General features: G+C 38.7%; 1 pseudogene; it reads left to right on the forward strand.

Moving 5' to 3' along the window:
- Positions 1 to 88,831: 88,831 nt before the first annotated feature.
- On the forward strand, positions 88,832 to 88,920 carry LOC123387686 (annotated as a pseudogene).
- The last annotated feature ends 55,259 nt before the right edge of the window (positions 88,921 to 144,179 follow it).

The following is a 144,179-nucleotide window of genomic DNA, read 5'->3' on the forward strand; positions in this document are numbered from 1 at the left end:
TCAATTCAATAAACATGCACTTAACACCAGCTGAAAACAACACAAGGGGCAACATCATGTGGGGGTGCAAATATGAGATGTCTAAAGACTCTCTTCAGGGTACTTTTACAGATCAGTAAGGCCTACGTATCACTGTACCTTGTACGATCTTTTCTACTTGCAGTGGCTAGGAAGCTGCTTTAGTCCTATCAAACATCCATCTGTCACAGGTAATTTCACATTGGGGATTTTGTAAAGCAATTGGTGACTTCTATGAATCCATAGCCATTTATAAACTTTTAAAATTAAAATCAATTTAATTAACATCTAATATATTATTACCTTCAGAGGTAGAATTTAGTGATTCATCATTTGCATACAACACCCAGTACTCATTATATCAAGTGCCCTCCTCAACACCCATCACCCAGTTACCCCATCCCCATCCACCTCCCCTTCAGTAACTGTAGGTTTGTTGCCTCTCATTAAAAGTCTTTTATGGCTCTCTGATTTTGCCCTATTTTATTTTTCTTTCTCCTTTTGCTATGTTCATCTGTTTTGTTTCTTAAATTCCACACATGAACTGAAATTATATACTTGACTTTCTCTGACTTATTTTGCTTAGCATAACACCCTCTGGTTCCATCCATGTTGTTGTAGATGGCGAGATTTCATTCTTTTTGATTACTGAATAATAATTTATTGTATATACATACCACACCTTCTTTATCCATTTTTCTGTCAATGGACATCTGGGCTCTTTCCATATTTTGGCTATTGTGGACAATGTTGCTATAAACATTGGGGTGCATGTGATACTTCAAATTACTATGTTTTTATTCTTTGGATAAATGCCTAGTAGTGTAAATGCGGGGTCATAGGATAACTCTATTTTTAAATTTTTAAGAAGAGTATATATAGAGAGAGTAGGTAGAGAGAGCAGGGTGGAGGCAGAGGAAAAAGGATGAGAGGGTGGTGAGCCAGACATGGGGCTTGATCTCAAAACCCTGAGATCATGACCTCAGCTGAAAACAAGAATGGAACATTAAACCTACTGAGCTACCCAGGTGTCCCTCTTATTTTCAACTTTTTGGGGAACCTCCATACTGTTTCCAAAATGGGGCAGCTTGCATTCCTACCTACAGTGTAAAAAGGTTCCCCTTTCTCAGCATCCTCACCAACACTTGTTATTACCTGAGTTGTAGACTTTACCCATTCTGAGTGGTGTGAGGTCGTATCTTTTTTTTTTTTTTTTTTTTTTTTTTTTTTTTTTTTTTTTTTTTTTTTTTTTTTTTTAAGATTTTATTTATTTATTTGTCAGAGAGAGAGCGAGCGAGAGCGAGCATAGGCAGACAGAGTGGAAGGCAGAGTCAGAGGGAGAAGCAGGCTCCCTGCGGAGCAAGGAGCCCGATGTGGGACTCGATCCCAGGACGCTGGGATCATGACCTGAGCCGAAGGCAGCTGCTTAACCAACTGAGCCACCCAGGCGTCCCTGTGAGGTCGTATCTTATTGTGGTTTTGATTTGTATTTCTCTGATGCTGAGTGATATGCATTTTTTCATGTGTCTCTTGGTCATTTGTATGTCTTCATTGGAAAAATGTCTTTTCATGTCTTCTGCCAATTTTTGACTGCATTATTTATTTTTTGAGTGTTGAGTTTAATAAGTGTATAGCTTTTGGATACTAACCTTTTATTTGAAAAAGCATTTGCAAATATCTTCTTCCATTCTGTAAGTTGTCTTTTATTTTTGTTGACTGTTTCCTTTGCTGTGCAAAAGCTTTTGATCTTGATGAAGTCCCAATAGTTCATTTTTGTTTTGTTTCCCTTGCCTTTGAAAACATGTCTAGCAAGAAGCTGATGTGGTTGAAGCCAAAAATATTATTGCCTGCATTCTTTTCTAGGATTTTGATGGAATCATGTCTCACAGTTAGATATCATTTTTGGTCTATTTTTGTGTGTGGTGTAAGGAAATGGTCTAATTTCATTCTTCTGCAGGTGGCTGTCCAAATTTCCCAACACCATTTGTTGAAGAAACTGTCTTTTTTCCATTGGATAATTTTTCCTGCTTTCTCGAAGATTAGATGACCATAGAGTAGAGGGTCCATATTTGAGGTCTCTACTCTGTTCCATTGATCTGTGTGTCTATTTTTGTGCCAGTACCATACTGTCTTGATAAGAGCTTTGTAATAAATCTTGAATTCCAGCATTATGATGCCACCAGTCCTGGCTTTCTTTCTCAACATTCCTTTGGCTATTTGAGGGGTCTTCTCTGGTTCCACACAGCTTTTAGGATTATTCATTCCAGCTCTGAGATAAAGCTGATGATATTTTGATAGGGATTGCATTGAGTGTGTAGATTATTCTTGGTAACATAGACATTTTAATATTATTCTTCCAATCCATTAGCATGGGATGTTTTTCCATTTCTTTGTGTTAAGTTTTTTCCTATGCATCTTATGGGTTTTGGTGTAATTGTAAATGGTATTGATTCCTTGGTTTCTCTTTATTTTGCCTCATTGTTAGTGTATGGAAATGCAACTGAGTTCCATGCATTGACTTTTTTTTTTCTTTCTTTTGCTGAATTCCTGTATAAGTTCTAGCAATTTTTGGATGGAACCTTTGGGTTTTCGATATAGAGTTACATATCACCTGTGAAGAGTGAAATTTTGACTTCTTCTTTGTGGATTTGGATGCCATTTATTACTTTTTATTGTCTGATTGCTGAGGCTAGGACTGCTAGTACTATGTTGAACTGTGTTGAGAGTGAAGATCCCTGTTGTGTTCCTGATCTTAGGGGAAAATCTCTCAGTTTTTCTCCATTGTGGATGGTATTTGCTGTGGGGTTTTTGCATATGGCTTTTTTTTTTTAAGATTTTATTTATTTGACAGAGAAAGATCACAAGTAGGCAGAGGCAGGCAGAGAGAGAGGAATGGAAGCAGGCTCCCTGCCGAGCAGAGAGCAGATGCAGGGCTCAATCCCAGGACCCTGGGATCATGACCTGAGCTGAAAGCAGAGACTTTAACCCAGTGAGCCACTCAGGTGCTCCTGCACATGGCTTTTTTGACATTGAAGTAGTTTTCTTCTGTCCCTACACTGTGAAGAGTTTTAATCAAGAAAGCATGCTATATTTTGTCAAATGCTTCTTCTGTATCAATTGAGAAGCTCATATGATTCTTGTCCTTTCTTTTATTAATGTGATGTATCACATTGACTTGTGAATGTTGAACTACTCTTGCAGTCCAGGAATAAATCCCACTTGGTCATGGTGAATAATCCTTTTAATACTGTTGCATCTTATTACCTAGTATCTTGGTGAGAACTTTTGCATCCATATTCATCAGGGATATTAGTTTGTAATTCCTTTTGGTGATGTCTTTGTCTGGTTTTAGGATCAAGGTAAGCAAGCTTCATAAAATGAGTTTGGATGTTTTCCTTCCATTTCTACTTTTTTGAAACAACTTCAGAAGAATGGGTATTAGTTCCTCTTTAAATGTCTGGTGGAACTCCAGTGGGAGGCCGTCTGGCTCTGGACTCTTATTTGTTGGGAGATTTTTGAGTACCACTTTAATATTTTTGCTGGTAAAGGGTCTGCTCAGGTTTTCTATTTCTTCCTGTTTCAGTTTTGGTAGTTTAGGTCTCTAGGAATGTATCCACTTCTTCCAGATTGCCTAATTTGTTGGCATATAGTTGTTCATAATATACTTTTAATGGTTCATATTTCTGTGGTATTGGTTGTGATTTCTTCTCTTTCATTTAAGATTTTATTTATTGGGTCCTTTCTCTTTCCTTTTTGGTAAGTCTGGCTAGAGGCATATTGATCTTATTGATTTTTTCAGAGAACAAGCTCCTAGTTTCATTTGTCTTTTCTGATGTTCTTTTGATTTTTATATCATTGTTTTCAGCTCTAATCTGTATTATCTCTCTTCTGCTGCACTTAGGATTTTTATGCGGTTCTTTCTCCAGCTCCTTTAGGTGTAAGGTTAGGTTGTGTATTGCACACTTTTCTTGTTTCTTTCTTTTTTTTTTTTTTTAATTTTTTATTTTTTATAAACATATATTTTTATCCCCAGGGGTACAGGTCTGTGAATCACCAGGTTTACACACTCACAGCACACACCAAATCACATACCCTCCCCAATGTCCATAATCCCACCCCCTTTTCCCAAACCCCCTCCCCCCGGCAAGCCTCAGTTTGTTTTGTGAGATTAAGAGTCACTTATGGTTTGTCTCCCTCCCAATCCCATCTTGTTTCATTTATTCTTCTTCTACCCACTTAAGCCTCCATGTTGCATCACCACTTCCTCATATCAGGGAGATCATATGATAGTTGTCTTTCTCTGCTTGACTTATTTCGCTAAGCATGATACGCTCTAGTTCCATCCATGTTGTTGCAAATGGCAAGGTTTCATTTCTTTTGATGGCTGCATAGTATTCCATTGTGTATATATACCACATCTTCTTGATCCATTCATCTGTTGATGGACATCTAGGTTCTTTCCATAGTTTGGCTATTGTGGACATTGCTGCTATAAACATTCGGGTGCATGTGTCCCTCTGGATCACTACATTTGTATCTTTAGGGTAAATACCCAATAGTGCAATTGCTGGGTCATAGGGCAGTTCTATTTTCAACATTTTGAGGAACCTCCATGCTGTTTTCCAGAGTGGCTGCACCAGCTTGCATTCCCACCAACAGTGTAGGAGGGTTCCCCTTTCTCCGCATCCTCGCCAGCATCTGTCATTTCCTGACTTGTTGATTTTAGCCATTCTGACTGGTGTGAGGTGATATCTCATTGTGGTTTTGATTTGTATTTCCCTGATGCCGAGTGATATGGAGCACTTTTTCATGTGTCTATTGGCCATCTGGATGTCCTCTTTGCAGAAATGTCTGTTCATGTCCTCTGCCCATTTCTTGATTGGATTATTTGTTCTTTGGATGTTGAGTTTGCTAAGTTCTTTATAGATTCTGGACACTAGTCCTTTATCTGATATGTCGTTTGCAAATATCTTCTCCCATTCTGTCAGTTGTCTTTTGATTTTGTTAACTGTTTCCTTTGCTGTGCAAAAGCTTTTGATCTTGATGAAATCCCAGTAGTTCATTTTTTCCCTTGCTTCCCTTGCCTTTTGCGTTGTTCCTAGGAAGATGTTGCTGCGGCAGAGGTCGAAGAGGTTGCTGCCCGTGTTCTCCTCAAGGATTTTGATGGATTCCTTTCGTACATTGAGGTCCTTCATCCATTTTGAGTCTATTTTTGTGTGTGGTGTAAGGAAATGGTCCAATTTCATTTCTGCATGTGGCTGTCCAATTTTCCCAGCACCATTTATTGAAAAGGCTGTCTTTTTTCCATTGGACATTCTTTCCTGCTTTGTCGAAGATTAGATGACCATAGATTTGAGGGTCTATTTCTGGGCTCTCTATTCTGTTCCATTGATCTATGTGTCTGTTTTTGTGCCAGTACCATGCTGTCTTGATGATGACAGCTTTGTAATAGAGCTTGAAGTCCAGAATTGTGATGCCACCAACGTTGGCTTTCTTTTTCAATATCCCTTTGGCTATTTGAGGTCTTTTCTGGTTCCATATAAATTTTAGAATTATTTGTTCCATTTCTTTGAAAGAGATGGATGGTACTTTGATAGGAATTGCATTAAATGTGTAGATTGCTTTAGGTAGCATAGACATTTTCACAATATTTATTCTTCCAATCCAGGAGCATGGAACATTTTTCCATTTCTTTGTGTCTTCCTCAATTTCTTTCATGAGTACTTTATAGTTTTCTGAGTATAGATTCTGTGTCTCTTTGGTTAGGTTTATTCCTAGGTATCTTATGGTTTTGGATGCAATTGTAAATGGGATTGACTCCTTAATATCTCTTTCTTCTGTCTTGCTGTTCGTGTAGAGAAATGCAACTGATTTCTGTGCATTGATTTTATATCCTGACACTTTACTGAATTCCTGTACAAGTTCTAGCAGTTTTGGAGTGGAGTCTTTTGGGTTTTCCACATATAGTATCATATCATCTGCGAAGAGTGATAATTTGACTTCTTCTTTGCCGATTTGGATGCCTTTAATTTCCTTTTGTTGTCTGATTGCTGAGGCTAGGACCTCTAGTACGATGTTGAATAGCAGTGGTGATAATGGGCATCCCTGCCGTGTTCCTGACCTTAGCGGAAAAGCTTTCAGTTTTTCTCCATTGAGAATGATATTTGCGGTGGGTTTTTCATAGATGGCTTTGATGATATTGAGGTATGTGCCCTCTATCCCTACACTTTGAAGAGTTTTGATCAGGAAGGGATGTTGTACTTTGTCAAATGCTTTTTCAGTATCTATTGAGAGTATCATATGGTTCTTGTTCTTTCTTTTATTGATGTGTTGTATCACATTGACTGATTTGCCGATGTTGAACCAACCTTGCAGCCCTGGAATAAATCCCACTTGGTCGTGGTGAATAATCTTTTTAATGTACTGTTGAATCCTATTGGCTAGTATTTTGTTGAGTATTTTCGCATCTCTGTTCATCAAGGATATCGGTCTATAGCTCTCTTTTTTGGTGGGATCCTTGTCTGGTTTTGGGATCAAGGTGATGCTGGCCTCATAAAATGAGTTTGGAAGTTTTCCTTCCATTTCTACTTTTTGGAACAGTTTCAGGAGAATAGGAATTAGTTCTTCTTTAAATGTTTGGTAGAATTCCCCCGGGAAGCCGTCTGGCCCTGGGCTTTTGTTTGTTTGGAGATTTTTAATGACTGTTTCAATCTCCTTACTGGTTATGGGTCTGTTTAGGCTTTCTATTTCTTCCTGGTTCAGTTGTGGTAGTTTATATGTTTCTAGGAATGCATCCATTTCTTCCAGATTATCAAATTTATTGCCGTAGAGTTGCTCATAGTATGTTCTTATAATAGTTTGTATTTCTTTGGTGTTAGTTGTGATCTCTCCTCTTTCATTCATGATTTTATTTATTTGGGTCCTTTCTCTTTTCTTTTTGATAAGTCGGACCAGGGGGTTATCAATTTTATTAATTCTTTCAAAGAACCAGCTCCTAGTTTCGTTGATTTGTTCTATTGTTTTTTTGGTTTCTATTTCATTGATTTCTGCTCTGATCTTTATGATGTCTCTTCTCCTGCTGGGCTTAGGGTTTCTTTCTTGTTCTTTCTCCAGCTCCTTTAGGTGTAGGGTTAGGTTGTGTACCTGAGACCTTTCTTGTTTCTTGAGAAAGGCTTGTACCGCTATATATTTTCCTCTAAGGACTGCCTTTGTTGTGTCCCACAGATTTTGAACCATTGTATTTTCATTATCATTTGTTTCATGATTTTTTTCAATTCTTCTTTAATTTCCCGGTTGACCCATTCATTCTTTAGAAGGATACTGTTTAGTCTCCATGTATTTGGGTTCTTTCCAAACTTCCTTTTGTGGTTGAGTTCTAGCTTTAGAGCATTGTGGTCTGAAAATATGCAGGGAATGATCCCAATCTTTTGATACCGGTTGAGTCCTGATTTAGGACCGAGGATGTGATCTATTCTGGAGAATGTTCCATGTGCACTAGAGAAGAATGTGTATTCTGTTGCTTTGGGATGAAATATTCTGAATATATCTGTGATGTCCATCTGGTCCAGTGTGTCATTTAAGGCCTTTATTTCCTTGCTGATCTTTTGCTTGGATGACCTGTCCATTTCAGTGAGGGGAGTGTTAAAGTCCCCTACTATCATTGTATTATTGTTGATGTGTTTCTTTGATTTTGTTATTAATTGGTTTATATAGTTGGCTGCTCCCACATTGGGGGCATAGATATTTAAAATTGTTAAATCTTCTTGTTGGACAGACCCTTTGAGTATGATATAGTGTCCTTCCTCATCTCTTATTATAGTCTTTGGCTTAAAATCTAATTGATCTGATATAAGGATTGCCACTCCTGCTTTCTTCTGATGTCCATTGGCATGGTAAATTCTTTTCCACCCCCTCACTTTAAATCTGGAGGTGTCTTCGGGCTTAAAATGTGTTTCTTGGAGGCAACATATAGATGGGTTTTTGTTTTTTTTTTATCCATTCTGATACCCTGTGTCTTTTGACAGGGGCATTTAGCCCATTCACATTCAGGGTAACTATTGAGAGATATGAATTTAGTGCCATTGTATTGCCTGTAAGGTGACTGTTACTGTATATGGTCTCTGTTCCTTTCTGATCTACCACTTGTAGGCTCTCTCTTTGCTTAGAGGACCCCTTTCAATATTTCCTGTAGAGCTGGTTTGGTATTTGCAAATTCTTTCAGTTGTTGTTTGTCCTGGAAGCTTTTAATCTCTCCTTCTATTTTCAATGATAGCCTAGTTGGATATAGTATTCTTGGCTGCATATTTTTCTCGTTTAGTGCTCTGAAAATATCATGCCAGCTCTTTCTGGCCTGCCAGGTCTCTGTGGACAAGTCAGCTGCCAATCTAATATTTTTACCATTGTATGTTACAGACTTCTTTTCCCGGGCTGCTTTCAGGATTTTCTCTTTGTCGTTGAGACTTGTAAATTTTACTATTAGGTGATGGGGTGTGGGCCTATTCTTATTGATTTTGAGGGGCATTCTCTGAACCTCCTGAATTTTGATGCTCGTTCCCTTTGCCATATTGGGGAAATTCTCCCCAATAATTCTCTCCAGTATACCTTCTGCTCCCCCTCACTTTCTTCTTCTTCTGGAATCCCAATTATTCTAATGTTGTTTCGTCTTATGGTGTCACTTATCTCTCGAATTCTCCCCTCGTGGTCCAGTAGCTGTTTGTCCCTCTTTTGCTCAGCTTCTTTATTCTCTGTCATTTGGTCTTCTATATCACTAATTCTTTCTTCTGCCTCATTTATCCTAGCAGTGAGAGCGTCCATTTTTGATTGCACCTCATTAATAGCTTTTTTGATTTCACCTTGGTTAGATTTTAGTTCTTTTATTTCTCCAGAAAGGGCTTTTATATCTCTCGAGAGGGTTTCTCTAATATCTTCCATGCCTTTTTCGAGCCCGGCTAGAACCTTGAGAATTGTCATTCTGAACTCTAGATCTGACATATTACCGATGTCTGTATTGATTAGGTCCCTAGCCTTCGGTACTGCCTCTTGTTCTTTTTTTTGTGTTGAATTTTTACGTCTTGTCATTTTGTCCAGATAAGAGTAAATGAAGGGGCAAGTAAAATACTAAAAGGGTGGCAACAACCCCAGGAAAATATGCTTTAACCAAATTAGAAGGGATCCAAAATCGTGAGTGGGGGGAAAGGGGATAAAAAGAGGTTCAAAAAGGAAGAAAGAAAAAAAAAAACAAAAAGAAAAGAAAAAGAAAAAAAAAAGAAAAGAAAAGAATTTTTTTAAAAAAGAAAACACCTAAGAAAAATGTAAAAAAAAATATATATATATATATTAGATAAACTAGTAAAAAATCGTTAAAAAAGAAAAAGGTAACAGTTAAAAAAAATTTTACCCGAAGGTGAGAAAAAAAAAAATGAAAAAGAAAAAAATTAACTGCAAGACTAAAAAAAATCACAGGAAAAAAGCCATGAGTTCCGTGCTTGGCTTTCTCCTCCTCTGGAATTCTGCTGCTCTCCTTGGTATTGAAACCGCACTCCTTGGTAGGTGAACTTGGTCTCGGCTGGATTTCTTGTTGATCTTCTGGGGGAGGGGCCTGTTGTAGTGATTCTCAAGTGTCTTTGCCCCAGGCGGAATTACACCGCCCTTACCCGGGGCCGGGGTGAGTAATCCGCTCGGGTTTGCTTTCAGGAGCTTTTGTTCCCTGAGCGCTTTCCGTAGAGTTCCAGAGGACGGGAATACAAATGGCGGCCTCCTGGTCTCCGGCCCGGAGGCGCCGAGAGCCCAGGGCCCCACTCCTCAGTGCGCCCTCAGAGAACAGCGCCCAGTTACTCCCGTCTGCCTGACCTCCGGCCGCGCTCCGAGCTCACCGAGCCTGCGACCGGTTCAAGGTAACACGGAGCTGCGAGCTTACTGTCAGCTCTGTCTCTGTAGCCGGCTTTCCCGTTCCAATACCCGCAAGCTCTGCGACACTCAGACACCCCCGATCCTTCTGTGACCCTGCGGGACCTGAGGCCACGCTGACACCGCGTGGGCTTCGCCCCGGTTTAGCCTCTGGAGCGATGTCCCTCAGCGGAACAGACTTTTAAAAGTCCTAATTTTGTGAGCGGTTGCTCCGCCGCTTGCCGGGAGCCGGCCCCTCCCCCCGGGGTCTATCTTCCCGTCGCTTTGGATTCACTTCTCCGCCGGTCCTACCTTTCAGAAAGTGGTTGTTTTTCTGTTTCCAGAATTGCTGTTCTTCTTCTCTTCGATCTGCCGATGGATTTTCAGGTGTTTGCAATCTTTAGATAAGCTATCTAGCTGATCTCCGGCTAGCTGAAGCAGTCTCAGCTTGCTACTTCTCCGCCATCTTCACTTTTCTTGTTTCTTGAGAAAGGTCTGTATTGCTATATACTTCATCTTGGGACTGCCTTTGGTGCATCCCAAGGTTCTGGTCTGTTGTGTTTTTATTTTCATTTGTTTCCATGTTTTTTTTTTAATTCTTCTTTAATTTCCTGGTTTACCCATTCATTCCTTAGTAGGATGCTCTTTAACCTCCATGTATTTGTGTTCTTTCCAAATTTTCTCTTGTGATTGAGTTCAAGTTTTAAAGTACTATAGTCTGAAAATATGCATGGTATAATCTCAATTTTTGGTACTGGTTGAGACCTGCTTTGTGACCCTGTATGTGATCTATTCTAGAGAATGTCTATGTCCACATCTGAAGAAGGTGCATTCTGTTGCTTTAGGATGGAATGCTCTGAACATATCTGTGAAGTCCATCTGGCCCAGTGTGTCATTCAAAGCCCTATTTCCTTGTTGATCTTCTGCTCATATGATGTGCCATTGCTGTGAGTGGGTGTTAAAGTCCCTACTATTATTCTACTATTATTGATGTGTTTCTTTAATTTTGTTATTAATGGGTTTATATAATTGGCTGCTTCCAAGTTAGGGGCATATTTATTTACAATTGCTAGACCTTCTTGTTGGATAGACCCTTTTATTTTGATGCAGTGTCCTTCTTCCCCTCTTATTATAGTCTTTGGTTTAAAATCAAGTTTGTCTAATACAAAGATTGCTACCCCAGCTTTCTTTTGATGTCCTTTTGCATGATAAATGGTTCTCCATCCACTTGCTTTCAATCTCGAGGTGTCTTTGGGTCTAAAAGGTGTCTTGTAGATGGCCTATATATGGGTCTTGCTTTTTATCCAATCTGACACCTTGGTCTTTTGATAGGGCATTTAACCCATTTAAATTCAGAGTAACTATTGGAAGATATGAATTTAGTGCCATTATATTACCTGTAAAGTCCCTTTTTTGTGACTGTCTCTGATTCTTTTTGGTCTATGTTACTTTTGGGCTTGCCCTTTACTTATGGAATCCCCTTTAGTATGTCTTGCAGGTTGGTTTGGTGTTCACAAATTCCTTTAGTTTTCATTTGTCCTGGAATCTCTTTATCTCTCCCTCTATTATGAATGACAGCCTTGCTGGATAATATTCTTGGCTGTATATTTTCCCCATTTAACACATTGAATATAAAATGCCAGCCCTTTCTGGTCTGCCAGGTCTCTGTGGACAGGTATGCTGTCAGCCTTATGTTCCTACACTTGTGGGTTAAGTACTTCTTGTCTTGAGCTTCTTTCAGGATTTTCTCTTTATCTCTGAAATTTGCAAACTTCACTATTAAATTTTGGTGTTGTTGATCTATTTTTATTGATTTTGAGAGGGTTTCTCTGTGCCTCTTGGCCTTGTGTGCCTGTTTCCATTCTCAGATTAGGAAATTCTTAGCTATAATTTGTTCAAATAAAACTCCCCCCCCCTTCTCTTCTGGAATCTCTATTATTAGAATATTATTTCACTTTATGGAATTGCTGATATCTTGAATGCTCCCTTTGTTTTCTAGTAATTGTTTTTTTCTCTTTTTTTTTTTCAGCTTCATTATTCACCATCACTTTGTCTTCTGTATCACTGACTCTCTCTTCTGTCTTGTTTACCCTAGCAGTTAGAGCCTTCATTTTTTACTTCATCTCAGTAATTTGCATTTTTAATTTCAGCCTGATTAGAGTTTAGTTTTTTTATTTCTACAGTAGTGATTGTGTACTGTTTTCTATGCTTTTTTCAAGCCCAGCTAGAATCTTTATAATTATTGTTTTGAATTATATTTCTGACATCTTACTTATATCCATATTGATTAAATCCCTGGCAGTGAGTACTGCCTCCTGTTCTTTCTTTTAGGGTGGATTTCTCCATCTCTTCATTATGTCCAGAAAAGAATAGATGAGAGAGAAAAGACAAAAATAACAACAACAATACCAGAAAAATACCAAACAAACAAATAAACAAGCAAACAGAAACAAAACAAAAAAATATCAAAGCAGAGAGAAAACAGAACAAAACAATAAACTAAATTCTGGGTGTATTTTGGTCTGTTTGTTAAATAAGATAAAAGAAATAAAAACTTATGTATATACAAAAATAAAATACAATGAAAGGAAACCAAAAACAATATATATGTAATGTATATATAAGAATAAAAATTGTAAAAAGATTAAAATAATTGAGAAAATAAGAAAATAGCTGAAAAAAACCTGAAGGACTAAAGAATAATTTAAAAAATCACAAATGCTATGTATCTATATCTATATCTAATCTATATCATCTATCTATACTGTTTTCTCCAAGAGCTGAAGTTTTGCCATTTTCTTTGATTAGTAAACTTGGTGTTAGCCAGTTGCTCCTGTTGGTCCTGTCAAGGAGGAGCCTATTGTGTTGATTCTGGGGTGTCTTTGCTCTGGTGGAATTGCACCACCCCTTGCCAGGGGGCCATGCTCAATGTAAGCAGCTCTTGATTGTACTGTGTGATGCTAATTTGCTCCCTGAAGTCTTTTAGCACCAATGCAGGGTATGAACATGGCAGCACCTGATCTCTAGCCCTAGAGCTGAAAGTTCATGCCCTGCACTCTTCAGTGAGCCTCTAAAGAAAATCGATCACTCTTGTCCCTTTGGTTTCCATCTTAACTTTGTATTCACCCAGCTTGTGGTTGAGTGTTTTTATCACAGGCATGTAACCTGGTTTCCAGTCTCCAAACTTTAAAGATTCCTGGAGTGCAGACTCTCACCATTTCTCCCAGGGGAGGCAAGAGGTTCTCTCCATGCTCTGCTTTTTGCTGGGCCCCTGCAAGGAGAGCTGTCAAATGAGGCTGGAATGGCAGTGGTTCCTGTTTTTTGGCAATAAGAGCAGAAAACTGTCACCTGGACTCACTATTTTCAGGGGCTTCCATACTCCAATGTTTTGGAACTCTGCCGCACTCAGGCACCCCTGTTCCTTTTGTGACCCTGGAGATCCTGAGACCACCCTGTCCACCTGAAATTTCACCCTGCCTCACCACCTGAACACCTTTCAGCCAGGGATGTTCCTAAATGTAGCAGATTTCTAAAAGTTCTGATTTTGAACTCTGATGCTTATGACTCTTTGCAGTAGTCTCTATAAGCAAGCTGCCTCCTCTCCTCATATTATCTTCTGATAATTCACCTGAATTCAAGTTTCCACACCTCCTACCCTATAAAAAATGGTCAGTTTTCTTTTTGTAGAATTGCAGCAATTCTGTCCTCAGCTTTCTGTTTGGAGTTCAGAATGATTTGATAACTGTCTAGCTGAATTCCAGGGACCATACAAAATTAGGGCCCCCTACTCCTCTGCCTTCTTAACTCCTCCCTTCCACAGACATTTTTAAAACTGTGACGTGCACTAGAGCTAATTACAGTTATTGAACAAGATAGCCTATTATAATTTAGTGTTTATTACATTCAAGATATGTTAATTTTACCTAACCACAGTGTCCTATTTAGTTGAGGCAGCTATAACAAATTACCCCAGACTGGGGGATTTAAATTACAAATGATTATTTCTCACAATTATTCCTCACAATTCTGGAGGCTGGGAAGTCCAAGGCCATGGTGTTGACCAGATTTCATTCTTGGTAAAGGTCCTCTTCAGGATTTTCAGACAGCCATCTTTTTATAATATCCCCACATGGCAGAAAACAAAGAAAGGTCTCATATGTCTTTTCTTATATGGTGCTAATTCCATTACTCCCCAAAGTCTCCATCACATTAGGGGTTAATATTTCAACATATGGATTTTATTAAGGGACACAAATATGAATCCATAACATATAGAATATTTTGTAATCTACAATTGTGTGTAAGAAATTCCAGAACTTTGTAATAGGAAGAAAATACCAGTCTTTTGTCTGTACTGTCATTTGCAAATATCTTCGCCCATTCCATGGGTTGCCTCTTTGTTTTCTTGACTGTTTCCTTGGCTGTGCATAAGCTTTTGATTTTAATGAAGTCCCAAAAGTTCATCTTCGCTTTTGTTTCCTTTGCCTTTGGAGACATATCTTGAAAGAAGTTGCTGTGGCTGATATCAAAGAGATTACTGCCTATGTTCTCCTCTAGGATTCTGATGGATTCCTGTCTCATGTTGAGGTCTTTTATCCATTTTGAGTTTATCTTTGTGTATGGTGTAAGAGAATGGTCGAGTTTCATTCTTCTACATATAGCCATCCAGTTTTCCCAGCACCATTTATTGAAGAGACTATCTTTTTTCCACTGTATATTTTTTCCTGTCTTGTCTAAGATTATTTGACCATAGAGTTGAGGGTCTATATCTTGGCTCTCTACTCTGTTCCACTGGTCTATGTGTCTGTTTTTATGCCAGTACCATGCTGTCTTGGTGATGACAGCTTTGTAATAAAGCTTGAAATCAGGTAACATGATGCCCCCCATTTTATTTTTGTTTTTCAACATTTCCTTAGTGATTCGGGTCTCTTCTGATTCCACACAAATTTTAGGATTATTTGCTCCAGCTCTTTGAAGAATACTGGTGGAATTTTGATCGGAATAGCACTAAAAGTATATATTGCTCTAGGTAGTATAGACATTTTAACAATGTTTATTCTTCCAATCCAAGAGCATGGAATGGTCTTCCATCTTTTTGTGTCTTCTTCAATTTCTTTCATGAGTGTTCTGTAGTTCCTCGAGTACAGATCCTTTACCTCTTTGATTAGGTTTATTCCCAGGTATCTTATGGTTCTTGGTGCTATAGTAAATGGAATCAATTCTCTAATTTCCCTTTCTGTATTTTCATTATTAGTGTATAAGAAAGCCACTGATTTCTGTACATTGACTTTGTATCCTGCCACATTGCTGAATTGTTGTATGAGTTCTAGTACTTTGGGGGTGGAGTCTTTTGGGTTTTCCATATAAAGAATCATGTCATCTGCAAAGAGAGAGAGTTTGACTTCTTCATTACCAATTTGGATACCTTTTATTTCTCTTTGTTTTCTGATTGCTGTTGCTAGGACTTCTAATACTATGTTGAACAAGAATGGTGAGAGTGGGCATCCTTTTCGTGTTCCTGATCTCAAAGGGAAGGACGCAAGCTTTTTCCCATTGAGGATGATATTTGCTATGGGTCTTTCATAGATAGATTTGATAAATTTCAGGAATGTTCCCCCTATCCCTATACTTTGAAGCATTTTAATCAGGAACAGATGCTGGATTCTGTCAAATGCTTTTTCTGCATCAATTGAGAGGACCATGTGGTTCTTCTCTCTTCTCTTATTAATTTGTTCTATCACATTGATTGATTTGCAAATGTTGAACTATCCTTGTAGCCCAGGGATGAATCCAACCTGGTCATGATGGATAATCTTTTTAATGTGTTGTTGGATCCTGTTTGCTAGGATCTTGTTGAGAATCTTAGCATCCATATTCATCAGTGATATTGGTCTGCAATTCTTCCTTTTCGTAGGGTCTTGATTGATATCCAGGATCCATAATGAACTCCTCAAACTCAACACACACAAAACAGACAATCATATCAAAAAATGGGCAGAAGATATGAGATATGGACAGACACTTCTCCAATAAAGACATACAGATGGCTATCAGACACATGAAAAAATGTTCATCATCACTAGCCCTCAGGGAGATTCAAATTAAAACTACATTGAGATATCACCCTACACCAGTTAGAATGGCCAAAATTAGCAAGACAGGAAACAACATGTGTTGGAAAGGATGTGGAGAAAGGGGAACCCTTTTACAATGTTGTTGGGAATGCAAGTTGGTGCAGCCACTTTGGAGAACAGTGTGGAGATTCCTCAAGAAATTAAAAATAGAACTTCCCTATGACCCTGCCATTGCACTCCTGGGTATTTATCCCAAAGATACAGATGTAGTGAAAAGAAGGGCCTTCTGTACCCCCAATGTTTATAGCAGAAATGGCCACGGTCGCCAAACTGTGGAAAGAACCAAGATGCCCTACATGGACGAATGGGTAAGGAAGATGTGGTCCATAGACACTATGGAGTATTATGCCTCCATCAGAAAGTATGAATACCCAACTTTTGTAGTGACATGGACGGGACTGGAAGAGATTATGCTGAGTGAAATAAGTCAAGCAGAGAGAGTCAATTATCATATGGTTTCACGTATTTGTGGAGCATAACAAATAGCATGGAGGACATGGGAAGTTAGAGAGGAGAAGGGAGTTGGGGGAAATTGGAAGGGGAGGTGAACCATGAGAGACTATGGACTCTGAAAAACAATCTGAGGGTTTTGAAGGGGCAGGGGGTGGGAGATCGGGGTACCAGGTGGTGGGTATTATATAGGGCACAGATTGCATGGAGCACTGGGTGTGGTGCAAAAACAATGAATACTGTTATGCTGAAAATAAAAAATAAATTTTAAAAAAAGAATATGCAACAAAGATTGTATGCAGTTCCCAAAGCCTAAACTATTTGCTATCTGTCCCTTAATTTAAAAAAAAAAAAAAAGAAAGAAAGAAAGAAAAAGAAAATAAAAGAAAATACCACTATTTAAACAAATGCTAAATTTTGTTAATTTTTTCTTCTAGGATTCTATTTCCCTGATCAAATTCCCCTAGTCTTTATTGACAATGTTGTCTCCTTAAATTAGTGGCCTTCCACAATTTAGACCGCATTCTTCATTAATTCTGACATTCAGCATCAGTTATGCTGGTTACATCCTTGTTGCATGCATGAATTAGCTATGTATCTTTTATGTTCTTACCTTTTACCATTTGGTCATAAGGCTTAGAAGACTATTATTCAGGTTTCCATTGCTTAGCAGCTCAAAGCCCTCAGACAGAGACTATATGGTTCACCATGCATACCAAAACTATTACAGATGCCCAAAGAATATTTGTGATTTACTCTTACCTGGATAACCCTCTCCTGATTGTACCCTTCATATCCCTTTAAAATCCAGGCTCAGATTTTATTTTTTTAATGAAAACTTTCTTATCTCAACCTGTTCCCAAATGTGTTTGCATAAACATTACTTCTGGGGGATGTTAATAGTTATTACAAAAAGGAATTTTACTAAATGGTATCCTATCTGCATACTTGTCAGAATCTTTTTGAATATCAATTCATATTTTGATTATTCAGTAAATGAATAGATAATACAAGAATTTTGATGAGAGAACTTTTTCTCCATGGAATACCAGTTTAGTAAGAATGTTCTCTGGTCATATATTAGCAAGTTTGTTGATTATTTGATTCTTCATTTCTCTGAGTTCCTATGCAAATTATAATCTGTAGGACACTACTTATAAGTCATTTATTTATTCATTTTATATATTTCTCTTCCTAGATTTTCCAAAGGGTGTGTGTTACCTTTTTATTATGTCAAAGTAAAAGATAAAACAATATGGACTAAAATACAGTGAAAATGAATGAAATAAGATATTATAGTGACTAAAGTCAAACAGATTATTATAATTGGATAATGTAGCTGCCTGTAGTTTCCTGACTTTTTGTGCAAAAATTAATGTCATAGAGCTATCAATTTCTCAAAAAATATAAAGCAATTTAAAAATCTATTTTCCTGAAACAAAATCCAAGCAAGAATATGATACAATTATTCATATTCTTTCATAAGGGGCACTGAGAAGTGAACTATAGAATACTTTGTTCACCATTTTCCAAAACTTTGAAGAACTTCCTTCTATGGAGGAAATGATATTAATCTATAATTCAGTGAAGAATTTCTGTGAGAAGCCGAGGTAACAACCAGAGTATTAGGATATATGTTTACCCATAAGAATCAGAAACTCAACGTAGACATTGTTTGAAATAAGTGAAATCTTTACTTTCCTTTTACCTAGTGGCCTAGAGGTAAAAACCTAGGTCTGGTTCTCACCTTCCAATCTCTGAGGTTATCCATGGTTTTAGATTCTTTATATTTCACTCCTTCACATTTCTGGGATGTTGCTCTTGTTACCATTGTCAAAAGTGATCAGGATGGCTCAGTGCCACATCCTCAGTCAGGGTCAGTGCAAGAAGGAGAAGAGTATAAGGGTAAACAGCATCCTTTCCTTCTGCTCACATCTAAGTGGCCTGGACATCTTAGTATAGCCAGACTGAAGATGTAGAGGTGTGGTTTTTATTCTGGGTGGTCATGTAACTGGTAAAATGATTCTCTGATAAAAGAAAGAACAATAAATATTGGAAGAAAATAAGTAACCTCTGCCACAACTGGTTTCCAGCTTTCTTTCCTACTGTCTAGATTATCAATGAGGAAGAAAAAGTGTAAATTAAAGTATTTTTGACATACCCTAGATGAGCTTTGGACAACATTAAATTTATTTAAAGTTGAAATCTTAAAATACATGGTTAATGTGAATAGTTTATATTGTTTGTTAAGGTAAAGGCCCTGGACATTAGATTCCAGAGGTGAGGGAGGGGGAGTGGTCTCTATGTGAAAGTGAAACCAGAGCCTTTCTGTCCAGGCTGACTGTCAAGCCACACTGGTGTTAGCAGAATAGTAGAGAAAGTTCAGAAATTCTGAAAGGACAGTGGATCAGTCTCAAACTTTTTCCCCAAACTAGAGACAGATTCTCCACTTCTGGGCCATATAGACAGTAATACTTGAAATTCTAGAGTTTCCACTTTGACCTTTTCATGGGTTTACCATTAGCATAATAATGTTGAATTATAAGCCACATTAAAACTTAATGACTCAAAATAGCCATAATTTACTTATCTCACAGTTCTGTGAGTCATAAATGTTAGTCAGGATCAACTGGGCTCTCTCATGCTTCAGGAGTCAGATGGGGTCTGAAAGGCTACCCCTTTGCTCATGGGTAGCCTCACTCCCAGGCCTGGACATTGGCTAGGAGAAAAGGGTGATTCAGTCCTGCTCCCCATGGGCCTTCACCATCAGGCAGGCTAGCCAGTCTGAGCCAGGGGTCCAAGTGAAAGAGATAATGTGTGCAAGGGCTAGAACTGGCACACCACAACTCCCAGAACTTTCTATTAGCAGAGGTGAATCACAGGCCCAGTTAAGAGTTAAAGTATAGAATTGGAGGCTGGGAAGATGGTGGAGTAGAAGGGCCCTAAGGTTTTTCAACCCACAGATGCTGCTGGATAACACTGATATCAGTATACATAACCCAGGAAGCAACCCAAAGACTGGCAGAACAAACACCACAACTAAAAGTAGAGACAAAGCCATATAGAAGAAGATGGGAAGGATGAAGACACAGCCTGGGAACAAAAGAGACCTTGGTTTTTGGCTGGGGAAGGAGTTGGTGGCACAAAGAAGGGTGAAAAACAAACTACTGCGCCAAGGAGCCTGTACCAGAAAGATGAATCCACAAAACATGTGGCTTTGAAAACATGTTGCTTTGAAAAAGGCCAATTCTCATGAGTTCTTAGAACCAGTGAGACTTAAAGTCTGAAATTTTAAAACTCAGCAGTCTCAGCTCTGGGAGAACCTGGAGAGCATTAGGAAACTTGGGTCCCCACTCATTTAGAGAATAGGACAAACAGCCAGTGCAGATATAGCCTGGAGGAAGTGGTTTGAAAAACTCCCCTTGGGGTATATGGGAAGGATAGTGACTCACTCATCTCAGAGCATACCCTAGAAAGGAAGGAATCATGGGAAGACACCTTCAGGAACAGAGGAGCTGGCAGGTCCCACTTTGCTCCCCCACTCTCCAGTGTAAACACACTGCCACCTGAGGGAACCAGCATGGTCCTGGCATTTGCTATCTAACATGCTTACACCAATCCCTGCCCCCTATGCATTGGCACATCCACCCTTTCCAGTCTTACTTGTCTCAGTCCCTGCTTTGCAGAGCTCCTCCCTCAAAAGACCTGCACAATCCTTGCTAGCACCTCTCTGACCCACACCTTTTGCAGGGTCTAGGTTCAGTCAGTGATAGTGGCAGGTTTCATTTTGTAAGTAGATCAGTGCACACCTTTTTAAAATGCACCCTAGTCAAGCAGGGACCAAACACTGCCCACAAAAGAGAAAGAGAGACTCCGAAAAAAAACACAAAAAACAAAAAACTGGCTTGATTGATAAAAAGGCCAGGGCTGAAGAGCAGAGTACATGTAACACACATAAGGGACACTCTCTGATGCACCAGATCCAGGGAAACAGGGACAGTGCTCTATGGGACACTGCAAGACCTCTTCTTCATAAGGTCGTTACCTTCAGGAGCAAAAGATGTTGCTGAATTTCCTAACACAGAGAAACAGACACAGAGAGTTAAACAAAATGGGGAGACAGAGGAATACATACCAAATGAAAGAACAGGACCAAGTTACAGCAAGAGACCTTAGAGAAATGGATATAAGTAGTATGCCAGCTAGAGAATTTAAAGTAATAATCACAAGGGTACTTATTGGATATGAGAAAAGAGTGGAGGACATCAGTGAGACCCTTAACAAAGAGATAAATAAGAACCAATCAGAAATGAAGGACACAATAAGTGTATACTTGATGGAATAAATAGCAGATTAGAATAACAGAACAAACCAGTAACCTGAAGGACAGAGTAAGGGAAAGTAACCAAGCTGAACAAATGAGAGAAGGAAGAAGTATGCAAAATGAGAATAGACTTAGAGAATTCAGTGACTCCATCAGGTGTAATAACATTTGCTTTAGAGGAATCCCAGAAGGAGGAGAGAGAGAAAAGGGGCATGATATTCATTTGAAGAAATAATAACTGAAAACTCCCATTACCTGGGGAGGGAAACAGATATCCAGATCCAGAAGGTACACAAAATCAACCCAAGGAGGTCCACACCAAGGCACATTATAATTAAAATGGCAAAGAGTATTGATAAAGAAAAAAAAATTAAAGCAACAAGAGAAAAGACACTTACATACAAAGGACACCACATAAGGCTATCAGTGAATTTTTCAGCAGAAACTTTGTAGGCCAGAAGAGAGTGGCATGATATATTCAAAGTGCTGAAAGGGAAAAATCTATAGCCAAGAATACTATATCCATTATGGCCATTATTTAGAATAGAGGGAGACATAAAGAGTTTTTCAGACAAACAAAAACTAAAGGAATTTATGATCACTAAACCAGGCCTACAAGACATTTTAAAAGGGACTCTGAGTGGAAAGAAAATACTGTAATTTGGAAGCACAAAAGCAGTACAAATAAGTATTTCTGTAAAAATCAGTCGAAGGATTCATAAAATAAAAGGATGTAAAATATAACACCAAATACCTAAAATGTTATGTGTGAGGGGGAGTAAAGAATGTGTTCAAACTTAAACAACCACCAACTATTTATAGAGTACTATATACAAAGATGTTATATACAAACTTAATGGTAACCACAAATCAAAAACCATTAATATATATGCAAAGAATAAAGAAAAAAGGAATCCAGGTATATCACTAAAGAAAGCCAACAAATCAGGAAAGAAAGCAAAAGAGGAAAAGATCAGAGAAAAATTACAAAACAACCACAGAACAAGTAACAAAATGGCAAAGACTTATCTAGAAATAATTACTTTTGATGTAAATGGACTAAATGCCCCAATCAAAAGATACAGTGGGAGAGAGTGGGTAAAAAACAACACAAAACAAAACAAGACCCATCTATATGCCCCCTACAAGAGACTCATTTCAGACCTAAAGTCACCTGCAGATTGAAAATGAGGGAATGGAGAAATATTTATCATGTAATGGATGAAGTGGTAATATTTATATTGGACAAAATGGACTTTAAAATAAAGACTGTAACAAGACAAAAGACACTGTATAATAATAAAGGGGACAATCAACAGGAAGATGCAACTAAGGGAAGCTAAAATGGCAGCATACTAGGAAGACTCTAAGCTCATCTATTTCCTTGAACATAACTGAGTAGCTATCAGCTTGTTCTAAATACTCCAGAAATCAAGGTGAAGACAGACAGAACAAACTCCCCAACTAAAAGAAGAGAAGAAGTCACATCAAAGAAGGTAGGAACTGCATAGATATGGTTTGGGGGAGAAATGGATCATGGGTGCTGCAGAGGGGAAGGAACTGTGGTCATAGTGGAAGGAAAGAGAGAGAGAGGGGGGAGCATCTGGGGGTGCAAACAAGGAGGATATTTCACCAAAGCCAATGGCTGGGAAAACAAAAGAGGCTGATTTTCATGAGTTCTTACAACAAGTGAGACTTAAAGACTTGAGTTTTAAAGGTTGGGACTTGGCTGGGATAGAGCTCTCAGGAACTGCCCTATTCCTAGATAGTTAGCAGGGAAACAACCTGGGGGCAGATGGCATGGAAACAGTGATCTGAACTTTTAGAACATATGAGGGTGATGGAGGGGGTGGGTGGTATTGTTCACTCTTCCTGGAGCATGTCCCTGAGAAGTAGCATTTTTAGGGTGGTGTCTCTCTGGGAACAAAGGCCAGAGATCTAAGTGAAACAAATATTTTACATAAGGCTTAAGAAAAGAATGGAAGATTTCAGGGCAGTTATTACCTTCTGAATCAGTCAGAAATGAAGCATGCAGTAACTGAATTTGGAAATAGGCCTGATGCAATCAATGCAAGGCTAGAAGAAGCAGAGGAACAAATAAGTGGTATAGAAGATAAAATAATGGAAAATAATGAAGTTGAACAAAAGAGAGAAAGAATAATTATGCAACACAAGAATAGACTTGGGGTACTCAGTCTCCCCAGGACTCCATCAAATGTAATAACTTTCATATTATAGGATTCTCAGGAGGAGAAGAATGAGAAAGGGGGCAGAAAAGATATCTGAGGAAATCATAACAAAAATTCCCTAATCAGGGAAGCAAAACAGACATCCAAATCCAGGAGGCACAGAGAACTCCCATCAAAATCAAGAAAAGCAGGTCAAGACAAAGATATATTGTAATAATTAAAATATATATATATATAGTAATAAAATTTGCAAAATATAACCATAAAGAAAAAATCCTAAAAACAGCAAGGCAAAAGTAGTCCCTAACTTACAAGAGAAGACAAATAAGGTTATCAGCAGATCTCTCCACAGAAACTTGGCAGGGCAGAGAAAAGTGGCAAGATATATTCAATGTGCTGAGTGGGAAAAATCTACAATTCTATCCCACAAGACTATCATTCAGAATAGAAGGAGAGATAAAGATTTCTCAGACAAACAAAACTAAAAGAGTTTGTGACCACTAAACCAGCCCTACAAGAAATATTAAAGGGGAATCTGGGTGAAAAGGAAAGACCAGAAGTTATAAAGACAAGAAAAGAACAGAGAAAATCTCCAGAAACAACAGAAAAATAAGTAATAAAATGGCACTAAATACATATCTATCAATAATTACACTGCATGTGAATGGACTGAACACTCCAATCAAAAGACAAAGTGTTAGAATGGATGAAAACACACAGACACAGACACACACACACACACACACACACACACGACCCTTCTACATGCTGCCTATAAGACACTCATTTTAGATAGAAATTGAATCAGTAGTCAAAAATCTCCCAACAAACAGAAGTCCAGGGCCAGACAGCTCCAGGGGTGAATTTTGCCAACCATTTATTTATTTTTTTTAAATATTTTATTTTTTTATAAACATATAATGTATTATTAGTCCCAGGGGTACAGGTCTGTGAATAGCCAGGTTTACACACTTCATAGCACTCACCATAGCACATACCCTCCCCAATGTCCCAAACCGCACCACCCTCCCCCTACCTTCCTTCCCACTGGCAACCCGCAGTTTATTTTGTGAGATTAAGAGTCTCTTATGGTTTGTCTCCATCCTGATCCCATATTGTTTCATTTATTCTTTTCCTACCCCACAAACCCTCCACATTGCATCTCCACTTCCTCATATCAGGGAGATCATATGATAGTTGTCTTTCTCTGATTGACTTATTTCGCTAAGCATAATACCCTTTAGTTTCATCCACGTCATTGCAAATGGCAATATTTCATTTCTTTTGATGACTGCATAGTATTCCATATCTTCTTTATCCATTCATCAGTTGATGGACATTTAGGTTCTTTCCATAGTTTGGCTATTGTGGACATTGCTGCTATAAACATTCATATGCACATGCCCCTTTGGATCACTACGTTTGTATCTTTAGGGTAAATACCCAGTAGTGCAATTGCTGGATCATATTGCCAACCATTTAAAAAAGAATTAATACCTATTCTCAAACTGTTCCAAAAGATCAGAAATCGGAGGAGAAATTCAAAATTTATTCTTTGAGTCCAGCATTACCCTGATATCAAAACCAGATAAAGACTCCACTAAAAAAAGACAATTACAAGCCAAGATCTCTAATGAGCATGGATGCAAAAATTCTCAATAGAATACCAGTAAACCAAATGCAACAGTACATTAAAAGAATCATTCACTACCATCAAGTGGATTTATTCCTGAGCTGTAAGTTTGGTTCATATTCCCAAATCAGTATAATACACCACATTAATAAAAGAAAGGATAAAAACCATATGATCCCTTCAGTAGATGCAGAAAAAGCATTTGACAAAGAACAATATCCATTCATGATAATATCCATCAACAAAGTAGAATTAGAGGAAATATGCCTCGACATAATAGAGGCTATATATGAAAACCCTCAGTGAACATGATATTTAATGAGGAAAAACTGAGAGCTTTTCCTCTATGGTCAAGAACAAGACAGGGATATCCAATTTCACCAGTGTTATTTAATATAGTACTGGAAGTCATAGCCACAGCAATCAGACAACAAAAATAAAAAGCATTCAAATCAGCAAAGAAGAAGTCACATTTTCACTATTTTTTAAAATTTTTTATTTTTTATAAACATATATTTTTATCCCCAGGGGTACAGGTCTGTGAATCACCAGGTTTACACACTTCACAGCACTCACCAAAGCACATACCCTCCCCATTTTCACTATTTGCAGATGACATGATAGTCTAAAAGACTCCACCAAAAAAATTTGCTAGAACTGATATATGAATCCAGTAAAGTTGCAGGATACAAAATCAAGGTACAGAAATCATTTGCATTTCCATACACCAATAATGCAGAAGCAGGAAGAGAAATAAAGGAATTGATCCCATTTACAATTGCCCCCAAGCCCCTAAGATACCTAACCAAAGAGGTAAAATGTCTGTACTCTGAAAACTATAGAACACTTATGAAAGAAATGGAAGATGACACAAAGAATTGGAAAGACATTCTATACTCATGGATTTGAAGAACAAATCTTGTTAAAATATCTATACTACCCAAAGAAATCTATACATTTAATGCAATCTCTATCAAAATCCCATCAGCATTTTTCACAGACCTGGAACAAAGAATCCTAAAATTGTATAGAACCACAGAAGACCCAACTAGACAAAGAAATCTTGAAAAAGAAAAATGAAGCTGGAGGCGTCACAATTCCTGATTTCAAATTTTATTATAAAGATGTAGTCATCAAGACAGTATAGCATTGGCACAAGCACAGACACATAGATCAGTGAACAGAATAGAAAGCTCAGAAATGTATATACACATGGGTATATTGTCATCTAAGTTTTGACAAAGCAGGAAAGAATATCTAATGTAAAAAGACAGTCTCTTCAATAAATGCTTTTGCAGAAACTGGACAGCAACATGTGAGAGAATGAAATTGGACCACTTTCTTACATCATACACAAAAATAAATTCAAAATGGATGGAAGACCTAAATGTGAGACAAAAAACCAGACAGGAAACCTAGAAAATCCTAGAGAACAACAAAGGCAGCAACCTCTTTGACCTTGGCTGCAGCAACTTCTTACTAGATATGTCTCCTGAGGCAGGGAAAAAAAGCAAAAAACAATTATTAGGAGTTCATCAAAATAAAAAGCTTCTGTATGGTGAAGGAAACAATAAACTAAAAGGCAACCTATGGAAAGGGGAAAGATATTGCAAATGACATATCTGATAAAGGTTGAGTACCCCAAACCTATAAAGGACTTATCTAACTCAACACCCAAAACACAATCCAGTTAAGAAATTGGCAGAAGTAATGAATAGGTATTGTTCCAAAGAAGACATCCAAATGTCCAGAAGACACATGAAAAACTGTTCAACATCACTCATCATCAAGGAAATACAAATCAAAACCAGGAGACATCACCTCTATCAGTCAAAATGGCTAAAATTAACAATACGGGAAACAACAGGTGTTGTTGAGGTTGCAGAGAAAGGGAAACCCTCTTACACTGTTGGTGCAAATGCAAACTGGTGCAATCACTCTGGAAAACTTTTTCTCAAAAAGTTTTAAACAGAACTACCCTATGATCCAACAACTGTACTACTAGGTATTTGCCCCAAGGATTCAAAAATACTAACTCAGAGGGATACAAACATCCCCATGTTTGTAGAAGCATTATCAACCATACCCAAATTATGAAAAGAGCCCAAATGTCCATCAACTGATGAAAATGGTAAAGAAGATGTGGTATATATATATAATGTATATACAAATACAGAGGAGTATTACTCAGCCATGAAAAGAAATCTTGCTATTTGCAATGACATGGATGGAACTAGAGAATATTATGCTAAGTGAAATAAGTCAAAGAAAGACAAATACCATATGATTTCCCTCATAGGTGGAATTTAATTGCAAAACTTATGAACAAAGGGGAAAAAAAGAGAGAGAGAGAGAGACAAACCAGGAAAGGGACTTAACTATAGGGAACAAACTGATGATTACCAGAGGCTAGGTGGGTAGGGGATAGGTTAAACAGGTGTTGGGGATTAAGGAGTGCAGTTCTCATGATAAGTACAGAATAATATACACAATTTTTAATCACTATGTTGTCCACTTGAAACTAATTTAACACTGTATTTTATACCAGAATTAAAATTTTAAAAGTTATTTGAAATAGAGTTAAAGTATAGGAAAATAGATTCCATTTCTTGGATGGGGAAGCTACAAAGTCACATTGTAAAGACTTGGATAAGGAGGATTAGAGCATTGAGCGCCATTCTGTTATCGATCTACAGGCATTTTTTTTAATTTTTAATTTTTTATAAACATGTTTTTTTATCCCCTGGGGTACAGGTCACAGGCATTTTTTAGTTCGGTATTTTGTAGTTCTAGTTGAAGTATAGTAAAGTCTTATTGTCTTACAAAATGAGTAATGTTTTAATCCTTTCCAGAAAGTGTAAGGACTCTAGTTAAGAAGGGATGTTTACTTCCTCCTTTGGATGACATTGAAAATGTGGAGCTATATAATGGGTAAACTACTGTTAAACAAGATATAATGTACAATCTTCTAAGTTTTGTTCTAAATCACCTCAGCTAAGAAATATGCAGTATAGGTAACCAGAAAAAAACAATATCTACTAATACTATTGGTAATATATGTATATCCCTTTAAGCTATGATAAAAGCATTGATTTGCTTTAGCTAAAGCTGGAGATTTGAAATGAAAGTATCTGGATGCCAATACTCACTCTGGTCATTGTGAAAAATTAAAGAGATTTATGATACTGGATAAATGTCTAAACTTTAAGCCCCTGTTTCTTTGTCTATAAAATGAAAATGATAATTGTATTAATATCTTTAGGTTGTTTTAGGACTTAATTGAGAAAATGAATTTTGAAGTTCTCAAGATAGTACCTGGCAAATAGTAGTATTAAACAATAATAGCTCTTTTTATTATTGTCACTAACATCATACAACTGAAGAATAATTGTTTTACTTCTTTGTATATCCAATTATGTGTGAAGTTGAAAACAAAAATTAGGGCTTTAGTAGAGTAGGGAAGATTGAATATACATCTTTACTGCTATTTTTCATTTAAAATTTTTATTTTCAGTTAGTTAACATACAATGTTATATTAATTTCAGGTGTACAATAGAGTGTTTCAACAATTCCATACATCACCCTGTGCTCATTACAGGTGGAGCCCTTAATCTCCATTACCTATTTAACCCACCACCCTTTGGTAACCAACAGATCGTCCTCTATAATTAAGAATTTGTTTCTTTCTTTGACTCTCTCTTTCACTTTCATTTTTCCATCTGCTTGTTTGTTTTTTTCTTAAATTCCATATATATGAGTGAAATCATATGGTATTTTTTCCCTGATTTATTTTGCTTAACATTATACTCCCTAGCCCCATCCATGTCATTGCAAATGGCAAGATTTCATTCTTTTTTATGGATGAATAATATTCCATCATATATATATATATATGTGTGTGTGTGTGTGTGTGTATAGATATTATATATATACTATTCTTTATCCATTCATCATTCAATGGTCATCTGTACTGCTTCCATGTCATGTCTATTATAAATACTGCTCCTATAAACATAGGGGTGTATGTTTCCTTTTGAATTAATATTTTTGTGTTCTTAGTAGTGCAATAGCTAGATTATACAGAAGTTCTATTTTTAACTTTTTGAGAAACCTTGATGATGTTGTCCAGATTAGCTGTACCAGTCTGTGTTCCCACCAACAGTGCATGACTATCATTTTCTTCCTTAACAATAAAGGAGTCCTAGCAGCAAAAAGAGAGGAAACTAAAAATCAGATGAAAAGTGAAGGAAATAGTTTCATGAAATTGGTGTTGGCAATGAGTTCTTGAGTTTGACCCCAAGAAACAGGCAAAAAATCAGAACTAAACAAGGGACTATATCAAACTATAAAGCTACTGCACAGCAAACAATTAGTATAGTGAAATGGCAACCTATGGAATGGGAGAAAATAGTTCCAAATCATATAGCTGTTAAGGGATTAATATTTGAAAGATATAAGGAACTCCTACATCTCAATAGAAAAAACAAAAACAAATAATTGAACAAAGGACTTACATAGATGTTTTCTAAGGGAGATATACAAATGGCTGACAGATACACAAAAATATTCTCAACATGCTGTGAAGTGTGTAAACCTGGTGATTCACAGACCTGTAACCCTGGGGATAAAAATATATGTTTATAAAAAATAAAAAATTAAAAAAAAATTCTCAACAGAAGTAATCACGAGTATAATGCAAATTAAAAAAATAATGAAATATAAATGTACATATGTTAGGATGGCCATTATAAAAATAATAATGAGTGTTGGAGAGGATGTAGAGAAATTGAAACCCTTGATGGTAGGAAAGCAAAATGGTCACTTTGGGAAACAGTATGGAGATTCTTCAAAAAAATAAAAATAGCATAACCGTATGATTTAACAATTCTACTTCTGGGTATATATCCAAGAGAATTGAAAGCAGGATCTTAAAGAGGTATTTGCACTCCCATGTTCATTGAAGTATTAATTATAGTAGTCATGATGTATAACAACCTAAATGATCATTCATGGATGAATGGATAAAAAAAAAATGTGTATATACTTTCTGCAGTATGGCACAGCATGGATGAAGCTGGGAGTTATTATTCTCATTGAAATGGGCCAGTCACAGAAAAATAAGTATTGCCTGATTCCACTTACATATGATGTGATGTTTAATTTTATGCATCAATTTGACTAGGTTAAGGGATGCCAAGATAGCTGATAAAACATTTCTGGATCTGCTGTGAGGATGTTTCTGGAAGAGATTAACAATTGATTCAGTAAACTGAGTAAAGAGATCCATCCTCGCCAATATAGGTGGATATCATTTAATCCTTTATGAGCCTAAATGCAAAGGAAAGATGAATTAACTCTCTTCTAGAGCTTGATGTCCATCTTTTCCTACCCTTGAACATCAGAGCTCCAGGTTCTTGGGCCTTCACATTCTAGACTTACACTAGTAGTCACCAATTCTCAGAACTTTGGAATTGGACTGGTTTATACCACTAACTCCCCTGATTCTACAGTTTTCAAATAGAAAATTGTGATGCTTTTCAACCTCCATAACTCTGTGTGCCAATTTCTATGAAAAACCTATTTATTTTTCTATCCATTTACCTATTTATGTATAACATCTGTTTCTTTATGTATCTCCTGTTAGTTCTGTTTTCTCTGGAGAACCCTAGTTAATACATATGAATTATCTAAAATTGTAGAGTAGAATAGTGTTTAGCAGGAATTAGAGGGAGGGAGAAATGGGGTTTCTATTCAATGGATGCAAAGTTTTAGTCATGCAAGATGAGTTCCTTCCAGAGATCTGCTGTACAACATTGTACCTATAGTGAATAGTACTCTATTGTACATTTAATATTTTATCAAAAGAATAGCAATCATGTTGAATGTTGTTACTAAATAACAAAAATTAAATAACTTCTTTCATGTCCAGAAAAGGCCTAGGAACAGGCTAATTGGAAATTAGACCACATAGACTCCTTCTGAAAGTGCAAGTGTACCCAGGACAAATTGGTAGTCGTCTACAAGAAGCAGAGGGTCTACAAACCCTCCCTGCCAAGTCAGGGGCTGTCCTAGCCTGGTAGGAATGCGTCAAAATTGATAAACAAGGAAGATTCACCAAACTAGAATCCAGAGCCATGGTGAAAATCAGGAATATCTTATAAAGTACCTCAGGTTATATTACAGGAAGGAACTTGGCAGAATGGCCCAGTTCCAGGATATTTAAAAGACATGTCCATAAATTACAGGGGATAAGGGACTGTACTTTGAAGTATGATGGATATATGTTTGAACCTGAACACCTACCCTTACCAGCTGTATGACTGTGGGCAAGTTGACTAAACTATCTGAGACTCAGAGTTATTTTGAAACTATTATCTAAAGCACTTAGGCCAGAGTCTAGACTATATCAGGTGATTAATAAATAACAGCTATTTTTGTCATGATCATGACTTGCTCAGTATTAATTAGGTTTAATAACTGTTGATGTTTTAAATATATTCGATGTTATATGTCAGTTTTCTTATCTCTATATAGGAATCATTTTGGTATTTATTTCATGAAGCTATAAACTAATATATGTAGCATTCATGTCACTTAGAAAATGCTAAACTGGTAATGTTAATTGTTGCAACAACATTATTATTACTTCACTGATTAAGAATCATGTTTTAGAGTATTTTTTTGCCCAGCCTTTCAGCTATAGGTTAAACAGTTTGGGTGCCAATGGGGGGTCTCTTTTTCATTGAGCTGTCCGGTATTTGTAAGCTTTCTGGTTGCCAAGCAGTAAAATTCCTTTTAGATAGCAGAATGTCATGAAAAAAAAAATGTGCTTTACAGTCATGCATGTTTTTACTAGACAGAACTTATTATTATCATATAAAATTTGTAACAATAATACATTAAACCAAGAATATAAAGATAAAAAGAAAAAACAAATTTAAAAAATTATCTCACCATCTGGGGCTGCCTGGGTGGCTCAGCGGGTTAAGCCTCTGCCTTCAGCTCAGGTCATGATCTCAGGGTCCTGGGATCAAGTCCTACATCAGGCTCTCTGCTAGGCAGGGAGCCTGCTTCCTCCTCCTCTCTCTCTCTCTCTCTCTCTGCTTGCCTCTCTGCCTACTTGTGATCTCTGTCAAATAAATAAAATCTTTTTAAAAAAATTATCTCACCATTTGAGTATAAGCACATTTTTTGGTAAAATGCTTGCAATAATTCATTCTATTTATTTATGTGAATAAGAGGAGATATATGTCTGAACTTTTCCCCTAAGGTAAGGACCATATCATATTTCTGTGTTCTAAGTATCATTTCAATTGCTTGCATAATAGAGAGAAGCCATGATCTATTGCTTTTTCCATTGACAGTGGTTGGATTCTTTTTCTTTTCTGTGAATCTCATTATTTTTATTAAAAGCTAGGTAAATTGTATAAAACAGTAGTGAAGATGAGCATTTTTTTTTTCTTTGTCAGGTGCTTGGTGTTGGAGGTTGAGTCCATCAGGTGAGTTGGGTTTGGATTTTTCTGTTGTCGTAGATACCTTTAGTGTACTGCAGATTTCAAATTTCTCCATTTGGAAGATGGACAGGTGTTTGTTGGGATCCTGCTCTATCCTCAGCTTTCAGTAGTCCCTGTATATCAGCATATCCAGGGAGATGTCTCTCCACACTCTTGACCTTCTCCAAGAAGTGGCTTGTTATTCAGTGTTCAGTTCATGATGGGAACAAGGGAGTCCTTGGCTTTCCCAGTCCCGCTCCCATTTTAGACATGCCTTCTTCAGCTGAGTGTTGGGGTTGGGGCCTTCTCAACATTCTTGTCCCTCCTTGCAACCCATGACAACCAATTTCTGGTTTGTAACAGGAGAGGTCTTGGATGGGAAAGAGTACCCTATGTTTCAACCAACAGCAGCCCCTGCTTTGCGTAGGTGTGGGATCCTGGGACTGAAGAGGTTTCCTACCCTTCCCCCCAGGGATAGGAGTCTTTGCTTCTATCTCTCTCTCAGAAGTAATGATCTTTGCCTGGGTCCTGGGAATGGGACTATATCTTACCTCTCCTCTAGTGACTTTAGGCTTTGACTTCCTGTAAGTGAAAGGTCTGAGAAATGAACAGGATTTCATGTGCCTCATTGGAGAGAGCTCTCTTTGTCTCCTGTTCCATTCCATGTCCTTTTCCTGAGCACCCAGAAGAGTTTGTGAATGAGTGAAGACTACCTCAGGTTAGGGGCTCTTGGGTGTGTTGAACTGTTGTTTTAACCCATACTTAGACTTTCAGGATTAAATTTCAGCTACTTTCTCCCTGTTTACTTGTAAGATGGTCATCTTTTCTGTGTGTTCTTTCAAAGAAAACCTGTTCATGTGTCCCAGTTCCCTAGGTGGAATTTGTCACACTTTAGAATTCAGTTCACTGGTTTGCCTTGAACCTTCAGCTCTCTGATAGAATCAAAGAGGCTATATTTCAGAGTGGGAGAGATGTTCTCTTGCAATTTGTGCATCATAAGCAAAAGAACCCCACAATTTTTTTACAGATGGACTTTCCATAGGACATGTGAATTATTTCCCCTTTTTTTGGCTGCTGTGAATTTTTCTGTGAGCATTAGCTTGGTACACAATTCATTACTATTTTCCTAGTTACTTCCTAACTCTACAGTCTTCAAGGTGGACTTGCTGGAACAGTGACTTTGAGTATCAATAAATTCCTTGAAACATACTGCCATATTGCATTCCAAGTTAGTCACACTCTTGTTGACACCAGTAGTATATGACAGAGAAGTGTGTGCTTGAACATTTTATAACATTGCTTATTATTATTAAAAATATTTGTCAGCATGACAGTGAGGAATGCCAAATATATAATTGTGTTAAAATTTAGATTTCTTTTGAAGTTGAATATTTTATTAAGCTGTTGGTCATTTGGTTCCTTTCCACACCTTTCTGCTGCTTAATTTATCATTGCTGTGCACTCCCTTGTTGAGTTATTATTAGACAGATGTAGCAGAAAACTGTCATAAGTTTTGCCTTCAAAGAACTATGGCTAAAAAAATTAACAAGAGTATCACATATCTAATATATGCATAAACTTTTATATCATATACCCTTTAGAGATCTGTGAAGTAGCTACTCCCTACTTGGTCTGACATGTGGAATGTCAAAGCCCAGGACTTGGCTTTCTACACACTGCTTTCCAGACCCAAGATTCTTTCCAAAGGACCCCAAACCAGAGCTGATTGTTAGCTAATGTGTGTCAACTTGGGGTTAGGTTGGTTTCAGTTTATATGTGATAATAAAAAAAAAATTACTTCTTTCCTTTCATCCTAATTCAACTAAACAGACTCTAAATAAAACCAAAGCTTGCTGAATGTCCCTGTGGCCTCCATTTGACTATAGACACCACGTAACTGTTTTCAGCCTGTCATGGGTTCCTTTGCTCCTAGGACAAGGCTGGGTTAGTTGTAAATAATATAAACTGTGTTTTTGGTGTCTTCATTTTTCCCATTATTTTATTTATATATTATATTATTTATTTATTTATATTTATGTTTATACTTTATTGACATATAGTTGACACACAATATTGCATGCATTAGTCTCAGGTGTACAACATAGTGATTCAACAAGTTTAGATGTTATGCTATGCTCACGGCAAGTATAGCTACCATCTGTCATAATAAAATGATATTACAAGACCATTGGCTATATTCTCTATACTGTAACTTTTATTCCTGTGAGGTATTCATCCCATAACTGGAAACCTCCTACTTCCCTTCATTTTGTCCATCCTCCTGCCCTCTTCTCCACTGGCAACCTTCAGTTCTCTATATTTTGGGGTCTATGTCTGCTGTTTGTTTGTTTGCTTATTTACTTATTTATTTATTTTTACAACCCACATATAATGTGAAATCATACAGTATTTATCTTTTTCTGACTTATTTTCACTTAGCATAATCCACTTTATGTTGATCTATGTTGTCACAAATATATATATGGAATATATATACATACATACCACACCTTCATTATACATTGAACTATGGACAGACATTTGAGTTGCTTCCATAATTTGGCTACTGTTGCAATATACATAGGGACGTATATATCTTTTCAAATTAGAGGGGTTTGGGGGGGGAGGGGATACTCAGTAGTGGAATTACTGGGTTGTATGATATTTCTATTTTCAGTTATTTGAGGAAACTCCATACTGTTTTCTTTTGTTGTTGTTGTTTTTATTTTTTTTTAATTTCTTTTCAGTGTTCCAGAATTCATTGTTTATGCACCACACCCAGTGCTCCACGTAATACGTGCCCTCCACAATACCCACCCCCAGGCTCACCTAACCTCCCATTCCCCTCCCCTCCAAAACCCTCATTTTGTTTCTCAGAGTCCACAGTCTCTCATGGTTCCTTTACCCTCTAATTTCCCCAAACTCTCTTCTCCTCTCCAACTTACCATGTCCTCCATGTTATTTCTTATGCTCCACAAATAAGCAAAACCATATGAGAATTGACTCTCTCTGCTTGACTTATTTCACTCAGCATACTCTCTTCCAGTCCCATCCATGTTGATACAAAAGTTGGGTATTCATTCTTTCTGATGGAGGCATATTACTCTATTGTATATATGGATCATATCTTCTTTATCCATTCATCTGTTGAAGGGCATCTTGGTTCTTTCCACAGTTTGGCAACTGTGACCAACTGCTATGAACATTGGGGTACAGATGGCCCTTCTTTTCACTACATCTAAATCTTTGAGGTAAATACCCAGTAGTGCAATTACAGGGTCATAGGGAAGCTCTATTTTTAATTTCTTTTTTTTTTTTAAGATTTTATTTATTTGACAGATGGAGATCACAAGTAGGCAGAGAGGAATGCAGAGAGAGAGGAGGAAGCAGGCTCCCTGCTGAGCAGAGAGCCCAACATGGGGCTCGATCCCAGGACCCTGGGATCATGACCTGAGCTGAAGGTAATGTGATATCTCAATGTGGTTTTAATTTGAATCTCCCTGATGGCTAGTGAAGCTGAACATTTTTTCATGTGTCTGATAGCCATTTGTATGTCTTCATTGGAGAAGTGTCTGTTCACGTCTTCTGCCCATTTTTTGACATGATTATCTGTTTTGTGTGTGTTAAGTTTGAGAAGTTCTTTATAGACCTGGATATCAACCTTTTGTCTGTACTGTCATTTGCAAATATCTTCTCCCATTTCATGGGTTACCTCTTTTAACTTTTTCATATATTTTCATATAATGCAGTTATATAAAATTATAATAATATGGTCATTTTTTGGTAGCTCCTATCTTCTTTTGAGAAAATGTTCTGATTTATTTCTTTAATTTTAACATTTATATACATATTCCATTTACTTTTTATATGATTTGTAAGCTTCAAGTAAAAAAGCCATTAATAAAATAAAATATATTGCAATTTTCTATTATAATGTAATAAAAATTTAAAAGAACAGTACTTTCATAGTAGCCTTAGTTGCAAAAATATAATATATGCATTTAGATCTTATAAAACTTAGGAATACAAATTTTCTAGTTTATTGTACTTAAAAATACACCCAATACAGAAAATTTCAAATAAAATTTAATTTCTTTTTCTTTTTTTCTATTTTTCTACTCCTTTCCTTTCTAAATTAAAAACCATTTTACAAATCTAACAGGAACTCAAGAACATAACACATTCTGTGTGGGTGATTTCATATTTCTTTTGCTTTTTTTGCATTGAAATTATTAATGAAATGTTCAGCTAATGCTTTTGCATTCAAGTTCTTTAGAGGTTTATTTTTAAATGAGAAGGTGGGAAGAACAAAGTCTGTACATAGCTATCCACCTCTGCAGCAGGGGAGCAGTAAGAAACCACAGCTGTATAGCTCTCAAGGGTACTCTTTTTAAAACCTATAGTCAGTGGGATAATTATGTCATCTAACATGTGCATGGGAGTTTTAAATTTCATGAAAAGTCTCATGTCCAAAACACTTGCCATAAATAAATAAATTTTTTTGTCCCTTTAAGAACCTCATATGACTATTGTCACCTGTGGCCTAGTTATAGAAACATAGCTAAACTTCAGAGTAAGACCTCATTGCAAATGCATCAGTGTATGCATCTAAGTGTTAGAATTTGTTATATTTTGTCAAGCATCTGCAGCAGGAAAAGTGAGAGAAACTGCTGACTGAGGGAAAAGGGTTTCCTGGAATGATTTTCCTTAAATATTTCATATCTAGAACATTTGAGATAGTATAAATTTATGTGATGTGAAGGTTTTAGTTTTCATTCTTAGATTAAGAATAGTGTTGTTAGTCTTTTGGGATCATAAACAAAAGTGCTGTAAGTATTGGCTTTCATAGGTTGCTCCTTATACAAAGCACATTAAAGGTCATAACTTACTACAGTATTGCCAACTATTATATTTCCACAAGAGCTGACTCTGCATTTTGCCCAAAATAAGACATGAAATCTTTGGGGCTGAGATTAACTAAGGAAAAAACCTCAAACAGGACATAGCTCTTTGATAATTTCTCAGGACTAACATGGATTTAATGGGAGTTGATATCACTTTAAATGGGATTTGCTGCAGGACAAAGACATGTTACATATGTATATATGTATGTATGTATGTATGTATGTAAGAACTGTGGATATGGCTATTTTTTTTGGAGATTGCCTTCAATAAATTTGTTTTCAATTGGTTTTGTTTGGTTGCAGATGTTAGTACCTTTGAATCCTGACCACTTCTGTCACTATGGAGACTGTAGTACTTATTCACAGTGGGTAGCTAATTGACAAAGAATGCTTTTCCATAGGCAGCAAAATGGACCTCATTAGTTCTTTCCTAACATTTTAACTTGGTAAGAATTGAATAATGCAGAAATCTGGTACTTCAGACTAGTGGGAATGCATATCTTATTATGTTAACATTTTTACAGTCTTTATTACATGTGATGGGTTGAATGGTGGCCCTTCAAAATTCATATGTTGAAGTCCCAATTCCCAGCACCTCAGAATGTAACCATATGTAGAGCTATGATCTTTACAGTAATTTTGGTAAAATGAGACTCTCGAGGTGGGGCCCTAATCCAATATGACTGTTGTCCTTAAGAAGAGGAAGAGACACCAGGGATGGGCACACACACAGATGAAAAGCCATGTGAGGACACAGGGAGAGGGCAGCTGTCAGCAAGCCCAGGAGAGAAGCCTACAGAAACTAACCCTGCTGGCTCCTTGATCTTAGACTTCCAGCATCCAGAACTGTGAGAAAAATAGATTTCTGTTGCTTAAACCACTGAGTCTGTAGCATTTTGTTATGGCAGCCCTAGTAAATTAATACAGCATAAAATATATGATTCATGTGCATTCCTTATGTTCTTTTAGAAAAAACAAACAAACAAACAAACAAACAAATGGGATCTCAGTTCCACGGAGGTGTTCAGAATCTGGTATCTTTTGATTACCTATTTGATTCTTTAAGAAGGGCACAATTCATTATCTGTTCTAGAAAGAGAAAGTTCAGAAAAGGTTAACACATTTGTTAAATGTGAATAATGCCTTAAAAAGAAAAAAAAATCCAAAGGACCAACAATCCACCTGCTTTTTCTTCCTTACAAAATAGACACATGATTTCCCTCTTAGCTCTCGTTTTTGATATGATTAAAGTGCATAATCTAACAGATTGGGAGCATTTAGTGTAGAATGGGGAAAATGCAAACTTATTTATTGTGACTTCTACCCTCTCCCCACTTTTGATGGTGTACTCTAATTTTCCTTGGTCCTTGTTTATATCCTAAGGATTATTTTTCCCCCAGAGTAATTTCTGGGAGGGATCTCTTCCTTCCCTGAAGATAAAGGCTAGTGTCATGATGCTGTCTGTATTCCACCTATGAGCCAGAAGAATTTTTCCACTTTCAAGTTAAGCATTTGGCATTTGGTTTGCTGATGTATGCCCAAATTCAGGAGCATAGGGAACTCTCCACCCTGTTGTAGGAGTCAGCAGCCAAGGATGCAATCACACACCCTACTGGTGACTTCTGTTCTGTGCAGTTGATGCTTACCATCTTTCTACCTGGATCCCCCTTATTCTTCTTGGAGTCATAATCACAAGAAGCTTCCAAAAAACCCAAATAATCAGAGACAAACCACAGGCAAAAATGGAGAACAACTGCTTTTGAAAGATTGGGTTCATAGTGGTTCCTCCCTCCCTTTGTTTCAGTGGATCATTTCTCTGCCAGTGGAAGCACAGAATGCAGATGTACAAGTTCCCAATCCTCCCTTTTCCATATTTAACATTTGGGGAATGGAAAGACAGGAAGAAGAAACTTGATGGAGCCAGTTCTTATCTCCTCTCTAGGAGAGAGCTCATGGACTACCATGGCCAGAGCTGGAAGTATTTATTTTGTTCCCTCTGGACTGCCTACCCCTCAAAACATAGACTTACATGTGGCACTTAGCACTCAGTTCACATTACAACAACCTGACCTAGTGCTCTTTAGAAAATTCTTGTGTCTCCCCTCCAAATCCATTCTCCAGTGCTCTGGTTTGGGATGCTGGCTGGGGCTGCTGTTCTCTAAGCCACAGCTGTCCTTTGCCAGCGACTGCCTGTTAGCCTGCCTAAGTAGATAATAATAGCAGGAGAGAGGAAGTCTAAAGGAAGGGAAGAGATTGCTCTGTCCTGTGAGCTTCCTTCCTGTTTTTTGCAGCTGTGAGCTGTGGGCACTAGAGGTGCCATCCGCTTGCAGGCACTGAATCCAGTTTGCGGTCCCCCCAGCTTGGCAGACCCAGCTTTCTGATACCCAAGTCAGAGACACCAGGCAAGCAGTGTTCTTTTCCCAGAGGCCTGACTTCTGGTCTAACAGGCCTCCTCTGCCTCTACAATTCTAAGTTTTACTAATTCCGTCCTCCTCACTCTTCCTTCCGTCCCTCATCCTGCTTCCTATAGCTACTAATCGTGGCATACTTTGGTGTTTTGTTTTGTTTGTTTGTTTGCCTTTTCTGTTCTTAAATACCTGCTTAGTAGATCTTTTTAACAAATGCTCCCCATTAAAATAACTGGTATGATATCTGTCCTTTTTATTTAGGACACAGAATGAACTACCTGTGTTTGTGTATTTGTCCCTTCCTATCTGTGAGTTCTTCAGTTATGGCAGATAATGAAAACCATACTGTCATCTTTTAATGAGCAATTATTATGTGCCTTGCTCCATGCTAAGTATTTACATGTGGTCTACATTTATTCTTCACAGCTTTGTAAAACCTATTTTATTGGCCTCATTTCACAGAGAGGAAGGGATAAAGTCAGTTAGGTACCTACTTGATGCCAGAATCAGGATTTGACTCTGACTCTAAACTCTAAGCTCTTAAGAATTCCGTTAATTTGTCTACTTCATATTTGCACCCTAATTCTTTGCTCCCTGGTCCTATTAGATACCCAGTGTACTTTCTTTTTAAAGTGGGGATGGTGGGATTAATTGCTCAATAATGAGTACCTTAACTAAACTAGCTGACTTATGATATCTATATCTGAGAAAATAGAGCTTCACATATTTCTAATAAATTAAATCTATAGTCTAGAAGATAATTATCTTAAGCCAGAAAGAAGAGTGGGATGCCAGATTGACCACTGACCCATTCATCTCCTTGAGCCTTGATACCATAACCTGTAAAGATAGGGTTTGGATTATAGAATCTTTAAACCCTCTCCAGGTGTATTATTTCATTTTTCTGTCATCTTGGGAGTGGAGAGAGGAGAAATTCTATCAATTTGATTGTGTTGACACATAAAAAATATTTGAAATAATATAGCTTCAAAATACCCTGTGGAAATGTGAATTGGCTGGAATAAAATGTCCATATTCAATTAGTTTGCTATCTTCATTAATACTTTCCAAATTTTAATGTGCATATAATCACCTGAGAATTTGTGAAACCACAGATTTGGATTCAGAAATTCTGGGGCCCAAGACTGCCTTCTTACAAAGCCCCATATCATGACCATGCAGTTTTAACAATGGCAGGCAAAGTAGTTAAAAAGAGGGGCATGTGGTTTATACTTAAAAGATTAATACTATAAGATATCAGAGTAGTTGGTTTTATTAAATGCATTGATACTTTGAGGGAGGTAGGCAAGATGGCAGAAGAGGAGGCGACCTTATTTCATCTGGTCCCTTCAATTTAGCTAGATATCTATCAGATTCTTCTGAACACCTATGAATTCAATCTGAGATGTAAGAAAAGAATTGCTGGAATTTTACAAATAGAAATGAGACTGATTTTTGCAAGGTAGGAGGTACAGAGAAGTGAATCTGGGGGGGATATATGAGAAGCTAAACAGCAGCAGAGAGAGCACATCTGTAAGCCAGCTACCAGAAAGTATTATAGCCCTGGAGTGCAAAATTGGAACTTTTAGAAGTCTGCTTCAGTGAGAGATGTCCCTGCCTAGAAGGTGCTCAGGTGATAAAATGGGGCAGACTCTTTGGTGGATGCCTGGGTGGCTTATTGGTTAAACATCTGCCTTCAGGTCAGATCATGAACCCAGGGTCCTGGGATTGAGCCCCATTGTTGGACTCTTTGCTCAGTAGGGAGCCTGCTTCTCTCTCTGCCTGCCACTCCCCCTGCTTCTGCTCTTTCGCTCTTTATGACAAATAAATAAATGAAATCTTTAAAATAAAATCTAAGGTGGGACGGTGTAGTCTCAGGATCTCCCTGGTCACAGAAAGAATGAGGATGCATGAGTGCAGCAGAGTACCCAAGCTTTGGGGTGAGGAAACTGGCTATGGTCAGTGAGCCCGGGAGTTGGTTCTCAGTTCAGTTTGCCATGAACTGTGAACTATGGCACATTCCAGCAACCATTCTCCATGCAGGCGCCTTGCAAGCAACAGGCCTATGGTGACCCTCTTACCTCCTTTGGGAGGATTGGTATGGGTGCACACCACAGGAATCTGCAGAGTTTTGTGCACACAAAAGTGAAGACTGCTTTTCCCTGAGAGTTCACTGATGACAGGGGGCCACGATCTTTCAGCTATGAGGCTGGATTTATTTTCATCCTCTAAGATGGCAAGGAAAGCCTTCAGGGAGGAAAAGCCACAGAGAGCAACCCAAAGCAGCTTACACTGAGCCCGGCCCCCTGGCAAGGGGTGGTGCTAATCTGCAGAGGCAAAGACACCTGAGAATCAGCACAGCAGACCCCTCCCTCAGAAGACCAGATGGAATATTAGGATAATACTAAGTTTATGGAGCACATGGAACTGCAAAACTCTAGCACAAGGAGAAAATAGTATATAGACTTCAAAGATTTTTCCTCATAATTCTTTCATCTTTCAGTTTAAATTTTTCCTTTCCTTTTTTTTCCTCTTCAGCTAGGTTTTTATTTTATCAACTCTTTCTTTTAAAGTCTCTTTTAACTTCCAGTTTTACATTTACATTTTATAGATATATTCTTCATTTTTGGCTTCTATTCACTGTATTCAGTTTTATTTTTGTATATATGTAAGTTTTGGTTTTGTTACAATTTTGGGAGTTAGTGTCTTTTAACAAACAGACCAAAATACACCCAGGACCAGGTGGATCACCCTATTTTGTCCACCTGAGAGATTATATTCTTTCTGCTCCCCGCTTTATTCTTTTTATTTTCTTTTTTAGTTTCTGACCTCTTCAGGTTTGTCTAGTGTGTATTTCACAAGGGTCATGGTTGATATTTTTTACTTTGTTCTCTTGTTCATCCATTTTTCTCTGGGCAAAATGACTAGAAGGAGAAATTCACAACAAAAGAAAAACTGGAATTAATACTCTTTGCCACAGATCTAATTGATATGAATATAAGTAAAATGTCAGAGCTGGAACTAAGGATAACAATGATAGTTACTAGTTGGGCTTGAAAAAAGTATAAAAGACACTAGAGAATCTCTAAGTGCAGAAATAAAATCCAATCAGGCTGAAATTAAAAATCCTTTAAGCTGAGATATAGTCTAAAATGGATGGTCTCACAGCTTGAATGAGGCAAAAGGAGGTGACATAGAATACAAGAGGATGGAAACAAGAAAGCTGAGGAAAACCGAGAAAAACAACTAATGGACCTAGAGGAGGAGGCTTTGAGAAGCCTCCACAAAGTGAAAGCAATACTACAAAGTGAAACAATATTATAATTATTGGGGTCTCAGAGGAAGAAGGAAGAGATAAAGGGACAGAAGAGATATTTGAGCAAATCATGGCTGAGAATTTCCCTACTCTGGGGAAGGGTAGAGGCATTTAAGTCCAGGAGGTAGAGAGAACCCCCCTCAAATCAATAAAAATAGATGAACAACCCAACATATACTAGTGAAGCTCACAAATTTCAGGGATAAAGAGAAAATCCTGAAAGCAGCCAGGATAAGAGGTACTTAACCAACAATAGTAGAAACATAAGACTAGCAGCATACCCATCCACAGAGACCTGGCAGGCCAGAAAGGACTGGTATTGTATACTCAATATGTTAAATGGGGAAAATATACAGCCAAGAATTTTATCCAGCAACGCTTTCATTCAGAATAGAGGTAGAGATGAAGATATTCCAGGACAAAACTAAACTAACAAAAACTAAACTAACAAAAACTAAAGGAATGTGTAAACACTAAACCAACCTGCTAGAAATATTAAATGGGATCCTGTAAGTGAAGAGAGGGCCAAAAGTAACATAGACCAGAAAGAATCAGAGACAATCCACAGAAAAGGGGACTTTACAGGTAATATAATGCCACTAAATTTATATCTTCCAATAGTTATTCTGAATGTAAATGGGCTAAATGCCTCAATCAAAAGACACAGGGTATCAGACTGGATAAAAAAGCAAGGCCGATCCATACATTGTCTACAAGAGATTAATTTTAGATCCAAAGACACCTCCATATTGAAAGTAAGGAGGTGGAGAACAATTTATCATGCTAATGGACACCGAAGAAAGCTGGGGTAGCAATCCTTATATTAGACAAACTAGATTTTATTTTTTAATTAAATTTATTTATTTTCAGCATAACAGTATTCATTATTTTTGCACCACACCCAGTGCTCCATGCAATTTGTGCCCTCTATAATACCCACCACCTGGTACCCCAACCTCCCACCCCCCCACCACTTCATTCCCCTCAGATTGTTTTTCAGAGTCCATAGTCTCTCATGGTTCACCTCCCCTTCCAATTTCCCCCAACTCCCTTCTCCTCTCCAACTCGCCATGTCCTCCATGATATTTGTTATGCTCCACAAGTAAGTGAAACCATATGATGATTGACTCTCTGCTTGACTTATTTCACTCAGCATAATCTTTTCCAGTCCCATCCATGTTGCTACAAAAGTTGGATATTCATCCTTTCTGATGGAGGCATAATACCCCATAGTGTATATGGACCACATCTTCCTTATCCATTCGTCTGTTGAAGGGCAGAAAGATTCCCTTCTTTTTTTTTTTTATAAACATATATTTTTATCTCCAGGGGTACAGGTCTGTGAATCACCAGGTTTACACACTTCACAGCACTCACCAAAGCACATACCCTCCCCAATGTCCATAATCCCACCCTATTCTCCCAAACTCCCTCCAACCAACAACCCTCAGTTTGTTTTGTGAGATTAAGAGTCACTTATGGTTTGTCTCCCCCCCGTCCCATCTTGTTTCATTTATTCTTCTCCTACCCACTTAAGCCCCCATGTTGCATCACCACTTCCTCATATCAGGGAGATCATATGATAGTTGTCTTTCTCTGCTTGACTTATTTCACTAAGCATGATACACTCTAGTTCCATCCATGTTGTCGCAAATGGCAAGGTTTCATTTCTTTTGATGGCTGCATAGTATTCCATTGTGTATATATACCACATCTTCTTGATCCATTCATCTGTTGATGGACATCTAGGTTCTTTCCATAGTTTGGCTATTGTGGACATTGCTGCTATAAACATTCGGGTGCACGTGCCCCTTTGGATCACTACGTTTGTATCTTTAGGGTAAATACCCAATAGTGCAATTGCTGGGTCATAGGGCAGTTTTATTTTCAACATTTTGAGGAACCTCCATGCTGTTTTCCAGAGTGGCTGCACCAGCTTGCATTCCCACCAACAGTGTAGGAGGGTTCCCCTTTCTCCGCATCCTCGCCAGAATCTGTCATTTCCTGACTTGTGGATTTTAGCCATTCTGACTGGTGTGAGGTGATATCTCATTGTGGTTTTGATTTGTATTTCCCTGATGCCGAGTGATATGGAGCACTTTTTCATGTGTCTGTTGGCCATCTGGATGTCTTCTTTGCAGAAATGTCTGTTCATGTCCTCTGCCCATTTCTTGATTGGATTATTTGTTCTTTGGGTGTCGAGTTTGCTAAGTTCTTTATAGATTCTGGACACTAGTCCTTTATCTGATATGTCGTTTGCAAATATCTTCTCCCATTTGTCAGTTGTCTTTGATTTTGTTAACTGTTTCCTTTGCTGTGCAAAAGCTTTTGATCTTGATGAAATCCCAATAGTTCATTTTTGCCCTTGCTTCCCTTGCCTTTGGCGTTTTTCCTAGGAAGATGTTACTGCGGCTGAGGTCGAAGAGGTTGCTGCCTGTGTTCTCCTCAAGGATTTTGATGGATTCCTTTCGCACATTGAGGTCCTTCATCCATTTTGAGTCTATTTTTGTGTGTGGTGTAAGGAAATGGTCCAATTTCATTTTTCTGCATGTGGCTGTCCAATTTTCCCAGCACCATTTATTGAAGAGGCTGTCTTTTTTCCATTGGACATTCTTTCCTACTTTGTCGAAGATTAGTTGACTGTAGAGTTGAGGGTCTATTTCTGGGCTCTCTATTCTGTTCCATTGATCTATGTGTCTGTTTTTGTGCCAGTACCATGCTGTCTTGATGATGACAGCTTTGTAATAGAGCTTGAAGTCCGGAATTGTGATGCCACCAACGTTGGCTTTCTTTTTCAATATCCCTTTGGCTATTCGAGGTCTTTTCTGGTTCCATATAAATTTTAAAATTATTTGTTCCATTTCTTTGAAAAAGATGGATGGTACTTTGATAGGAATTGCATTAAATGTGTAGATTGCTTTAGGTAGCATAGACATTTTCACAATATTTATTCTTCCAATCCAGGAGCATGGAACATTTTTCCATTTCTTTGTGTCTTCCTCAATTTCTTTCATGAGTACTTTATAGTTTTCTGAGTACAGATTCTGTGCCTCTTTGGTTAGGTTTATTCCTAGGTATCTTATGGTTTGGGGTGCAATTGTAAATAGGATTGAGTCCTTAATTTCTCTTTCTTCTGTCTTGCTGTTGGTGTAGAGAAATGCAACTGATTTCTGTGCATTGATTTTATATCCTCACACTTTACTGAATTCCTGTATAAGTTCTAGCAATATTGGAGTGGAGTCTTTTGGGTTTTCCACATATAGTATCATATCATCTGCGAAGAGTGATAATTTGACTTCTTCTTTGCCGATTTGGATGCCTTTAATTTCCTTTTGTTGTCTGATTGCCGAGGCTAGGACCTCTAGTACTATGTTGAATAGCAGTGGTGATAATGGACATCCCTGTCGTGTTCCTGACCTTAGCGGAAAAGCTTTCAGTTTTTCTCCATTGAGAATGATATTTGCAGTGGGTTTTTCATAGATGGCTTTGATGATATTGAGGTATGTGCCCTCTATCCCTACACTTTGAAGAGTTTTGATCAGGAAGGGATGCTGGACTTTGTCAAATGCTTTTTCAGCATCTATTGAGAGTATCATATGGTTCTTCTTCTTTCTTTAATTGATGTGTTGTATCACATTGACTGATTTGCGGATGTTGAACCAACCTTGCAGCCCTGGAATAAATCCCACTTGGTCGTGGTGAATAATCCTTTTAATGTACTGTTGAATCCTATTGGCTAGTATTTTGGTGAGTATTTTCGCATCTGTGTTCATCAAAGATATTGGTCTATAGCTCTCTTTTTTGGTGGGGTCCTTGTCTGGTTTTGGGATCAAGGTAATGCTGGCCTCATAAAATGAGTTTGGAAGTTTTCCTTCCATTTCTATTTTTTGGAACAGTTTCAGGAGAATAGGAGTTAGTTCTTCTTTAAATGTTTGGTAGAATTCCACCGGGAAGCCGTCTGGCCCTGGGCTTTTGTTTGTTTGGAGATTTTTGATCACTTTTTCAATCTCCTTACTGGTTATGGGTCTGTTCAGGCTTTCTATTTCTTCCTGGTTCAGTTGTGGTAGTTTATATGTTTCTAGGAATGCATCCATTTCTTCCAGATTGTCAAATTTATTGGCGTAGAGTTGCTCATAGTATGTTCTTATAATAGTTTGTATTTCTTTGGTGTTAGTTGTGATCTCTCCTCTTTCATTCATGATTTTATTTATTTGGGTCTTTTCTCTTTTCTTTTTGATAAGTCGGGCCAGGGGTTTATCAATTTTATTAATTCTTTCAAAGAACCAGCTCCTAGTTTCGTTGATTTGTTCTATTGTTTTCTTGGTTTCTATTTCATTGATTTCTGCTCTGATCTTTATGATGTCTCTTCTCCTGCTGGGCTTAGGGTTACTTTCTTGTTCTTTCTCCAGCTCCTTTAGGTGTACGGTTAGGTTGTGTACCTGAGACCTTTCTTGTTTCTTGATAAAGGCTTGTACCGCTATATATTTTCCTCTCAGGACTGCCTTTGTTGTGTCCCACAGATTTTGAATCGTTGTATTTTCATTATCATTTGTTTCCATGATTTTTTTCAATTCTTCTTTAATTTCCCGGTTGACCCATTCATTCTTTAGAAGGATGCTGTTTAGTCTCCATGTATTTGGGTTCCTTCCAAACTTCCTTTTGTGGTTGAGTTCTAGCTTTAGAGCATTGTGGTCTGAAAATATGCAGGGAATGATCCCAGTCTTTTGATACCAGTTGAGTCCTGATTTAGGACCAAGGATGTGATCTATTCTGGAGAATGTTCCATGTGCACTAGAGAAGAATGTGTATTCTGTTGCTTTGGGATGAAATGTTCTGAATATATCTGTGATGTCCATCTGGTCCAGTGTTCGTTTAAGGCCTTTATTTCCTTGCTGTTCTTTTGCTTGGATGATCTGTCCATTTCAGTGAGGGGAGTGTTAAAGTCCCCTACTATTATTGTATTATTGTTGATGTGTTTCTTTGATTTTGTTATTAATTGGTTTATATAGTTGGCTGCTCCCACGTTGGGGGCATAGATATTTAAAATTCTTAAATCTTCTTGTTGGACAGATCCTTTGTGTATGATATAGTGTCCTTCCTCATGTCTTATTATAGTCTTTGGCTTAAAATCTAATTGATCTGATGTAAGGATTGCCGCTCCTGCTTTCTTCTGATGTCCATTAGCATGGTAAATTCTTTTCCACCCCCTCACTTTAAATCTGGAGGTGTTTTTGGGCTTAAAATGAGTTTCTTGGAGGCAACATATAGATGGGTTTTGTTTTTTTATCCATTCTGATAGTCTGTGTCTTTTCACAGGAGCATTTAGGCCATTAACATTCAGAGTAACTATTGAGAGATATGAATTTAGTGCCATTGTATTGCCTGTAAGGTGACTGTTCCTGTATATGGTCTCTGTTCCTTTCTGATCTACCACTTGTAGGCTCTCTGTTTGCTTAGAGGACCCCTTTCAAAATTTCCTGTAGAGCTGGTTTGGTGTTTGCAAATTCTTTCAGGTTTTGTTTTTCCTGGAAGCTTTTAATCTCTCCTTCTATTTTCAATGATAGCCTAGCTGGATATAGTATTCTTGGCTGCATGTTTTTCTCATTTAGTGCTCTGAAAATATCATGCCAGCTCTTTCTGGCCTGCCAGGTCTCTGTGGATAAGTCAGCTGCCAATCTAATATTTTTACCATTGTATGTTATAGACTTCTTTTCCTGGGCTGCTTTCAGGATTTTCTCTTTGTCACTGAGACTTGTAAATTTTACTATTAGGTGACGGGGTGTGGGCCTATTCTTATTGATTTTGAGGGGCGTTCTCTGAACCTCCTGAATTTTGATGCTCGTTCCCTTTGCCATATTGGGGAAATTCTCCCCAATAATTCTCTCCAGTATACCTTCTGCTCCCCTCTCTCTTTCTTCTTCTTCTGGAATCCCAATTATTCTAATGTTGTTTCATCTTATGGTGTCACTTATCTCTCGAATTCTCCCCTCATGGTCCAGTAGCTGTTTGTCCCTCTTTTGCTCAGCTTCTTTATTTTTCTTTGGTCTTCTATATCACTAATTCTTTCTTCTGCCTCATTTATCCTAGCAGTGAGAGCCTCCATTTTTTATTGTACCTCATTATTAGCTTTTTTGATTTCAACTTGGTTAGATTTTAGTTCTTTTATTTCTCCAGAAAGGGCTTTTATATCTCTCGAGAGGGTTTCTCTAATATCTTCCATGCCTTTTTCGAGCCCGGCAAGAACATTGAGAATTGTCATTCTGAACTCTAGACCTGACATATTACCAATGTCTGTATTGATTAGGTCCCTAGCCTTCGGTACTGCCTCTTGTTCTTTTTTTTTAGTTGAATTTTTCCTTTTTGTCATTTTGTCCAGATAAGAGTATATTAAGGAGCAAGTAAAATACTAAAAGGGTGGCAACAACCCCAGGAAAATATGCTTTAACAAATTAGTAGAGATCCCAAATCGTGAGGGGGGAGAAAGGGGATAAAAAGAGGTTCAAAAAGGAAGAAAGAGGAAAAAAAAGAAAAGAAAAGAAATAAAAAATAGAAAACAAATAAGAAAAATATAAAAAAGAAAAATATATATATATATTCGATAAACTAGTTAAAAAACGTTAAAAAAAAAGAAAAAGGTAAAAGTTAAAAAAACATTTTACCAGAAGGCGAGAAAAAAAACAAAAAATGAAAAAGAAAAAAATTAAATTAACTGCAAGACTAAAAAAAAATCACAGGGAAAAAGCCATGAGTTCCATGCTTTGCTTTCTCCTCCTCTGGAATTCTGCTGCTCTCCCTGGTATTGAAACCGCACTCCTTGGTAGGTGAACTTGGTCTTGGATGGATTTCTTATTGATCTTCTGGGGGGAGGGGCCTGTAGTAGTGATTCTCAAGTGTCTTTGCCCCAGGCGGAATTGCACCGCCCTTATCAGGGGCCGGGGTGAGTAATCCGCTCGGGTTTGCTTTCAGGAGCTTATGTTCCCTGAGCACTTCTTGTAGAGTTCCGGAGGATGGGAACACAAATGGCAGCCTCCTGGTCTCTGGCCCGGAGGAGCCAAGAGCTCAGGGCCCCACTCCTCAGTGCGCCCTCAGAGAACAGCACTCAGTCACTCCCGTCTGCCCGACCTCCGGCCGCGCTCTGAGCTCACCGAGCCTGCGACCGTTTCAAGGTAACACCGAGCTGGGAGCTTACTGTCGGCTCTGTCTCTGTAGCCGGCTTTCTCGTTCCAATACCCACAAGCTCTGCGACACTCAGACACCCTGATCCTTCTGTGACCCTGCGGGACCTGAGGCCACACTGACCCCGCGTTGGCTTCGCCCGGGGTAGCCCCTGGAGCGATGTCCCTCAGCGGAACAGACTTTTAAAAGTCCTGATTTTGTGCGCGGTTGCTTCGCCACTTGCCGGGAGCCGGCCCCTTCCCCCGGGGTCTAGCTTCCCGTCGCTTTGGATTCACTTCTCCACCCGTCCTACCTTTCAGAAAGTGGTTGTTTTTCTGTTTCCAGAATTGCTGTTCTTCTTCTCTTCAATCTGCCGATAGATTTTCAGGTGTTTGCAATCTTTAGATAAGCTATCTAGCTGATATCCAGCTAGCTGAAGTAGTCTCAGCTTGCTACTTCTTCGCCATCTTGACTCCTCCTCCCCCTAGACAAACTAGATTTTAAACCAAAGACTATAATAAGAGGTGAAGAAGGACACTATATCATATTTAAAGGATCTACCCAACAAGAAGACCTAACAATTATAAATATTTATGCTTCTAACTTGGGAGCAGCAATTATGTAAATCAATTAATAACAAAATTAAAGAAACACATTGATAATAATACAATAATAGTAGGGACTTTAACACCCCATTTACAACAATGGACAGATCATCCAAGCAGAAGATCAACAAGGAACAGTGCTTTGAATGACACACTGGACCAGATGGACTCCACAGATATATACAAAGCATTCTATCCTAAAGCAACAGAATACACATCTTCTTGAGTGCACATGGAACATTACCCAGAATAGATCACATACTGGGTCACAAATTAGGTCTCAACTGGTACCAAAAAATTGGGATCATTCCCTGCATATTTTCAGACCATAATGCTCTGAAGCTAGAACTCAATCACAAGAGGAAATTTGGAAGGAACTCAAACACTTGCAAGTTAAAGAGCATCTCACTAAAGAATGAATGAGTAAATCAGTAAATTTAAAAAAAAATTAAAAAACTCATGGAAACCAATGAAAATGAAAACACAACTGTTGAAAACCTTTGGGATACAGCAAAGTTGGTCCTAACAGGGAAATACCCAATAATACAGGCCTTTCTCAAAAGTTTAGGAAAGTCTGAAATACACAAGCTAAACTTACACTTAAAGGAGCTAAAGAGAACAGCAAATAAGACCTAAACCAAGCAAGAGAAGAGAAATAATAAAGATTGATTACAGCAGAAATCAATGAACTAGAAACCAAAAGAAAAGGTCAATTAAACTAGAAGCTGGTTCTTTGAATTAATAAGATCAATAAATCCCTAGCCAGGCTTATTAAAAAGAAAAGAGAAGGGACCTAAATAAATAAAATCATAAACAAAAGAGGAAATATCATAACCAACACCAAAAAAATATAAACAGTTTTAAGAATATATTATGAGCAAGTATATGACAACAAATTAGGCAATCTGGAAGAAATGAATGCATTCCTGGAGATTTATAAACTACCAAAATTGAAAACCTGAACAGACACATAACAAGCAAGAAAATTGAAGCAGTAATTTAAAATCTCCCAACAAACAGGAGTCTAGAGTTGGATTGTTCCCAGAGAAATTCTACCAAACAGTTTTTTTTAAAGATTTACCTTTATTTATTTGAGAGGAGAGAGAGAGCATGAGTAGGATGGGGAGGCAGAAGCAAACTCTCTGTGGAGCAGGGAGCCCAAAATAGGGCTCAACCCCAGGACCCTGGAATCATAACCTGAGCTGAAGGCAGATACTTAACCAACAGAGCAACACAGGTGCCCCCTTACCAAACATTTAAAGAACTAATACCTATTCTTCTGAAGCTGTTTCAAAAAAGAAAGAAAGAAAGAGAAGGAAAACTTCCAGACTCATTCTACAAGGCCAGCTTTACCTTGATCTCAAAAGCCAAGACCCCCACCAATTAATGATATTAATTATACATTAATATCCCTGATGAATATGGATGCAAAAATTTTCACTAAGATACTAGCTAATAAGATACAACAGTATTCAAAAGGATTATTTATCATGACAAATTGGGATTTATTCCTGGGCTACAAGGGTGGTTCAACATTCACAAATCATTCAACATGATACATCACATTAATAAGAGGAAGGGCAAGAACCAGATGATCCTCTCAATAGATGCAGAAAAAGCACTTGGCAAAAATACAACATCATTTCTTGATTAAATCTCTGCACAGTATAGGGATAGAGGGAACATACCTCGATATCATAAAAGCTTTCTATGAAAAGGCCACAGGGAATATCATCTTCAATGGGAAAAAAACAGAACTTTTTCCCCAAGGTCAGGAATATGACAAGGCTGTCCACTCTCACTGCATTTCAACATAGTACTAGAAGTCCTGGCCTCAGGAATCACACAACAACAAAAAAATAAAAGACACTCAAATTGGCAAAGAAGAAGTCAAACTCTCACTGTCTAAAGGTGATATGGTACCTTATATGGAAAACCCAAAAGACTCCACTGCAAAATTGCTAGGGCTCATTCAAGAATTCAGCAATGTGGCAGTATATAAAAATCAATGCACAGAAATCAGTTGCATTTCTATACACTAACAATGAGACAGAAGAAAGAGAAATCAAGAAGTCAATCCCATTTATAATTGCACCAAAAACCATAAGATACCTAGGAATAAATCTAACCAAAGAGGTAGAAGATCTGTAGTCTTAAAACTATAGAACATTTATGAAAGAAATTGAAGAAGACAGGAAGAAATGGAAAAACATTCCATGCTCATGGACTGGAAGAACAAATATTGTTAAAATGTCTATGCTACCCAGAGCAATCTACACATTCAATGCAATCCCTATCAAAATACCATTTCCATTTTTCTAAGAGCTGAAACAAATAATCCTAAAATTTGTATAGAACCAGAAAAGACCCGAATAGCCAAAGAAATGTTGAAAAAGAAAACCAAAGATGATGGCATCACAATGCCAGACTTCAACCTCTACTACAAAGCTATGTATTGCATGCAGCACTGGGTGTGGTGTATAAACAATGGATCTTGGAACACTGAAAAAAAATAAATTAATATGTTAAAAAACAAACAAACAAAGCTATGATCATCAGGACAGCATGGTACTGGCACAAAATAAGACATTGGTCAGTGGAATAGAATAGAGAACCCAGAAATGGACCTTCCACATTATGGCCAACTAATCTTTGACAAAGCAGGAAAGAATATCAAATGAGAAAAGGACAGTCTCTTCAAGAAACAGTGTGGGAAAATTGGACAGCCACATACAGAAAAAAGAAACTAGACCATTTTTTACACCATACACAAAGATAAGCTTAAAATGGATGAAAGACTTAAATGTAAGACAGGAATCCATCAAAATCATAGAAAGAACACAGGCAGTAATGTCTTTGACCTCAGCCACAGCAACTTCTTGCTAGACAGGTCTCCAAAGCCAAAAGAAACAAAAGCAAAAGTGAACTATTGTGACTTCATCAGGATAAAAAGCTTCTGCACAGCAAAAGGAACAGTCCACAAAACTATAGGCAACCTACAGAATGGGAGAAGATGTTTGCAAATGACATATCAGATTAAAGGGCTAGGATCCAAAACCTTTAAAGAACTTATCAAACTCAATACCCCAAAATCAAATAATCCAGTCAAGAACTGGGCAGAGGACATGAACAGATATCTTTCCAAAGAAGACGTCTAGATGGCACATGAAAAAATGCTCCATATCACTTGTCATCAGGGAAAAAGAATTCAAAACCACAATGAGATGCTACCTCACATCAGTTGGAATGCCTACAATTAACAACACAAGAAGCAACACATGTTGGTGAGGATGCAGAGAAAGAGAACCCTCTTACACTGTTGGTGGGAATGCAAGCTGGTACAGCCACTCTGGAAAACAGTATGGAGGTTCCTAAAGAAGTTAAAATCAGAACTACACATTCAATGCAATCTCTATCAAAATACCATTGCACTACCAAGGTATTTACCAAGACCCAGCAATTGCACTACCAGGTATTTACCCCAAAGATACAAATGTATTAATCCAAAAGGACACCTGTAGCCCAATGTTTATAGCAGCAATATCCACAATAGCCAAACTGTGGAAAGAGCTGGGACAGATGAATGGATAAAGAAGATGTGAGATATGTATGTATGTATATATATCCTGCTACAGCTAGAAAGGACTCAGGAATCCTTACTGGTCTATTATATATATATACATATATATGTATGTATATATATATATATGGAGAGAGAGAGAATGGAATATTACTCAGCCATCAGAAAGGATGAATTCTTACCATTTACACTGATGTGGTTGGAACTGGAGGGTATTATGCTGAGTGAAATAAGTGAATCAGAGAAAGACAATTATCATTGGTTTCTCTCATGTGTAGAATATAAGAAACAGTGCAGAGGCTCATAGGGGAATGGAGGGAAAATTGAATGGTAAGTCATGGGAGAAAACCATGAGAGACTCTTAACTCCAGGAAACAAACTGAGCGTTGCTGGAGGGGTGGTGGGTGGGGGAATGGGGTAACTGGGTGATGGGCATTAAGGAGGGCACATGACATGATGAGCTCTGGGTCTTATATGCAAGTGATGAACCATTGAGCATGACATCTGAAACTAATGATGTACTATATGTTGGCTAATTGAATTTAAATTTAAAAAAAAGAAAAAATGCTTTGATACTTTGAATTTAGTGTAGTTTGAGGTGTTTTGTGGAATTAATTATTTAAATTTTAAATTCTTATTTATACCTTGTCTAAAAATATAACAACCATTTCAGTAGCATTACACAGTCTGAGTATTCATTATAATTGAGAACTTCATTAGAACAAAACTGTGATGCAGATAGAGGGCATACATATTTATCTGTCAAACTTAAAAAAAAAAAAAGAAGAGAGGAAATACAGTTGGGAATTGAATGTGAACATTAGGTGCCATGCAAATTAAAGTGCAAATCCATATTAGCACCAGTGACTCTTAACTGCTCTGTCCCTCTTGGTCTACAGATTGAAGCCAGATTAAGAGAGAGAAAAAGTGATTTAACTAGCAGCCCCCAAAGATTTCACCTATAGATGTAGATAATGAGCATTGCCATGGATACACTATAATTATATCACCTGAATAGAATCTAAGGGAATTGGAAAACAGGAGACAAAGAAATAAGCTTAATTATTCATTTTTTGAAAAATCTCTACAGGCAATTTAACAGTAAAATGGGGTGACTAAGGAACACATACATTTTATGCCCATATGCCACAGAAATAACTAATTAGACACAATATGCCAGTACTAATTATAGAAATGATTGCTGGAAGAAGGAAAGCTGAATATAGAGTAGCTGGGAACTTGATGGTCCTCTTGCTATGTAGGGTATGCTGAATGTTGCAACGAGCTGATTGGTTGTTATTCTTTTTGCATGAGAATTGAATTGTAACTGATTTAATTTTTTTCCCTGATAACTTCCTGATTGCTGAAGAGGATGCTGAGGCAAAGACAGCAGGGTAAATCTCTGAGAATGCAGAAAAGAGGAAAAATGATGTGACTTCGTAATTTTCACCCAGGATGACTGATCCTGTGTGTTTTCTTTGGTCAGATGTTAAGAACTTGCTTTCCTAGGAATAGAGGACAGTGTAATGAGGTCAATAGTTACGCGTGGCTTAAACTCTTGCTACCATCTATTTTTTAATCTCTCCAAAACACTGCCTGAAATTCCATCAGGAAGTCATTTTAAGTTAACGAGATGTCTTTGAAGACCAAGGAGGCATGCGGAAAACTCACATGCCTGAGTCCATTTGAATTTATCTTTCTCTCCTTCCCATTCTCAGTCTACAAGGCCAATTACTTTTGTCACAAAGATTTTTCTACCCATGTCCACATTTTCAAAGTTAAACCCTTTATATTTCCTTTTTGGAATTAAAACCATAAATTGCGTTCTAGTCCTGCTCTGTCTTTATTAGATAATTGAACTTGGATGAATCACCCTACTCAGCCAGACTATAGTTTTTTTAATTTGTGAAACAAATGAACAAAAAAACCAGAGGCACTAACAAGGATTCTTGAGTCCTTTCTAGCTGTAACAGAGCTAGCTGTAACACTCTAACAGAGTGTCTTTTAATCAGAGACACTCATTATTGTCCTACACTGCTCTTCCTGAATCTAGTCTTTTTTTTTTTTTCAATTTATCTTGCCAATCTGATTGCATCACTCTCTTACTGAAAAGCTTTAAGCTCTAAACTCTAGGATGCTATTCAAAAATCCTTCATGAAATGATATCAAAGTGGCATTTTCTTGTCATACACCACTACTTCCCCTCATAACGCTCCAAGTTCTAGGCAGCACGATATTTTACTGTTCTAGACATAAATCCAGGTACCCTGCCTTCATGCTTCACTAATAGTCCTTTGCGGATGAAATACTCCTTCATCTGAATGCAGTCAAGCTCAGCCAGTTCACTGAGATGCAGCTCGATTGATACCTCTTCTCCATCCCTTCAACTGGGGATAGTAGCCACCTTCTATGAACCATAGTCATAAAGCCTTCCCAGATCATTTTTATTTGATCAGTGCCCTTTTATGTAGTGTTTGTTTTTATAATAGTATTTAATAGCAAATATACATATATGTGTATGTGTTTATGTATAATGCCTAGGGAAATCTTTATATCTGAACATCTTTAGTTATAAACTCTTTGACAGCTGGAAACTTACTTATTTACCCAATCTCTATATTTTCAGCAGTATTTGGCGACCGAGCTTCACTTAGTAAAGGATTCAATCAAATAAGAAATACTAATCTGTGTGGTATTTGGTTTGATAGTCTGCCTGTTACAGTGAATTTGAAGGACCTTTTGTGAAAAAGCTTTTGGACTTTCTCGATGTTGATATTTGAGATTAGAGATTTGCCCAAAGAGCTTGGATTTCTCAGATCTAATTAGATATATATACACACACAAACATATATATGTGATACATATATACGTATCATTTGGAATTCAGCTTCTTTTAAAAGATATTTAAGATAACAGAAATCTTGGGCTTATTACCATTGTGCAAAGAAAGACTCCACTTTATTCTTTGCTAGTTATTCTGTATTTATTCTTCTTTCCAACCTTAAATGGCAGGACCCACAATCTCAGCATCCTTCTTCTATCACAAATTCCAAGATAATAGAAATTTAAATTATATCTCTCTGTCTCCATTGCTGTACACTTGCACACAGATCTTCTCAATCTGTATGCACAGGGTGATCTTTCCTTCCATTGGACCTTTTCATTTTTCTTCTTATGATCCTTTTGTAGTTCCATTAATAACTTGCTTGAGAGTTGACACAGGTGTAATTTTTCTTCAAGATACCCATTCATAAATATGAAACTGCCCTATTGCCACGGGTCAGTCAAGTCATAGAATAAATGCCTGCTGAATATCTTGTAAGAATGACAAGATATTGAATATGCACTTCAGAAAGAAACAAAAAATGCCCAGTTTCCAGGAGATTCAGTCAGTCCATCAATAACTTCTCCATGTGACATACCAATAAACAGCTCGAAAGCTGGCAACACAGCTGTCTGTAGTGGATGCCAAGGAAACAGATGGTGGTAATGCAGGAAGAATGCTTTCCATCACTTCGCATTAAGCTCTTTTGATTATGCACCAAAAATGGAGAAGGAATTGACAGGCACCAGGGTGACTAAAGCAGGCTTTATCGCCACCACTTGTCAGCTGGAATATTTTAAACACACATTGATGAAGAACCCTTTGAGCTCATTCTACTCTCTCCCAGGTTCTCAAAGGACTTTACTAGAAAAAAGATTTTCTCTAGTGATGGATCGAAAAACTAAGGCCTCAAAGGAAACACCACTGACAGTAACTGGCTCTAGATCAATGTTAAATCATTTCCAAGATCAGGGCTCTACAAGGTGAGCTTTTGGTGTCCTCCCTCCATTCTAAAACATTTGTGGAGACAGCTACATCACCAGGCTTATGCAATAACATCAAATATTCTTTCTTGTACTTGTAGCTCTCTGTGTGTGTGTGTGTGTGTGTGTGTGTGTGTGTGTGTGTGTTTTAAGAAAGAAACTATGCTTAAGAGTAAAGCTGTCAAGCTAGCATATGTTAAGAGAGGAAGGCTTGTTCTTTAGGGCTTAAAAGTCTATCTGTGATTACTTTCAAATTATTTCAACACATCTGAGCCTGTCAGCTATCTCCTCCCCTAGCTGAGCTGTAAAAGGAAGCAGGTGCTATTACAAGAAGGAGAATACAGAGTGGATTACTTGCTTGCAGCCCCAGAGCTTCCTCCACCTTAATACCTCCCATGTGGGGTATCTTGTGCATTTGAAAGTAACCCCTGAGCCTTATGACTGGAGAATTAAGAGCAAAATTAACTTTGGTTGGTTTTGCTTCGTTTTGTATCCTAAGGTTCATAATCTGTCGTGACTCTATAATGATAATGCAAATGACAGCGTTAGTTTGTTAATTCTGGAAATTTTTTAAATAAAGAAGGAGGGATGGTAGATATTATTATCTCTCAGTGCCAAAACTGGCCCTTCTCTACTCTTCTCTGTGATGCTCTTTCCCAGAAACCCTTGCTGCAGGGCTTCAGGTTAAGTCCTGCCACTAGATGGCACTAGAGGGAAATTTGAAGCTGGAAGGAGCTGCCAATGGACTTCCCTGTTAGTTTTTCAGATTCCTACCATGAAATACTGTTCTAAGCCAGTTTGTTCTCTTGCATATTCTCTGTCGGGAGTCGGGCAGGGCTGCTGCTGTTTCATATACTCCGCTGACTTTCGAACTCCAGCAGTGACAGTTGGCTCTGCCAGCCATTGGGTTTTAGCACTACCAGAATCAGCCTCATGACAACGTGCCCCTCCACCCTACCCGACACCCCCACCCCGTCCCTGTCAGAAGTGCTGATATAACACTTTATGGTCTGAGCTCTGAAGTTCTAAAACCCCACCTACTACTTACTGTTCACCCAGACCTCTGTAATACAATATAACCAATTAACCACAGGTGACCCTTGAACAATGCAGGGGTTAGGGGCACCAGCCCCCACACAGCTGGAAATCCTTTCTGACTCCCTGAGAACTAAACTGCTAACAGTCTCCTGTTGACCAGAAGCCTCACCGATAACATAAACAGTTGTTAACACATATTTTTGTACACTATATATATTATATACTGTATTCTTTCAATAAAGTAAGCGAGGGAGAAGGAAATGATGTTAAGAAAATCATAAGGAAGAGAAAATACATGTGCACTACTTTTTTTTCTTTTTCATCCATGTGTAAGTGAACCTACTGAGGTCAAACCTGTATTGTTCAGGGTCCTCGGTAAATGAAATGGCCCCATCCTTGCATGAGTTTTGATGCAAGAGTGGCATCATTTTTTTTTTCCATTAACGATGGCATTTTATTAACAGCAATTATGTACAGTGGCGGGGGGAGTCACAGTGACAGTGGTGACTAGGATAAATGTTAGGACAAATTTTTAAATGGATGACCTTGTGGCGGGTCCATCAGGAAGAAGAGACCCTGCGAGTGCCCGGTATACACGTGGCAAGGCCAAGAGCGGCCAGGCGGCTGACTGCTTGCTGGCTGGCAAGTCCACACAGAGGGAGGGCTCAGAGCTCTGTGACCTTAAGGTACTTCTTGGGGGTGCCCTGCGGGTAAACATTTACAAGCAAACGCCAGGGCTTGGGAGCAGGTGGGGAGTGGGGTGTCCACAAGGGCTCTGAGGAATTATGCAGGCCTAGCATTCTAGAAGGCCACATGCACACCCAGGGCTGTGCCAGTACCCAGGCTGATTTTGGTTCAATATAAGGGAGAACTGGCATGCCAGCTATGGGAGTTGTCCCTTAATGGATGCAAAGAGCTCTCTGTGGCTGGCAGCATCCTGCAGGAACTAGATACCTGATGTCAAAAAATGCTGTAGCAAAAACAATTAGAGGTATTTGCCTATAAGACTTGGCAAAGATTTTAAATATTGGTAATATATATAGTGTCGAGATTAATATGCATAAATTGCTGGAATATAAATGAGTAAATGGGTACAGTTTTCCTGAAGGGGTACTTGGCAAATATATTCAATCACCATTTCATTCTAGAAAGATACAGGAAGTATCTTATCATTATATGATAATGAATGTATCGTATTGACATCAGAGATGTTAGTGACAAGAACTAAGATTAAAAACAAGCATGGGGAGGGGCATAAAGTGTGGAGTTTACCATTCTAGTTAGGTTGGGTGAGGAATTCACAACAGCTACTTCAGAGCCAATATGTGAATAGCAAGCCCTGTGGTATCCTGGGGGAGGAATATTCCAGAAAGAGGAAAGGACATGAGCTCTGGGGAGAAAGGGGAGGAATTCTCTCAAGGAAGGTCAGGAAATGAGGAAGGAAGGGGAACAGGTAATGTAATGTCACAGAGTCACAGAGATAATCAGCAACCAGGTTGTACAGAGAATCAAAAAGATGAGAACATTCCTCCCCCCGCCCCGAGTGACATCAAAAGTCACTGGGCCATTTTTTTTAGCAAAGGAGAGCCACAATCTGACATTTGTTGTCTATGAAAGTCTTAAAAGTATTTTCAGCCTTTGACCTAGCAACTCCACTTCTAAGTATTTGCTTTTAAAAATTACCCAAAAAAGTGTCTAAGGATGTATGTACGTATGTCCCAGAGGGTTCACTAAGACAGCTGACTGTTTGGAGCATTTCAAGTATGCCAGATCTTATTCCAAGCACTTCACACATATTAATCCATTTAATCTTTACAACTTTTCCATGAGAGAGATATCCCTATTTTACAGATGAGGAAGCTGAGGCCCAGAGAGGTTAACTACCTTGCCCAAGCTCTTAAATGGCAGGGCCTGGATTTTAATCCAGAGAGACCAGCTCCACAGTCCATACTTTTAATCCCTTGGTTATAAATGGAAATGTGTTCACATTATAATACCCAGTGAGAGAGGGCAATTTCCTTGTGTGTAATGCTTTCATTATAAAAAATATAAATACATCTTCAGAATTTGGGATGTCTGAATGGCTCAGTCAGTGAAGTGTCTGCCTTCAGCTTGGTTCATGATCCCAGGGTCTTGGACTCGAGTCCCACATTGGGCTCCTTGTTCAGCGAGGAGTCTGCTTCTCCCTCTCCCTCTGCCTCTCCTCTCTACTTGTGCTCTCCCCTTTCTCTCAAATACATAAATAAAATCTTTTTAAAAAGAATTATATAGGTATGTCCAAGTGTGGGTACTCGATATTTCTTCTTAAATGCCCGGCATTCTTTCTTTTATTTGGGAACAGGCCTTGGGTTTTCCATCCTCCACTTTACCTTGCAGTTCTGAGTGGGGACAGGTTCCAAACAGATCACCCTGCTGGCACTCTTGATCCACTAGCCCCAGCAGTGGGTCCATGACCCTGACACTGCACTTCTCCTCTCCAGGACTATGAATCACTTTGCCCTCCAGTGAGCAAGAGCATCTGGCCCATGCTGGCAGATCAAACTCTCTGTCCCACAAGCTGAAAATCAAAGCCAACCCAGAGCCTGGAAGTCATTGGAATTGAGCCACATTCATGGTGGCCCCTAGAGGTTCCATATTCTCTGGTTTCCAGGACTCGAGCTCTATGGACGCCCACTTCTCAAAGCCTGGCAGCTCACTGTTTCCTTTGATTCTCTGAAAGATTCTGGCACCTGTCTCTGAAGTCCTGGGTTTTGTTTACATAAGCCAGGATCGCTCCTGGTGTTCACAAAGAAATTTTACCTAAAACATCTAGAAGGTACATATCAAAATGTTAACTGTGGGTCTAGGAATTTTGTGTGACTTTTGTCATCTTTACAAATGACAAATACTCAAATGTCAGCTTAAACATGCCTAAATTGATTTTGTTGCATATTCATTCAAAGCATGGCATAAAGCTCCCTGAGGCCTACTTATAGCTAATCACAATTATAGTACCTATTCGCTATAGGCTGTCATCAAGAGACTTTGGCAAAAAGAATACGAATGTGTTAAACAATAAAAAAAAATGCAACAAATGTAAAGATGATGAAATACAAGTCATGAGAATGTCTGACAGTGAAATGAACACTTGGAAAGTTTCAGGCCAGAAGGTAGAACAACAGACAGTGGAGGGTGGAGGTGGGTGTAGGAAGGAGACCTCATGACAAATCATATTTCGAAATCCTGGTGTTACCATTTGAGCTATGATTGCTGTAATAAGCCCTTGGAGAACTTCGTGCTTTACTTACCAATTAGTTTTCATGATTTGTGTTGTAGGAGACACAGCAAGTTTGCTGCACTTTGCCCATGTTGGAACAACAATGCTCTGTAGAACGCCCAGATTTTTAAATGTTTGCACACCAACAAAATAGACAGACCTATAATGTAAATGGGTTATGAATAAGTGTTAGCTTATGGAAATCAATGAGCAAAAATATATATTTCAGTCATTTGTAAGGAATGGCCTATTATGATTAACCACATATTGAGTTATACATTCAGCAAAATCCTAAAATCCATTCATAGCTTTCACTCCTGCTAAGTTTCCCAAGGCCTTCTGGAATCAGTTCTACAAACAGTTGCTGAGTGCTTGCTCTGTGTAAGGCATGGACCCAGTCCATGGGGACATAGAGCCGTCTAAACACCCTGCCCAGAATGTTCACATTGCGGTGGGAGAGACATGGTAGACAAATTTCAATGCAGGACTTAAAATGTAAATATAGGACCATATAAAAGTCATATTCATCATTCATTCATTCATTCATTCATTCATTCATTTTTTTTTTTTACTCTGCCCCAGTCCGGATGCCTACTTGATTTCCATCTTCACAGTAATCTTTTATAGCGATGCTATTGTTACCATTCTCATTTTACTGACAAAGAAATTGGGCTCAGAGAGTTAAGTAACTTGCTCAAGGTTATTGACACTCAGACATGGTGGACTCAGGATTAAAAACATGCATGAGTGCGCACGTATGTATGCACACATACAGAGATAGACACACGCTGTCCCAGAACTCCAGAGCTATAATTTTTAACCATTGTCTGTCATGCTTCCCTTTCTAAACCTTGGTGAGGGGAGCTGAACTGTCCAAAGCATTAGGAAGTCACAGACTGTTATGAAGTGAATATTTGTGTGTTCCCAGCAAATTTATATGTCAAAACTTTAGTCCTCAATGTGATGGTATTTGGAGGTGAAGCCTTTGGGAGACAGTTAGGGTTAGATGAGGTGGTGAGGCTGTGGCCCTCATGATGGGATTAATGACTTTATCAGGAGAGGCCTCAGAGAGCCAGCTTCCTCTCGCTCCCCCGGGTGCACAAACCTTGGGGAAGGCCAAATGAGGACACGGCAGGAAGGCAGCTATTTGTCATGCCAGAAGAAAGCATGCACCAGGAACAGAATTCTGGTACCCTGGTTCAGGGATTCAGCATTTCATACAGTGAGAAATAAATGCCTGTTGTTTAATCACTCAGTTCCAGGGGCTCAGTTGGTTAAGTATCTGCCTTCCATTCAGGTCGTGATCCTAGGGTTCTGGGCTTGAGCCCCGCATGGAGCTTCCTGCTCATTGGAGACCCTGCTTCTCCTTCTGCCCCTCCCCCTGCTTGTGCTCTCTTGCTCTATCTCAAATAAATAAAATCTTTAAAGAAAATCACTCAGTTCCAGTATTTTCTTATAGCAGACTGAGCAAACTGAGCAAACTAAGAACCAGAGCACAAGTGTTTTCTCCTGGGCATGGAACCCTTGTTTCTAGAGAACTGGGGGCTTATCAGTGGAGTATCTTTGTCATTAACATGCACAGGGGAGTTGCAGAAGTGGGGCTAGGCAGAGGAAGGGGCTAAGCTGAAAGACAGAGGGCTGGATTTTCAGCATGCTTTCTATTATAGGAGAATATACGATCAAACTTACATCGTCTAAATAGTGAGCTGATGTTAGGGTCCAGCTTAATGCTCATCACTGCCTTAGATTTATGTTTAACGAAGAGACTTAGGTCTATGTCAGCCAATCAGGGTTGGCCATGTCCAGGCACAAAGACCCGGTCTTGCTATTTGATTCATCTTGTTTTAGTCTCCATTTGAAACACCCTCCTTTTCCTAAACATTTTGCGAAATAGATTAGAAAGTACTTGATATGGCCATTGCTTCTTTTTACTTTCTAATCCCTTGTTCTAAAACTATACCCAAAACCAAAACAAATATGTAAAAAAGGAGAGTCATCAATAAACATGCAAAATCCATGATACAATAGACTGTTTATTGCTTTTTTAGCCAAGAGATACTAATACGACATGACCTTCCTAGCTGTAGGTAGAAAATTGACATCTCCTTATAATATAAAATGTAACTGGGGCTAAAGAAACTAAAACATTCATTTGGACACCTCTAAACCATAAAAGGTATGAAATAGTATCATTATGAGATAGTATCATTATACAATAATTCACAATGATTATTACTGGAAAGTTACTTGAAACAGGATAAGTAATGCTTACATATAGTTACAGGAACGCTCATGAGGAGATTTTAGATGATGGCTGACACATGATGCCTAGCTATGTGGCAGGCTCGCATAAAGCATCACTGAATGTCCTACCGGGTGACTAAATAAAGAAATCAAAGAGGACACTGCTCAAAGCCACAAACCTGGAACTTTCAGTTATGGATGGGAATGCTCTGGTTCATGTTGTCCCCCTGGGGTCAAGGGATTTTCTTGATCTTTGCCCATATCCAGAACCACAGGGAAGCCTGAGAGCATCTGGGAAGGTAGAGATGGTGAGCTGCCCTGTGGTTGAGGCATTCTGACTAGCATGCTGATCTGGCACACAACTTCCGCCCAAGTGATGCCAGAAATATCACAAGAACAGAAGGGCAAGTTCTGCCGGTTGCCAAGTTTATTTTGTGTTTTCTGCATGTAAAAAATGAAAACCCACGCAACCAAGAGCACTCATTCTTTTGACAGGAAGTGATTAGGAAGAAAGGGGTTTGTGTCTGGGAACAAATTTTTTTAAATCCTAAAGAGGACCGGGAAATATGCAGATTTCAGCCTCATCCTTAGACTTGGCGCTAGAGGCACCTGCCTTGATTCCTAGCTTTAGGGGGACCCACTCCAGCTCATCACCATGAGACAATGAATATGTAGGGTTCCACCAATAGTCTTTCTTTTCTCCCTTCTAGACTACACCATGGATACCGAGGAACCTGCCCGGAGCCCCACAGGCTCTTCCACAGCCTGTATAATAATCCCTCCTGGATCCGTCATCTGAAGGTATTTGATCCTGTGATATATATGCCAAGGTCTGAGGGCTGGCCAAGGGTGTCTGTTTGGAAGGAGATCTGCCAGGTGGGGGTCCGTATCTATCTGCCAAGTCCCTCACCATGTAGGAGACCACATGTAGTGCAGTAGGTGTAGGACAACAGCATGGTGGGAAGAGGAATTTAGCTATCTATTAGCTGGCTCTCCTAACACTGCCGTATCCCCTAGGGGGCCTCCAAGGACTCTTAAGAGTTTAGGTCAAGGCCACCCAAGTCACTACGGAGGCATTATTTTTCATGGTTAGAAGATACAACATTATTTCATTTAATAGTTTTGATAGCTTGATTTATAACTTTTAAACATTTAGATACCTGGGATGGAGGCCCCATCCCTGCTTTCCCCAGACCTCAAAACATTAGTGTCAGGAGTAGAAATATAAACTGGAAATATTGAAAAATTGGAAGATGTCTTTCCTTTCCTTTCTTATTTTTTTTCAGGCAAAGTGCCTTGGCAATAGTATATATATATATATATAAACTGTGTATATATATAATATATATATAAACTGTGTATATATATAATATATATATAAACTGTGTATATATATATATACACACACACACACACACATTAGGACACAGTGTTCCTTACTTGTTTTAGAAAGCAGAAACAAAGGATTTGACAAGACATATTTGTAATTTTTTAAAAAGAACAAAAAAATGATTTTCAAGCCTCCTTTAAGCCATTAGGCCTACTATCCAGTGACTGTTTCTGTGATGAATGTTGCCTCAAGAGAAGCAAAGAGGCTTCACCTCAAAACAGACCTGGATATAAATATAGCCACTCCTGAGTGGACTTCCTGTCAGCTCCACAGGCTACAGGGCCGCAAATTTTCTCTGTTCATAACGTGTGCCATCGTTTGTAGTTTTATAGATCTCCTAGATCAAAAAAATTCCCAAGTTATTTACTAAATTCCTAAATACTTTACTAAACCTGCTAAGGTCCAATTATCCAGTAGAATTTACATACAGGTGACTCAGTAGCCAGTTGAAAAAGAAAGTGAATGAAAAAGTATATTTAAATCTCCAGTGATTTCAATTACTTGCTAATGGGATATTGGTCCCCTGTTGGGCACTGCACAACTTCTCAAGCTTGGATCAGACTGGCCATCATCCTCACTTTTTGTTCCATCTTGATTTGTGTGCAGGACTTGTTTTTCTATGACAGCAATTGCCAAAAATCCATTTTGAAAAAGATGAATGGTATCAAATGTCATGTAGTGTCATCTCATATTGAAACCTTGAACTACTTCGAACCAGCAGTTTGCATGGGGTCTGACAGCTATTGAATATTGTTGTGTTCCCCTCAAAAATGCAAAATATTCCATAGCATACCTGTGAGTTTATTGTAATACCCTGGGTGCCTCAGTGTAGTTTAGGAACCACAGATGTATACATTTGAGCTGGGAGCACAGGATAACTTGACAATGGCGGGTGACCATTTTCCCTGTCCCCTGGAGCAGCTATGTCAAAACTATTGATTCTTTCTTGCTGATGTCTGTAAATACTAAACGTTTCATGAGGACATTTAAAAATAATTACTTTAATTATGGCATTTTGGTGGAAAAATACTTTTAAAAATTATTATGCAATAATTGTGATTATCTAACACCTACACAATACTTGAAGTTTCCAAAGTATTTTGCTATGTCCTCAGAGCCTCTTGCAATCCTAACCCCTCACGTAGACCCACCTCAAAGCCCACCACAAGTTTGCCATGATACACACTTGATTGCACTCTCTTCCTCTCTAAATATCTACAATTGCTTGCTTGTAATCTCCCTGAGAAACTTCCCATATTATGAGTTGGGTTATACCAAACCTCGTACACTTACTCTATCATTTCTTGGGTCCTTAAGTGCTTTGTTGTCACAATGGCCATCTCTTTTTAACTTCCTCAAACACACCTTGATCTAGAACATCATAAGCTCAAAACAACTATTTATTGGGGCGCCTGGGTGGCTCAGTGGGTTGAAGCCTCTGCCTTCTGCTCAGGTCATGATCCCAGGGTCCTGGGATTGAGCCCCACACTGGGGTCTCTGCTCTGCGGAGAGCCTGTTTCCTCCTCTCTCTCTCTGCCTGCTTCTCTGCCTCCTGTGATCTCTGTCAAATAAATACATAAAAATTTTTAAAAATCTTAAAAAACACAACTATTTATTATAAAGAGTAAGTGAATGAACAGTTGAAGGAATAATTAATTGCTCTCGGCCTGTCATCAAAAGGATAGGTATGTGCCAAAATCAGGGCTAAATTGAAGAGTTGAAATCTCATCACTTGCAGATCTGTGTTCCCAGGGCTGCTTAGCCTATTTTAAGAGGAATTAAACAAAAAGAGAGATAAAACCACTGAGAGCACTGTTATTTCAGTAAAAGCAAACCTGTGGCTTTCTCAAGCCTATAAAACCATCAGGAGTGTTTTTAAGGCTGTTACTGTGTCTTGATAAATCTGAGGGAGGGGGAGCTGCTGGAAAATTATATTTTCACCCTTGTAAATAAACTGGAAGTGGAGAACAGGCTCACTCCGGCCCCCTAAGCACTGAAAGAGGGGTTTTTTTAAAAGCTATTTTGAAAAGCAATTAGGTGTGAATGCATACATTCTTGGGATGGTAAACCACCAAGAGGCTAAAACTTTTGGCCCTAATCACACAGTTATTTTCAAATCCAAGAATCAAATTCAGGCTTCCTATCTTTGAATGCAATTCACAGACCATTGTGAATAACAGGAAACAAATATTACTTTCAAATTTCAACAGAGTATGATACCTAACCGAGCCAAAATTCAATATTGCATATCTACATTCACTTCATAATCCAGTCAATTGTCTAGTGAGAAGCCTTTTAAATCAAAACATTTAATTATTGCTACCAACCAAGGAGCACATCGGTCTCATAGGTGAACTTCTGCCAGTATTTTGTGTTAGTCTGAGAGATGGATTGTTGGGAGTTTCAACTGAGGAGCAGGAATGAATATTGTTCAGGCAATTCAATGGAACTTTTGTTGTTGTTCTTAGTTCTTAGGGAATTGAGGGTTCATTGTTTGGATTCATTTTGTTTTTAAAGTGGTACGAATATCTGAAATACTAGATAAACTAATATGAAATATAATTTAGACTATATTCCAAAATAAAGTTTATTTGTGTATGTATGCATTTATTTATTTATTGGCTCAAAGTGCCAAATTATTATCATCTTCTCCCAGTCCTAGGAGATAGTACTGGAGTTGGCTAAGGGATCTTTTTGGTCTCCCTCAGTTTTCCTGACACTGGATGGCTTAAGGGTAGCCTCCCTCGCCTGTGTGGGGACTCACCTGAGAAGACAGGGCAAGGATGACTGGAGTCTCTCTCCACATGTCTCCTTATACCCCCAGAAAGCTATCTTGGACTTTTTTATTTGGTGGAATAAGGGTTTACAGTGAAAGCAAACTCCAGCATGCAAGAACTTGCCACCAGGTCTCTACTCTCGTCCTATTTATTTTAAGAGCTTTTTTTTTTTTTTTTTTTTTTTTTTTAATTTAACTGACAGAGATCACGAGTAGGCAGAGAGGCAGGCAGAGAGAGAGGGGGGGGGAAGCAGGCTGAGCAGAGAGCCTGATGTGGGGCTCAATCCCAGGACCTGAGATCATGACCTGAGCCGAAGGCAGAAGCTTTAACCCACTGAGCCACCTGGGTGCCCCTTGTCGTATTTATTTTAAATTTGATATTTGCACTCCTGGGTATTTTCCCCAAAGATACAGATGTCATGAAAAGAAGGGCCATCTGTACCCCAATGTTTATAGCAGCAATGGCCACGGTCGCCAAACTGTGAAAAAACCAAGATGCCCTTCAACAGATGAATGGATAAGGAGGATGTGTTCCATATACACTATGGAGTATTATGCCTCCATCAGAAAGGACTAATACCCAACTTTTGTAGTAACATGGACAGAACTGGAAGAGATTATGCTGAGTGAAGTGGGTCAGGCAGAGAGGGTCAGTTATTATATGGTTTCACTTATTTGTGGAGTATAACAAAAAGCATGGAGGACATGGGGAGTTAGAACAGTGTTGGGGTAAATTGGAGGGGGAGGTGAATCATGAGAGACTGTGGATTCTGAAAAACAATCTGAGGGGTTTGAAGTGGCGGGGGGGTGGGAGGTCGGGGTACCAGGTGGTAGGTATTATAGAGGGCACAGATTGCATGGAGCATTGGATCTGGTGAAAAAATAATGATACTGTTATGCTGAAAATAAATAAATGAAAAAAATTTGATATTTGTATATATATCAAAATGATCACCACAGTAAGTTACTTAATATCCACCATCATACATGGTTAAAAGATTTCTTTTCTTGTGACAAGGACTTTTAAGATTTACTATCTCATCAATTTTCAGGTATGCAATACAGTATTATTAACCATCCTCACCATGCTGTACATTACCTTCCCAGGACTTGTTTATTTTCAGCTGGAAGTTTGTACTTTTTGACCCCGTTAAGCATTTCATCCACTTGGTCCTTGCCCACCAAAAGTTTGTACCTTTTGACCCCCGTTAAGCATTTCATCCACTTGGTCCTTGCCAACCTCTGGCGACCCCCAATCAATCTATTCTCTGTATCTGTGAACTGGGTTTTTGGTATCTATGAGTGTTTGTTTGTTTTTAAATTCCACATTTAAGTGAGATCCTATGGTATTTATCTTTTGCTGTCTCATTTATTTCACTTAGCATAATGTCCTCAAGGTCTGTCTCTGTTGTCACAAATGGTATTTCATTCCTTCTTATGGCAGAATATTATTGTATATATATATTACATATAAACACTTATGTTGTTTCTATATTGGGACTATTGAAAATAATGCTGAAATGAACATGCAGGTGCATATATCTCTTTGAGTTACTGTTCTTGTTTTCTTCAGATAAATATCCAAAAGTGGAATTGCTCGATGACATGGTAGGCTTAATTTTAATTTTTGAGAAACCTCTGGACTGCTTTCCATAGAAGTTTCACAGTTTACATCCCTATAAACATTGCACAAGGGTTCCTCTTTCTTCACCTCCTCACCAACACTTATTACTTTTGTTTTGTTTTGTTTGATAATAGCCATTCTAACAGGTGTGAAGTGATATTGCATTGTGGTTTTGATTTTTATTTCCCTGATGATTAGTAATGTTGAGCATTTTTCATGTATCTGTTGGACCTCTGTTTATGTCTGTTTTGGAAAAACATTTGTTGGGATCTTATGCCCATTTAAAAAATTGGATTGTTTGTTTATTTTTGCTATTGAATTATATTCATTCTCTATGTATTTTTGAAATTAATCCCTTATCAGATAGCTGTATGACTTACAAATATTTTCTCCCATTCAGTAGTTTTCCTTTTGATGATGATACCCTTTGCTATGCAGAAGCTTTTTGGTTAGATATAGTTCTAGTTATTTATTTTTGCTTTTGTTGTTTTGACTTTTAGAGTAAGATCCAAATAATCATCACCAAGACTGATGTCAAGGACCTTCTTGCTTATATTTTCTTCTAGAAATTTCATGATAGTATTCTGGGATTCAAGTCTTTAATCCGTTTTGAATTAGTTCTTTTGTGTGTGGGGGTAGTAGTCTAGCGTCATTATTTCACGTGTGACTGTCCAGTTTTCCTGACATCATTTATTGAAGAGACTGTCCTTTCCCACTGGATATTTTTGTTTCTTTTGTCACTAATTGACTGACCATATATGCTTGGTTTTATTCCTGGGCTATTTCTTTTGTTCCATTGATTCATGTGTCTGCTTCAATATAGTTTGAAATCAGGGAGTGTGATGTTTCCAGCTTTTTGTTCTTTTTCAAGATCACGTTCATTAATCAGAGTTTTTAAATTTTTTTGTTTTTGTTTCCATACAAATTTTAGAATTACTTGTTCTACTTCTGTAAAACGCATCATTGGAATTTTGATACATTGAATTTATAGATCTGTTGAATCCATAGATCCTTTTCGTAGTATGGAAATTTTAACAATATTAGTTCTTCTAATCCATGAGCATGGAATATCTTTCCATTCATTTGTGTTGCCTTTGATTTCTTTCATCAGTGTCTTATAATTGTTTTGAGTATACATCTTTCATCTCCTTGGTTGAATTTATTCTTAGGTATTTTATTCCTTTTGATACAACTGTAAATGAGGTTTTCTTAATTTCTCTTTCTGATAGTTCATTGTTAGTATGTAGAAATATAACAGATTTTTGAATATTCATTTTGTATCCTGCAATCTTACTCAATTTCTTTATGTGTTCTAAGAGATTTTTGGTGGGGTCTTTGGGGTTTTCAATATATAATACTGTATCATCTGCAAATAGTGATAGTTATACTTGTTCCCATCTAATTTGTATGAACTTTGTCTTTTTCTACCTAATTGCTCTGACTAGGACTTTTAATACTTTGTTGAATAAAAGGGGTAAGATTGGACATCCTTGTCTTGTTCCTGATCTTAAAAAAAAGTTTTCAGCCTTTTTGTCATTGAGTATGTTAGCTTTAATCCATTTTGAATTAGTTCTTTTGTGTGTGGGGGGTAGTAGTCTTTATATATTGTCTTTATAATGTTGAGAGGTATATTCCCTCTATATGTAGTTGAGTATTTTTTTGAGAAAGTTGAGAATTTATCATAAATGAATGTTGAATTTTGTCACATGCATTTTTCTGCCTCTTTTGAGATTATGTGAATTTTATCCTTAATTTTGTGAATGTGGCATATCAAATTGATTGATTTGTGGATGTTGAATCATCCTTGCATCCTTAAAATAAATCTCACTTGATCATGGTGCATAATCCTTTTAATGCATTATTCAGTTTGGCTTGGCAATATTTTGTGTGATTTTTGTATCTTTGTTCACTTGGGATATTGGCCTATAATTTCATTTTCTTGTGTGTCCTTCTCTGGTTCTGTAATGCTGACCTCATAAAATGAGTTTGGAAGTGCTCCTTCCTCTTCTATATCTTGGAAGAATTTGAGAAAGATTGGTATTAATTCTTCTTTGAAAGTTTGGTGGAATTCACCAGTGCTTCAGTCTTGTCCTAGATTTTTGTTTGTTGTGAGGTTTTTGATTACTGATTTGATCTCTTTACTAGTAATCGATCTATTCAGATTTTCTATTTCTTTGTTTTTGTATAGGAAGGTTATATGTTTCTAGACACTTACCATTTATTCTAGGTTGTCTAATTTATTGATCTATAGTTGCTCATACTATTCTCTTATGGTCCTTTCCATTTCTGTCATATCAACTGACATCTCTTTTATTCTGACTTTATTGATTTGATTTCTCTTTTGTTCTTAGTGAGTCTATCTGGGCTTGTCAATTTTGTTTATCTTTTCAAAGAACCAGCTCTTAGTTTTATTTATATTTTTTATCTTTTTAGTCTATTTCACTTATTTCTGTTCTGATCTTTGTTATTTTATTCATTCTATTAACTTTGGGCTTTATTTGTTCCTTTCCTTGTTCCTTAAGGTATAAAGTTATGTTGTTTACTTGAGATTTTTCTCATTTCTTGAGGTAAGCATTTATTACCAATAATTTTCTCTTAAAACTGCTTTTGCTGTATCTCATAAATGTTGGTATGTTGTATTTCCATTTTCATTTGTATTCTTTTTTTTTTTTCTGTTTTCTTTGTTGACCCAGTAATTGTTCACTACCATGTCGTTTGTTCTCCACATGTTTTTGAATTTTTCACTTTTCTTCTTCTAATTCATTTCTAGTCTTATACTATTGTGGTCAGAAAAATGCTTGATATTATTTCAGTCTTCTTAAATTTATTAAGACCTACATTGTGGCCCAACATATGATCTGTCTTGGAGAATGTTCCATGTGTGTTTGAGAAGAATGTGTGTTCTGCTCCTTTTAGATCAAATGTTCTGTATGTGTCTATTAAGTCCATTTGGTCTAACATGCCATTTAAGGCTGATGTTTCCTTATTGCTTTTCTGTCTGAATGATCTATCCATTGATGTGAGTAATGATTTGGATTGTTGGCTTCTCAAAAATCCCAGCATGAAATGAAATTTCCCCTGGATTTTTCAACAAAGAAACTTTAAAGTACTGCTTTCAGAGGTTTATCCAGGATAAAGGGAGGATGAAGCCTATAGAAACTAGCCAGAACAAAGCCATTACCTTCTCCCAAAGGAACTGGAACTGGTATAGAGGCTGCCTGGTGGGAGCTGAAGGAAGGTAGCCACTAGCAAATACATAGCACCAAACAGAGTGAGAATTTGGGGGAAAATATATTATCTCTCTCTAGGATTTCTATCTTTTGCTACTGCTTCCTCTCATTGGCATATTTCAACTGAAAGCCAGCTGACAAAGAAACTCTGAAAACACAATCTACAGTTATTTATCCCCAAACACAGAGAAAAGTGTCCAAATGGAAAAGAGAATTCTCATAATTTTCTTTTTTTATACACAGGAGTAACATACCAAATTTAAGAGTATGGAATGACAGAGTTTAATGTATATTAAAGGTCACTTAGCTCCTCTCCGTCATGTTAATAGATGAGGAAAGTAAGATTCAGAAGGGTAAAGTGATTTGCTTTTACAAACATTATTATATGTTGCCTTTGCTCAGGCTTCCTATTGGTGATATACAGGAAAGATAGAAGCAGAAGTGTATGACAGTATCTCCATTAGCAGATTTACATGTATATATTATAAGTGTGTGTGTGTGTGTGTGTGTGTGTGCGCGCGCGCACATGTAAGAGTTTGTAAGGTGTCTGTTTGTCACTGAAAAACATTACAGAATTTTCTTCAAGAGCCATTTCTAGGTGATAAAAACTCAGGCACATGCAGCTCTCCATTGCCCGAAGAGAGATTTTTATTGACATTCCACAAGTTAAGGTCAGAACCCAAGATGGTTTCCACCCTGTCTCCAAGGATCAAAGAAAGGTCTTCCTTTCTCCTTTTTTATCCTTTCCTGTATATAAACAGAGGGAAGAAATTGTCCTCCATCCCTTATATACAATGAATAACTTGTCACTTGTATAGAAAATTTCTTTCGAATCTCATCATATCACCTTTGATTGAAATCGTATGTGTGTTGCCAGTAGGTTTTTTAGTTGGCTTAGGAAAACAACAAAACTCTAGTTGATAAAGTTCCTTCAATTCCTTGTTTTCACAAATAATGAATGGTGTTGAATTTCACCAGATTATTTTTCTTTAATAATAATTAATTATTATTTATTAGATGATCATGTGGTGAGGGTTTTAAAATTTTTTCATCTGTTAATTTAGAGAATTACATTGATTGGCTTTTCAAATATCAACCTAACTTTTCTTACCTGGGATACTCTATCTATTCATAATTTGTTATCCCTTACCCATGCTTGATTTATCTACTAATATCTCATTAAGGATTTTTGTGTCTATATTCGTGAGACATGTTCACTTTTATTTTATTGTCACATATTCTTTTAGTGCTAATATCTAGATAGATAATATGGACCTTGTACAGTGTTCTGGGAACTATTTTTTCATTTTATATTTTCTTTTTAAAAATATTTATTTACTTATTTATTTGACAGAGAGAGACACACACACACAAACTGTTAAAGCAGCAGGCAGAGGGAGAGAAAGAAGCAGGCTCCTCACTGAACAGAGAGCCCAATGATGATGATGATGCAGGGCTTGCTCCCAGGACTAGGGAGTCATGACCTGAGCCAAGGGCAACTGCTTAACCAAATGAGCCACCTGGGTGCCCTTCGTTTTATATTTTCTAAATGATTTTATGTGACATTGGTTTTATATATTTCTTTAATAATCAGTGGAATTCATAAGTGAAGACATTTAAGTCTGCAGTTTTGTTTTGTATTGTATTCATTGGTTGTTTTTTGCTAGGAGGCTATAAAGCATGATTTTGTTTTTCAAAATATTCAGTCATTTCAGTCTTCCTATATTCATCCAGACTTGATTAACAGCCCACTGTATAGTCCATTTCTGTACATGTTCCAAAGGCATTTTAAAGGAATGTACATCCTGTCATTCTTGGGCATTTTGTTATATAAATTTCAATTAAATGACATCACTTGATTGTGCTATTCAAGTTTTGTATAGCCTTACTGATTTTTCAACTACTTGTTCCATCAATTACCAAGAGAAGACTGTTGAAATTTCCTACTGTAATTGTGGTAAACTCCTTGAGTGCCTTTGAGTGTTTCTGTACTTAAATACTTCCATCCAGCCTTTTATATATATTATAAATGTGTATAGGTGAATAAGACATAAGTTACTTCGTTATTATTAGAATCAGAACTCCTATATAGATCACTTTTAGTATTTTGTAAGGAAGATAGTCCCTATTACTTGTGTTTAGCCTAGGTTAGCAAAAGGTATTGACTCCCTTGGTATAGAGGCATACAAAAAGGCAAAGCAAAAATCCATTACAGTGAAGTAAGTGGCCTGAAGCAGAATCAATAACAAGATGGTGTTTGGGTTAGGTACTGCTGGGAAGTAAGTGATAACAATTTTGCTGATGGCCTTGAGATCTAAGAAAAACCTGAGATCTTTATCTATTTGGCTTATTTAATGGTGGGATAGAAGTGTTGCAGAGCTACTACAGGGTCTGAGAAGACATTTGCATAGAAGTCTCTCAAATATAGGCTTGAGCCCTTCCTTTGTTTTTGGCTTCAAAGGATATTGGGCAAGTTGAGGTAACAGTAGGGTCTGTGTGAACTTCACTAGGCTCTGATCAAATTATTTTTCCTATGCCATTGGAATTTAGCCCACTGAGTGTCAAGTCTGGTACCAAGATCTGAATCTGCATCAAATACAGCAAAAAAGGAAAAATGTATATCCGGGGCAGATACAATTTGATTTTGACTGTAGGAGTACTTTGGAACCACAAGAAACAGTTTCTGTGCTGTGCATTTGTACAATCCCATTTGCAAAGTAAGTCCTTATTTGATTTGCAAAAGTGGTATCCTGGAGCGGGAAGAAATATTTTTAGTTAAGTGTCCAAGGGTTACAGTTAAGGATTAGGAGATTGGGAAAATATGTGGGTTATTTGAAATACTTATCATTGTTGTTGTATGTTTTCTCTGAGAAGAATTCAGAGATTGAGCAGTTAGCGGTGTTTACTGTAGAATGGATATTGCTTGTATCTATCAGAAATCGATGAGGGTAACTTTCTATATTTATAATTAACTGGCCTTAAGTGTTCAAGCATAAGGCTGAATATTGGGTTTGTTTTCCTCCCTAAGAACATCATCATTGATCGGAATTGTGGGTTATTTCTGTATCTTGGTTTCTCTTTTGTTAAAAAAAATGCAATATTAATCCAGTGTTCCTTCTGTTTATAATATTTACACATGTTCTTTTCAAAAGATGGTAAATTGGGAAATGGGTCACATAATTGTTTGATCTGTAAGGTCATAAGTCTATTTGGGGTCCTGTCTAACTTCATGAGAAAACTCTTTTAAGATGCCATATGGGTGTTAAAATTCAGGCGAAGGCTGATTTCTGTTTTTGAATTAGGTCTTTAATTTCAGGTTTAACTCCATGGGTAAAATGAGATGAAAGAACTGCTATTATAATGGCACTTTCTTTAACTTTCAAATGTTAGAAAATATTGCCTAAGGGGCATCTGGGTCACTCATTGGTTGAACATCCAACTCTTGATTTTGGCTCAGATCATGATCTCAGGATCCTGGGATTCAGTCCCTTGTAGGACTCTGCACTCAGCAGAGTATCTGCTTGAATATTTCTCTCCCTCTCCCTCTGCCACACCCCTAGCTCCTACATGTGTTCTTGCTTTCAATTAATTAATTAAAGAGAAAGTATTTCCTGGTCTGTTATAAAAATATCTTATTGTTTTATCATTTCTCCATTTGCAGAGAAAATTATAATACAACTGATTTGTATTCAGAACCTTCTGGATGTAGTTTAGGAGATTTTGTCCTACTTTTCAGGCCCCCTTTTGACTCTTGGATATATTCTGGAAAGAAATATCACCTCACACCTGTCAGAATGGCTAAAATCAAAACACAAGAAACAACTGGTGTTAGCAAGGATGTGGAGTTGACAGGAATGCAAACTGGTGCAGCCACTGTGGAAAACCGTGTGGAGGTTCCTCAACAAATTCAAAATAAAATGGTCCTATGATCCAGTAATCACACTACTGGCCATTTACACAAAGAATCTGAAAATAATAATTCAAAGGAATATATGCACTCACATTTTTATAGCAGCATTATTAATAATAGCCAAATTTTGGAAATAGCTCAAATGCCCATCAGTTGATGAATGGATAAAGAAGATGGGGTGCAAAGATACAGATGTAGTGAAAAGAAAAACATTGTACCCCAATGTTTACAGCAGCAATGGCCACAGTCGCCAAACTGTGGAAAGAACCAAGATGCCCTTCAATGGACAAATGGATAAGGAAGATGTGGTCCATATACGCTATGGAGTATTATGCCTCCATCAGAAAGGATGAATACCCAACTTTTGTAGCAACATGGACAGGCCTGGAAGAGATTATGCTGAGTGAAATAAGTCAAGCAGAGAGAGTCAATTATCACATGGTTTCACTTATTTGTGGAGCATAACAAATGGCATGGAGGACAAGGGGAGATGGAGAGGAGAAGGGAGTTGAGGGAAATTGGTTGGGGTTCATATATATAATGGAATATTACTCAACCACAATAAAGAATAAACTCTTGCCATTTCCAACAACATGGATGAAGCTAGAGTGTATAATGTTAAGAAAAATTAGCCAGTCAGAGGAAGAGAACTACCATATGATTTTACTCATCCTGGAATTTAAGAAAGAAAGCAAAGCAACAAAGGAAAAAAAAAAAGAAAGAAAGAAATAAAAGAGAGAGAGAGACAAACCAAAAAACAGACTCATATATATAGAGAACAAACAGATGGTTACAAGAAGGGAGGTGGGTGGTGGGGAATGGGTGAAATAGGTGAAGGGGATTAACAATACGCTTATCTTGATGAGCACTGAATAATATATGGAATTTTTGAATTACTTTATTACATCCCTGAAACTAATATAACACTGGAACTAAAAGAAAATCAAGAAGGATCCTTTAGGTCCTTTTCCAGGTGACTCTAATCAGCTTTTGTCATCTAGCATTTGATAGGAGGTTCCAACCAATATGTGTACAAGTTAATATAGGCCAGATAACCCAAGGCTATGCAGAAGGATTCTGAATTCCATGAACACAGGCACATGGTGTTTTTTGTGCTTCATTGTGCTTTGCAGATACCATTTTTTTTGTTTTGTTTTATTTTTTGTTTTTTATAAATTTTGTAAAAATTTGTGGTTTGTGACCAAAATATAGGTTTGTGACAACCCTATATTGAGCAGAACTTTTTTGGTGCCATTTTTCTAAGAGCATTTGATCACTTGGTATCTCTGTGTAACATTTTGGTAATTCTCACAACATTTTAAACTCTTCATTATTATTATGTCCATTGTGGTGATCTATGATCAGTTCTTATGATTCACTGAAAGTTTCTTTGGTAGTGGCTTTTTTTAGCAATTAAGTATTTTTAAATTAAGGTATGTACCTTGTTTCTCAGATATAATGCTATTGCACAATTAATAGGCTACAGTACAGAGTAAACATAACTTTTATGTATACTGGGAAACCAAAAAATTGATTTGACTCACTGTCAATGCCATGGGTGTTATTATTGCAATGGTCTGGAACTGAACCCACAGTGGCTCTGAAGTTTACTTGTAGCTGCTGTTGGTCTTGTCTTGGTGTATGGAAATCCTTATTAATAGCTCTTGTTTCAGCTGGAGTCCAAGGTTTCAATTACAGGTGCCTGAATACTTGCCTCATGGATGGAATCCATCTTTGGAGGCAACCAGTATTTGCGGGTATTAGTGTTTTAGGGAAAAGAGAACAGCTCTGGACAAGGGAAGAACAGCAAGATCAGACAGATAAGGATTAGAATGACAACTGGATGTAGGGAGCCAACAGGATGACAGAAAGGAGAATATCCACTAAGAAAAGAAGTCTAGTTTGCTCTTGCTTCAGTCTATCAGTTGGCTCTTTTTCTTTGGCCAAAAAATCTTTAGTTGAGACAAGGTTTGCATCAGAATTTCCTTTGGAGTCTACGTATCAGTCATAAGATGCCACCCATTGAACTTGTACAATCTTACTCCTGTTCTTTCCTAAGACACTTCTCAAAAGACCAATTTCGTTGAAAGCAAACATTTCTCAGAGTGACCGTGGAAGACCCAAGTCATCCCTGATGAAGCTATGCCATTTAGAAAGATATGTGCAGGAATTTATATTTTAAGAATTTATACTATAAAATTATATTGTAAGGAGGGTACACAGAAGCAGCAGGGGTTTTTACATGTAGGGGAGAGGTTTTAGGCTGAGACACCCATGAGAGTCAGCCATCGAAGTAGAAATGTAATGTTTGTAATTCTTGCTCACTTCCAGTTTCAGGGACCCAACCTCATGGTTGGCTGCTGTGAGCACAGACCTGACAACGGGTACATGCCCTACCCTGCCATCCTGCCCCACTCCACCTGGCAGAAGGAAAACCAGAGAGAATGTTCTCTTTGGATCCAAGCCAAGCTCAAAAAAAAAAAAAAAAAGAGAGAGGTGGGGAAAGAGCCTCATCTGGCTTTACTGATGACCCATAGCAAAGTCTGTCCCAGTGAACATGGATTCTGTGAGAACTACAAACTCACCAGTCTGTGGGGCTGGCTGGAGCAATAGGTTTATAAGGTCTCTGCCTATGTGTTGCTGATGGGATTCTCCTTCTCATAGTGAACAATACTTTTAAACGGCCCAACACAAAACAGTAGCACAAAAGAGCAAAACCAGAATGAAAAGGAGCAACCTTGTTATACCTAGGATCCAAACAAATGATAATCAATAATAGAGCCTCATTACCAAACTGAGGGTAAAGAGCCAAGGATCTCAAGGCAAAAGGAGTGGGGATGAGACCCGGTACTGACTTACTAATTTGGCAAGACCTCCGCAAGCTGCTAGCAGCAAATGTCAAGGAGATTCTGCAGGCAGCACATCTGGTCAGAAACTGGAGTTCGCAGCAGAGGACGGAGCATACGGTTTTAGTGACACCTTCAGGAAACTATGGGAATAAGCAAAGACCATCCCTATAGGAACAAATGCAGACTATTTATCTAGGGTTTGCTATAGAAAGAAAGTTGGCCACTATCACTTGTGTTTGGCAGAGACTCAAAGGCAGGCAGAGCTTTATAGTGAGAAAGAGCTTTATATATTTATATAAATTTTATATATTATATGTATATATTTATATATAAATTATATATTTGTATATATTTTACATAAAGCAAAGAGCTTCATAGTGGGGGAAAAAAAAGGAAGGCTCAGGTATGCCGTGGGTGGAGGGAATTGGCTGGGGAAGCTGGAGGTGGGCATACTAGGACCTCTTCTGAGATTGGTTTGCGGCTGTATATTTGCCTTTCTCTGGTTGCCTCTGAGTGGAAGCAAGGGCACGCACTAGAGAAGCCAGCTGTCTGATCAATTCTGATGGTCTGGGCCTATTACTGCAGAAGTTGTGGGTCAAAGTTCTGTTGTTCTATGTGCAAATAGCCATGGTCTATTTGCACAATTAGTCCTTTTATTTTTCTTATGCTACTGAGGTACACTTTCAGTGTCATGATTTAATAGAGGGCCACAATGACAAACTAACTTGTTTCACAAAGATAACAAATTAGGTAACCTTATTTTAACTAAAAGTTTTTAAAAATGTAATATAAAAAATTGATATAGTAAAAGAAACCCAAAAAAATATTCAGCCAAAAAATAATGATCTCAAAGAAGTTCTTAAAGGAAAATCCACTTTTATCTCCTTAAAGTATCCTAGGACATCTTCTCAATGTCACTGCCATTTCTCCTGGAGGCTGTTTTAGAATGAATAAGCATTACTTTTTAACCTGATATGAGCTAAACTAAATAGGAGGGTGACCTATTTTAGACTTTTGCACCCCTCACAAGTGTTGTGCTGTGTCACTAAGAAGCCAGGAAACCTAGAACCTAGAAGACTCAACCCAGAAGAAACCTTTGGAATATTCACTGCTTCCCAGCAGCCAGTAAAGGGAATTTTTACATTGTATGAGATCTTAGCACCCTCAGTATTCTGGCTGACAATGTGTAGCCTCTGAAGCCCGCTGCCAAAAGAAGCTTGCCTACCAGAGTGGCAATGCACTGAGGAACACGCTGTACGACTTTGGCTGTTACTTCCAGCAACGTCAGCCCTCCTTCCTCCACCTCTTACAGGAGTCTTTCACACACACCTCCTCCAACACCTCCATTTTCATGTAAATTTTTTGAGGGTAATGCAAATCAAGATTTTTTTTTTCTCGCCAGTTTGACAAAGAGAAAGTTCACCTTATTTGGCTCAGATCCTACAATGAGTGACTCGTTTTTAGATTTAGATTTTTGTGCCTTTGATTTATTCAGAATCTATTTCATCCTAAAGGAAAAAAGTTTTCTCATGGGAAAGTACATCTTAAAGCATGAAACAAGCACAAGGCATTATTAGTTTTTGAATCAGCTGAGTTTTATATTTGACTTGGAAAGATGTTTCTTACCAAAGAAATATGGGAGATTGAAACCCAAAGAGAGCACTTTGGTGTTCATATCGTTTTCACGTGTGAATATACACCATCAAAGGTCCCTCACTCCATACGATTAGAAATGCAATCAGTTCTTTACCAGTGGGAGACAACCAAAGGTGCATAATAAGGTGATTATTGTGGTCACATACACTGCCCAGGACCTCTATGTCTTATGCATATGTCATGTAGCTTCTAATGGTCTGGTTGCATGTGTTAAATGAAAAGTTTCATCATTGCAAATTATTCTTTATATGATGGTTATAGAAAAAATAGATCAGTATAATAAAAAAGTTTAAAACTCCCACTTAATTTATTCATGACATAACATGATCTTTGGTATTGGCTTTAAAATACTGCTGTGGAACATTTTTCCATTTCTTTGTGTCTTCCTCAATTTCTTTCATGAGTACTTTATAGTTTTCTGAGTATAGATTCTGTGTCTCTTTGGTTAGGTTTATTCCTAGGTATCTTATGGTTTTGGATGCAATTGTAAATGGGATTGACTCCTTAATATCTCTTTCTTCTGTCTTGCTGTTGGTGTAGAGAAATGCAACTGATTTCTGTGCATTGATTTTATATCCTGACACTTTACTGAATTCCTGTATAAGTTCTAGCATGCTCCTGGATTGGAAGAATAAATATTGTGAAAATGTCTATGCTACCTAAAGCAATCTACACATTTAATGCAATTCCTATCAAAGTACCATCCATCTTTTTCAAAGAAATGGAACAAATAATTCTAAAATTTATATGGAACCAGAAAAGACCTCGAATAGCCAAAGGGATATTGAAAAAGAAAGCCAACGTTGGTGGCATCACAATTCCGGACTTCAAGCTCTATTACAAAGCTGTCATCATCAAGACAGCATGGTACTGGCACAAAAACAGACACATAGATCAATGGAACAGAATAGAGAGCCCAGAAATAGACCCTCAAATCTATGGTCAACTAATCTTTGACAAAGCAGGAAAGAATGTCCAATGGAAAAAAGACAGCCTTTTCAATAAATGGTGCTGGGAAAATTGGACAGCCACATGCAGAAAAATGAAATTGGACCATTTCCTTACACCACACACAAAAATAGACTCAAAATGGATGAAGGACCTCAATGTACGAAAGGAATCCATCAAAATCCTTGAGGAGAACACGGGCAGCAACCTCTTCGACCTCTGCCGCAGCAACATCTTCCTAGGAACAACGCAAAAGGCAAGGGAAGCAAGGGAAAAAATGAACTACTGGGATTTCATCAAGATCAAAAGCTTTTGCACAGCAAAGGAAACAGTTAACAAAATCAAAAGACAACTGACAGAATGGGAGAAGATATTTGCAAACGACATATCAGATAAAGGACTAGTGTCCAGAATCTATAAAGAACTTAGCAAACTCGACACCCAAAGAACAAATAATCCAATCAACAAATGGGCAGAAGACATGAACAGACATTTCTGCAAAGAAGACATCCAGATGGCGAACAGACACATGAAAAAGTGCTCCATATCACTCGGCATCAGGGAAATACAAATCAAAACCACAATGAGATATCACCTCACACCAGTCAGAATGGCTAAAATCAACAAGTCAGGAAATGACAGATGCTGGCGAGGATGCGGAGAAAGGGGAACCCTCCTACACTGTTGGTGGGAATGCAAGCTGGTGCAGCCACTCTGGAAAACAGCATGGAGGTTCCTCAAAATGTTGAAAATAGAACTGCCCTATGACCCAGCAATTGCACTATTGGGTATTTACCCTAAGGATACAAATGTAGTGATCCAAAGGGACACATGCACCCGAATGTTTATAGCAGCAATGTCCACAATAGCCAAACTATGGAAAGAACCTAGATGTCCATCAACAGATGAATGGATCAAGAAGATGTGGTATATATACACAATGGAATACTATGCAGCCATCAAAAGAAATGAAACCTTGCCATTTGCAACAACATGGATGGAACTAGAACGTATCATGCTTAGCGAAATAAGTCAAGCAGAGAAAGACAACTATCATATGATCTCCCTGATATGAGGAAGTGGTGATGCAACATGGAGGCTTAAGTGGGTAGAAGAAGAATAAATGAAACAAGATGGGATTGGGAGGGAGACAAACCATAAGTGACTCTTAATCTCACAAAACAAACTGAGGGTTGCCGGGGGGAGGGGGTTTGGGAGAAGGGGGTGGGATTATGGACATTGGGGAGGGTATGTGATTTGGTGAGTGCTGTGAAGTGTGTAAACCTGGTGATTCACAGACCTGTACCCCTGGGGATAAAAATATATGTTTATAAAAAATAAAAAATTTAAAAAAAAAATAAAATAAAATACTGCTGTGATGAAAAGGAGGAAAGTGATGAAGGGAGATTAGTAAAATGTTGATGATTGTTGAATTGAGTAATAAAGTGTTCATTATATGATTTTCTTTAAACTTTCGGGTATGTTTAAAGTTTTTCACAGTAAAGGTTAAAAAAACACCTTCCGTATTGGAAAGAGGGAGTATGGAAAACAACAAACAGGGTCACGGCTCCATCTGATATCTCATGATACAAAGTTAGCAAGGACATCTGACCTGCAAAGGATGGAAACTCCATCTTTTGACTATCTTACTCTTTTTGGTTCTGAACTCAGGCAGGATCTCTCTTGCTCATTACCTTGTTTGGTCATCTGAGATGAATAATACAGAAGATGTTCCCCTTCGTGTTTGTATTTTCAGTGACCCATTTTCTGTTGACATAAGTTCAGAGTCTAGGCATTGCTTTAGGGTCTTAGAAGAAGCATAGCATTGCTGGCCAACTTGGTGTCTCTTGGGCAATGTGATTCCACTATAAATTAAGTAGACTTTGATCTGCTTCTACTTTTGGACTGCATGGGCCCATAACAAGGTAAGATCTTGTCAAATGGTTCATCGTCTTTGGGTCTAGAACCCAACTCAGGAAAAGTTCACTGACTTTTCTCTCAAACCCTGCCTCAGAGAGTTCAAAAGAATGGCCTGAAGTGAGAAGGCACAATTAATCTGCTTTTTGCCCCAGCACATACTAATATTTCCCCAGTTGTCCCAAAATGTCTTTCATAGTTGCCCTCTCCTCCTCCCAATATGAAGGGACAAGTTTTCTTTGTTGGCCAAGTTTCGCTATGAAAGTGATGTCATCTGAACCATGCACAGCCTGTGTAGGATGTGACGTAGTTCATGTAGATTCTTGTGCAAGCTCCTGGTCTTTTTGTAGCCTGTTAACAAATGGTTATGCAGACCAGCAGTAGTCTACGACCCATGCTCTCTGGAGGTCTGCTATAGTATCTCTCCCAGCTCAGATATGGCTAATCGTTTTCCACTTGGTGCCCTTTAACTTCTTTCTCCTGTATTTTCTGTAAACTACAGGTTGAATATAAGGCAGTCCTCTTGTGTACAAGTGTAATGCAAGCCCACAATGAAAGCCACATTTGTGATCTTAAATATTCTAGTGGCCATATGAAATATGTAAAAAGGAAGAGGCGGAATTAATAATATGTCTTATATTTAACTTAATAGAGTCAAAATCTAATAATTTTAACATGAAATTGACATAATAATTATTATTGAGCAATTTTACCTTTTATTTTTATTCTAAGTCTTTGAAATCTGGTGTGTATTTTATACTTGTAACCACATCTCAGTTTGAACTAGTCACATTTGAAGTGCACAAGTATCAGGTCTCGACTGCATTCAGAATGAAGATTTTCAGGAACAGTTGTTCATAGCTGGTGCTGGGTATCTCATCTCATATCACATCATATTAAATTGCACATAATGTCAGCTTACCCTGCCATGTAAGTTAATAGGAGATACTGTTTTCTTATCAAAGAACTTCTTGTTGTCTAACAAACATTTTAAGATGGAATCCCATGTGCCAACTAGAAATACAACAATGAAAAACATTTTAATTAGTTATAACAGACCAGTGGAAAAAGAACAAAAATTAAAGAGGAATCTTTTTTTTTTAAGATTTTATTTATTTATTTGTCAAAAAGAGAGAGAGCACAAGTAGGCAGAGTAGCAGGCAGAGGCAGAGAGAGAAGCAGGCTCCCTGCCAAGCAAGGAGCCTGATGCAGGACTAGATCCCAGGACCCTGGGATCATGACCTGAGCCGAAGGCCGTGGCTTAACTGACTGAGGCACCCAGGCATCCCTTAAAGACAACACTTAGATGACACAGATTCCTCTACAGACATTAGTAAGTTTGAGAAATTTTTTTTTTAAGATTTTTATTTATTTATTTGACAGACAGAGATCACAAGTAGGCAGAGAGGCAGGCAGAGAGAGAGAGAGCGGAGGAAGCAGGCTCCCTGCTGAGCAGAGAGTCTGATGTGGGACTCCATCCCAGGACCCTGAGACCATGCCCTGAGCTGAAAGCAGAGGCTTTAACCCTCTGAGCCACCCAGGTGCCCCCGAGAAAAAAATTTTTTTTAAAGGATTTATTTATTTGAGGGAGAGAGCAAGTAGGGAGAAGGTCAGAGAGAGAGGGAGAGAAGGAGACTCTCCGCTGAGAGGGAAGACTGATGTGGGGTTCAATCCCATGACCCTGAGATCGTGACCTGAGCCAAAATCAAGAGTCAGATGCTTAATCAGCTGAACCACCAAGCACCCCGAGTCTGAGCCTTTTTAAAAATCTGATGATATGGGATGGAGTTGTTCATACATTCATGTTCCATAATGGTCTCATTAATGGTGCCTGTTGTACGAACTTAATGTAAAATATTCAGATGCTATACAGGAACAATAGTGCCCACCCTAACAATGTTATCAGGGTCCAAAGTTCCAACAAGAACTGAGGCTAATTCTTTTAGTCTTACATTGTAAAGACTGTAGCAGTTTCCTAAGTTTCTATACAAGGAAAAAACAAAACAAAACAAGCCCAAAACTTTTAACGTAAGAACTTTAAAGATTATTCCAATAAAATTGATGGATGAGTTACCCATAGCCTTTAAAACTATATATATTAAATATATATATTTAAATAATGTGTGTATAAGATATATATTTTTTATATTTATATTTATATTCATATTTTATATATAATATATATTTAAAATATATTAAATGTATATAAACATATATATTTAAATAATGTGTGTGTGTATAAGATATATATTTGACTACACTTTCAATGAATGCTTTTATTGTTTAATGATATAAAAAGCATTTAGGAGCAATTTGGCTGATAAATTCTGTATCCAACATTTATTACAGGGACAAGCTAGAGGTAACTTAGTTCCTACAAAATGAGGCTTCCCTGTGGATTTGGCAAGAGACCAAGTGGAATCGAGTACTTCCCATTTCTTGAGCCTGCTCTGACCACGATTGCCTCATTGGCCTCTGTCTGGGGCTGCCTTTCTTCTGGGTCTTCATGCCCTTGGGACGGTTGTGCCAGGTTCATCATCAGGGCCTCTGACCAGCTGTCTTTCCTCAGCAGAGAGGAAGGGAGACCAAGAGATGGAAACTCCAAGAGGAGCACTCGGGACAAAGCTAGGGCACCAGCTTCTGGTCTCATTTCTCCTGGTGCTTCAAAGATCACTCCAAATTTGGGGCCCCTGAAAATTTCCCTTTAAAAAAATTAATGTGTTTATTGGATTTATATGGGCCCACTCCTCCAAATTGTTCAGTATTCAAAAGTGATTAGGCTTTGGAGCTGGGCAAGCTCTCCAAGCTCTAAGGGCTGCTGAGGATTTTTAGCAAGAGCTCAAAAGTAAAAAAGCAAGGAGCTATCTGCCACCGTTCATGTTGAGGGCCCTATGCATCAAATGAGGACTGAAACAATCTTGTTAAAACATTTTAAATTCTTAGGCTACAATTGCATACCTCATCATAAAACACCGTTTTGCCTACTTCCCAGTGTTTTGAGGATAGCTTCATTGCAATGACATAAACCACCACCAAAGGGCCGAGGGAACGAAATCTGTGTTTGGAAGAGTGTGTAATTCTGGTTTACATCTTCTGCTGGAAGGCCTGACAGCGCCCCACTGTCCCCACTGAAGATCGTTTCTCATTTTTCCCGGCATAGAGCATCTGCTGCTAAGGCAAATGAAAACCAGTTGGAACCAAAAAACCGAGATTGGGTTTTAATAATCCTGTTTCGTAAATGAGCTTATCACTGTGTGAACACTGCTCTGAGCAATTTGGTAGACCATTTTTATGTCCTCTAAATTAGCACAGTGCTTTCCTTCTGGGGGCTAAAATGCCTTGTGTGTATAACCTGGATTTATGTTACAAAATGGAGGGAACAGAGTTGTCCCAGAATGGGAGTGAGACAAAGTTCTTAACCCCTTCCTTCTGCTGGGGTCAGGAGTGTGTAGCTCCCAGAGAGGCAGTACGGTGTAGGGAGTGAGCAGTGGCCTTGATTGTGTAGGTCTAGCTGACTGTTAACTCAGCCCGTGCAGATGTGCAGATGGGCTAAGATGGAACAAAGATAAGCCTCTATGAGTGATGGTTTCACCTTCTGTAAAACAAGGGCAAGAATAGCTTTTCTGTAGAGATGTGAGAGGGAACAAATGAAATAGTTGCAATTTTTTCCCTGGACTCCGTCCCTTTCCATGGCACTGGCTCTACAATGCCTGGTTTGAAGTTGGTCCTGATTTCTCAGTCTCCCCCAAGGAGACCCTCTGGAGGGGACTTGAGAACCCACATTTTGGTGCCGCTGTTAATTAATACATTCACTCTTTCGAACCAAGGCTAGGTTCCCTGGACTACCTGGTGATCCTCCTGTTTCCTAATTGGTTCTTTTCTTTCTCTGCTCAAGCTATTTTTTTAATCTAATTTTTCTTCAAACCAACCAAGCTATGACCTAATCTCTATTCTCAGCAAACAACTTTGACTCTTACTGTACTAAGAAAAAAACAGGTAGAGAACAATATAATGGGAATTCTCACAACTTCCTATAGCTCTGTGCTTAACTTCATTGGCATTCTTGATTCGCCCTTCTTTGTTCTCACTGTGAGCCACTCCCTTTGGCAGCACATACACAGAAACTAGAATGTTACAGAGAAGATTAGCATGGCCTCTGCGCAAGGATGACATGCAAATTGGTTCTCACTGTGACACAATGAGCCCCGGGCCCCCTTCAAGGTTTATCTTCCCTGTTTTCCGCTGGATCTCATCCAGTTTCACCTTCTTAGGATCTAGTCTATTAATCATCCACTTTCTTCATTCTGTTATTATTTCCCTCTTTAAAGGAATCTTAGCCATGACACCTAATTACATTCAATATTTTTATCTTAACAAAAGAAACCCTTCGTGGATCTGGCTTCTAGGTTGAAACGGCTGGCAGCCTAGGCAATTCCTTTCCCTTTACTGTCCAGCTTTGCTGAAGCTTCACTGTTTCCTGCTTCACTTTTACTCATTCTTCAAGCCACTGTAATTGGACGACCATTCTCCATCTTCATGGAATCTAGTTTTGGCAACGTCATCTATGACTATTTTGTTTCAGTACCTAATGGTCACTTCCAGGTCTTTATCATATTCGACTTCTCTGAAATATTTGTATTCATAAGTATATCTGCTATTTTAAAATTCTTTTTGTTATCTTTTGAGATTTCACACTCTCTTTGATTTTCCTTCCACCTCTTTGCCAACCCAGTCTCAGTATCCTTTGCCAGTTCTTCTTCCTATAATGTGGCATTCCCCAGGTTTCTATTCTGGGATTTTGTTCCTTCTCAATTCGTCCTCTTGGGGGATTGTAACAACTTCCATGGTTTCAGTTAAGAATAATGAAGCCCAGCTTCACTCTGATTCCTAAGCTTCCACAGACCACTGCCCAGTAGATAACTTCCCTTAAATGTCTCCTTAGCCTTAAGAGCTCCGTGTGTTTCCATACAAAGCTCTCAGCTTCTCCCAAATAGTCCCCCCCCATTTATCCTATCCAGTGAGGGGGCCCATGTCTTAGTTTCTAAATCCCAAAAAACTGGCTGTTGTCTTAGGATCTTACCTTCCCTCCAGATATGTGCTATCAACATATCTAATCACCTCTTTGGTGGTTGCAAGGGATGCTAATGAAAGGGAAGGGGAAAGCAAAGGCTAAGTTAGGGACGACCTAACCTCAAATCCTACAAACTAGTGTAATTACTCTGGCTCCTTCTAAAACTTAATATTCACAAAAATTAAGATTTTAACAAAATAGGTGCTGTGAGTTGGCTCACATATTCAGGTGACCTTGATTTATATGGAATTTTTTCCCTCTCCTTTCAAGGTCAAATGCTTAAGGGTTCTAATTTGTACCTAAAATTTGTATCCTTTGCTTGTGAGAAGACTGTGAAACTCTTCATTCGATTAACACTACATAATATGCTTTTCAAGTTGTCAGGACTGTAAATATTCAAATGAAAAAGTCATTGTGCTTTAGTAGCATGTGCACCCTTTGTTCTGGATAATGAGCACAAATATAAAAGCCTAATTATCACTGCTGTTTTACACTCCATGGGGTGTTGACAACGTGTGAGACACCTTATAGGATACAGGAAAAATACAGTGTCTGACCTGTATGAAGATTGATCATCTCTCAAGAGAATCGATTTTTAATTGAACATCAAAAATGCCATATATTTCCTAAAAATTGTTTTAAAGAATAATTCTTGTCATTATTTTTACTATTATTGGTAGCTATTAATAGGTATGATAGATTGCATGATGTCAGGTTAGTCTTAAGTGTTAAACATATAAAAATAAAGGTGATATTTATAAAATATATTTTCATCATTTATTTTGTAAATTGATATATGTGACCAATTTGATAGGCTAGGAAGTACAGTTTTGTGAGCTGCCAAATCAAAGTTTGATTCATCTACTGAGATACACTTGTATGTCTGATTCTCTATTAGGTTCCAATGTTGCAGAGACAACTGGGGCCTGGTCTCTGCCTCACTACTCCTATCATAAGCCATGCAAGTTATCCATTACAATAATAGAACTACAGGCCAAGGCAAAGGAAGCTCTAAGACCAGTGTGAGCAGCTGTCTGAGAACAGGTAGTCTTAGTGAAGCAGATGATTTGGGATAATAAAAAGGTGTTGCCTAGAGAGATAGCAAAATAAAAATGTGTTCCCTAGAAAAAGAAAGTTTCCATAGCAAAAGAAGTGGGAGGAAGCTAGATAATGAAGAAACATCACTAACAAAGTTACTTAGTAATTCATTGTCTAAATTGGGGCACTTTCGATAGTGAAAGGGGCTTATTTATAATTATAATAGGACAGTAGCCATATGGGTAAAGAAGAACAAATGATCACTCTACTTATATGCCATGCTCATGTGATGGAGAGTGGCTAAATGGTTTTAAGAGTGAAAAGTGATATGAATAAATTTTCATTCTTAAAGGTCATTTTTGGTGGCAGTGAGGTAGATAACTAGGGAGAGAGAGTGTGGACAGAGTGATCACTTAGTTGACTACAGAACATTCAGTTCTGTAGGTGACAGGGTTAAGAACCTCATCTGAGACAGGGACCCCAAGAAAGGAAGAGGTAATTAATAGATTTGAAATATTGTTAGAATTTAGAATCAATAGGACTGGTGACCAGATTTGGAATATTAAAAGGAAGAAATATTTTAGAATAACTGCAGAGTTTCTGGGTTGGGTTACTGTCTTGATGATGGTAAAACCAATTAATACAAAGGAATTGATGCAGGGAGACCATATAATCAATGTTGGAGTCTAAGCTTGATGTGTTTATGGGGCACAGTGTGATGGAAATGTCTAGGGTAGATGCTCAGAAGAAAAGTTAAGGCTGTGGATGAAAACATGAGATTATCATAATTCTAAAACTACTTGGCTTCAGTTGAATTTTTCTCACTGTGAGTACTTGGTCAAATTCCTAGAAGGGCCTCCTTGGCTTTTCAATATTAATTCTTTTAATGTTAAGGTGTCTACTAGAAATATAACTCTAAAATCCTTTCTATTGTATCCCTGTTTTATAGCAAATGTATTCTCCAGCTATCTCTTGGAGAAAATTTATTTGCTTGTTTTCATAGCTCTCATTCAAAATATTTTGCACAGTTGTTTTCAAAGCAATCGCAGATGAAATTTACAGGACACTGGTAGCCCACTGACAGATACTGCATAATGCCACTTAGCACCATTATGCTTGAGGGTATGACCCATTCCCCAGATTCCATTCTATGGTACCATCTGTCATTGTCACTGAGGTACATTTAGGTGTATTACAATGAAACCATCCACCTAGAAACACTACTGTAAGCTCAAACATACAAATTTTTATTCCCTTACTATTGAAACAGTAAGGCCTTTAGTGCTTTTAAAGGTGGGAGGGTTCAGACAGCAGCAGATGCTCTTCCAATGGGTAACTTTAATTAGAATTATGATGCTCATCATGGTTGAGCTGTACAAATCTTTGAACTTCTGCCTCTGAGCTTGCTATGAACGCATTTTTCCACATTTTTGTGGGTTACAGACTACCCAAGTTTGTGTAATATAAACCTTTATTAGTGGGCAGAATCTTCAAATAATTTTTAGTTAAGTAATTTAGTTAAGCAATTAACCCTGTAGCAGATTTGATGATGTCACTCTCGCACTTGGACTTTTTCAATGGCTCCCAAAGCCTCTAGGATAAAATTTCAATTCTTTGGCATGTTGTATAAGGTCATTTACAATAAGATTTGGGCATAACTTGGTCGATCTCCACCTTCTCTCACATATCTTTCTGTCTAGTCATACAGGTCTCTGCCTGCATTATCCAAAAATGGCCCTTTTATCTCTCATTCTGGGTTATGATTTTACTTTTTGCTCTTATTCCTGGTTCACTCTTACCTCATTCTCCTCCTAGATAAATCTTACCTGTCCTTCAATATTACTCTTAGGTATCATTTCTTCTGAGAAACATTCTTTGTTTCCCAAACTGAGTTAAGCAACTCTAGTTCTTGCTTATAGCACTCTGTATTTATTTCTATCCCAGCACCTACCATGCCCTATATTAAATATCTGGGATTAGTTTGTCTCTGCCCCAGACATTTCCTTGAGGCTGGGAACCATGTTTTCATCTTAATATCCCCAGCATCTCACTCAACACCTGGAACATGGGAGTTGTTCCATAAATGTTTGTTGAGTGCAGTGAGTGACTGAAAAAATAAATGTGCTTTCTGTGGCATCCTCTTCCCTAGAATTCTAGCATTACCTATTTCCCTCCCTTCCCTGTCCCTTTGAGCTTTCTTCCCAACCCCATAGACACTGCATTCCCTCTACCCTCTTCAAGCCATATTCTTACTCAAGCTCAGAGTAGCGCTGGGCCCCTGTGACCCATTTTTTCCATGCAGCTGTCTCAGGATTATGGTATATTGTTTTAGGATTTCACTCTCTAGAACTAGCCACAAGTGAAGAATCTTCCTGAGTAATTTTTTCACACTTATAAAGGAACATATTTTCAATCAACCAATAAACAGAAATGACTTCTAGTACCTTGTTTATATCTGAGCCATGCCAAGCTTTGTATATAAAGCCCTGGAAAAATACAGTTGGCCGTTAAACAACACAAAATTGAACTGTTCAGGTCCACTGATACATGGATTTTTTTCAGTAAATACAGTACAGTAGTGTAAATGTGTTCTCTCTTCCTTATGATTTTCTTAGTAACATTTTATTTTCTCTAGCTTACTTTATAGTAAGAAAACAGTATATAATACATATACAAACTATGTGTTAATCAACTGTTTATGTTATTGGAAGGGCCGACAATAGGCTATTATTAGTTAAGTTTTGGGGGAGTCAGAAGTTACATGTGGATTTTCAACTCTGTGGGGGCTCAGAAACCCTTAATCTTCTTGTTCAAGGGTCAACTGTACATGTTCCTTTTCACATGTAGGTACTGTTTTATGTTTATATAGCACTTTGAGACTCATATTATTTCATTTTATTTTAGTTTGTCCTCTCAGCAACCCTATGAGGTAAACAGGGCAAACACCAGTTCTCAATATTTTAAAGACAGAGAAAGTAAGGTTGTGAGAAGAAAAATGATTGGTTGGTAAATAGCAGCTGACACTGAATCCCTGCCTTTGACTCTGGATTCCATTTACTATTCACTGAAATGAGGTGATGAATGTCTTCTATCATCCCTGTGTGGTGTAGTTATTCTTACCGAGTAATGTCTAAGAGATGCATGTGTACTTTGGCATTAGTTTCCTCCAACTCTTTTCCCAAACCCTCCCTAGAGGAATATATATATATATATTTTTTTTTTTTAATTTTTTTATTTTTATAAACATATATTTTTATCCCCAGGGGTACAGGTCTGTGAATCACCAGGTTTACACACTTCACAGCACTCACCAAATCACATACCCTCCCCAATGTCCTATATTTTTTAAAGACTTTATTTATTTATTTGACAGACAGAGATCACAAGTAGGCAGAGAGGCAGGCAGAGAGAGAGGAGGAAGCAGGCTTCCTCCTGAGCAGAGAGCCCGATGTGCGGCTCGATCCCAGGGCCCTGGGATCATGACCTGAGCCGAAGGCAGAGGCTTTAACTCACTGAGCCACCCAGGCGCCCCTAGAAGAATATTTTTTACTGCACTGCCATGTTCCTAAGCAAGAACAATGGGAGATGCACTTCTTATATGGACTCTTGTATTGTTCTGGAGGTGATAGTTGAGTGTTAGAGTGCTTTCATCACCTGGGCATGTGTCAAAAGTTACCATAGCCATAGATAACCTTGTTACTGGCCCAACTTCCTGACAGCTACATGTCTCAGGGGATAGAGGAGACAACTAAGAAATGGCTACTCTGGGCATAATTTTGATTCAAAGAAAGAATTTATTTGTGAATTAGAAGGCTAAAGGAAACTTGAGGGGACATGGCCATGTCATCCTAAAGCAGCGAGTCCCCATCTTTAGGAAGTGAAATTAGCTTCAGCAGTTTGTTCAAAATGCATAGTGCTGGTTTCCACCTCCCAGAGATCCTTGGGATCTGAGGAGGTATTTCAGATTCTACATTATCAGATGCCAGTGTAGGTAACTAGAGGGTAGATTTTGACTTTGAACAAAATGGTGTAAGAAACACTTGCTAGGGTCTGTGAGGGATTATTAAAAGGTGTTTGGGGTTGACTGTCTTGGGTTCATCTATGTCTGTTATTACCTTGGGAAACATCCTTAACTCCTAAGGGCTTTAGTTCCTTCATCTGTAAATCAAGGACCTCTCCAGGAACAGAAACAAAATACCTCCTGCCTGATGAGTTAATCTAGAGGCCTTAATTATGTTTGCAAGGGAGCTTTATAAATTGTTATATAGTCAGTGATGGGGGCATTCTAATGCTCTACTTTGGTTTGTCTTCACAACGATATGTGATAAATTTTACAAAGTTTCGAAGAAAAAAACTCCTTGATTCTATACCACAAGGTTGTAGAGGTAGAAAAAAACCTGACAAGTGTAGCTTTCAAGGGTTAAAGTTTGCTTGTATTACTGGTTTTGACTTTAGCAGGAAAGAAAGGGGCATGGGACCTAAAGAATCCACCCCACCTAGTGAGTCAGAGAGTCCCCAGTGAGCACACATTTTAAAATCAGATGTATAATAATAAAAATGAAGTAAAATACCAAGGACAAATAAAACTTTACAAAATTATAACAAGGAGAATCTGGAGCACAAATAGTTGAGATTTGCAAAGAACACCAGGAATAACCATAAAGGGTCATTTTATTTACGTTTAGCATATTAGTTTTCTACAACTACTTAAAGATGTACTTCAGGCAGCCATTTATTATCTCATAGTCTCCATGGGTTAGGAGTCTGGGTACAGTTTCACTGTGTCCTCTACTCAAGGTCTCACAAACCTGTGATCGAGGGGTTGGTTGAGCTGTGATCTCATCTGAGGCAAGCTACCCTCCCAAACTCACGATGGTTTGCTTTTTTCAGGGCCAGTGGAGAGACTGAGTCTCTGTTGCTTCAAGTCTCTGAGCTTAGGGAAGACCTAAACTTTCTTTTAAAGGGCTCCATCTATTAGATCAGGCCTACCCAAGGCAGCCTTTCCTGTGATTAACCCAAAACAAACTGACCGGGGCCTTAAGTACATCTGAAAATCCCTTTGTTTTGCCATATGAGTAGCACAATCACATGAGTGACATTCTATTAATTTTGCCATATTTTGTTGTTTAGAAGCAGGTCACAGATTCCATCTACTCTCAAGGGGGTGGGAATGCCAAGGATAAGACTCATTGTAGGATTCCCAAGATGTGTCTCCCCCATTTGGAGACAGAAGACCCAGTTCCGTTCTGTAGAACATTTCATTTATTAAGAACACAGTATGTACCAGGTACAGCACTAAAATCCTGAGATAAATAGGTCAATTTCTCTGCCTATCTTTAGATAGTTTGCAAGGTATAAGCCAGAAGTTTGGGGTCAATGAAGAGAAAACAAATCTCTGTCTCATGTTTCTAACTTCCTATGAAAATACTGTGAAGGGGAATAATCTTCAGCTGACATCGGGGAGGAATGGAGACCCTTGGTGGATGAAGGAATTATACAGAAGCACTTCACTACTCCGAATGCATTGATGACTATTCACCTGATAAATATCATTGATGGCAGGATAAAAACTTACAAATAAGAGTATGAAGTGCTGTCAGTCATCTTTGAGCAATCAAGGAGAGAAGTGTTGAAACACTGACTTAGGGAAATATTCTAATGAAAATTTGTGCAATGAATATTATTTAGAAGGACCATATATGCAGACATTATGCTCAAACTCAATGATTCTATTGGGTGGTGAAATCACTTCTGGCCTCTCCTCTTATGCAGACTTTGCAGACCTGAGCATGCAGTGTCAGGGGGTAATCACATTGTCTCTCCAGCCCTGAGGAGATACAATTGGTATGTAGAAGAATATGGCTATACTTTCTTTTGCTGGTTAAAGCATGGAGCACAACTGGAAATGCAATTGGTTTCCAAAAAGCCTGAATCACTTCATTGAAGCTTATTGTATAAACCAAAGCATGTTCTTCCTTTCTCGCCTTCTTTTTTCTTTTTCTTTCTTTCTTTCTTTTTTATGTTTTTATTTATTTATTTATTTGAGATGGGGAAAGAGAGAGAGAGAGAGCACAAGCATGGAGGAAGGTCAGAGGGAGAGGGAGAAGCTGACTCTCCCCTAGGCAGGGAGCCTGATGCGGGGCTTGATCCAAGGATCCTGAGATCATGACCTGAGCCAAAGGTAGACTGAACCACGCAGGTGCCCCTCACCTTCTTTCTTTCTCCTAGTTTTGATGCTAGGGAAGAAAAGAGTAGGGGAAGGGAGGAGAAAGAAAGAAAGGGACATTTAAAGCTAAGGAGCTGATGTGTAGGACCAGTCTTTGGAAACAGATCTTATGCACTGCCGTCTTCCTAAGTAATAGGCATTTTCCAACCCTGTCTTGCAGGGCTAGCATTTCCCCAAGAATAACCTAACAGAGCACTCAAGATAATTCCTCAAAGGCCAAGAACTTAAAATATCTGCTGCATGTTCTTCTATCTCTATTCCCCAAGCAATCAGGGATCATTCTTCCACACAAGGAAGAGTGTTTTCTTTGTCACTGCTTTGCAGGCGACACAAGCCAGCACAGCTGTGCCCGTACACGGCCTCTGTGCTGATCTACCTAACTTCCTGCCTGCCAGAGAGCATCCATGCACCACTGCTCCACAACTGACAGAATTTGTTTCAATTCGTGGAATTTGCAGCAATGTGTCCCTTGAGTGTCCTTGTCCGGAATGATTTTTCTCTTCATATAGCTTCTCTGAGTCAGGTCCCTCTGGACTTGTAGTGAAAATGATGAACAGAGCCTGGGAATAGAGCCACACATGCTTCTCAGGGGCACCAGAGGAGAAGCTGATTTAGGCCAGGCATTCGCCTCTTGGGATTGAGATCCATCCCAAGCCATATGCACCCCTCTTTTTACTTAAAACCATCAAAACTCTCTAAGTAAAAAAATAATGGAACAAGCACACCTCTCAAACTCATTTTCCTCTGGTTGAGTCCTATTCTCTGCCATGATGGAAGAGAATTTGGAGGTCTGAATCCCTTATCACTGTAGGCAGGACCCCGAGGTTTAGCTCACCCTCATCTTCTGTCACCACCTCAAACGAGCTGGAACTGTTCAAAACTCCTTGTAGACTCCAAACACATCCTGTTCTTTTAGCTCTGTGGAAAAGTTCACCGTTTTCTTGGACAGAAACCTCTTTCCTCACTTGCCTCTATGAAGCATCTGTTCATGTCTCTGAAAGGACTTCAACTTTGCCATCATCATCAGTGACCCTTTCCTCTATGAGCCACCCCTCACCCGACTCTGACCCCAGGCATGTTGTCTTCTCTACTCTCTGCTCTAGCATGTGCCATGGTGGATTAGAATGACTTGCTTTTCTGTCTTTTTACTATGTCTAAGCACAATGAGAAATGGAACCATGTTTAATTTTTATACCCCAGTCCTTAGCATAGGGCCTTTATATAACAATACATATTTGTTAAATAAATGGTAAATGATGCTGACTTCATGTAAAAAGATATAGTGGGAAGGGAGTAGCAGATGAAGAGTCCCCAATCTTAAAACAATATGTATCCCTTCGTGCTATATCTACAGTAAGAGGAACCCTTACACTGAAAAATATTATGTTTAGAAAAACAAACCTCAAAGGACTTATTGTCATTTTGCCAGTACCAACCCCAAGATTTTAGATGTTGTGGAGACATGAGACCTTATTCTTTCAGGGATGTATACAATGAATTTGTGGGGAAAGGAGTTCACTCTGTGTGTATGACTGCGATAGTCATTGAGAACCAGGCCTATCAGTTTATAATTGACACAGTGGAAAACACAGAGCCAGATAAAAGTTTTGTAAAAAGGCCCTGATGTGGTGAAATTTGTGTGTGTGACAATATAATCAGAGAATGGCTTTGGAAAGTGCTCTGACCCTTCTCTCCTGCTAATGTAGATGTTCCTTTCTCTTCATCACTGATACAGGACTTCTCACCTTCTGCTTGATGCCATGGAGTTTAGAATTTCATAACAAATAGATGGTTCTGATTATAACTACTCTATTATACCCAGCTGAACACTACCTATAGCTTCTGTCCACTTGCCGTAACTTTGAATCTCTGGGACTGCAAAGACTAATCAGCCTCACATGCTGGGGTCTGTTTCAAAGTCTTTCTTCCTGGAAAAATATTCTGATTAACTTGTGAGGATTCACAGTAGCAGATTCTCACTACTTTGTCAAAATTTTCTTTAAAATGGATAGCTACAATTGAACACCTTATATGAGATACAGTCTAAACAGTACAGAACAAAATAAGGCTCTTGTTACTCTTAATCTAAATCTGTATTATTTATTGAAACTATATGTGACATGTACTTATATATTTTGGTTGCATTTGTTGTTCTATAGCACATGAAAAAAAATCTGTAATTGGAATTTGAACTGCTGCCCAGCCAGGACTTCCCATATCTGCATTTGGGCCTTTAAAATTGAGAGGCATAATTTCATCTCCTTTAATATCCATTTTGTTAGTTTTGTTGTAGCTATTTTATCAAAATCACTTTGAATCTCAATTCTGTCAAATTGCACATTAACCATTCATTACCCCTCTGTTTGTCACACAAATTTGACAAACATACCTTCTACTCATATGCCATCACCTAATTCCATTTAATAAACATTTCAAATGGTTGATATGTGCCAGACAATGAAGAGATGAAAATAAAATAAATTAGAGAATCCAAATGAGTTCTGCTTATAAGGAGTTTGAAAGGCCCCAGTGAAAATACTCATTTCCATAAAAAATCACAACCCGCCATGCTATACTGATACCTATGTAGAACATAAACAAGGTCTGTAGAGGTTTAGAAATTCCACACGTGTCCTATCATTTAACATCAAGGTTCATGTGATCTGGAAGTGCACTAATAGGCATGAAAAGGAAAGGATGATGTGATACTGTGGAAGGATAGAATAGACAGAGCAGAACAATTATATGTGGGATACAAAAAAGAAGGGAAGTGGGGGCTACGCTGGGGTTTTTGCACAAGTAGCTTTGAAGAACAATTGCATCAGTTGGGGTCTGGCAGGAAGCAGCTGACATGCCTTAGTGGAATATCTGATAAGTGTTTAATGGAGGGACTTTTTACAAAGATGAGGACAGGGAAGAAGGGAATCTACAGGGCTAGCAATAGGGGTGGTGAGGGATCAGCATGCTTGCTCAGGAGGAGTAAGGCAAGGAAGCAGTTACCTGAGATGAGTGTCAGCTCCCAACAGGAGTTGTGGTCTTTCATAGAGGAATTCAGCCAGTCCCGGTTCACCTGCAGACCAGGATGATGAAATGTAAATATCTTGACCCCACTCTTATCCTGTAGCTTCCTCCCATTGACTGATACCAATGAGAAGCCAGAGGGCAAGGGAGCCCAGGGACAGAACCACGTGAAGAAAGGTGAAAACAGTGGGTAGTAAATTGAGAGTGACAGGTAGAAAACCTCTATATGAATGTGCTGTTACCACTTTATTTTATCAAAATTGTTAGTAAAAGATTATTGACTAAGACAAGGGGTCTTGTGAGCCAACGAGACATCCCCACCAGCTTGGTATTGATTTGCTCATCAACCTCATGTATGTAGTTGTGTCATAAGGTTTATTAGGGATAGCAGCACACACACACACACACACACACACATACATGCACAGAAAGTGAGCCTATAAAAATTAATGTTCAAATAATGTAAATTGGCCTAGGACATCTGTCTTTCAGCTATTTATTGATCTATTCATTATTCCAGCCTATTTAGAAGCCGCTAAATTTAATTAATGCCACACACAATGTCAAATCCCATGAGTATAACATGCTGTCTCATACTTCTTTTAAATCATATATTAGTCAATTTCCACTTTATAGTCATCATTCCCTATAAAATTTCCAAATGAGAGTATGGGTACAAGTAGGATATTTAGCACTGCCTTGTCTTGTCTATGGCCCTATCAGTTTCCCCATCTATATTATAGAATCTTTGTAAACAATAGACTATGTCCTGGTTACTTCAGTTGGTGTTTAGTAAATGATTGTTGAGTAGATGAATGAATGAATGAATGAATGAAGTGATCAAGTGGTAGAGGAAATGGTAAAAAAAAAACAAACACAAACAAACAAACAACAAACAAACCAGTATCAGCCTTGTTTCTTTGTGTATCCTTGGAACAATTTCCCTCTTACATTTATAATAATGCTATACACTTTCATCTGTCATTCACATCTTTTCATAGCTATTCTGTGGTAAATGAGATTTTCTCAGAGGCCATAAAACAGTTCAAATCTGCAATTTCATTAGGCATTCAACTTCCACCATAAAACTTAATGACTAAGCAGATGAACATGGAGATGATTTTGTAAGAATAAAATGCATAGGCATACACATCCTAATTGCAAGGCTACTGTACAGCTTAGGCAATTCAGACAAGGCAGCTGCTCTGAAAAGAAACACGGCTGCCTTCCTGACAGCCTTTATCAGCTGAATTGTGCTCACAACTCTCTTTCAATGCATGCTTGATTTTGATTGGGATATTCTGACTATATCATGTGTTAAAATCACTTGGCCTCAAATATTCTATCTTTTCAAAAGTATGATGCTTGTTGATTAGTCCAATTATATATCTCCCTTTCCAACCCACGAATTTATCTCCATTTCACAGATGGAGAAATCAAGGCAAAGTCAATTTAAGTCCTAGAACAACTTGGCACCATAAGCAGGAGGACATCTGGTAAGAGAAGCGTTTGTATTATATCCTAGTTAAATACTGCTAATTAGATTTATATAAAGAGAGAGTAGGTTTTGTGAAAGAGTCCTGTGGCAGGCAGATTGTTGTGGAATTGTGAAGTATAAATTGATACAATCTTTCTGAAGAGCCACTTGTCAATACCTATTGAGAGGAATAAAAATATGCATTGACAGTGTAATTCAATTCCAGGAATTCACACTGAGGTAAGAATCAGGGATGTGTCAAAAGATTCAGGGTTAATACTACTGTTCAGTGAGTACCAGCACAATGTCAAGCATATAGTGAGTGCCCCAAATCATTTCACTTAGCCTGCATTCTTCCCAATGAGAGAGGTATTGTTCTCCCTATTATTCCCTATTATGACCCTGAAAGCCTCACTGTTAAGGAAGAAGATGGAAACCAGAAAAGGAGACTGAGCAGGTATAATTCCTGAGGTGAGTGGACGGTGTGGGGTCTGCGAAGTCAGGCAAAGAAAATATTTCAAGGAGGAGGACATGACAGCCAGGTCAAATGTGATTGCGAAGTTGAGTAAAATATGGATTAAGACTTAAATTTAGCAATGTAGAGGTCCTTGTCAACTTTATAACTGTTTCATCAGGAATGTTGATTACAAAACTTTATTGGAGTGGTTTAGGGAAGAAAAACAAACTGAAAAATTGAAGAAAACAGATCATAAAAGCTCTTTATCCAAGCTTTGTTATAAAGGGGGTCAGTGAGTGGAAGGTAATAATAGCTCAAGGAAGAGTTTGATCTTTGTTTAAGAAAAAAGACATTTTGCAGCATGTTACTTGACAGGATTGTTATTGCAAAAGAAAATGGCTATTTTTAGAAAGAGAGGTTAGTTCCAAAAGTGATATCACTGAGTGGGTGAGAGAAGATGGGCATTGCCCGAGGGGTTAATCTTACATAGGGTCCTGGACAGTTAATCTCTTACAACAGAAGGAAAGGCAGAGCATGTGCGTTCATATGGTTGGTTAATTTTATGATGGGAAAAAGATGCATATCTCTTCTGATTTGTTTCTATTTCCTCCTGAGATTAAAAAAAAAAAAAAAAGTTGGCAGTGAAGTGTCTGGAGAAGGAAGGGGTTTTAGAAATTTGAGGATAGACATCAAATAAATTTTTGGAGAGTGAGAATATAGATTGACAACTCAAGTGCAGAGAAGATGGCCAGGCAGTATTTAGGGTCTACTTATCAGTAGACAGCTGTGAGATAGAGAAGTTGGGAGGCAGAACTTAATAGCAAAAGCCTGAATGGGGGTAGCTTCTTCTCTTCAGGGGAAATAAAAAAATGGGAAAAGGTCTAGATGTGGTTGAGACCCTAGAAGTCCTGTACTATGTAGGATAGGGCAGAGAAAACAAAAGTACAAAAACAAAACAACCCCTTCTTGAAGTGATTCAGGAGAAATAATGTTCTTAGAGGCAGGTTCAGAACGAATTAAAGCAAGAAGGTTAGGAGACTATCCCGAAAAGAGTAAGGGGATGTACAGGATTTTAGTGAGGATGGGCTTCCAGAATTGATTCGAAATGTTCGAAGTTGACAGTGAAAAGAGTCTGGAAGTGAGGCTTGGACATCTTGGGATGCCTGAGGTTAGCAAGGATACAGGGATAATGCAGTGGTATGCCTTGAGTGTTTCTCATAGAAAGCTTTGTATTCTAATTGTAGTCCATTACTGGGACTGATTCTGGGTCTGTTGAATTTAGTCAGTTGGAGAGTATAGATGGGAGAATGTAGTGGTAACCTTACTAGGAATAGTGTAGAACACTCTGAGCTTCTTCTTACTATAATTTTTGCCAGTATCTAGATGAAGAAAGGATGGTGCATTGATAAATACTTGTAGGATGATACTAACGGTTCTTATAGTTTAGTAGTAATGCAACAGTAGAAATCAAAATTGAATAATAAGAATGAATCATGTAAAATTCAAATAACAGCAATTCTTTCAGATGTGATATTGTGCTGATACTGTGTGTATAATTTTTATTTCATATATTTTTCTTTCCTACAATTAGCATGAATATATTTAGAATCAGTAAAATTGATTCTCATTTATTTGTGTATCGTTGTCATCTTTATTGTTTGTGTCCTTCCAATTATGGGCTCATATATTGGCCTGTGAAAAGGCAATATATACAAAAATAGAGAAGAATGAGAGAGCATGGAATAATAGTACCATAAGAAAAGAAGAACAACAACAAAACAATTGAAGGTATTCCATTGTGTGGGTATAGTACAATTTTTCTTTTCATCTGCTAATTGACTTTTCGATTGTTTCCAGTTTGGGGAATCAAACTGTGGAGACATGTGCTTTTATTTCTCTGGATAAATACCTAAGAGTGGAACGTCTGGCCATATGGTGAGAGTATCTTGAACTTTTTAATGAACCGCCAAACTCTTCAAAAGTACTTGCAATAATTTGCCTCCCAAACAGCAGTGTGTAAGTGTTCCTTCTCCCCCACCTTCTCATCAACACTTGGTATTTTTATTTCTTTTAACTTTAAGCATTCTACTGGATGTGTAGTGGTATCTTATTATGGCTTAAATTTCCATTTTCCTAAGGACTAATGATATTGAGTTTTTCTTCATATACTTATTTGCCATCTGTCTCTGTTGGTGAAGTGTCTTTTCACATCTTTTGAACATTATTGAATTGCTTCTCTTATCTTTGAGTTGTGTTTTTTGTTTATTCTAGATATAGTCTTTAGCTGGGTGTAGTTTGCAAATATTTCCCCCACTCTGTGGCTTGCCTTTTCATTTTCTTAACAGTGCTTTTAAAGAACAGTTTCTTGTTTTTGTTTGTTTGTTTGTTTGTTTGTTTTACTTTTGGCAAAGTACAATTTATTGATTTTATTTTTCTTTTAGAGTTTGTTTCTTGTGTCCTAAGAAATCTTTGTCAAATCTAAGGTCACTAAGATGTTATTCTACGCTTTCTTCTGGAAGTTTTGTAATTTTATCTCTTACATTGCTACCTATAATAGATTTTTGAACTTTTGTGTGTAGTGCTGGGTGAGAATTGATATTCTCTCTCTCTCCTTTTATATTCAGTCAAATTGTTCTAGTACAGTTTGTTGAAAAGCTGGTAATCTTTATTTTTTAGTTTCATTGGCATCTTTATTAAAAATACATTGACCATGTCTTTGTCAGTCTATTTCTGGACTTTCTGTTCTGTTCCATTGATCTATTTGTCTATTTTTATGGCAACACTACAATGTCTTAATGATAGTAGCTTTTTATAATAATGTAGTGCAAGTTTTCCAACTTTATTTGTGTTTTTCAAAGTTTGTTTTGGCCACCCTAGGCCCTTTACATTTCCATTTAAATTTTAGAATCATCTTTTTAATTTCTACAAAAAAAATACTGCGGGGGTGCCTGGGTGGCTCAGTTGGTTAAGCGACTGCCTTCAGCTCAGGTCATGATCCCAGGGTCCTGGGATCGAACCCCGCATCAGGGGCTCACTGCTCAGCAGGAAGCCTGCTTCTCCCTCTCCCACTCCTCTGCTTGTGTTCCCTCTCTTGCTCTGTCTCTCAATCTATAACATAAATAAATAAAATCTTTAAAAAAAAATACTGCGGGGATTTTTCCTTGGGACTGTGTTACATCTATAGATTATTTTAGGGAGAAGTGACATCTTAAAAATATTGACTTCTCTGTTCCATAAATATGGTATATCTCTCTCTAATTATTTAGATCTTTAATTTCAGTTTACAGTTTTCAGTGTACAGGTATTACACATCTTTTATCAGAGTATTAGATTTGTTTCTAATTATTTCATATGTTTGGACACTACTGTGAATGGTATTGTTTTACTTATATATTTTATTTATTTATTTAGAGCAAGAGGGTGCAAGTGCAGGGAGGGGCAGATAGAGAAGGAGAAAGAGAATCCCAAGCAGACTCTAGCTGAGTGCAGAGTTCTATGCTGGTCTTGATCCCATAATCCTGAGATCATGACCAGAGCCAAAACCACTTAAGTCAGTCACTTAAGGGACAGAGCCACGCAGTTGCCTCAATGGTATTGTTTTTAAAACACAGTTTTGTATAAGATCTGATGATTGTACTCTCTATTCCTTTTGGGGGACTCCTTCCATGGCCTCAGGTAGATAGGTTCACACACCTAGACTGATTAGTGCTCCACTGATGATTCCTGGGGACTATAGCTCTCCAGAGCTAACTCTTTTACTAGTAATCTTTTTTGTGATGTATAATAGCTCTGGACTTTCCACTCCCAACTGCTTCTCCTCAACTGGGGGAGATCTCTGAACTTCCCCTGGGTTTTCCCTCCCTGAGCTGTATACAACCTGTATACATCTCTCTCCAAGCAGTGAACTAGGGCAATCTTAATGCTCACCTTCTTTCCTTGCTCTCAGGAATCATCGCCCTGTGATGTGTGATGTCTATGTCAGAGAGCCACGTATTTTGTCTTCTTGTTGTTGTTGTTTTCAGCTGAAAGGTTAAAAGGACTTCCTCCATCTTGGGCTGACCCGAATTCCTTTTTACTCATTCCTTCATACCCCATTTGATCAGCTCTCCTCTGTAAAGAATTCTTTGATAACCATTGTGGTAGGCAAAATAATCACCCCCAGTGATGTCCATGCCCTGATGGATGCGGTATTCTGATATTCTTCAGAACCTGTGAACTTGTTATTTTACGCAGGAAAAAAGAACTCCGCAGATGTGATTAAGGTGAAGAATCTTGCAAAGGGGAGAGTATCCTGGATAATTCAAGTGGGCTCAACCAAGTCATAAATCCTTAGAACTGAAGGACTTTCCTAGCTTCAAAGACCAAAGAGATAGCTGAGTGAAAGGGACTTGATTTGTTGTTGCTGGCTCTGGTTTTGGGAAGATGGAAAAAGGGAGCCACATGCCAACAAATGCTGGTGACCTCTAGAATCTAGAAAAGGCAAAGAGATCAATTCTCCTCTATAGGCTCCAGAAAAGAACACAGTCCTGTGTTTGAGTTAGCCCAGTAAATCCCACATTGAAAATCTGACCTACAAAATTATTAGATGTAAGTTTCTGTTGTTTTAGGGGTCTAAGTTTGTAGTTATTTATTATAATAGCAATAGAAAACAAATACGTCTGCAGAAAAATTTAAATTTTTAAATGGATAAACTATAAAAATAGATAATAAACAATCTATATTTTGCTATGCTATTTATTGCTTATACTGCCACCATTTCAATATCTACATGTTAAAATATTCTCTGAAGTTTTTTCCAACCAGGGCTCCATAAACTCTAGTTCTGCTGCTGACATTTTGTAGCTGGGGTTCTAGTTTTATTAGTTTCTTAGCCGTATGTCATTTATTTGCTAGTCACTAGGCGACTTCAGTACATGAGATACTATTCTATCCCTTTCACTTTATCACCGTGGTAATAGTTTTACTTAGCAGGGTAGTTTGTGTCAAAAAGACAGACTGATTTAGGATCAGATTCTAAGAATATTGCTCTGGTTTTATTACTGTATCACCTTGGGCACTTCTTCTCTGTAAAATAAAGTTCATGTTGGTCTGGCTTTCAGACAACAGCATTTACTCCTGCTCAGCAGTCCTATAGCAAGTGAAAACAGAGAAAGAACTCAACATTTTGTCGTTGGATTGTTTTTTTTTCTTTTTGAGAAAGAAGAATTAATAAAAGATGAGAGGATTTTATTTAGAGACTAAGAATTATATTGTAAGTCAGCATACAAAAAAAAAGAATATATGGGAAGAATACCTTTTTTTAAAAAAAGATTTTATTTATTTATTTGACACAGAGAAAGAGATCACAAGTAGGCAGAGAGGCAGGCAGAGAGAGAGGGGAAGGAGGCTCCCTGCTGAGCAGAGAGCCCGATGCAGGGCTCGATCCCAAGACCCTGAGATCATGACCTGAGTGGAAGGCAGAGGCTTAACTCACTGAGCCACACAGGCACCCCTTGAAGAACACCTTTTTAAGTAAGATAAATTTTATAAACATTGAAATACCAGTTTAAATGAACATTTTTTTTTACTGACATGTAATTAACAAACAGTATTATATAATTAGTTTCAGGTGTGCATTATAATGATTCATCAATTCTATATATTACTCAGTGCTCCTCTCGGTAAGTATATCTTAATCTAACTCTTCATCTATTTCACCCATCTCTCCTCTGGCAGCCACCAGTTTGTTCTCTGCATTTGAGAGTCTTGTTTTGTTTTTTGTTTATCTTTTTTCTTTCTTCATTTATTTTGTTTCTTAAATTCCATGTATGAATGAAATCACATGGTATTTCTCTGACTTATTATTTCACTTAACATTATATCCTCTATGTCCATCTATATGGTTCCAAATGGCAAAATCTCACTATTTTTTATGATGGAGTAATATTCTATTATGTATGTGTGTATATGTATGTATGTATGTATGTGTGTGTGTGTGTATACATACCACTTCTTCTTTATCCATTCATCTATCCATGGATACTTGAGTTGCTTCCATATTTGGACTATTATAAATAATGAGGAAATTAACATAGGGATGCATATATCTTTTCAAATTAGTGTTTTCATTTTCTTTAGGTAAATATTCAGTGGTGGAATTAAAACCGTATGGTAATTCTATTCTTAATTTTTTTAAAGATTTTATTTCTTTATTAGAGAGAGTGAAAACAAGAGATCACAGAGGGAGAGGGAGAAGCAGACTCCTGGCTGAGCAGAGAGTCTGATGCAGGGGTCGATCCCAGCACTCTGGAATCATCACCTGAGCCAAAGGCAGATACTTAACTGACTGAGCCACCCAGGTGCCCCCCACCCTTTTTAAAATCATGTTCTTAATTTATTAAGGAACATCCATACTGTTTTCCATAGTGACTTCCCCAATTTACATTCCCACCAACAAAGATTTCTATTTCTTCGTATCTGTGCTGACACTCTTCTTTCTCATGGTTTGTTTTGTTTTGTTTTTTGTTTTGTTTTAGCCATTCTGACAGGTTGAAGGTGACATCTCATTGTGGTTTTGTTTGCATTTCCATGATGATTGTTGATGTTGAGCATCTTTTCATGTGTCTTTTGGCCACTTACATATCTTCTTTAGAAAAATATCTATTCAGGTTGCCTGACCATTTTTTAATTGGATTACTTGCAGGTTTTTTGTGTTGAGTTGTGTAAGTTCTTTATATATTTTGGGTATTGAACCATTTTTGGATATAACATTTCCAAATATCTTCTTTCATTTAATAGGTTGCCTTGTCATTATGCTGATGGTTCCTTCACTACCTCGTAGAATGCATTTGGAAGCCTTCTTTCCTCTTCTACTTTTTGGAATAGTTTGAGAAGAATAGGTATTAACCCTTCTTTAAATGTTTGGATGAATTAACCTGTGAAGCCTTCTGATCCTGGACTTATGTTTGTTGGGATTTTTTTAATTACTGATAAATTTTCATTGCTAGTAATCAGTCTGCTCAAATTTTCTATTTTTTCTTGATTCAGTTTTGAGAGATTATGTTTTTAGAAATTTATCCATTTCTTCTGCAGTGTCCAAATTGTTGGCATGTCATTTTTTGTAATATTCTTTTATGATACCTTGTATTTCTGTGATGTTAGGTGTTATTTATCCCCTTTCCTTTCTGATTTTATTTGAGTCCTCCCTTTTTCTTGATGCATCTGGCTAAAAATTTAACAATTTTATCTTCTCAAAGAATCAGCTCCTCATTAAATTGATCCGATCTATTGGTTTTTTAGAGCCCATTTCATTATTTCTGCTCTAACCTTTATTATATCCTTCCTTTGACTAGCTTTGTTTATTCTTATTTTTCTAACTCCTTTAGGTCTAATATTAAGTGGTTTATTTGAGATTTTTCTGGTTTCTTAAAGTAGGCCTATATTGCTAAAACCTTCCCTCTTTGAAATGCTTTTGCAGCATCCCAGAAATTTTGGACTGTTGTGTTTTCATTTTCGCTTGTCTCCATATTTATTTTTTTAAATTTCCTTGTTGATGTTTTGGTTGACCCCTTCATTTGTTAGTGACACGTTATTTAGCCTCCATGCATTTGTGTTCTTTCCATTTTTTTTTTTTCCTTGTGACTGATTTCTTGTTTCATACTGTTGTAGTTAAAAAAAAAAAAAGTGTGTGTGTGCACTGGTGTGTGTGGTTATCCTTCCCTCTCCACAGGGCAAGAGTCACTTTGGATTGGTGGTGGTCCCTGCTGGGGCTGCTGTCAGGGAGTGTTAGGGCAGGAGACACCTAGGAGGCATGCCTACCAGTGGCGCATGTTGTCTGGGGTGGATTCACAGAAAAACACATGGGCAGTGCATGGTGCTACAAGATAGGTAGTGAGTGTTTTCTCTGGCGTCCCCAAGTGTCCTGCTATCTAGGCTGGGGGTAGAGGAAGAAGTGGCCCTGACACTTCTGTTCTTGGAGAAGTTTCCTGAAAATCCCGACTTCTTACAAATTCTGAGATTAATACATAAATCTTCCCATATTCCCCAGGTGATTTTCAAACTGCTGCTTCTAGGCAATATCACTGTGAGTTGATTTGTTATTCTGGCTCTTGAAGGGCAAGGATGCCATTTCCTATCACCCTCTGGCTCTCCTGGAGCTAAGCCCACTGATTTTTAGACTACTTGGAATTAAGCCTCACCAGTTGTAAAAATTCACGAAGTTAAGCCCAGTGGTTTTCAAGCCAAATACTGTGGGGACTTGTCTCCCCAGTGTGGTTTCCCCATGCCCAGGGTGTCTGTTATGGGATGTGGTCTGCTCACTTCTCCATTCTTGTGGTGTCTCTCCAGTTCATAGAGTCTCACCAGGGATTTGGTTGCCGACTGTGTCTCTGTGCCTCTTTCTCTTTTCGATGTGGCCTCCTCTCTACATTAAACTGTGGAAAAATCGGTTCTGCTAGTTTTCAGATCATTTTCAGAGTTAGTTGCTCTGACATGGCTGTTACCTCAGCAGGTCCATGGGAAGAGTTGAGCTCAGGATTTTTCGCTCTGCCATCTTCCATTAATCTAAGTGCATAATTTTTAAAGTTTTGTTAGCTATATATACCTGTGTTAACTATCACTTGAATCAAGTTCTAGAATAGCCCCATGCCTGAAATAAGTTCCTTTGTTCTCCTTTCAGTCTATTCTTACCTTTCTTGGGCAAACACTGGTTTTTCATCACAATAGTTTAGTTGTGGAATCAAACACTGTGCACTCTTTTGTGAAAGGCATCTAAAGGCATCTCTCACTCACATGTAATATTTTTGGGATTCATGAACATTTGTAATGTTGCATGTATAAGTAGTTCATTCTTTTATTCATATCTGATCAGCTTTATTAAAAAAGTAATACACACACTACGGGGAAATAAAGATTCCTTGGATTTCTCAGTAACTCTGTAAAAAGAAAGCCTGGACTCCTGAGATAAGGCAATGCGTATGATGGAAAGAAAGGGAATATGATTTCCCTTTCCCTAAAAACACTGTACTCTTCCTCTACCATGAGAAAAACATGTAACCATTTGTCTCATTAACTATATCTAAAAGGACAATACATCTTTCCTTATCTCCCTGAAAGGGCCAAAAGGTGACAGCTCAGTTTTTGATGTTCAAAAACCCCTGAGGCGCCTGGGTGGCTCAGTGGGTTAAGCCGCTGCCTTCGGCTCAGGTCATGATCTCAGAGTCCTGGGATCGAGTCCCGCATCGGGCTCTCTGCTCGGCAAAGAGCCTGCTTCCCTCTCTCTCTCTCTCTGGCTGCCTCTCCATCTACTTGTGATTTCTCTCTGTCAAAATTAATAAATAAAATCTTAAAAAAAAAAAAAAACCCATGGTGGGGCGCCTGGGTGACTCAGTGGGTTAAAACCTCTGCCTTCAGCTCAGGTCGTGATCCCAGGGTCCTGGGATCAAGCCCCACATCGGGCTCTCTCCTCCACAGGGAGCCTGCTTCCCCCTCTTCCCCCTGCTTCCCCCTCTCTCTGTCTCTGCCTGCCTCTCTGCCTATTTGTGATCTCTGTCTGTAAAATAAATAAATAAAATCTTAAAAAAACAGAAAACAAAAAACAAACCCTCCATGCCAGGAATACTGGAGTGCTGGCTCCTCAGGTATTTACATGACGAAAAAGACAGAGCTCAGATCTTGGAGGCCTGTCTAGGTCAAAAATAATCTAAGAGCAAGGGTCTCTCTAGCCTTTGGAGAGATTTTACTGACATTCCAAAAGGTTAAGTTCAGAACCTAGGAGAAAATATTTCTCTCCCTCTTTTTGGGGAGAAAGGGAGGTAGCTTCAGCTTTAGAGAAACCACTGTTTTGTCTCTCAACTGCTAGGTGTGTTAAAAAACAAAAATCAAGTGAGCAAACTTTTAAAGGTCTTTACAGGAATTTATGAATAGAGCAAGGTCTCATCCAGCTGACAGAAGGGAGGCCTAAGAGCTGTACAAAGTGGAAGTCTTTTCTAGGCCAGAAAGGGGGGTAAGATAAGGAAAAGAGTAAATTGTTTCCCGCAAGGTCACCCTCCTGGGCGGGGGTGGTTGTAGCACAGGGGTTTATCCTGCGACTAACTCACCACTGCTGATGAGGTAGCTTCAGATTAACTGGTTAAAGGTCACATTCCTGGTGGAGACTGAATCTGCAATTGGTTTAGATATTAAGTCTGGGTTGGCTGATTGAGGCTCACCACAAGTGACTCCATTTGGGGCCTGGTGTCTCCCTTTCTCTTTTTTAATAGGTGTAATTCACAAGTTGCATGGATAGTTTACATAATTTGAAGATAAGGAATTCAAGTATACATGGTTTGTAATTTAAGGACAACTTCATCACTTGTTTAAAAGAAACTAACGATTTCCTCTGTGGAGTTGTTTTTGTTTTTGTTTTTGTTTGTTTGTGTTTGTTTTACACTACCCCCAAATATTTTTCAACAGCAAGTATTGGAAATCTTAAGTTAAAAATATGTTATGGACATTGGGGAGGGTATGTGCTTTGGTGAGTGCTGTGAAGTATGTAAACCTGGCGATTCACAGACCTCTATCTACCCCTGGGGATAAAAATATATGTTTATAAAAAATTAAAAATTAAAAAAATATATGTTTATCACACCCAATACTGACAAGGTTGAAGTAAAGCTGCAGTAGATGTAGAAAATAATCAGACCGGCCAGAGACCAAGTGACACTCAGAGAAGCAGAACTTGGATTTATTTTACACTGGCAGACACAGAGGAGCTCATGCTCGAAGTTCTGGGACCCGGGCCACGGGGTTATAGTGCTTTTATGGGGGACTGCAGGCAGTCAGGTTACAAGGGCTGTGCTGACTGCTGGTAGGCGACCTCAAACTAGGGGAGTGGGATGCTTTAGGCAGACTGGCAGTGCAGGGAGCCTGGAGTGGGAAGCTGTTTACAGAAGCAGAAGCGGCTGGTTATCTCTTGCTCCCAGTAAGGCTTTTTTTTTTTTTTAAGATTTTATTTATTTATTTGACAGATAGAAATCACAAGTAGGCAGAGAGGCAGGCAGAGGGGGTGGGGTCAAAGCAAGCTCCCCGCTAAGCAGAGAGCCCAATGTGGGACTCGATCCTAGGACCCTGAGACCATAACCTGAGCTAAAGGCAGAGTCTTAACCCATTGAGCCACCCACGTGCCCAGCCAGTAAGGCTTCTTATCTCTAGCTTATTGTTAGTAACTTTCCATCTTCTGAGGCCTTCTGGCCTGGGCCTGCTCTGGGTAATTTTCCTCTTCATAGACACATATGACACTGAGTTGTTGTCAGTTGATAAAAGACTTGGGATAATTGCATAGTCCCATTGGTAATTAAATCCTAGAAAATAATCCAAAATATGTATAACAAGTTACTTGGAGTTGAAATGGCCATATGAATAAAATGTGTATCACCTCCTCTCATATGTCTTCTATATGCTAGAGACTTTGATGCTTCCCATAGCTGGGGTTCAGCTGCATACACATGTTTCCAATAAATTATAAGGGTACAATACAAAAAGAGAAGTATAAAAGGAATAAGAAAGAGAATACAAGGAGAAAAATCATGGTTCTTGAGATAACTGTCTTCAACCAAGAAGGTCATTCTCAAAGCTGGGTGAACTGTGCAGTGATATTCCAAGTTCAGGATAATACTGTACATGACCCCAATATCCTGAGAAAACCTCTATTATCTATCTATAAGAGAAAGATATTATAGAAATAAGATAATTACATCAACAGAAGCCCAAACCAAAATCCTTAAAAAAAAAAAAAAAGTCCTGAAACTTTAAGCACTCTCACAATTCTCTGAAATATTTAGGTATGGAAAAAAAATCACCCAACTATTTGTTAAGCCAATAGGTAAAGAATTAAAGAACTCAGACATTTCTAGGAATATTATTTAAAATGTGTTAGGGGTGTCTGTGTGGCTCAGTTGCTTAAGCGTCTACCTTCAGCTCAGGTCATGATCCCAGAGTGCTGGGATGGAGCCCTGCCCCTGCTCACGGGGGAGTCACCTCTCTTTCCCTCTACTCCTCCCTCTCCCATTGCCCCTGCCCCCACTCGTGCTCTCTCTCACTTACTCTCTCTCAAATAAATAAATAAAATCTTTTTAAAAATAAAAATAAATAAAATGTGTTATACATCTTAAAATATTTATTGTGAGATTATCTATAGTTGATAGTGATATCCTATAATAATTTAGCAAAATAGGGTGCATTAAGTCCTTTCTTGTATCCTCACGGCATCCTGCATATTCTTCTAGTCTAGTATTTTTTTTTTTAACCATACAATTGTTTCTTATTTTCTCCCTCACCAGACTGATCTCTCTGAGAACAAGACTATGTCACAAATGCAGATCATTAAAATCACTCTCTTAGGTATCTCCCCAGAGCCTTTTCTCCTCTATCACTATGTAATCTTAACTTGTCAAAACCACAACCCTGGTTAAAGCTAACTTTGAACCTGCTTCATACCTTTATTCATGTAGCTAAAAATGGCTGGAGAAAATATCCACAACCGCACCGACTGGTGTCTCTTTTCATGACCACAAAGCTCCAAAGGGCCTTTCATCCTCCCAGCAATCAAACCATGCTTCTCTGGCCCATTCACTGGCCCAGACCACTATTTTATACTTCCTCCACTTTATTCAAACCTTCACCACCTTCTCCAGCATCCCCACTTTTTGCTGGTCACTTTTCTTCCTGCTTTTCTAGTTATTGAAAAAACTGAAGCAGGTTGAGGAAGTCTCCCACATTCTCCCACTACCATACCTACTCACCTTCTAGTCTGTCCCTCATGCTCTGCCTTCTGCCTGCCTTGTGTTCTGCATTCTTTCTTTACCCAAGGCTATTTCTTCAGCAAATCTCTGTCTCTCTCCTACATCAGCAGTTTTTCTCTCTACTACATCATTCTCATCCGCACACAAGTATGTGGTTCTTTTTTCTTTTTTCTTGGAATTAAAAAACAAAACAAAGCAATTCCTCTTGACCCCATTTTCTCTCCCACTTCAACCCCACTTTTTTGTTCAGTATCTTTCAAATAAATTGAATGAATTTTTTCTTCTCTGGTATTTCCATGGTGCTTGGCACATTATGCTTCTTCGATAAATATTTTTGAAGAACTTATGTAGTTGTATAATATGATAGAAGTTATTTGAGAAAATGTGTGTAATATGCTGAATGAAAACAATCAGCAAATATTTTTGTGCACCATTTATATAAAATATGAACATATTTTGACAAAGAACAGAAGCTGTTACCCAAAAATGAGACAGTTTTGTCATATTAGAAGGATTCAATGATTGATTGCTATTATATGGGAAGTCCTTTATAGATTTTTACATTTATAAATCTAAGCAAAAGGAAAAAGAGCCTCCATGGCTCATGGCCAGTCCTTAAAAATGAACCTGTTGAACACTTGGTGAAACCATGTGCAGGAGGGTCAAGCTACCTGAGTCTGGGCCAAGTAGCCACAACTCACAACTTTACACTTGACCCATGGCTGGCTAGAAATCAGCCCTCAATCTATTTTTCAAGACCTATCTTTGAATGTTAAGTACTATGTTAGGTGTTAGGGATACAGTGATAAATGTAAGTTTCCATGACATTTGATAGATAAATGGAAGAGTCCTGAGTTGGGTTGGGGAAGGTGGGGAGCAAATATGGTTTCTTTAAAGAAGTGACCTTGAGCTGAAAGTTCAAGAATGAAAAGAAATCAGTGGGGTGACAGTGTTAAGGTGAGGGTGAAACAGAATCATGGTTGAGAGAGATGTGCATATACAAAGTCTGTGATTGAAAGGGGTATGATGCTTTTAAAGAAATGAAAGAAATCAGAGTAATTGAAGTGCAAAGAATGAGAAGAAGAAGGGCTTAAGATGACAGTAGAGAGGAAGCATGGTCAGACATGTAAGGTTTGTAGTCCCTTCTGTGTATCTTGACCTTCATTCTTATAACACAGTGAAGCCATTAGGCAATTGCTTAGAGGAGTTATATAATCAGATTTGCTTTAAGGCTTTTTGACTATAGATAGCAGCCCTAGTTTCCCAAACTGTCCATGTCATATCATATAGAATGATGATATTTCTTCCACGCCCTGGTGAAAGCAAAAGGGGATTTGGTAGTATTTAGGTGAGAGCCATAAAAAAATAATTACATTGTCTTTGTATAATATAATTAAAATTAGTAAAATGAAATACAAAATCCAAAGAACTAGAACATAAACTGAGATGCAATGCATTGGGTTATATATTAAAAGTTGAATTTGTAAAAAAAACTAAAAAATCCAATATAATGTTGAAGCTCTAATTTGTGAAACGTACTTGCGTGCGTGCATTGTTAGACTGGTCATCCTGTAGCTTACTCACATACTATATGATGCCAGGTGAAGCACAAGTCTATTTGACACAATTATTTGGGCCATGTCTCAAGTTGTATCTACAGAATAGCTATAGAAGCTTCCATGTGTCTGGTTCTTTAGTCCTCAAAGGCCAGACTCTGGGTTGTATATGTTGCTCCTTGCATACCTGTAACTCATACATGTCATTGCCTGGGGAGCTCTGCATTCGAGAATGGATTGAAGAAAATTCAAGGGGTCGTACAACTAAAAAAAATTCATGGGCCATTTTATAGCATAGCCAAAGAGGAATAGCAAGTTGTATTATCGTGGTAAGTGTATGGATGCAGAAAGTGTATGAATTTGGTAGATATTTTGGAGGCAAAGTTATAAAATTAATGATGGTTTAGATGTGGAAGATGAGGAACAAGGTGTTAAAGGTGACTTCTAGATGTCTGGCCAGTGGGTTGTGGTGCCATTATTCAGGTAAGACCCACCTTGGGAAGGTGGGTCATGAAATCAGTCTACACTTGTTACCTTTGGGACATTCATGTGAATATATGGTGTAGACAAATCATTATAATCTTCTAGGAACTCTGTTAGCACATTATGGTTAAACTCATTTTTCTTAAATCACCCTATACTTATAAGATAGATTATCTTAAAAAAATTATTTTCTAAGTGAGGGAACTGAGACCTAGAGTGACCAGGTGACTTTCCAGTCACAATCAAGAAGTATTGAAGCTTGATTTGGGGGCCTAGGCAGTGTGTTTCAAAAGCTCACTATTATAAAACAGCTCATCTGTGACTAACCTCAGCCAAGTCTTCACCTTAATTTCAGCCCACCTTCTGTCCATACCAGCTTCTATGGACTTACCTTCCAGGATTCTCCATAGATGACTCTTCTGGATGTCCCCTTAGACTACTCATATTTTTTCTTTACTCTGATCTCCATGAACCCCCTACATCTATCTGGTCTTCTGTTCTCCTGTCTTCTTATGTTCCTCCTATCTTCTCCTATTCTGGCCTTATGTTCTCCTATAAACTTCATTCTCAGGTTGTCTTGCACTAGGCTCCCCAGCAACTACAGTGTGCTCTCTGTACAGGAACACTCACTGTCACTGAAGGAGCAGGAGGCTGGCTGAGGACAAAGCAAAGGCTGGCGCCTTGCACCCCCCCCCTTCACCCGCTCCCCTCCATATGTATAACATTCCTCAGGCACCCCTGACTGCCTTAAAACGATAAATAGTTAACTTGCAGAGATCACAGTCCTGCAAGGTAGGAGTCTCCCTTGGTTTGCAAATGTCCTTGAGATTTACAACAAAGAAGTTACCTTATCAATAGCCCTAATGTCACCCTCCCTTCCTTGAAAAACAGAAGGAGGCAGAGGTAGAAGGAAAAGTAAATAAAGTTAAATTTCTTCTAAACCTAAATCTCATTAACAAGGATGCTTGATAGCAGGAATGTAAGATTCCACCAGGAGACTCCCAATTGTCTTTACTTGATAAGTAACCAGGCCTTCAATATCCTGGTAGTGCTTTTTTCGCATGTGTGGGCTAACCAGCCAGTTCTGCTTCTGTAAGATTGCTTTGTCTGCTTTCTCGCGGGGTCCCCTGACCCAATCCACTGACGCCAAGTATGCCTGTTCAAACTATCAATCAATCAGCTCAGCCCCACCCGAAACTTGTTTGTATCTGTCTATAAAAATCCTGCACCAACCCAGCTCTGGACCTCTCGGTGTTATCAGCAGCGAGCTGCGCAGAGGTCCAGGTTCGAACCTGCAATAAACGACCCTTGCTGATTGGCTTTGACTCAGGTCTCTGGTGGTCTTTTAAGGTGGGGGTAATATTCAATTGGCATTTCATCACCTCTCCCAGCTTCCCACAAACACGGACTTCAGCTGAGGACACTTTATAGCTGACCAGGACCTTGAGTCATGGAAGACCTGTAGGCTGGCCCACCTATCCCTGTACATCCGTGAGGGAGAGATCCAATACTGAGGTCTTGATGAACTCATAGAATGTCTCCCTCTGGGACTTTTGTCTCACAGAGAAATATTTTATCCCACATCTAGTTCTGGAGGGTAAAAGGTATTTTATTTCATTTGACAACACAACTTCTTTTTGTTCTCTCCTCATTCCTCTGGACCAATCTGGTACATTGGACACTGTTCCAAAGATACTCTTCTAAAATTTTCCTCATTCCTAGTTCCTTGGTATAAATCATGCCCGGATTTCATTTTATTCTTGTTTTAGTATTTTTTTAAACCATGACACAATATTTCTCTTCTCCCCTTACTTTTCCTTTATGCTCCTCAGTTCCCAATATTAGATTTTCATCTTTGCCCACTTGTCTCTTATGTGTTCTTTCTCCCAAGGGTATATCTATTCTTTTAAGTTCCAATTTTAACTTTATGGAGGAAAATTATAAACCCCGACCTGGAACATTTGTTACAAGTCTTTCTCCAGGCTTCGATGCATATGTCCAATTTTCTGCAAGTTAATTCCTCTTGAGGAATTATTTATCATATCAGATATGTCTTTTTTTTCATATCAGATATGTCTTATAGTAGAGCCTCTCTGACATGTTCTTCCTCGCAAAGGTACCAGCCACTTCCAGAATAATACGATGGCCACTTGCCATTTCCCTGGGGAGTGCAAGTCCTTCCCTTTGCCTCTACTCCTGGTTGAGCAGCTATATGTCTAGAATTTCAGGCTCCCCCATGTCAGATCTTAGGTAAAACCCCAAATTTCAGGTTATGGCTTCTGGCATCCCAAGTGCCTACCTGAGGGCCAGGTGATGGAAGAGTTAAATCTTAGAGTGAATTTTGACCAATGAGAAATAGGAGTTGGAAGGCAGTCAAGGAGACTGATTTCCCATCTTCCTATAACCCACAGATAATCCAAAATATGGTTTTTCCACCTAGCCTATATGGAAAAGTCCTGTGAGCTGAGAAAAGCTCGTTGGTAAGTCACCTTTGTGCCTCTCCTGGGCTCATTGTGAGAGGATGGCCAGTCCAGGAAAGGATCAGTGTATGGTTCACTTCCTTCCTCACTTCACTTGGCTGTACCTTTACCTTTGCTGCTTAGGGTGAACACTTGCAAATAATTCATCACATGTTAATCATTGCCTCAGGCTCTGCTTTCTAAAGAAACCAGCTTAAGAGAGCTCTTCAAATTCAATGTTTGGTGTGTGTCTGTGTGTGTGTGTGTGTGTTTTTAAGAAAAAGAACATTTTTTTTTTAATCACTCAATTTAACTCCTGTGTCTGTCGAAAATAACACAGTTATTCTATCACTCAAGATGTAAATCCCATGGTCACTTAGTGCTGCCCATTCTTGCTTTTATTACTAAAATCCAGACTCTTAGAAGGCCTGTTGGTTCTCCCTTCACAGGAGGCAGTTCTCCATTGCTGACCACTGACACTAATCTGATCCCATTCGAACCTCAATTACTGCATAGACTCCTGCTTTCCTCACACTCTACCAGTGTACAGTACAGTACAGTATCATCTTCAGTCTTCAAAACCATGCACATAAACACACACAAAATAGTGTTCAGTGGCCTACTACAAAAATCTGAAACTCTTTCTGGATTTAAAGTACTTTTAATTACTCAGTATTCTCATCCATCCCTTTCTGGTGTAGTTCCAGGCCAGTTTGTTTTTAACCTCTGTACCTTTGCTTACATTAATTCTTTGACCTGAAGCACATTTTCCTCTCAAATAATTCTTCCCAGATTTTCAAATCCCTGGTTAACACACTCTCCTTCATGAGGTTTATGATAAGAAATCTAGAACATACTTCTCTTGAATTCTTTTAACATTAATCATCTGTAAAGTTTAATTTCTCAGTTGCATATTGCTTTATGCTGATCATAAATTGTTTGATACTTTAGTTCTGTTTTCTGAACTAGATGACATTTTTGACCATAGAAAATGTGTCATTCTTTTTATGTGGCCTTAATTATACAGGACACAAAATAGATGCTCAAAACATTTCCTTAGTGACTGTGTCCTTGAAAATGCATAGTCCATGAACTATAACCAGAAGTGTTTTGGTCAGTTGAGGGCTTGGTAACAGTGCCCGATAATAATGATCAGTAATGAGGACAGTTCAAGTTAATGAACAAAGTGATATCAGATGTCCATCATACATGCTTGTGAATGCCACCTTAAAGGGGATTCACTGATTGAAAACTAAGCATGTATAGCTCATTGCTGTTACAGAAACAATAGTTCTCTTCCTTCATTGTAAGGAATTCTTCAGTGTGAGTGAAAATGCCTAACAGTTACATTTGGACAGGCAGTATGGAATTAGGGAAGCAAGTCACAACTCAGACTTATCTCTCCAGTACCTTTTTAGATCTAGATCAAATTTTTATTGGCCAAAATAGTAGAATGCACCAAGCAAGGGACCCAAGAGTAGCTAGACAATAGGTCAGTGTGGCTGAAGTGTGCACTGAGGTGTGATGAGTGACTGGATATATACTCAGGTTGTAAAAGGTAGAAAATTATGTTAAGGAGTTTGGATTTCTTGCTACAGTTAATGGTGTACCACCAAAACTTTATAAATAGAAATCTGATCAAATATATTTCAGAAAGATAATTTTTTAAAGATTTATTTATTTATTTGAGAGAGACCTGACACAGAGGAAGAGGAAAAGCCCCCACTGAGCAGGAAGTCTGAAGTGGGGCTCAATCCCAGGACCCTAGGATTATGACTTGAACTGAAGGCAGACACTTAACCGAATGAGCCACCCAGGCACCCCAAAAAGAATATTTTTATAGCAATATGGTAGATGGAAACAACTGAGGTGAGAAAGCTGATTGGTAGGTCTATTTTTTTTTTTTTAAAGATTTTATTTATTTATTTGACAGAGAGAAATCACAAGTAGATGGAGAGGCAGGCAGAGAGAGAGAGGGAAGCAGACTCCCCGCTGAGCAGAGAGCCCGACGTGGGCCTCGATCCCAGGACCCTGAGATCATGACCTGAGCCGAAGGCAGCGGCTTAACCCACTGAGCCACCCAGGCGCCCTGGTAGGTCTATTTTTATGACTGGTTTTCAAACTGCATTTTGGGAGAACACTGAGGTCCTTAGAGATGGGATAGCTGTTGCAAGTAGACTTCTAAGCAAAATTTTGTTAAAAGAAATAATTTTGCAGCTTAAAAACCTAGAAAAATCTCAGCTTACTTAACAGACTGCATGGAAATTATTAGAGAGATTTCAGACATATCTTGAGGCAGATTCAGTTCAACTTGATTATCAATAAGCTCTGTGAGGTTAAAAAAAATGAAGAGTTAAATATTATTGGATTACTGCATAGAAAATGTTATATTAACCAATGTAGAGATCACTCCAGATGGAGGATATTTACAGATAGGGAGCTTCTTATCAACTCATCCATTGTGTATTGAATGCCTCTGAACAAGTATTTGCCTAAGCGGTCATTAGAGATTAGGATCTAGAGTCCAGCAGTCAGGTCAAAAATACTTTGGGAAGTCATACATGTTAGAATAGCACTGAAGCCAAGGGGGTACATGATCTCATCCAGGAAGAAAATAGAGACCAGAGGAACTGAGATGATAGACTGAAATCCAGATGGTATCCAGGCCATGAGTATGAACTATCTGCCTACATAGATGCTTTAACCATTCCAGTGGTTTTGTTTTTTTTTTTTTTCAGCATAACGATATTCATTATTTTTGCACCACACAGTGCTCTATGCAATCCTTGCCCTCTATAATACCCACCACCTGGTACCCCAACCTCCCACCCCTCTGCCACTTCAAACCCCTCAGATTGTTTTTCAGAGTCCATAGTCTCTCATGGTTCACCTCCCCTTCTAATTTCCCCCCAACTCCCTTCTCCTCTCTAACTCCCCATGTCCTCCATGCTATTTGTTACCATTCCAGTGTTTTATAGTTGGTTTTTAAATTTCTCAAATTTTAAAACTTATTATTTCTGACTTCCCTGGAAAAATTATAGGGTCAGGTAATATGGGGCTACCACAGGCCGGGGATGGTGTGGAGGTTCACCTCCTGCAGATGCACATGGGCTCTCAGGATGAGCACTTTCACAAACACCCCCCCCCCCAGGCTATACCAGCTGTTACAGTTCTTTCAATTCCTCAAGGCAATTAGGTCTTCAGCCCCTGAGGGAGAGGGGCACTGACAGTGGGACCCAAGAACACTGGTATTTATTGTGAAGTAGAGCCAGCAAATGGGTTTGTTATTGTTGTTTGGATTATTTTCTTATTGTTTTTTGTTTGTTCAATTATTTCTTCTTCTTCTTTTTTTTTTTTTTTAAGGTACAAGGTAAACAGAAGTTCTGTTGTTAGAGTTAGTGGAGAGAAAGGGGTTCTGCAGCGCAATGAACCTAAATGATAATTACTATTTCTCTTTTTTTTTTTTTTTAAGATTTTATTTATTTATTTATTTGTCAGAGAGAGAGAGAGAGCGTGTGTGCACAAGCAGGTAGAGTGGCAGGCAGAGGCAGAGAGAGAAACAGGCTTCCTGCTGAGCAAGGAGCCTGATGCAGGACTTGATCCCAGGACCCTGGGATCACGACCTGAGCCAAAGGCAGCAGCTTAACTGACTGAGCCATCCAGGCATCCCAATAATTACTATTTCTGAATCCAAGGACCACCATCATATAAAATGTAACATCCCATAATACCATACAATGTCATCATAAGCTGCTAATATATGGGTAGAACATAATATGTTCAAATATAACATAACCCAATCTACTAATATAAAATGTATGTTATATTTGGAGTTGGGTAGGACAGCAGTGTCAAGGCTAAGGGTATAAAATCTGAAGTCAGCTTCCGTTCAAACTGTCACTATGCTGGTTACCACCTGTGTGACCTTGCACACTTTATTCTGTCTTTCTGTACCTTAGTTTCCTTACCTATAAAAGGTATTTGTGAAGATTAAGATTAGGGCATCTCTGGTACATAATGAGTGATCAGTAGAGGTAAATTGTTGCTGTTTCACCCCTTACCGTGCACAGACCTCATCAGTGTACTGAGTCTTTGTAAATCCGTAACTAAGCTAGCAGGAGCTAGTGAGAAATTAGTAGCTAACATTTAAATATGACGTGTTGTTTTTACAACCACAACTCTTAAATCTCTACTAGTAATAGCTGAGTACCTTAAGGGTTAAATATCTGATGTTCTGAACATATGGACATTGATAGGTTTCTATTTATTTCTGCTCAAAAGCTGTTAATACGTGCCCTAAAATATCAGTTATTCAGATATACCAAAGAATCGGTATTTAGATTACCAGCTCCATCAAGATTTATTATCAGAAAATTCTGTGGAATTTATAGGAAAAGGAATATTTGCAGAAAGGGTTTCTCCTCTGTGAGGAATGCTAAGTGATTCAATTACACACTCCTGTAAATTTTTATTCAGAAGCTGGATCTGCTGTCTAGCTTCATTTAAAAATCAGTCTCAAAATCTCAGAGTTTAATTTTGGGGTCCAAACCTCATACATATTTATCTTTAGAAAATTGATAGAGGTGTTAGACATTTGCAGTAAGATAAATAATTAAGTTAAAATGAGACTTGGGATTAAAATTTTAAGGAGCTTGCTTTTAAGTGTCTGTCCAGAGAGTTCTTGATTTCTAAGAGACTGAGTTTTGCTGGAACCAAATGAAGAGAATTTGGGAGATTTGGGAGGCCAAGTCTGCTCTTCAGATGCATGGATCTAAAGGAAGTCTTGAGGAGGGCACATTAAATCATGCTACCCGCCTTGTAATATTTAATAATAAATGTTTTGTTCTGAGGAATCCTCAAATTACAATCAGAATATAGGACTTCAGGGCTGGAGGCACCCACAAAGATAATTTAGAGCAGGCCTTCATTTTGTAAAAAAGAAACTGTAGTATGACATGTTGGCTAATGTAAGAATAATTTATGTATCACCAGTCATATTTTAGCTTTTCAAAGAAAAGCAAAGTGTAGTGATGAGTTAGAATCTGTTAGAAACAGAAACTTTGCATTAACTAGTTACATACAAATTGGCTACTAATTCAAAGATTGGCCCGAAATCTGGCAGACAGCTTGGTATGGAAAGCATGGAAATAGTCAAATAGCCTTTGTATTCACCAAACGACCTCATTCTTTTGTCAGTTTTATTGGGACGCATAGAACTGGGGTAGGATGTTTGCATTTGAATGTATATTATATGCATGTCTACTCTCTCCTCTTTATGCAAAGATATCCAGTAAGAATACAGGTGAGCAAAGAAGGTTAATGTATTAGGAATATGGAAAAATTATGGCTAGAGAAATATAAGAAGGAGTAAAAACAAAGACTAGAAATAAGAGAAAGAATACGCAGAGATTACCTCTGATGGTGGAGGTTAGAATACAAGGACGGTATGCAATCGGTCAGCTAGTAAGCGGCAGAGTCTGAAATCTAAGCCAGTTTCCCAGGTCTTGGTGTGTCCCCTGAGCTATGCCATGCTTCTCAAATGTAAATGTGTTGGCATGTCTCTTGAGGTCCTTGTTAAAACAAGAATCTGCTTCCACGGTTGTGAGGTAGGGTCTGGGTCCTCTTGTAGAACAAACCTGCTGGTGATAGCGATATGCTGGGGTGCCACTCTTAGTAGCAAGGGGCCATATTCTGTATACTTAATGTGGACAGAAACAAAAAGCGAAACAACTGTTTCAGAAAAGGATCTCCTTTAGAATGTTTAGGGGCAGCTCTCTAGAAAATGCAAGGCCCCTAGCTGAGCAGTTGGATGGGTTTAATCTCAGGGCCTTAATCTTTTGTTGTCATTGTTGCTGTTTTTCATTCACTTGTGTCCCAATACATACCTGAAGGAAATAGTTCTGGTTTTGGTTTTTCCCTAGTAAGGCCTGCTATTAAGAAAAGTCAGAAATTATTTCATACTGAGTGAACACCTGATACCAACTTAGAATACTTTCCTTGGAGTACTTGAATTTTGTCAATACTCAGAGTATCCTAGTGGAAAAACATCAATTCTTTGTCATTGGGTGAGGAATACTATTTTGGGGTACTTAGGGTTGCTCTCTAACCTTTCCCACTAGGAAATTCTTACATATTCATCTAAAATGAATTTTCATACTGCAAATTTCTCTCCAGCTTTCTCTTTTATTCCTTGGCTTTCTACCCCTCTTCATGAAGGACGAACCCAGGAATCTCTGAGAGTTGGGGGCTTTTCAAAGGCTAGATGACTTGCATCTTCCTAGAGTTGACTTGCTGAGATGTAAAAAAAATGTCAGTTGGGTTCACCCTATCTTAGAAATCAAACATAGGAGAGTTTTGAGCAGAGATCAGAGGTTGAACGAATTTAGAATCTGGGTAAGGGGGGAAAAAAAAGATTTGTGCAAGAGCAGTGCCTTAGCAAAGAATTTTGTATTAAATGAGAATTTGGAGCAAAATCAGCACTCAGAATAATATAAAAGAAGGCCTCTATTGTATGATGATTAGTTGAATGAATGAGAGGATTGATAAATGAGTTATTCTGTAGCTGAGGAGAAAGGGGCTAAGGTGTGGTGATTCCAAATATTACTCTTCCATTCATTTTATCTGATGCAATTGCAAATATGGTAGCAGGGAAATTCCAGTAGCAGTTTATAGAAGATCAGTGAGGGAAGTCAGGGAGAAAGGTGAATATTTCTCCTTCGTTTTTCTCCTCTTGTCCTCCTCCAGCTCTCTAGGCACCTGTCACTTCCTAGATTTATTTTTTTCTATAGCTTTATCTGCAAGACTAGTTTTATCTTCTTGTATTTTAGTCTCCGAAGCATTTTATTCTTTACATATATTTCGAAGCCTGTTCATTTCACTGGAGAATAAATGAACTCCTCTTTCTCACTGGTATAAAATCCATGTGCTAGTTTGAGTGCAGCACGAAATGTACAAAAAACAAAACAAAACAAAGAAACAAATCAAAATAAGGCAAGTGATGCCTCCTGAAAGACTGGGATAAATTCCAGCCCAGAAACAAACAAAGAAAAGTGTGTGAACTGGAAGACTGTGCAGCATATCACTACCTTCTTGAGCAAAAACAATCCTGTGTGTCCCTGGCTTCATGACAGTGCTCTTCAGAAAAGTAGATGCAGTGTTGAGTTAGACTTACGGGAAGTGACTGGAGAAATGTGAAGGATACAGGGAGAAAGCAGGAGTGTGAAGGGAGAGCCTTCAGACTGATACAGGGTAAAGAAGAAGAAGAAGAACTAGGAAGAACTTCAGACTACAGAGCAGTTTTAAGATAGTTTCAACAGGCTGATGGAGAATGCTGATGGCCAATTCATTCATCAGATGGTCCCATATCCCAGAGGAACTGGTCTGCATTAGTGCTCTCACCATGGTTGCTCACTGACTGGGAGCTGCTGGGTAATAGTATCCTCAGTGTGAATGCTATGGTATATCCAGAGGAGTAGCTGCATCAGTCAATTAACTCTACTCCCTCAAGTAAGAGATGTGGGTGGTGTGTTTTCATGGCCATCACAGTGACCCCTTGAGCTGTGAAGATTAAAATCTCTGTGCAGACTCAGGGAATAGCTCCTCCATGTTAGCCCTAGACCGTTCCTCCTGTAGGCTAACTTAGAGGGGGGAGATCAGTGGATCACACTTCAGCCCCTGTCAATATAGTAGGTCTGGGGATCCCAACTAGTATTTGCCCTTGGCCTCATCTGCTGTCTACTCTGCCCTCACCCTCAGTGGTCACTTTGATAGGTCTTGGTGGCTTAATGGTGGTGTAAAAGCTTAACTGATGACAACTGACTGAGTCATTTTGTTCCTATTTGGTTGTTCAGCACCTCCTGTATTTTGAATGGTTTCTGGTGGGGCTTTGGATTTCTGAGTATTGAGACCAGTTTAGACCCTGGGTCCAACAGTCCTCATCATGTCTGAGTGGTACCACTTTCTGTGGTACAACTACCAAAGTAACTTTCATAGGTCCCTTTTGGAAAGGGAAAATTGGGGAATCATTAGAGTATATACTGGCTGCAGTTTTGCAGATTCCTTCCTTCTAACCAGTGGATTCTGGATCTGGACAAGTGATTATGACATTTTATTGGAGCAACTGCTCTCAGCTTCTTGCTCCTTGATTCTGCCTTCTCTGGATATAGATACTAGGCAGCATCCTTGTTGACTACCCTTGTGTTTCACCTCTAGGGATGTTATGTTCTATTAACCATCTCCATACTTCTCCCTGCACTGACTGGCCCTCCAACTTTTCTAGTTGTTCCAGGAATGTCAGCTGCCCAGCTTCTGATGGCTAAGGAGCACCCCATGGTCCTTAGTGACTCAAGACCTTATGGGCATTAATGAACCCAGCCCTGGACAGCCTCTCTCGCTCACAGCCTTTTCCTCAGAGGAGAACTTCCACTGCCATTCTTGGCTGTGTTGGTGCCTTTCTTCAGCTGCTCAAAACCCAAGGGCACTGCCTTGGCTGCTGCTGCTGCTATATGCACATTGATTTTTACAGGTCTCTTAATATGCAATATCCTTTCTGCTTTATCAGCCTCAAAATATTCCCAGCTGGTTTATAACTCTACTTATGAGCGTGGTACCTAGAAGAGGTGGGGGCAGCTCTTGAGGGAGGCACCATGAACCTTGTTGGAGAAAGAGAGGGCTCTATATCATTTTCCAGAATGGAGGAAGTGCTGGCTCCTAGTGGGGGAGGGGGGAGGGGTGCCCACAAGCTCTGAGGGCTAGGATCTTCAGAACCAAATTCCTCTGGAACATCCATCAACAGGCCCTATCCCATGTTTCTGGGTCCAAAGTTGTCTTAATCGGGGCTCTAAACTTAGTAAAACAGACTGCCATGGCTGACCACTGAAACTTCTAGGGAGCGCTGTGTCTCTCTCACATGAGTCTGTTCCTTGACTGAGTCAGACCTCTCACTACAGTAGTTAAGGGGCTCTTTGAAAGCAACAGAAAAGGCCCTTTGGCTCTCACGTTTACCTTTAATTGTTTATTCATGGCCCACAGTTCCACATTATGCTCCTGTGGGGTCTCAGTACAACTTAGTAATTACCAGCCAATTCTGCTGCCCTTATAGTGATTACTCCTTCACATCTTTCAAGTGCCTGGACCATTGCCCTTGGAGAGGCATTCCCTCTGCCAGGATGTTTTTCCAGGTCACCAGCAAAGAACTCTGCAGCAAATGGGCCACACACAGCTCAGGCTGGCCTCCCCTTTGTCCTCCAGGTAGAGAGTGAAGCAGACCCTGGACCCCTCTTCCAGTCCCTGCTTCCTTGGTCCAGCCTTGACATGACACCACCTGTGTTAGTTTGAATCCTCTGAAAAGCAGACAGCAGGCTGGCCTCAGGCACACAGGGCTGCTGTTGCAGGAATGCCAGGGAAAGTTCATGGAAAGAATTAGGAATGGGCAGGGAGAGGCTTGGCCTGACACCTGTGAAAGGAGATGGGGGTGGAGGCCATGGAGGAAGATAGAAAGAAATTCACACCACAGAGCAGTACTAGGAAAAATGCTGCCTGGATGGAGCAGAGGCCTCGTGATAGAGTTGCATTTTAGAAATGACTCTCCTGTCTGAAGGAGTGGCCCCGCACCATACCCCACAGCCCAGTCATTGACTGGCCGGGAACATCCAGGAGAAACCCGAGTCTTGGCATTCACACTGTGTGGTCCAGAGAGGGGCGGCCAGGTCAGCTAGGCTCTCCACTGCCACCAGCAAGGATTGTAATTGCTTCCTGATGAATAGTTAACATTTATTACATGTTATTTGTTCTATGCCATCTTTGCAATGCATCTTTCCATTTAACCTTCATAAGTGCAAAGATTATCCCCACTTTTCAAAATCAAACTGAGGCTCTGACAGGTTAAGTAATCTGCCAAAGGCCATAGGACTTGGTCCCCTTAACAAGAATCCTGTGCAACTTCACATTAAAGCGCTTTTGTAGGTATTAACAAAACACATATTCTGTTTCTAAAGGTTCACCGAGTTTTGGGAATGTAATAGTAAACCAGGCAGCATGGGCCCTACCCTCTCAGAACGTAAATCTAATCAGGGAAATTGATGTGCAGATATAGAATTATAATATGGCTTTTCAGCTTTCTGGAAGGGCCCTTATGAAGTCATGTGAGGTTTCCTGGGGAATGTGCTATTAAACTGTGACTGGAGGTGACAAAGGGTGGTCAAAAAAGGTTTGCATATAGTTTGCATATAGTTATGCAACTATAACATATATAGTTGCACCCTATATGTGCAACTGCCGATGGCCAAAGGAAGCATGGCAGCTTCAAGATACTTAACGAGAATGGGCACCTAGTATGTGGAAATGGTCTCCAAGCTGTGTGTCACTTCAAGCTCTATTCTCTATGGATGTGTGCAGAGAGAGAGCCAAAAGCAGAAAATATAGGGACCTATAGCCTCAAAAACATACATTCAATAGTATGAAAATTGCAATATGGATGGGAAATAGAACATTCTGTCAACAACAACTTTGGAATAGATTTACATTGCATTTACAATGACCTAAGATTCTTACAAACCTTTCCATTTGACTAATACAAGAGTTTCCCGGTTGAAATCTTTCCCGTCCAACTGCTTCCGCACGCTACTCCATTACTACCAGCTCTGAGGATCACATAGGTTGTTTCATTTCTAAACTTGGTGTAATGCTTTTATATTGGTTCTCATAGAGAATCAGGTTTTTGTCCCGATTTTCAAGATACTTCAGAAGAGAAGGGACGTGTGGGTATCTATGATAATAGCAGGAAGAGATCAGTGATTTCTTTGTATCCAACTGGTCAAAATCATCAAAATCCACAATTTCAGAGCCCTGGAAATTGGCTCCGGAGGAAAACGAATTGAAGCATTTGTTTTTGAAAACCTGCTAGAGCTTGGAGAAGAGCTTTTGTGACACTTTTGTGTCAGAGGCACATTCTCCCCCTTCAGGTCTCTCGGGCAGGATGGGTCTGGCCGCAGAATCAGCAGCATTGCCGGCAAGAGGGGTACAATCCCCTGGGGCGAGAGACTGACACCTGTGCTTTTTCAGGATAAACGAGATGGAACGATCCCAAGCACCAACGGATGAACTGAGAGACAGAACATGTTCTATGCACAGAGTGGAACGCTGTTCAGTGATTCAAAGCAATGAACCACTGACACATGCTACAACTTAGAAAAGCTTAAAAAAAATTATGTTAAGTGAAAGCAGCCAGTCACAAAAGAACATATAGTATGCGATTTTCTTTGTATGAAATATCCAGAAAAGGCACAACCACAGAGACAGAAAAGAAATCATTGGGTTGCCTGGGGTGGGATTGAGGAATGCCTGCAAACAAGTATGAGGGAACATTCTGGAAGTGTTAGAAAACCAGATCATGGGAACGCTCATACAACTGTATAAATATAGTCACACTGACCAGACTGTACACTGAAAGTGGGTGCATTTTATAGTGTGTAATTTATACTTCAGTAAAAAGTGTGAAAAAACTTCTCCAAATCTTGCTCCATCGCACCTGGACAAATACTTCCTGATACTGTCCACACTCATTGTGCAGCAGATCCTGAGCAGTCCAAGCTGACTGCTCAGTGTTCTGTCCGCTCCTCTCCTGCACCTGCTGCCCACGCAGCCTCAGTGCACCGCTGAGCTGAGCACCGCCAGCTGCTGAAATTCTGATAACTGCCTCTTTGGCTGCAAGACGCCCTTTGCTTGCCTAGTGGACTGAAGAGATACGATCATTTGCCATGAAAACTTTAGGGAATATGGCCCAGGTCCCATTTTCTTCACTCAGCCTTCCCTGACTATTCTCATTCATAGTTAAGTACATTTAAAAGTTAGATGTTCTTCCACCAATTTAATTCAATAGTCTGAGCAAATTGTGCCCAAAGCCTACCATGTGCTTTCAACATAGCACATATGTGTCAGAGAAAGACAAAGATCTTACTTCCACGGAACCTATATTTTAGCAATTATATATGATACTGTTCCCCTGTAATTAAAATTAAACCTATGCTAGTGTTGTTGCTTTTATTACAGTATTAATTCATCCTTTGAGGCCAGGGAGTTTCTTTGCATAACCACTAACACATGCTTAGTATAGTTTACGTCATTTAGTGAAATGAATGTGTTGTCTCTCTCAAGGATTTTTGTCTTAATTTTATGTAGAAGAAGAGAAACCTAGGAACAGCAATTTAGAAATTTTTGTAAGGGAGTGGGTAGAGATTTATTTGTACCAAGTAAGTGAGAAAGAGTGATTCTTTCAGTGTTGAAATTAAATCACTGAATGAGTTTCAGCTCTGTCTACATTTAAGGAAAATTCTGGATCTCTTTCAAGTTTTAGTCTACACTTGTGACATGAAAGTATGTTAAAAAGTTCACTGGTGAGGGGAGGTAAAGCCAGCTGTTCTTATGAACTTCTGACATTCAGTAGTTTAGTAGAAGCTTATTTTTTATTTATGTCAAGTCCAGCGTGTGTTTGGCAGGTGGACTACCTCAAGGTCATTCCAGGACTCAGGTTTATAGGCTCCTTCCAACCAGCTGATGGGAGGACAAGAGAGTCCATCGGGAAGACACACCCTCTTCTTACCCACTTCCATTCACACAGCCCTCGCACTCGTGTCTATTGGCAGGAACACAGTCACGTGACTACATCTAAATGCAAGGGAGCATAGCAAATATAGGTTTGCTAAGTGCCCAGGAGGAAAAGGAAGTAGGTTTTATTGGACATGTAACAATCTCTGCCTCAGAATTTGTACCCTGTTGTTCCAGAATAGCTCAGTAACCTTGGATATTTCTGACAAATGCTTATGAATAATTCACTTTGACGTGGTGGAGAAATGCCATATGCTGGCTATATTTGTGCTATCTTCAATTTTCATCTGGGCTACTTTCTTTTTTATAGTAAAACTAACAGCTCACATTGTTTCACATGACATTAAATAAAAATTGCATTTTACAAACAATTAGTATATTATGATGGCCATTTGGTAAAATGAAGTATTATACGAAGAAAGTCTTGAAGGAATATCAATATATTAGTGGTTATCCCTTTGGAAATAGAAACGCTTTTCACTCCCCTTTCTATCTTCCTGTATTTTCTGAAAAGTTTTAGAATAAGCAGACATATTTTTACAATGCGAAAAATAAAACAATTCTATTTTAAAAAATAGAGACCAACTTACACAGTGTGTAACTAGTCATATAGGGTATATGTCATATAAAATGCTTTATTTTATTGCTCTTGTGGGTTAGTAAGGCAGATGTTGGTAATATTATTCCCATTTTGCAGATGAAAGAACGAAGCTCGGGTGAAGCAAATGACTTGCCCAAGGACACACAGCCAGAAGCAGCCACTCTGGAACTTGGACCCAGAGCCTATCCTTCCAAATCCTATGTTTTCCCCATAATACCAAGTTGATTTTGACAGCCCAGAAGCAAGATACTGTCTTCCCATTCATAGTTATCAAAGAAGGAAAACACATGGAAACTTGTTTGCAGTTTCTTCTAGACTCCTCTTAGAAAGACACAAGAGAAGTTTCTTGTGACTTTTGCAACAAAACAACACAGAACTGGGAAAAGGGAAGTGTTGAGTGCTTTTAGGTGAGGGCTTTCTGACAGAGAAATTACAGTGTAGTGTCACCTTCATCACCTCTATCCACCCGGACAGAGTTTGCTTTCTGGGCCCTTGGCAGCTCTCTTTTCATAGCAAGTATTGGAAAAGTTTCCAGGCCATCTTGTCTCTGCCACATCTGATCCAGATGGCTTTGAACACTCCAAATTTAGTTCCTATTTTGTTTTCACCTCTCAGGGTAAAAAAGAACAGCCTGTAACATTGCTGTGGAGAAATTTCTGGAGCAAACACTGCACGGTGACTGCACCGGAAAGGCAAGGTTGCCACTGCTCTGGTGAGCTAATTAGCCTCTTATAATTGTCATAGCCATCAGAGTCCCCAGCCTGCTGGGTTCTGGGCAGTGGGCTATTTCAGGGGCATCTGGTAGGACCCAGAGAAGAGAGGACTGGCGTGTAGACTGTGAAAGGCACGCCAGCAGGCTGGAAGTCTCATTAAGAAAGCCTGCACACACGCTGAAGGGCAGAGACAGAGAGATCCGCATCATAAGAACCTGTGTTCGGAGCAGGCTGGAAACTGGTCATTAAGTTACACAAATGGCAGGTCCAATTTGAAGCTAGTGACAGGTAAGGTTAGTGCTAGCTAAGCAAATCCAAAGACATTACAGCTTTTATTTCGGCTGCCCCAGACTCCCACTTCCTCCCACTCTCTCTCCCTTTAACCTTCCTCTTGCTACTACTTCCTCCTTTGGTGTTCTTCCTTCAGTCTTTCCAACAGAGCAAGTTTTAAAGAACTATTGTGGTCATGGTTGGCGGAGGGTGGAGGGGTGGGACCAATCATTTTGGTGAGGAAAGTGTGTCTTCTACTGATTTAGCAGAGCTTCCTGAGAGCCTGGACTTCATGTAACGAAGTGAGGAAGTTAGAGCTTGACTTTGATCTGTGGCTGAGCAGACAGTTGAGGGATAAATTCTCTGGGGTACAGTGTAAGTGTCTGTGTGTCACCAAGAGCAAGCAGGACATAGATCCCCTTCTTTAGATAAGACACAATATTTCTGACCCTATTCCTGAAACTTGAAAATTGTTGAACATACTGCAAACCTTTCTTTCCTCACTTAATGAATTGTCAAAATCTTAAAAGAGTCACAATGGAAATTATTCATTGATGAGGGAATGAGGTGAAACGTACACATTCTAGCCAAGAATGTTTCAGCTCTGTCACACTAGCCACTGGACATGTACACATTTTCTTTAATAATTTGCAGATCTGTCATTAAGTCCAAATTCAAGGGAGAGAAGAACCATCATGGGCTCTAATTTTTAAAGGAGAGATTTAAGGCAGATGTGCACACCAGATGTTATGGCATGTGACAGTTCACATGCATATTTATGTGAGACTGTTACATTTCATTAGTGGAAAGCCTCTGTTTACAGAGTGTAGATGATGTGACCAGAGTTTGAAAGAAAAGAGGATTGGCCAGAGTGAGAGCCAGTGCTGAGAGCTGGGGCGGGACGTGCATCCAAGGGAATGCCAAAGAAATTTTGCCCTTAATCCTTATGTGGAAGAGGCATAAAGAAGATCAGAGATTTCCTAATCCAGTTCCACTCCCTGGCAATTAGTTGGCATTTGTGATTAGAGGGTACCCTGAGCTGAATAAAAGCGATTAAGAGACAGAAGGACAGCTCAGGCATCTCCTCAGAAACCAAGAGGGTGGTGTCCCCAAAGCTGGAGTGCCCTGGCCAGGAATCCGGGGACTGAAAAGTCTGGTTTCACAGCTTAAGAGCTGTGGGACTCTGTTGAAGCCTTGTGCCTTTACATTGTACAATGTGTGTAAGGTGGTGATGCCTTATATATTGATAGCCAACCTGAATTCAATCTATATACATTAAATGAAATATAGTATTATAGGAAATATTCAGTAAATTAAAAATGCAGAGATATCCCACTGGAATTTTTTTTGAGATTCCCCCCCCCAAAATATTGCATGCCCACATCTGTGAGTACAATTGCCATTTGAGTAATGATTATACCCTACAAAGTGAGGAAGATCAAGTCAGGAGTTCAGAGAAAATGGATTTCTAACTCATGCTCCCTAAAGAAGCATATTTAGATACCCAAATGCTCAGGATTTGGCTGGTCTTATCATATTTTTAATGTTGATTCTCTTGTTGTAGAAATTGTAGTTCAAGGTCATTCCTGAGCACTGGCACATCTGGGTACTTTTAATTGTGAGGTTAAAAGCACCTAGCTCAGTGACACCTGGGTGTCTCAATTGGTTAAGGTTCTGCCTTCAGCTCTGGTCATGATCCCAGGGTCCTGGGATTGAGCCCCCCCACCCCTTTGGGCTCCCTGCTCAGTGGGGAGCCTGCTTCTCTGTCTGCTTCTGCCTGCTGCTCCCCGTTTGTGCACTCTCTCTGTCAAATAAATAAATAAAATCTTTAAAAAGCAAACAAACAAACAAAAAAACCCCAAACAACGAAACACCTAGTTCAGGAAGTACATGCTTACCTCCCTCTACCCTCCTACAGTCTAGTGGAGATCAAGGCCCTGTATTGGGAGGGATGGAGAGGAAGAGGAAAAAAGAACTTTGTGGAATTTTCCTGGGTGTCAGCAGGGTGCTCTGTAGAGAAGTAGGACAGTATGAAGATCTTGGGTATTTAAGGAAGAAAGAGGATAAGAGGTGTGGAAGGAAAGGTGCAGAGGAATTATGGATTGAAATAAAAATATATACTTACCTATTTTCTAGAAGCCTTAAAAGGTAGTACTCTGGAAAATTAAGCCCCTGTTTTTATTCAGTTTCTCAAATATTTAGTGTTTCTCATCATGCCTTAAGTTTTTCAGGCTGATTTTGTTCCTTTGACCTCTAATTGACCTTACCAATTCTGTGTAGCTTTTGTTTTCCTAACTTTTGCATTCAGATAATTCATTAACACCCATTTGCCCTTGACACCTTGTCATTACACTTTCACCTGGCAATAACTTTCTTTTCAAATTGCCACTTCTTTTGTTTGTTTCCTCAGAAATAGTTTACTATGTGAATGTAACTGTGAATGTAACTATTTCTATATTAGTTGGGAACATCTTGAGCATTTAAGATGTGTAAAGCTTTTTGGATAGAGAATGTCAACTCCTTTGCCTTGTCTAGACTGCTTCCTCATAATCCCCACCTCCCTCTTCCTCAGATTAGGGGAATTTATGATAAAGCTCACGATCCCCCCCCCCCAACCCAGTACTTCGCCATTTGATCCCTAAAGCTTAAAGCTTTGTTTACTTCTCCCTCTCCTGAAAGCATTCTCTTTACAAACCCACTGCCCTACTCCTTCCCAAGGGCAGCAGGCAGTGCTGGGAGGTGGTAACTTCCCAAGGGGACATTCTGCTACCCTGGAGTGCTGATTCAGCCTCCCCACCCTCACCCAGGCTCAGCTATGAGGTTATTCACTACAGCTTGCATGGATTTGGTCACCGTGTGACACACTCTGCAGTATTTCATGTGCATTCAAGCCAGATGACGACCCTATCATGTAGATATTGTTGTAGTTATTACCTCCACTTTGTAGAAGAGGACACTGAGTCCCAACAGTCATAAGTGACTTCTCAAAGTCATAGGGCTAGTAGGTAGAGGAGCTGGGCTAGGAATGCAAATGATTTGGCTCTCACACCAGAACCTTGAGCTGTTTGTTACCTTTTTATGTGAATACATTTTAATCTGCTATTGTTCCTGTCTCCAAAGTAGATTTCAGTTTGCATAACATGTTGATATGGTCTGGCAACTTCAGGAAAGCTTACTTTGACTGACTATGGAATCATACAAGAATAAAATGGTTTGCAAATGGCAGGGGACAGGGGAAATACCAAGAAATGAAATGAAAGAGCTACTGACTTAATGGGATACTTGAGGCCTTAGAGGAAAAACCAGACCAATATATAAAAGAGTTGCTTGATCTTAACCACTGATAAAAGTACAAGTAGAGGGGCCCCTGGGGGATGCAGTCAGCTGAGCATCTGGCTCTGGGTTTCAGCTCAGGTCATGATCTCAGGGTCCTAAAATGGAGCCCCACATTGGGCTCCACACTCAGTAAAGAGTCTGCTGAAGTTTTTCTCTCTTTTTCCCTCTGCCCCTCCCTGCTCATGTACACACATTCTCTCTCTCTCTGAAATAAATACATAAAGCATAAAAATAAAAAGTAAAAGGACAGCTGAAAAAAAAGGGAGATGGATCTTTACTAGCACAGAGTGACCAGGTAACCAAGAAATCTCACAGAGGAAGATATACAATAACCCAGAGAGCAAACTGAATTATATTCTATTTGTTCATTCATTTAACAAAATATTATGCCCCAGGGGGAAATCAGGCTGGGGGAAAATGGACAGACATCCTGGCGCTTAGTGAATATACTCCCTATGCGATTATAGATAAGATAAATAAGGCAAGCCAACATAATATTTAGTGTGTCTGCTGGCAATAAATGCTATAGAAGACATAAAAATAGGGAATGATAAGAGGGTTGTGGTTGAAAGAGGGGGTGAGGGAAGTGAGGGAAGGTGAATTTGAATAAAGACCTAAATGCAGTCAGAAAGTGAGTCACATGGATAACTGATAAAAAATTATTTCAGGCAGCTGACTCTCAAGTTCAAAGCCTTGGAGCAGGAAGATGCCCCAGGTTTGAGGAATATGATGGAGCCAGAGTGGCTGAAGAAGAGAAAGCAAGGGTGGAAGTAACAGCAGATGAACTCGACAGTAGTCATGAGAACCCAATATTGTAAAATCTTCAGGGTGTGATTAGGACTTGGATGGAAAATGACTCTCCTAGAACCATGCTAGATAAAAACATATATTGAGAGGTGCCTCCTTAACCAGGCAGAGAGTATATAATAAGAACAAATGTGGGTACCATCCTCTAAAAATAACTGTGGACACATTGGAAGATCAAATAAAGCACTTCAACAATTATTAGGTGAGTAGCTTCCAGTTGTCAGATTGTATCAGCTTAATCCAGCAAATAACTACTCTAAACTCTAAATAAAATATAAAAGGCAGCAATTTGAGATAATGGAGAATGACTTAAAAAAAAAAAAAAAAGGGAGGGGGACAAGAAACTGGAGCAGAACCCACTGAGCAAGATTCTTCTTTACAGGCTTTGCCCACTCCCTTGTACCACCCCTAGAGCATTTCCCAGTTCTCATGGAGTGTTCCAGACAGAGTTCAAGCAGAAAAGCAGAGTCCTATTGGCCTGAGGAGTCAGTCAGAGGATGTAGTGTGGGGCTGCCAGAATGGCTGGAAATTGACTGGGGGGAGAAAAGTGATCCTAGGAAGGGGAGAACCATGGGGGGGCCCACATCTGTGTATAAATTCCCCTTCAATCCTGGCTGACCCCTGGATCTGGAAAAGGCAAGATTTCCAAGGATCTCAAGGGAGGAAACAGCTGGAGAGTTCAAAGAGATTTCAGCAGCTGCGCTAGAGAGATGTAGGGATAGCTGAGGCCCAGCAAGATGGAGAGACTTAGAAAATACCTTAGGATTTACACTGAAACCCCACAAGGAACATATCCTGGGACTAAAAGATTCACTCTGGGTGAATTTATTATGATGTGACCAAGGCTATCCTAGGGATGTCCTGAGGAAGGGAATAACACAATCATATTTGGTAAAATCATCCCTCTGCCTCCTATTTGGAGACTGGATGTAGGAGCCAAAAGTGAAAGCAGGAACCTATTGCTATTGTCCAGGAGAGATATGAATGTGCTCAGGACTAGGACAGCAGCTGTGGGAAGTGGTGAGGAGGGGTAGCATTTGGTACTTGCTTTAAAGATTGACAGAACTTACTTGGGGCTTGGATATGGATATGGGAGGGGGACAGAAAAGTCAAGCATATTTTTTCCTCATTTTTAAATGCTTGTATTTTTAATATTTTTAGATTTCATTTTATTTAAATTCAATTAACGGATATATGGTATATTATTAGCTTCAGAGGTAGAGGTCAGTGATTCATCAGTTGCATCTAACACCCAGTGCCCATACATCATGTGCCCATCACCCAGTCATCATCATCGATTTATCCCTTCCTTCTACCCCGGCCCTTCCAGCAACCCTCAGTTCGTTTCTATAGGTAAGAGTCTCTTGTGGTTTATCTTCCTTTATGATTTCTTATTTTGAAAAGAATTAATTTTATTTCTAGGATAGTTAACATGCAGTGTTATGTTAGTTTCAGGTGTACAATATAATGGTTCAACCATACTATGCATTACTCAGTCCTCATCATGAGAAGTTTATCTTAATCCACTTTTATCTATTTCAGCCATCCCCCATCCACTTGTTTCTCTTTATCTTTATGCGTTTGTTTTGATTCTTAAATTCCATATCTGAGTGAAATCATAAGGTATTTATTTGTATTTCTATTACTGACTTAGTTTACTTAGCTTTATACCCTCTAGATCCATCCATGTCATTGTAAATGACAAGATTTCATTTAATTGGATAGAGCTCTTTAAATGCCCTGAGAGCAGAGGGCAGGTCCGGCGTTTAGAGTATTGCCATCTGCAGGCAAGCCCTTGGAGTCACCTGCTATGGGAGTTAACAGCCACAGGAAGAAAGAGTACCAGGAACTCAACAAACCTCAGCGGGGAGTGTCTCCTCTCCCTGTGGGAAAAATAAGAGGATAGGAGCAGAGCCAAAGCAGGTAAAGAGGTCAGCCATCTGCTGCTGGGAAAAGAGGTTATGCTCCCCCTTCTCCTTGGCTCCCGACACCTCACTTTTGTATTTCCTTATTTACATGAGCTGCTGGCCTCTTTTACCAACGGGGATGGTGGCCTAAAATACCCCAAAATATGCCTTTCCTGCTGTGACTTAGTCATAGTGGATTGAAGGATTTCATTCAAACGTATACTGTTTTACTTTTTTTTTGGGGGGGGGGTAATTTACTCACTTGACCAGCACTTTATCTCTGATTTTATTTTAGACTTGCTAGAAAATAGTAAACTAAAAGGTATTTTGGAGTCCTCCCAAGTAAAAATCTACAGAATGACTGGGCATTTGGTAAGTGGTGAATTTAAGGGGGTAACTTTTAACTCCAAGCTTCTTATGTTAGGATTCATTCACATAAGAGAATCCCTCTGGGGACACCTGGGTGGATCAGTCGTTTAAGCTTCTGCCATCGGCTCAGGTCATAATCCCAGGGTCCTAGCATCGAGTCTTGTATTGGGCTTCTTGCTCAACAGGGAGCCTGTTTCTCCCTCTGCCCGCTGCTCCCCCTGCTTGTGCTGGCACATGTGCATGCTCTTTCTCTCTCTGACAAATAAATAAATAAAAATTTTTAAAAAATCCCTCTGAGTGATTTGAGTTTCCTTCTTCACTGGTATGCAAGGTCTTGGAAACCACAATTTTTTATTATGTTTATCTTTCCTCCCCTATGATTTAATAAAGTAACTGAACATGATAAACAAATGATCCTTTAATTAAAATTGAAATTTACATTGTTTTGTTTGTTTCTTAATTTCATTTTAGCTTGTTTTTAAATAGTACTGATAGTTTTGGTTTTTTTTTCCTTAAGCATGTATTTCATTATTTGTTTTTTAAATTAATTAATTAATTTATTTTAGAGAAAGCACATGCTCACGGGAGATCCTTAGTGGAGGGGCAGAGGGAGATGGAGAGAGAGATTCTCAAGGAGACTCCATGTTGGGTGCAGAGCCCAACGGGGGGCTTGATCTCACAACCCTGAGATCAGGACCTGAGCCAAAACCAAGAGTCAGACATTTAACCAACTGAGCCACCCAGATACCCCGATTTCATGATTTCTAAGACCGATACTATTCAGTCTTCTTTGTTCTTAGAGCAACTTTGGGTGGGATTGGGCCTCAATGCTTTTCTGTTGGTAGTTTTTGTGCAAACCTAGTTTCCTTAAACATTTGGTAGCAGAGTGAGTTTAGAGGGATTTTGCAACTACACAGAACTCTATTTTTGTGTAGTGTTACCTTAAGGCAACTTGCTTTCTGAAATATTCTGGCCCAGTCCACCTTGCTCATTTTATGAGGACAATCCTTTTTTTTAAAAAAAATTTTTTCCTATCTTGCTAAATTCTGCTTTCACTTCCAACAGTTTTTTTCTTTAGGGTGGAGACTTGTCCTGCAAGAGAGCCCCTGTGGGTCAGTTTTGAGAGTTCATAAAAGGCTACATTGCTCCAGCCCCCAGGCCTTAGGGGAAAGCATGGATGGGGGTAGGGGGTTGCATCCACCTGCTGTTAGAAAGGGCAGCACAGCTCTCAGCTTTAACTGTTGTCCTCACATTAGCCCTCTGTGCTTTTCAGTGAAATGCTGAAGCAGTTTGGGGGTTCTCTTGTACTTCCGACCCCCTCTGTGGCTCCCTCTGCTTTCTCTGGCACAGGTGCCAATACACACAGGTGTGCCAATAACACACTGGTATGCCACAGATGATCTGTCCCCACCTGCTTGTATTTCAGGATTGCTAAGAACACTTCATCCCTTGATTTTGTTGTTGTAAAGGTGTCCAAGGACATTTGGGTTTGCTATCTCATTACTTTCTCAGGCGAGAAAGGTGTGTGTGTGTCAGTAGGGAGTAGTGAGTAGGGAGCGGGGGTGCAATTTGTGAAGATCCTCAACCTATGCTACTACCACAGCAACTGTTTTTCCAGAACCTCCTTGAAGAAGTATTTTATTTTATTTTTTATTAATATATAGCGTATTATTTGTTTCAGGGGTACATGTCTGTGAATCATCAGGCTTACACAATTCACAGTACTCACCACAGCACATATGCTCCCCCATGTCCATCACCCAGCCACCCCATCCCTCCTACCACCCTCCTCCTTGAAGAGGGTTTTAAATCAAATAAATACACACCCAGGAAAAGAAACATCTCTGTCTTGCTGGCATCACTCATCAAATTTTGGATTCACTGAATCATCACAGTTGTATAAGCCACTTCCTTAAAGTCTTCTGACAGATACACAGGTAGGTAGGTTGGTAGAAATAAAGATATGTGGAAATATATCTTCTTTCCATTTTATTTCTCTCAAGAATCCTGACTAATGGACCGCACAAAAATGAAAACCCAGAGTACGTGTAAAACATCTTCACACTCAGTCTTACCTTTTCTCTTTCAACCACTGATTTTATCATTCTGGAGCATGTCTAGAATGTGTTTTTTGGAGCAGCTCCTGAGATAGAGGAATCTTTCACTGAAGCCTTGAAACTTTCCTATTTTCCTAATTCCTTAAAGGTCCAGGGCACAAAATGATATTATAATACTTTTTCAGCATGCTAAAATTCATGAAACATCAAACCACAGAATCACAGTGTTTTAAGATTTAGTGCCAATTTCCTTCCACCATAATATAGTTCCCATGAGGATTTTTTTTCTCCCAGAAGCCAAAATTTTTTTACAATCTAGGTCCCCATCATTATTAGTAACTAAAGAACAATGGATTATAAGTATTAGCTGGAGAAAAATAGAAAGACTTGATGGTGTCTTCTTCCAAATGCCAATTCAATAAATGCCATTAGTCCTACGTCAACTTCCTAACCAAACACTCAGTCAGGAGAAATGTTTCAGGAAGAGGTTAATAGTGATATTAGAAGTTTTGCATCCTGATGTGGAACTAGGTAATATTTGTTTTCCCTCAGCTTTCAGAAGAGATTTTCCCTTCTTTTGGGAACTAACATCTAAAATATTCCTGTCTCATAGGAAGATGTACAACTGAACTTAGGAGGCAACTCTAGCTCCGGGGCCTTACCTAGAGCCCACCTGCCATTTGGAATTTTCCTGTAAGTACTGATTATCCCACATGAGGGACTATGAATCTGGTATTTTTGAGCTGAGTGAAGTGTAGGGACCATCCAGAACCTCAGCAAAGAGGCTACTCCACATTAATAGCAGATAACTTTCCAAATAAGTACATTCCTATATTCATTCACTTTTCATTCTTCTCATATAGTCCCAAATCCTTCTACTTCTCTTCCTCCATGCAGAGTTACATCAATTCCATCCATCCTATTATGTTTAATGCTTCTCCAACCCAAGGTCAGTTCCTTTGGAAGGACTGTGTCTTGGAGCTCCTCTCCAAACCTTTCTCTCTCCTCAGCCGCTGAATTACTTGCCCATGGAAATATGTACTTTTCTGATAACAATATAAACAATTCCTTTGTCATTTCTATATCCCTGGGATAAAATGTTATTCACAGAAAGTCAACAAAGAAACAAGAAAAATAGGGAAAGAAAATCTGGGGTATTCATCAGTGTGCTATAGACCAAAGTACAGCACCACCAAGTCAAAGGCTTGCCTTCCTTGACTTGCTGTGAGCTTGCTGTGGGCCTGGAGATGAACTTCCTTGATCACCAAGAAGAATTATACTCCCTGGTAAGGAAATAGAGCCTACCATTCATCACTTGTGCTTCCCACTGAGCCTGTTGTGGTCCCAGCATGAAGCCAGATTACCCTGGAGGCAGAAATCAAGACATACTTCCAGGTCAGGAGCTTTAACTCCCTCCCTTTGGTGGGATTTTCCCAAGAGAGATACATGACCATATAGAAGCAATGTAAAAACAAATCCATCCACAATGTCTTACTTAGAAACCTAAGAGCTCCTCTTTTGCTGTGCTTGTCTTGACATTGCTGTGCTGCTCTCTGGACACCATGGCATCCAAGAGTAAACCAGAACATAATATATGAGAAAGGCAACTGTACAAAATATAAGAGGAAGGGAGTTAAAACTGATAATCAAAATTCTAGTGGACTTGCTTTTTATTTCTCCTTCATTTGAAAACAGGTGTGAGTAAATATAATTCTAAGATAATGTACTTTTCCATGACATTTATTTTTCATTAATACACTCAACAGATACAGGCCATTATGATTAGGTCATTGGAAAAGTCTTGAGGCCCTTATTCATGGAGCTTGTAATCCAATCCAGCAAACATGTAAGTGCTTTCTATATGTGGAATATGGTGAAATAAGATACTAGTAAGAAAAAGATAGTACAAATATGGTGTGTCCACTTAAGCAAATCCACTTCTACTTCAACACAGCCCTCATAGTGGGAAAATGGAAGGGGAGAGGGAAGAAGGGAATGATGGGGAGAAGTAACAGAACAGATGGAGACAGGGTGATTGAAAATAAACTGGCATCAGAACAGAAGTACAGTTTCTTTCCTTTTTTTTTTTTTTAAAGATTTTATTTATTTATTGGACAGAGAAAGTTCACAAGTAGGCAGAGAGGCAGGAAGAGAGAGAGAAGCAGGCTCCCCGCTGAGCAAAGAGCCTGATGTGGAGCTCCATCCCAGGTCCCTTAGATCCCAACCTGAG

The sequence above is a fragment of the Mustela putorius genome, unplaced genomic scaffold (genome assembly GCF_011764305.1).
Source record: "Mustela putorius furo isolate JIRA1106 unplaced genomic scaffold, ASM1176430v1.1 tig00003858_pilon_pilon_pilon, whole genome shotgun sequence".
In the NCBI taxonomy this organism is placed as follows: Eukaryota; Metazoa; Chordata; class Mammalia; order Carnivora; family Mustelidae; genus Mustela; species Mustela putorius.